Raw genomic sequence first — 144179 nt, 5'->3', positions numbered from 1 at the left:
TTTCTTAGTAAAATCTGATGTTTTTTGCTTTGGTGTTATTGTACTTGAGATCATCAGTGGGAAGAGGAACACAGGATTTTATCAATCTGACCAAGCTATGAGCCTTTTAGGTTATGTAAGTGGCTTGAATATCTCATGATGATTTATCTTTTAGTCATTCTTTGTTAAATTATCAATTCAACCCAAAGCTTAAACTATCATGTGATGGTGGGCCAATACCTTATCTGTAGGTTTTGATAGAAACAAAGGGTAGAAACTCTCAAGAAGCAACAAAACGTTGAGGAATCTGAAGTTATATTTTATTAAGCTGCAAAGCACTTATTTATACAGCTAGCTTAAAACAGAAAAACATAAAAATAGCAACAAACTTGCTACCTATAGATACTTCCTAAAGAATAGAAACAAACCAACAAATACTTCCTAAGGAATAGGTAAATTTTCCACATGACTAACTTATTTTGACTACTTCCACTTCATTCTACTCAGCTCCATGTCAGCAGCTCCTAGGACATGTCATTCAACACTCCTCCTTGTCTCTGGAGCTGCAGACTCCAAGTCTTTGCCTCAAGAACTCATATCTAGCTTTGAGAAGTAGTTTGGTTAAGATATCAACATTTTGACTTTCTGTTTTGTAGTAGACCAACTGTATTTCTCCCTCTTTCTGTACCTCTCTTAGTAAATAGAGTTTTAGCTTGAAATGTTTTGTTTTGCCATGGAACACCGGATTATTTGCAATTGAAATTGCAGCTTGGTTGTCTACGAGTATTTGTGTGCTTTTCTTTTGCTCCATAAACAAGTCAGCCATCAATTTCCTGATCCAGAAAGCCTGATTCATAGCAGCAGCAGTAGCTACATATTCTGCTTCTGCTGTGGATTGGGCTATGACTTCTTGCTTTTTGGAACACCATGCAAAAATAGCAGAACCAAAGCTGAAACAATAACCTAAAGTACTTCTCATGTCATCAACACAACCTGCCCAATCACTATCTGAATAACCATGAAGAGTAAAGTTTTTAACTTGACAAAACCTCAAACCATAGTCAATTGTACCCTTGACATATCTAACAATTCTTTTTGCTGCTTGAAAGTGAATTTCACTAGCACAATGCATGTACCTTGAGAGTAAACTTACTGCATTCATAATATCTGGTCTAGTTGCTGTTAGGTACATCAAGCGCCCAATAATGGTCTTGTAAAGCCTTTCATCAGCTTTTGCAGCTCCATCTTTTTTGCAAAACTTCTCATTTTGATTCATTGGAGTTGCACTTGGATTGCACTCTTCCATCTTGAACTTTTTCAGGATTTCCTTGGCATATTTTTGTTGACATATGAAGATCTCATTCTATTTTTGTTGTACCTCCATGCCAAGAAAGAATGTCATCCTTCCAAGATCAGTCATCTCAAAAACATCATTCATTTCCTTTTTGAAATTAACAATTTGCTCCATACTGCTTCCTGTCACAAGTAGATCATCAATGTATAAGGATACCACAAGTGTTTCATCACAAACCTTCCTGAAGTATAGAGTAAATTCACTTAGGCTTTTTGTAAAGCCTAAGCCTAACAAATGTGAATCAATCCTACTGTACCAGTCCCTTGGTGCTTGTTTTAAACCATACAAGGCCTTTTTCAGCAAATATACTTTCTCCTCCATTCCTTGAACAATAAAACCTTCAGGCTGCTCCACAAAAATTTCTTCCTCCAAGTATCCATTCAAGAAGGCTGATTTGACATCCATCTGATGTATATTCCAGCCTTTTTGAGCAGCAAGAGCCAACAACATTCTTATAGTGTCCAATCTAGCAACTGGGGCAAAAGTCTAAGAGAAATCCACCCCAAACATCTGAGCATATCCTTTGACAACTAGTCTTGCCTTATGTTTGTTTATAGAACCATCGGAATTGAGTTTGGTTCTATAAACCCACTTGACTCCAATTGCCCTTTTGTGTGTCGGTTTGTCCATCAAAATCATTTTAAGCTCCTCCTTCATTGTAGCCATCCATTTTTTATCAGTTGTAGCTTCTTCATACCCTGCAGGCTCTATTATAGCAACATTGCACCTCTGATAGATGTTAGAGAGTGATTTGGTTCCCCTGATAGGTTCATCATCAATATTGTCATGCTCCTCCTGAAACTCAAGGTCCTTTTGGAACTCAAGATTCTCTTTAAACTCAAGCTTCTTATCATTCTCCCAACTCCAACTTTCTGATTCAAAGAATTTGACATCTTTGCTAACTATCACTTTGTTATTTTCTGGAAGGTAGATTCTATAGGCCTTTGATATTGAGCTATAGCCTATAAAGATCCCAACTTCAGCTTTTTTATCCAATTTGTCTCTCTTAACATGTGGAATATAAGAGAAACAAAGACAACTAAATGTTTTTAAATTTTGTAGCCTTGGTTTATAGCCATACCATGCTTCAAATGGAGTATTTTGTTGCAAAGCTTTTGTTGGCAGTCTATTCAGCAGAAAGATTGATGTATGTGCAGCCTCAGCCCAGAATTTCTTTGGCAGCCATTTGTCATGCAGCAAACACCTTGTCATTTCCATAAGTGTTCTATTTTTCCTCTCAACGACTCCATTCTGTTGAGGGGTATAAGGTGTTGTAAGCTGGTGCTCAATGCCTGCATCTTCACAAAATTTGTTAAATTTCTCCGAGGTGTATTCAGTTCCATTATCAGACCTGATCACTTGCATTTTACATTTACTTTGATTTTCATCCCAAGCTTTAAACTTCCAAAAGATGTTAGCAACTTCATATTTAAATTTCATGAAATAAATTCAGCACATTCTTGTGTGATCATCAATGAAAGCAATATAGAACTTACTGCCATTTAGTGATGGTGTTATTTGAGGTCCTTCCACATCAGTGTGTACTAACTGCAATTTCTGAGTAGCTCTCTAGGCCTTGTTTTGTGGGAAAGGAAGTCTTGTTTGTTTCCCGTATTGATAAGCTACACAAGTAGGAGGCTTCACCTCTAATTCAGGCAAGCCTTTTCCAAGATCCTTCTTCTTCATAAAGAGCAGGGCGGTATGATGAAAGTGCCCCAAACGCCTATGCCAAAGCATTGTATTGTTTTTTCTTTGTGAATTTCAACTTGCTCTTCTTGCATCAAATCCAAGGCAAAGCTTTTGTCTTTCATTTGGATTATAAATACCTCTCTGCCTTGTCCATTAGCAATCATGCAATGATTGTCCTCAAACAACACCTTATAGCCTTTTTCCAACAGCTGACCAACACTCAGCAAATTTTGATTAATCTCAGGAACATATAAGACATTAGAGATTAATTTCAAACCTGTGTGGCCTTCAATTGCCATGGTGCCTTTGCCTTTTACTGCAAGATATGCTCCATTTCCAACTCTAACTTTGGAAGTAACAGTTTTGTCAAGTTCCTTAAAGAGCCCTTGATCATAAGTCATATGGTTTGTACAACCACTGTCTATAAGCCAAGTTTCTAGGGAGCTGCTAGTGAAAAAGCATGATACCACAAACAGTTGCTCATCTTGAAGTTCTTCCACAGCAGCCTTGACTTCTCCTAGCTGCTGTTGAGATTTGCATATTCTTTCCACATGCCCTAGCTGACCACACTTGTGACATTTTACATCCAACCTCCACCAACACTTTTTTTGTGGATGATTGGATTTTTTACAGTAAGGACATGGTGGAAACTTTTGAGTGTTGTTGCTGCTGTTATTGTTGCTTTGCATTTCTTTCTTGTACTGAGATATGGCCTGAAATGCACCCTCCACATATTCTTCTTGTCTCATAAGCCTCCTTTGTTCTTGAGCCTGTAATGCATTCAACAGCTCTGCCAAGGTGATACTTGACACATCTTTTGAGTTTTCTAGAGATGATATTGTAGTCTCAAACTTTTCAGGAACTGTTATAAAATTTTTTTGAACTATTCTAGAATCAGAAAAGTCAGTACCAAGAAGTCTTACTTTGTTAACAATACTAAGAAGTCTGTCTAAGTAATCCTTGATTGTTTCTGATTCTTTCATCCTTTGCATCTCAAACTCTCTAATCAGGTTCAGCACTTGCATACCTTTGACTCATTCATTTCCTTCATATTCCTTCTTCAGGAAGTTCCATATTTCATTTTTCGTCTTCAATGCCATGATTCTGGTGAAAATTGTAGATGAGACAGCTACAAATAGACTAGCTTTTGCCTTTGATTTCCTTTGCCTCCTCTCATTGTGTAGTTTTATCTGAGCCATAGTTGGATTGTCGGACAGGGGAGGAACTTCATATTCCTCACTAACAGCTTCCCACAGATCACTAGCATCAAGGTAGGCTTCCATACAGACAACCCACAGTTGATAATTTATTCCATCAAACACTGGAGGTGCCAATGCATTCAGTGAAGCTTCTGAGGTCATTCTGGATATTGTTTTGGATAGGGTAGATGGTGGTGTATAGGCTCACTCACCTCACAGGTTACTCAAGAACAACATGGATATTGTTTTGGATAGGGTAGATGGTGGTGTATAGGCTCACTCACCTCACAGGTTACTCAATAACAACAACTCTGATACCAATTTGTAGGTTTTGATAAAAACAAAGGGTAGAAACTCTCAAGAAGCAACATAATGTTGAGGAATCTGAAGTTATATTTTATTAAGCTTCAAAGCACTTATTTATACAGCTAGCTTAAAACAGAAAAACATAAAAATAGCAACAAACATGCTACCTATAGATACTTCCTAAAGAATAAAAACAAACCAACAAATACTTCCTAAGGAATAGGTAAATCTTCCACATGACTAACTTATTTTAACTACTTCCACTTCATTCTACTTAGCTCCATGTCAGCAGCTCCTAGGACATGTCATTCAACATTATCTCACAAGTGGCCTTCTTTAGATTTGCATGTAAGCTTAGTAAATAAAGAAAATAAACAAACAATGAGGTTTGAATTGATGACCTCCCCTAGAAAAAAAATCTTTATATTATATATCAAATTGATATGATTGCCCAACCTATCATTTTACTTTAGCAAATCTAATTTTAATATCAAGAGAATTGTTCCAAGCATGGAGATTGTGGAAAGAAGACAAGGTGTATGATTTGATGGACCAGACACTAAGTGAAACATGCAACACTAATGAATTCTTGAGGTGTGTAAATGTTGGGTTGTTGTGTGTACAAGAAGACCCAAGTGATCGCCCCACCTTGCCCAATGCATTTCTCATGCTCAATAGTGAGATAGCCACACTTCCAATACCCTAGCAACCAGCCTTTGTTGTGAGAAGAGGGCCGCCCAGCTTAGCTCCTTCCTCTTCCACCAATCCGAAAACATGCTCCAACAATGAGATAACTGTCAGCTTAGAAGAAGGTAGATAGTTAGGGAGAATCAGCCATAAGTTCAGTCTTGTTTGTTGGTGTTATCAACTTCATATATGTTGCATCAGAATTGGATTTCTTAGGACATAATCACAGGTGTGTTTTAGTGTAAATTGATTTCATGAATATCTATTCGATTGTTCTCTACACCAATTGTAAATCACTAACTTCCCATCTTATTTTCTATATTTTTGCCTTAAGGCCGCAAGACGAAGTAGACCTAAAACTGTTTGATTCTTTGGTAGTACTGTTGCTCATTTTTCTTGTGTATTTATTTATAATCATATTGTGTGGAAGGAAATTTCTAATTCAAGAATCATCATCCAATTGATACATGCATTGTGAAATCATTGAATCAAGAGTTGATTTTAAAAAATAAAAATAAAATAAAAAATAAAAAAGTAATGACTACTTGACCAATGACCAAAAGAAATAGAAACAAATCTTGCAAGTTTGACAATTCTTTTACCCATAATGCCTTTTCCACTGTTCTCTTCTTCAATCTTAAAAGAACCCAATGCAATTTCAATCTTTTCATCAGTGCTCTAGTTTGGTTTTGATCTACCATTATCAGTGATGATAAAAGAAAAAGCTCACTTGGAGGATATGATTATGACTTTCAAGATACAACCTCTCTTTATTATAGGAGGTTGGTGATGAAATTTTTCGGCAAAATACAACATTTACAGTTCCGTAATGAGACGGCCTCTTGGTATTCGCTTTTCCAGAAACCAAAAGATAGGTGCAGTGGGAATAATCCCAGTGAGAGTTTTGCCAGTTGAAATAGTAGAAATCGGATTTTGTGCAAGTGTTTGCCAGGATTCCAACCAAATTTTCCAAGAAAGTGGTATGGTGGAGATTTTTTGGGGATGTAGATGAATTTCACCCATGAGCAGACTTCTGGAGTTCAACCAGGACTTGCCATTTTTGGTGACAAGCGGCTGCATAGTAGGGAAGGGCAAAGTACTTCTAGTTTGTATCCATTTTCTGATGTCGGATGGTTAAGCGAAATGCAGATTGGATGGAGATCTCCTGCATTAACCAAACCAAACACATGAAAATAAAGAAAGATAAGAGATTTTTAACATGGCTCTGTTAAAAATGGGACAAACTCATCATGTGGGATAGTCGGGTGATTCTAGAATAGAACAGATCTGACTTTGGCATCGACGACTCAACCATCCGTCATTTGGATATTTGAAGCATTTACTACCTAGTTTATTTTCTGATTTCTCTATCTCAGATTTTCAATGTGAAACTTGTATTTTGGCCAAAAGTCACCGGATAATTTATCATTTACATAAGAATAAGAGTGATGTACCTTTTAGCTTAATTCATTCTGATGTGTGGGGACCATCCCTAAAATCTACTCTATCGGGTTATCGCTGATTTGTTCTCTTTGTTGATGATTGCACTTGAATGATGTGGCTCTACCTACTGACAAACAAAGATGAGGTTTTTACTGTCTTCTACTCTTTTCACACAATGACTCAAACCCAATTTTCTGCCAAACTCAGAGTTTTTCCCTTTGATAATGGCACTGAATACATGAATCGACAATTCCAGAAGTACTTCCACCAACATGGGTTGATACATCAAACCTCGTGTCCTCATACTCCAGAGCAAAACGGTGTAGTAGAACGTAAGAATCGCCATATTCTCGAGACCACACGTGTCCTCCTATTAAGTGCGCATGTACCTAGTCCTTACTGGCCTAATGCGGTTACAATTATTGTGCATCTCATTAATCGAATGACATTCCAAATTCTGGATTTCAAAACACCTCTATAGGCCTTAGCCTCGAGTATATCAGTACTTTCGACTACGACGCTTCTTCCCCGAACCTTTGGATGCGTTGTCTATGTTCATCTTCACTGCAACCAGCGCACTAAACTCGATCCTTGTGCTTGTCGTTGTCTCTTTCTAGGCTATGCCACCAATAAAAAAGGTTACTGGTGCTATGATCCAACAAACATGCGGCTCTATGTTACTATGGATGTCACATTCCTCGAGTCTGAGATGTTCTATCATCCATCCAATTCTTCTCTTAAGGGGAAGACACACGATGAAGAGTTGAATTGGTTCAAAGACATCCCAGACATCCCACTGATTACAGAGCCACCAATTACCATGGATATGGAATAGCTACAGAGCCACCAATGCTGACTACTGAGACACCAACTCCAATTCCTGAGACACCCCCTCATTCTAAAGTACCTCATGACCCAACTTCTGAGAATATTCCTGAAGAGGTTCCTAAGGTAAGTTTTCCTCTTGCCACAAAACATTTAACTGACGATGGTTATTAGTTACCTCCCAAGCACAATCATGGCAAACTACCAAAATGCTATTCTCCAAATATTGAGACACACAAATCAAAGTACCCAATTGCCAATTACGTCTCAACAAAGAAGCTCTCAGAACCCTTAAAGAGCTTTTCTAATGCATTATCAGCGCATCACATTCAAACAAGCATAGAGGAGGCTCTACAAGACCCTAGGTGGGTCCAACCAATAAAGGAAGAAATGGAAGCATTGTTGAAAAACAAGACGTGGATTCTTGTCTCTTTACTAGAATGCCACAAGATAGTGGGGTGCAAATGGGTATTCTCCATCAAATACAAGGTGGATGGGTCAATTGAGTGCTAAAAAGTGAGGCTTGTAGCGAAATAATATACGTAGACTTATGGAGTTGACTATATGGAGACCTTTTCACTTGTAGCCAAGTTGAACACTATAAGAGTCCTTCTATTTATTGTAGTGAATCTTGATTGGTCGCTACTCCAATTTGATGTAAAGAATGTGTTCCTCCATAGTGACCTCGAAGAAGAAATTTATATGGATATCCCCATGGGTACATTGAAACGTCTGGCAAGACAGTGTGTAAACTGTGGCCCACCCTGTACGGCTTGAAATAGTCTCCACAAGCTTGGTTTGGACGCCTCAACCTAGCAATGAGAAAGTATGGGTTTCAACAAAGCAATTATGACCACACTCTATTTCTAAAGCGTCGACAAGGCAAGGTAACAACACTAATAGTGTATGTAGATGATATGATCATCACATGTAATGATACCGAGGAAGTTGCGAAACTTAAAAAACAGTTGGCAGCAAAGTTTGAAATAAAGAGTTTGGGTTGGTTGAAATATTTTCTAGGAATTCGGGTGGCTCAATCTAAACGAGGTATCTTTCTTTCCCAACGAAAGTATACTCTCGATCTATTATCAAAAGTTGGATTGCTAGACTGTAAACTGACAGTTGTTCCAATACAATAGAATCATAGGCTTGGAGAATACCCTGACCAGATTCCCACTGATAAAGGCAAATATCAGAGATTGGTTGGAAAACTAATTTATCTTTCACATACCCGACCTGATATTGTCTATGCGGTCAGTGTAGTGAATCAGTTCATGCATTGCCCTAGTGAAGATCATATGAATGTAGTGACTCAAATTTTAAGATACCTTAAGGGAACCCTAGGGAAGAGAATTATGTTCTCAAAGAATGGGTACCTGGAAATTATAGGGTATATCGACGTTGATTGGGCAAGAAATATCTCCAATAGGAAATCCACATCAGGTTACCTCACATTTGTTGGAGAAACTTGAAAACATGTCGAAGTAAAAAAACCATAAAGTAGTAGCTGATTACTACTCAAAAAGTGCTATTTTGTAGCTTGTAATTAACTCTTTTAAACACTCTTGAGTAGTAATTATTACCTTTTAACTCAATTGACATGTTAAGGACCCTTGCAATCGTTTCTAAGCAAATTGTGTTAAGTTTTGGTGTTTTTGATAGCTTTTAGCTACACCAAAGCAATCCAAGAATGAGGGAGAGCTGTATATAGTTCATGGCAAAGCTTTTGGAAGCTCAAATTCATGAAGAACCAAGCTTTGGAGCTCCATAGCCCTTTGCCAAATTCGTTCAAAGTATGCAAGGAAAGAACAACGGAGAGAGGAAAAATAGAGTGAAGAAAATAGAGGACAGCAGCTTCAGTCTTCTTTCACACTTTTGGAGCACTTCCCGAAGTCCATTTTCTACATGCTATATACCATTTCAAAGCTCAGGAAGTCAAGAATCCAACGCTTCAAACAGTGTACGAATTGGAGCTGAAATGAGGAAGATATGGCTTTCACAAGACAAATACACCCAGTTGAAGGACAAATTCGCATCTTGCGAATTTGGAACTCCAACGTGCGAAATTAAAGCCTACCTTGCGAAATGGAAATGGAATACAGCCGCACAGTCACAGAGAAACCCAACTTGCGAAAGTGATTTTGCAACTTGCGAACTTGGAGCTCAACGTGCGAAAATGGATTCCAAGTTGCGAAATCAACTTGCGAGATTTTCGCAAGTCACCATGCAACGTGCGAAATCTACATGCGAACTGGGATATTTGTGCACCAACTCTTTTAGATCTTTTCTTAAGATATTTTTGTATAAATTTCCATTCTTCTCCTTGTAATCCACCAACCATAAGATTTCTTAGCTAGGAAGGTTGGAAAAACTTCTCTATATATATTCCCTTGCATCCATTGTAAAAGATATAGATATATAAGTATATAGAATATACAGAGCTTTGCTTTGTTTTTCCTTCTCTTTCATTTTCATTTTCTTTTTCTTTCTAGCCAACCAAACTCTGAGGATTTTTCCTCAGAGGATGAGAGGCTAGGCTCTTCGTCTCTTGGAGTGAGGAAAGCCGGGTAAGTTTCCACATGCATAAATTGGAAGTTTTGTTGTTTTAGTTTTTAATGAAGAGAAAGTGTGACCTGTTAATGGTTTTTATCTTTTTAGTTAACTTAAAACGCCTTCAATTCACCTGAGCTAACACTTGGTAAGGCAAGTGATCTCCGTCCATAGAGATGCACTAGTTTATCTCTTGCGAGCTTTTGGTAGGTGGTTTGAAGGTAGGATTTTCTAGAATAGCCAATATTTGGTAAGCTTTCGAATTCCATGGATTCTTATTGCTTGCAATCTTGCTCCATGGAGGTCTAATTGTTATCTCTTGTTCGCTTTTGACGGGTAATCCAAGGTTAAAGATCACCTTGAATGGAAAGTGCTTGGTGAGAGGTATGAGCCATTGCAAGGTGCATCAGTGAGAGAAATTTAGTGTTTGAACCCATTAATGGGAAGCATCTGTACCACACCGGTTAGAGAATTAACTATATGTTAATTCTCTAATGCGAGGAAAAGAAGCAAGTGACCGGAACTCCCTTTTTGTATGAGGAATCTGAGCCTAGTGATCTAAAACTCCAAGAAACACTTTTCTTTGTAAGTAAAATCAGTTACTTTATGTTAGGTTAGCTTAATACCATCCGTTTTCATTCAAACTTATGTCTTCTTTTAAAGCTAACAAAGAAAAGAAAAAGTACCAATTCAATTTTTGAACTAATATCAATTGCGATGTAAAAACCCATCTCTGTGGACGATCCTAGAGCCACTATACTATGCTAGCTAAATGCTACCCCAGTATATGGTGAAATAGGTTTATAAATTTTGTTGATTACTCCCGTCTGAGGATTGAGATCAAAGCACATCAATTGAGTTGAATCAATTGGAACACCAATCGGGCACGAATCAGTAGCACTATTTAGTGCAGAGGCGGAGTTTCGAGGAATGGCTAAGGGGTTGTGTGAGTTACTCTGGCTGAGAAGATTATTGATAGAAATTGGCTATTCTCCTTGTTGCGAGATGAACTTGCTTTGTGATAACAAGACAGCCATTGATATTGCTTATAACCTAGTCCAACATGATTGAACTAAGCATGTGGAAGTAGACCGACATTTTATCAAGAAAAACTTAGAAGTTAATATAATCTGATTCCCATTTTTCAAATCAGAAGACCAACTAGCAGACATCCTCACTAAGATGGTATGCAGTTGGGCATCAATGACATCTATGCACCAACTTGAGGGAGAGTGTGGACATGAGTTGTATAATCCCTACGTTACAGGCATAACTAAAGGGAGCAGATTACTACTCTATAAGGTCAACTTTCCTTAGACATTTCTAGACAAATTTAGATCATATATGGGTTATAAGCATTTAAAGAAAGCAATTGTGTATACAGATTCCATTATACAAATTATTCCCTTTCTTGTCAACAATATCTACCTTCTTGTTGTATTCTCTTTATATTGCTCTTATAGAGAAAGAGCAAAAAAAATAAAAAATAAAATGAATAGGGTTTCTAGGAATCATTTCTAGTATTTCTAATACTAGAAAATAACTCTTTTAATAAAAATTTCCAAGTGCTAAAAATATTAGAAATGATTCCTAAAATCAATACCTAACAAATTCTTGATCTACTAATAATTAAATATTTGAATAGGGTTGTTTACCTTGTTAGAAACTCAAACAATGTTAAGTAGGAAGCACAAAAGTCTAATGTCCCATTTCAATTGATTACTAATGTTGGTTAGGTTTTCTACGTGGAGCTACCTTTACCCCATTAGCTTAGGCTTTTCATGAGAGTGTATGTGGCCTCATATAATTTGATATCATGATAAGATTTGGTTTAGCCCACCCTAGACTTGAGTATTAACAATTGAATAGGGATGCTCGTTCTGTAGGTTCACTACATAGGACAGACGAAAGTTCAATGTCCCACATCAACCAACATTAGTTGGACCTTATATGTACAACTACCTCTACCTCATTGGATTAGACTTAAGAGTATGTATCATAAAAAGAAAGAAAAATGTTAAAAAAATAAAAATAAAAATTATTAAGAAAAATTATATTCTCATGTTTGATTTCATATTTGATTTTATCATTAAAAATATGTAAGAAAATTTAATATAATTAGAAATCTATATATTTTCAAATTATTCAACCTTTATATATAAGAGTTAATTTTTTTTAAATAACATATAAAAATATCGCATGAACTTTAAATTTATTCATTATTTTTCATCATTTTTTTTCCTTTTTACTTTTTTTCTTTATTTTATTTTCTTTGTAGTTTTTCTCAAATTTTTTTATAGCCAAAGAAATTCTCAAAATTTAGATGCTAAACACCCTTAAAATTTTTTAGACAATGTCCAAATTCTTATTATCAAGCTTTGTCTCTTTACTATAAAATTCAAAGAATAAATCACCTATGATCCTATAAAAATTATAACAATATAGTGGACGGGCACGACCCCTAGTCTAGGCTGGGTCGAGCCAGTTGGAAACCAGCGCGGCAGGCTAGACAGGCCCATGAACTGAGTTAAGGCCCTCTTCCATTAGGTTGGGTTTGAGCCCAAATTTAAAGGACCAGTCCTGGAAGCCCAAAAGGCTGAGATAATACCATGATTGAGTATGCATCCGTCATGGCTAAAACTTGACTAGTTACAACAATTAACCTTAGGTCATGTTTGGTTAACCGGATATAGTATAAAATAAGATAAAATATGGATATTATATCATATTTCATGATTGGTCGGTGATAAGATAGATCTCATTACTTATACCATGCAAAGGTCAAACACATAAACATCCCTCTAAGACCATTTAGGTAGTCTCGCATATTCAAGGATTGATTTTAATATCATTTATAATAATTTGCTCTTTCTTATGTAGATATTATCCACTTTGAACAGAATAGGTATTTACGATATTATTTACTTTGAGCACAATCAATATTCATGATTTTAAAATACATTTATATGATTAAAAGAAGTTTATATTACATTGACCAAGCCAGTAGATGGGCGAGTTCCCTAAAAAATCTCATAGATATAAATAAGGTTTTCGAATAATAAAAAATAAAATAGAAACCCCATAAATTTAATTTTGAGTTTTAAAAGTTCAATTTAATTTTTTTCATGCATTCAACATTTTATTTATTTTTTTTTCTTGCATTAAATGTAAATTTTAATTTTATTATAACTTTTCTAATAATGTTAATTTTTTTTTGGTAATTTTGTATTTGACATTTTATTAAATAATTTTTTTTAAAAAAATTTAGGTTCTCTTTAATTTTGAGTTTGATTTTTTTTTTTCTAAATTTTGGTAATTAATTAAATAATATCTAATTTAGAAATAAATTAAATAATTATATTAGATTGTGTGCTATTTAATTATTCACATTGTAGGAATGTATATTTAGCTTTAAATTTTTATTTTGCTAATAGTGTCATTCTAATGTTATCTTATCATAGAAAATTTTAAGAAAAAAATCTCATTGTTTTTAATTGATTTTATACTTAGATTTTGTTAATAACATTTTTTTAAAAATAGTTTTCTATTCTTTGGGAGAAAAAAAAACATATTTCACATAAAAAATATAAATAAAATGTTTGAAAAAACATCTTTTAGTTGCACCATTAAACATTTGTTTTAGATTCGATATCTGATTTGTAGCTTATCCATACAAAAATTATTGTCCCTATTGCAGCTCCAACAAACCCTAAAAATGTAACAAAATTATGAAGCCCACTGACTTTCCACGTGTCAGACTTGAAAGCCCTTTTCCTCGTATTGGAAACAAAAATTGAACCGAGGAAAAGAAAAAAATAAATAAATAAATAAAACTCGGTGGTCTCAGTTGACAAACTCAGAGATAGGTAGGAGATTTAATGAGTCAACCGTGAACCCAAAAGCGGCTTTTCATCCACCAGAAAGATTCCCCAATAATGGTAGTGGTGGAACCCATTACGCGTCAAAAGCACTTTACAGTTATGGGGTTCATCCGCAATTTCACCATTTGCTCGTGACCCATCGTCGTTTACAGCAGGGTCCGTTACCGTTCTCTTCACTGAGGCCTTGACAATCACATTTCTACGTTGAAAATGAAATTATTCTTCACACAATTCTTCTTCTTATTATTATTAATATCATTATTATCATTATTCTTATTAATCATAAACCTTAATTATTTTTATTATTAAAAAGTTCCTCAAATCCAAAATCCAAAAACATGCTATTCTTCTTTTTATTATTTTTCAATCCCTTAAGCCACATATAATCATATACTTATTTAATCATTTAATTTTTTTAAATTTCATTGTTTAGATTTATTCATCTAAAAAAATTTTGAATTTCTCTATTTTCATCAATGAAACAACATTCATAATTTCAATTTTTTATATCTTAAAATAAATTAAATAAACTAATTATAATCTAAATTAAAATTTTCTAAAAATATCTAACACAGTCAAAACTAACTAATGAATATAATATATTAATCTAGAGTTAGAATCTTACTTGAAAAAAAATAATTGAACTTCAAACTATAGACTTCCAAATCTTTAACCTTACGTTCTTCAATTCTTTGATTTTTTGTTAATAAAGTTTTCTAAATAAAGAAGATAAACTGAAAATCTAATTGATACGATTTTTAATTGTAAAATGACTCGTTTATTTTTAATGAGTTTAATTAATTAATAATTTACTATTTTGTCTCTAAAGTTTATTTTGGATGTTACACTATTTATGAGGGAAATTGAATAGCTCTATTTCTAGAGTCACCAATAATAGTCCTCACATGGGGCCTTCATAAATGTTTTCCTCATTATTGGGTAGAAAAGTAATCATGGATACTAAAGGAAAGGGTGGTTCCTACACCAAACCGTGTGAATGTCCTTTTCCCAAACCGGAGGAAATTAAGGAGAAGCAAATAATGTGGGACCAAGGGGAAAAAATGGACAAACTTCAACGACCTTGACCTTGGCTTCCAATAATTGGAGTCACTCAAGGCAACTATTCAAAAGTGTAGAAATCTAATGTATTTCTCTCTCAAGTAGAAGTATTGACAAAGATATTTATCAACTCATCGAGATGCTTAATTTCTTTGTCCAGTTTTATTTGTTCGTGTGCTTTTGTCACCACTCTGGTTTTAAATTCTCTTCCAATAAGATTTCTAAAAGATCTCTTTGATTAGGATTTTGTGCAAAGACTTAGGTGGTGTTTGTTTTTTTGGCTTTTTGCTGAAAACCATTTAGTTTTAGAATTTAGGTTGTTTGTTTTTTTACTTTTTCATTACTTATTATAAACTTTTTACTAAATAGAAAAAGCCAAAATATGTGGCTTTTTCTAAATAGAAAAAATAACACAATGATTTTTTTTACTTTTTAATACTTAATAAAAATAAAATACTACAAAAACAAACAACCTAATATTTAATACTATTAAGTATTAAGGTTCTATTTAGAATTAAGTAAAAAAACAAATACCACCTTAGACTTTGGTTTCTGTTAAGAAAGCAAAAACTATATATCTGACTTGTCTAAAAGTTTTTAATCGAAAAGGAAATCAATGAAAGACTACATGTCGAGCAAGCACACTTAATATCTTGTGTTATAGATGCCCTTTGAAATAAGTTTAGAAAAAGGTTAGACCCAAAAACTTTTGGGAATAAAAAAACATGATAGTAGGATCCTAATTAGGTTATGTTTGGTTTCCTATAACTATGAAAAAAAATGTGAGGGAAAAAAATTTAAAAAAAAATTAGAAAGAAAAAAAAATTGAAGTTGATAACTTATTTTTATAAGTCAATTTAAATCCATTTCACTTCTTTAAATTTATTAAATAATTTGAAAATGCATAAATTTCTAATTATTTTTAATTACATTTTTTTATTTGGCTTTTTTTTTTTTTTTTTTTAATAAAACTCTATGTAAGGTAATAATTTTCTTTAGTTAAAAAAATATGTCCTTCAAACTATTTGTTTGACAAGATTAGAGATAGGGATGACAATTTGTGTGATATCAAGACTAAAACATTCTACTAAATAGGTTGACTCAATCATAATAATGATATTAATAAAGTAAAAAGCATAAACCTAAATACAATGTAATTATTAAACAAATAACATGTTTTGTAATTTATTTAACTCATTTAAATCAAATTTTTAATTGAGTTAAGTTTTGTATAAATTTATATAATTAATCTTACAAGTTAATATAGTTATAATTTAATTAACTATTTGTTCAAAAATAAATTTAAAATGAATCAAATATTAATTAAACGGTTAGAATTATAATTAGGTTAATTGGTATGATTATTAAATATAAAGGTTAACTTGAGTCAAATTCGTGTTATGTATGTTGATTTAAAAATAACCTATTAGTAAAATATATTACACAAGTTGATACGGATTTGATATAAATAGAATTATATTCAACCAAAACCCACAAAAAAATGCGTTGGATTGGAATCGTGTTGATATTTATGTACTAAGTCAATACTTTAATTTACCTTTATTTATTTTTAAATAAAGGTACACTTTTAAAGGCTCGTTTCTTGGGCAATTTTAATTTATAAAATATTTAGCAACGATGAGCTTGAAATTTTGTTAATTACCTTTTTCACTCTTCTCATTTGTTAATTTCATTTATGTCCCATTTGATTCATAATAATAATAATAATGAAAAGTGTTTGTGATTGTTTCAGAAGATCGAAATGAAATAAAAGATATAGTAGAGCTAGGACAGTATGAGTCTAGCTAATGCTAGATGCAAAGGCGCATAATAGATCAATATGAACATCATGAGTTGTCCCATAATAAAACCGATTAATATTGTTGATATCTTCTTCTCGGTTCCTTCTTTTTCGTGCTTATCCTAATTGTTGGTTCAGTTTAATTATACATGGCAAAAAGGAGCATTGGAATGGTTTTAACTCTTGAATATTCAAACAATAAAAATAAAAAGGGAAAAAAAATAATGTTGAGACAGTTATGAATTTTATCCAAAATTCAATTATTTCAACTACATCAAATGATTTTTCAAATTGGTCAAGACTTTCCAACTTGTGGTCATTTCTCTATAGTATTAGTTGTTACTTAAGTGTGAAACTATATTTCTTATTCTTCTTATTTGTTAATTTCATTCACGTTTCACTTGATTTAAAGTATTAGAGGCATTCGATAAAATTTTAAACTATGACTTTGTGTTTAGTCAAGATTTTAAGAAATGCCAAATTTTAAAATTTAAAACACTTCCCAAACAAAGTCTTATGTACTATGTTGTAATAATGAGTTCACAAAATTTGACCAGATCAATGTTTGAATTGGTTTACCAAATCAATGAGATATGCCATTTTTTGTGAATTAGGAACAACACCGGACATGGTTGTTGACAGAAAACACTGGGGATTAATTCAGCAGCAGCCTCTACCACAGCTCCAAGTGAAGAAGGGAAGTCTTAACTACCTAATAGTAATCAAAAGAAGAAGAATTGCAATTACATGGTCAACAACAATTCACATGGTATCTACCATCTTCATCTTGTACCCAACATTGTTGTGTTGTTATCAAACATGTGCAGCAAGAGATACCATAAGGCAGAATGATCCGATCAGTGATGGTGATGGAGAAACTCTCTTGTCTGCTGGTAAGACATTTGAATTGGGGTTCTTCACCCCTAATGGGAGTCTAGTCACCAAAGATATGTTGGTATATGGTATTACAGGTTGGAGACGAAAACCGTTGTGTGGGTAGCCAATAGAAACGACCCACTGCCTGATTCCACTGGAGATTTGTCCATTCAAGATGGTAACCTCGTGTTGAATTCGAATGGAAGAGGGAGACCTTTCTGGTCAACCCCTCTCCAGAAATCGTCATCTACAGAAAAGGTAGCTAGCGCAGCTCATAGATTCCGGGAACCTGGTTCTGAAGAATGATCAGCTGCCAACAAGTCTGTGGCAAAGCTTTGGAAACGCAACTGATACTTTCTTCCAGGTATGAAGATGGATGGCAACTTGGTGTTGACTTCATGGAAAAGCAGCAGTGACCCGGGTTCGGGGAACTTCACTTTCAGGAAAGATCAAGTAGCACAGAACCTGTACATCATCCAGAATGGGCCTAATACATACTGGAAGAGTGGGATATCAGATGATTTCATTACATCCGGTTGGGACCATAAGATGTATTCTGAATTATCCAAAATGTTATCAAATTCCAGCATTAATAGTAGCCAACCAACAACCTCTTTTTATTATAGGAGGTTGGTGATGAAATTTTCCGGCCAGATAGAGTATCTACAGATCCGTAATCAGACGGGCTCTTGGTATTCGCTTTTGAAGGAACCAAAAGACAGATGCGATGGGAATAATCCCTGTGGAAGTTTTGGCAGCTGCAGTACTAGAAATAGGATTTTGTGCAGGTGTTTGCCAGGATTCCAACCAAATTTTCCAGCAAAGTGGAATGGTGGAGATTTTTCGGGGGGCTGTAGAAGAATTTCACCCCTGTGCAGCAAGAATGACACTTTTTTGAGGCTAGAGATGATGAGAGTGAAAAAATCAGACACACAGTTCAACAGTACTACAAATGAAAAAGAATGCGAAAATCACTGCAACAGAGACTGTAACAACTGCCAGGCTTATGCCTATGTTGAAGCCGAGACTCGTGCAGACACCGCCATCAGTATGATTTGGGAGGAAAATCTTAATGACATTCAGGAGGCGTATTTGGATGGCGGCCATGATCTCTATGTGCGTGTGGCAGTTTCTGATATAGGTGAACTTCTCTTTCAGTGTGTTGTAAATGCAACACTCAAGTATATATGCAGGATTTGTCAAGCATATCCTTGGTAGAATTGGTGAATGCATTGCAGGCACAAGAGCAAAGGAGAATGATAAGAAAAGAAGAATCGATGGAGGGTGCTCTTCAAGCAAAGGCATAAAATTCAAGATGAGGCAAAAACAAGAAAAACAACAATAAGAAGAAGATCAACAAGACTGACAACAACAACAAAAACAAGGATGGAACCTATCCACCTTGCCTACACTGCAAAAAGACAAATCACCCACAAAGGAAGTGTTGGTGGAGGCCTGATGTCAAGTGCAAGAAATATGGTTAGATTGGACACATGGAGTGGATTTGCAAGTCACGACAACATGAAGAGGCAAAAACTTATGTTGATACCTCGCGCTCCTGGTGTTCCACGTAGTTGCCAAATGGATGGATGCGCGACCTCAACCAAAATAGGTTCTTGATTCAGTCGTTATACCTGCAAAAGGCATCCGGACAGGGTGTCCGGACGCACCCTCCGATGATTTTGTTAGCCATGGTTAGAGAGGGAGATATAAATCAGTTGGCCTTTTTCTAGGTATCAGGCGATTACCTTCCTCTTCGTGTGAAGGTTTATATATAGTGCCAGGAGTACTGTTCCTCTCATTAATGGTGGGGAGATATTTCATGTTGTCATGATGATATTTAGATGGAAGCAGGGTCATCACCACCCTACGGGCGGCTGTCAGAAACCGTGGTAGGTGATGCGGCTATCAGAGATTGTAGAAAGTGATCATGTAGAACGATCGTGGGAAGTGACTTGTTGTCACCTCAACCCGTCCTTTCACTCTGCAGGTGATGGGACGTGGGCCATGGTTGGTTGTTGTGATAGCGTGTATGATTACTACTCAAAACATGCTATTTTGTAGCTTGTAATTAGCTCTTTTAAACACCCTTGAGTAGTAATTATTACCTTTTAACCCAATTAACATGTTAAGGACCCTTGCAATCGTTTCTAACAATTGTGTTAAGTTTTGGTGCTTTTTGATAGCTTTATGCTCACCAAAGCAATTTAAGAATGAGGGAGAGCTATTTATAGTTCATGGCAAAGCTTTTGAAAGCTTAAATTTATGAAGAAATCAAGCTATGGAGCCTCATAATCCTTTGCCTTATTCGTTCAAAGTATACAAGGAAGAAACAATGGAGAAGAGGAAAACAGGGGATGAAAATAGGGGACACAGCTGCAGTCTTTCATCGCACTTTTGGAGCACTTTTCGAAGTCCATTTTTTACATTCTATATACCATTTCAAAGCTCCAAAAGTCAAGAATCCAACGGTTCAAACCATGTATGATTTGGAGCTGAAATGAGAAAGATATGGCCTTTGGAAGACAACTGCATCAAGCTGAGGGACAATTTCGCACACCACTGTGCAAGGTGCGAATTCCTCAGTCCACTGTGCGAGAATTTCGCACACCTCAAACCAAGGTGCGAAATTGGAACTCCAGCGTGCGAAAATTGGATATTTTTGCCGACTCTTTTTCTTCTGATATTTTTGTGTCTAAATTTCCATTTTCTCCTTGTATTCAACCACTCATGTAATTCCTTAGCTAGGAAGTATCCAAGGAAGGGTAAAATTACCTTCCTATATAAATTCTCTTGTAATCACTGAAAATCGGCTTCGGAGCTTTCTCCAGGAGACCAACTAATGTAAATTTGATACTTAGTGAAATACAGAGATCTCTTTTGTTTTCTTTTTCTCTCTTCTATTTTCTATTTTCTTGTAAGCCAAACACCCTCTGAGGATGTTTTCCCAGAGGATGAGAGGCTAAACATTTAGTTTCTTGGAGTAAAGGAAGCTAGGTGAAAAGTCCAGATTAAAACATGGAAAGTTTTCGTGCATTAAATTCAGGTAGTTGGAGTCCATAAATGGTTTATAAAGCCAAGGTTTTGCCTTAAATTCCTTTGAATCACTTTGACTGGCCAATACATGGTAAGTTTAAGGTCTCTGTGGATGCTTATTACTAGATCCATATCAGTCCATTAGTTATCATGTACGAGCCATTGGAAAGTGATTCAAGGTGATAGCCCATAGTGTCTTAAGCCATTAATGGACCTTGACTACCATCTCTAGTGACTTTTTATGGATTAAAACTTCATTGTCAAACCTATACCGGTTCAGGAAATAACTATAGGTTAAATCCCCAATGTGAGGAGAAAAATCCGAAATTTTCCACTTTGCATCTGGCACTTGAACCTAGCAACCTTCAGCTCCGGGAGACTTTCTTTCTTACACTTTTTACTTAGTTCTATGTGAGTTTAGTTTAAATCATCACTTTCAAAACAATTTTATTTTCTTTTAAATTTCAAGTTTGTGCTAAAGGAAATCATCAGAATCAATTTCTAATTTAGAGTCTGTCATTGATAGAGTGAAAACCCATCCCTGAGTTCGACCCTAGAACTACTATACTATAGTAGCTTTGCTACACCAGTATAAGGTCATAGGTTTTATAAATGTTTTTGATTAAAAGACCCGGCTGGGCATCGAATCAGTATAAGATTTGCTTTACTTTAGTTAATGATCCGGACAATCATATCCGGATAGTCCATGTTGGTTATCCGGATGTATTGTGGAGCAGACGCATTAATGGAAGTCGTCCGGATGTCTATGCTTTGTAAGCGTCGTTTGCCCTTCCTTGAGGCAGTCCGGATAAAAAGTGCGCCATGTGTGCTTTATAGGAAGATCCGGATGAGGATGACCCGGATGACAATGCGTGCCATGTGTCACTGTAAGATGCGTGCCACGTGTCACTGTAAGATGCGTGCCACGTGTTCTCAGAGGGAGGAGTCCCTACAGCTTCTACTAAGCAACATCAAGAAGAGCAACTTTTTGTTGCAACATGCTTCACAACAAGTAACAACTCTAGCAATTCTTGGTTGATTGATAGTGGCTGCACAAACCACATGACCAATGACCAAGAGCTCTTTAAGGAGCTTGATAAAACTATTATCTCCAAGCTAAAAATTGGAAATGGTGAATTTATTTCAGTTAAGGGTAAAGGAAGGAACTGTGGCTATAGAAAGCTTAATAGGTTTGAAGTATATTACTAATGTTTTATATGTGCCTGACATTGATCAAAACCTGCTTAGTGTTGGATAGCTAACTGAAAAAGGTTTCAAAGTCATATTTGAAGACAAATGGTGCTTGATCAAAGACGCGAAAGGTAGAGATGTATTCAAAGTGAAAATGAGAGCAAAAAGCTTTGCTCTAAATCTAATGGAGGATGAGCAAATAGCATTTCAAGCATTGAACGCAATGCAAAATTATGGCACAGAAGGCTCGGGCATTTCCACCATGTTGGACTTCTATATATGCAGAAACATAATTTGGTGAAAGGTGTGCCATTGCTACAAGACAAGCTAGCTGATTGTGTGGCTTGCCAATATGGAAAGCAAACTAGAAAACCCTTCCCTCAAACAACATGGAGAGCAATGCACAAGCTGCAACTGGTACATACAGATGTTGGAGGACCTCAGAAAACACCATCTTTAAATGGTAATAAGTACTACATTGCATTTATTGATTATTATACCAGATTTTGTTGGATTTATTTCCTCAAATCCAAATATGGGGTTCCTAATGTATTTTGGAAATATAAAGCATGGGTGGAGAATCAAAGCAGTTGCAGGATGCAGAAGATAAGGTCAGATAATGGGAAAGAATACACAAATGAAATTTTTGATAAGTTCTATGAAGAAGCCGGTATTGAGCACCAACTCACAACACTTTACACTCCACAACAAAATGGAGTAAGTGAGAGAAAAAATCGAAGTATTATGGAGATGACAAGGTGTATGCTACATGAGAAGGAGTTGCCAAAGAAATTGTGGGCAGAGGCTGCAAACACTGCAGTTTTTTGCTGAATAGGCTGCCAACTAGAGTTTTGCAAAAAAAAAAACTCCATTTGAAGCCTGGTTTGGTTATAAACCAGATTTGCAGAATCCAAGAACTTTTGGTTGTCTTTGTTTTTCTTATGTGCCACAGGTGAAAAGAGACAAACTTGATAAGAAGGCAGAACCAGGAGTTTTCATTAGATATAGCAACTCTTCCAAGGCTTACAGAATTTTCCAACCACAAAATGGAAAAATTCTTGTAAGTAGAGATGTCAAGTTCATAGAGGATAGACAATGGAATTGGGAGGAGTCAATAAAGATGCAACTACCAGAGGTTCCGCAATACTTTGATGAAAACATAGATGATGCCCTAGTTAGAGGTACAAGGTCCTTATCTGATGTTTATGAAAGAAGTAATGTTGTTGTTTTTGAGCCTGCAGAATTTGAAGAGGCAGAGAAGGATGACAAGTGGACTGAAGCAATGAAAGAGGAGCTTAGAATGATTGAAAAGAATGACACCTGGGAGTTGGTGGACATACCTCAACACAGAAAGGTCATTGGAGTCAAATGGGTTTATAGAACCAAACTTAATACAGATGGTTCTATAAATAAATACAAAGCTAGATTAGTTATGAAGGGGTATAGTCAAGTGTTTGGAGTGGATTTCTCATAAACTTTTGCTCCAGTAGCACGCTTGGATACAATCAGAATGTTGCTTGCTTTGACAGCACAAAATGGATGGATGACTTACCAGTTGGATGTAAAATCTGCTTTTTTAAATGGTTATTTTCAAGAGGAAATTTATGTAGAGCAGCCCGAGGGATTCCAAGTCAAGGGACAAGAGGAGAAGGTCTACTTGTTGAAAAAGGCCTTATATGGTCTTAAACAGGCTCCTAGGGCCTGGTACAGCAGGATTGATGAACATCTTCAAAGTCTTGGATTTGTTAAAAGTCCAAGTGAAGCTACATTATATATAAAAGGAACAGATGCTAACTTAATTGTAGTTTCTGTTTATGTTGATGATCTGTTTGTAACAGGTAGCAATGAGAAACTGGTAAAAGAGTTTAAAGCTGAAATGCTCAAAGTATTTGAGATGACAGACCTTGGCTTGATGTCCTACTTTCTAGGTATGGAGGTGAAGCAAGATCATGATGGAGTCTTCATAAGCCAAAAGAAGTATGCAAAGGAAATACTTAACAAATTTCACATGGAAGATTGCAAAAGGACCAACACACCAATGAATCAGAAGGAGAAATTTAGCAAAGATGATGGAGCAGAAAAAGTGGATGAAAGCCAATACAGGAGCCTGATTGGTTGCTTGATGTATCTTACAGCCACCAAACCAGACATAATGTTTTCATTAAGCTTGCTTTCAAGATTCATGCATTGTGCTAGTGAAGTGCATTTTAAGGCTACCAAATGGATTGTAAGATATATCAAGGGCACAACAAATTATGGCATTAAATATTCTTACTATCAGAATTTTAAACTTCATGGTTATTCTGATAGTGATTGGGCAGGTTCTATTGATGACATGAGAAGTACAACAGGATTTTGTTTCAGCTTTGGATTTGGAATTTTTTCATGGTCCTTAAAGAAGCAAGATGTGATAGCTCAAAGTATAGCAGATGCAGAATATATAGCAGCCAATGCTACTGTAAATCAAGCAATTTGGATCAGAAAAATACTTGCAGATCTACACATGAAGCAAAATGAGCCAACACAGATTCATGTAGATAACCAAGCTGCAATTGCAATTTCAAATGATTATGTTTTTCATGGCAAGACTAAGCATTTCAAGATCAAGTTGTATCACTTAAGAGAAGAACAAAAGGATGGTGAAGTTAAACTGCTTTATTGCAAGATTGAGGATCAAATTGCAGATGTGTTAACCAAGGCTCTACCAAAAGCATAAGAAAAAAAAAAAGTCACGACAAAGAGAAAAACCTAGTTAGTAAGTGTGAACTGTTGACTTAATGGCCTTAAAGATTCTTTATCATAAGCTAGGGAGACTAACGGTGTCTATAAGGTTCCAACTTAGTTGCCTGCTCACATTTTTATGTGTTAATAACCAACCGTTACTAGAAGAAGCAATCCTAGCTAGGTATCTGTTGGTACATACCTTCTTGGTCTGTAGCTTGGAACCTCTACTTGTATTAGCCCCCAGTTGGAATATGTTCTTCCTAAGAACAATTTGTAAACAAAACTGGTATGAATTCTGTGTGATAGTGACTCAAGTAATGATCATAGCCATGTGAGTTTTGTATAGGGTCTTCTTATAAACAGAATTTGCTAGTTGTAATCAAGACCATCCTTTTGAGTAAAGTCACTCAAAGAAATGACCCTATATATGTATATCATGCCTTCTATTACCAGTGATTTACCGTTGGAATTAAGAATAAATTGAAGCATGATATCTATTGAGTAATTGATGGTAAGGAAAGTAGGGATTTATTAGCTATAACATCTTAAAATGAAACCAATAATTAGTTTTGTTGGTGGTAACGATTACATTAGCTGAATATACATGGTGGGATGCTTTTGATTGATCTACATATACTATTTCAGATATAGAGGTTGAAATATTGGATTATTATATAGTGACATATTACGTTGGAATACTTTTGATTGATCTACAAATACTATTTCACATCCAGAGGTTGAAATATTATGGAAGTGGAAAATTAGATGTATGCATGAGAATTGAAAAGAAAACAAATTGAAAAAATCTAAAGACCTTGAAGAAGGGACAAAGATTCCAATGCTTCTTCCACTGTTCTATAGTAGGGCTGCTGCTTCTTCTACCAAACCAGAAACACATGCTCCAAGAATGAGATCATTGGTAGCCTAGGAGGAAATAAATATGCAAATTGGGGAGAAGCGACTCTTGAACACATGACCTCCCGTCAAACCAAGCTCTACTCAATTACCAATTTTTCTAAAAGGTTAACTTGTAGAATTTGAGTTCACAATATATACCATGCTCTTTAACAACATCATTTTCATTTGTATTATATAATTTCATTAAAATTGAATTTTATGGAGTATTTATTCTTATGCTTCAATGTAATTTTTTTTCCTAATGAGTGTCAATAGGAAGCTCTTCTGTTTTTTTGGTCCTCTCTACATTATCATTAATTGCATAGCATAAAATTGTCAAACCTCATCGCTTGTATTTGGACTTCAAGGGCTTAATTAGATAGTGGAGATGACTCAATGATTACCTAGTTCTAAACCAAATGCTCATGTGAGGCTAGCTCTCATAATTAAAAAGCAAGGGAACATTGTCCACTTTATTTGCAATTGAAGTATACATTTTTTTATTTCACATCTTGATTTAGATGAGTAAGAAACAAAATGATGTTTGACTATCCATAGATGAAGTGGAATATGTAATTGGTAGTTCTTGTGCCTAACTTCTTTGAATCAAGCAATTGTAAAGTGATTATGAAATAGATCAAGGAATCATGATTGTACTGGATGATAATAGTAGTGCAAGTAGCAACTTCAATTCCCTTGTTCTTCACTCTAGGACAAAACACATAGACACTAGACATCACTTCATTTTATGTGGTACTAATTCTTTAAGACATATTAAATAGACATAAGCTTGCATTTGAACTTTGAGGATCATTACTAAGCTTTTATGGAATCACAAGGCCCTTCTTCAAGCTTTTCAAGTCACTTAAAAGACATGTTATTAGCTTATATGAGCAAATCAAAATTGTAAAGAACACATAATCATGTTCATTAATCATCCAAAGATATGTTTATAACTTAAAAGCTTTTAAGATCATCATTAATCAAATTAACTATTTTGCAAGAGGATAAGCAAATCATTCATAGACTAATTAATATGAATCTATATTTAAATTAATATTGGGAGAGTGTGACATGGGAGTGTCCCAACACATAGACTTTGAAAATAAGTTGAAAGAGTTGCAAATTCTTACTCTAGTAGCATGAGCGGGAATTCTGAAACTAGAGACAACTTTGAAAATTTACTGGGGACAAATGGTCCTAAATTAATATGTCAACCATATGTCAATGGAAAGTTTATTGTCTTAGCTGTCATATGCTCTTGGAATCACTACATTTGAAGCAAATTGGCTAGCTAGTTCAGAGGGATATTCAACACGTTTTAAAGATAAATTGTTTTAGCAGATTTTGATTTTCTTTTTATACTTTGTATCTCTTAAAGTTAACTTCATATCCCTTATTGTTTTCTTTAGGGTGGTATTTTATGTATCCCTTTGTGTTTGTGATTTGGGTGATGAGTTGTTTATACCTTGTGAACTGTTATGATTTTGTTTTCCCATCAAATCCAACATCAAAGTGTTTGTATGTACACTCTTGATTCATTATGATAAACATTGTTTACATTGTAGGGACAATATATCGGTGTATCTATTCTTGCATATGTTTTCTGATTTTGTGCTCAAAATATTAAAACGGAATTTAGGGGGAAAAATGAAGGGAATGATAGCCTTCTTTGGGAACCATCTCTAAGTTGGAAAAAATAACTATTTACCCCCTCTAACTATAATCCATAACCAAGATTCATCTATAATATGTGTCTCAAAATTTTCTATCACATTGTTACCAATAAATTATATAATCGTTAGGAAGGGGTTGTTTTTTATAGGATAAATGAATTCTCTTTATTTCTATATACAATCACCAATAATAGTTCTCATATGGGGTCCTCATGAATCTTTTTCTAATTATTGGGAAGAAAAACTATCATGGATGCTAAAAGAAAGGTTGGTTCCCACATGAAGCTGTGTTAATGTTTTTTCCTCTAATGAGGTAAAAAAGAGCAAATACCATGGGACCACAAGAGAGAATGTACAAACTTCGATGACCTTGACTTTGGCTTCTAATAATTGGACTCAATCAAGGAAACTACTTAAAGCATAGAAGTCTAATGCATTATTCTTCAAAGTTGAAGGATTGACAAAGATATACATCCACTCATTGAGAAGTTTCGTCTCTCGGTCCATTTTAAATTGTTGACATGCTTTTGGCACAACCCTTTTTTAAATTCTCTACCAAATCAATCAAGAATAGACAAGATTTGTAAAAGAGATATTCTCTCCTTTAGTGAGGAAAAAAGAAATTATGAAAGAGAATGGACAAACTTCGATGACCTTGACCTTGGCTTCTAGTAATTGGACTTAATCAAGGCAACTACTCAAAGTGTAGAAATCTAATGCATTATTCTTCTAAGTTGAATCATTGATATATATATATATATATATATATATATATATATAGATATAGATATATAGATATATATCTTGGTCTAATTTTATTTGTTCATATGCTTTTTGCACAACCGTGGTTTTAATTCTCTACCAATTAAATATAGAATGGATGAGATTTCTAAAAGATCCTCTCTTGGATAGGATTTTGTGCAAAAATTCACAAATTTGGTTCCTAGTAAAATTAGATTTGGAAAGAGTAAAAAAAAAAAAAAAAAATAGAAATATTAATTCATAACTTTCCAAAAAATAGGAGTTAGATTTTGAAAGTATTTTGGCATGCTTAGTACACCCCTAAGATAATGTACCTCAAATCTAGAAAATTATTCCCAAGAAAAAAAGGTTAAGTTTTTTCTAAAGTCCAAAGTTTCCAAGAAACTTTAAGACTATATTTGGTTCTCAAAAAATATAAGGCAAAATATGGAAAAAAAAAAATAGAGAGGAAAAATAGAAGAAAGGAAAAAACAAAAGAAAATAAAAAAATAAATTCGAAGTTAATAAATTATTTCATATGTTTTTTCTAATTTATTTTACTTTCCTTCATTATATAAAGATTAAATGAATTCAAAAGTATGAACCTGCTTTATATATATATACATATGTGTGTGTATATGTGATGATGTATTTTTAGGGTTATGCTATAGACGCTCGTAACTCTCTCCTCTTATACCAATTTTTGATATAGTGGATCTTCTTCTCATCCGTCCGTGGTTTTTCTCGTTTAGGATTTTTCACACAAATCTATATGTTCATATTTTGTTTTTCTTATTTCCTATATTCACTATTCTGTAACAATTGACAACTTGCCTTTGAGCAATTAGTGAAGTTAATTCATTGAGAAAATTTATCACTTCCTTGAACCCCTTTTGTCCTTTGATTCTTAATTTTCCTGGGTTTGTTTTAGTAATTCTCTCCTTTGCTTTACCTTTGGCACAAAAATGTTTGAAGTGGATAATTCATTGCATGGCAATTAGAAGACATGAGAAGGAAAAAAGCTTAAAACAAAAATCAGGGTATGTTTAGTAGTTATTTTAGATTTTTTTATTTAAACAGAAAATTTTTTTGTTAATTAGAAAACACGTTTGATAGACATTTGATGAAAAATGATTTTTTTTTTTGCCAAATTTGTTATGCAGATGAATTATATTTTAGAATCATTTTGAGGTGTTTGTAATTTTTTTCATTTTTATGGAGTTCTTTGGATAAAAATTTATAAAATAAAGAATATTTTTTAAACTTTCGCTTTGTACGTAAGAGAATAAACAAAGAAAACTAGTTCTTATATTTGAGTTAGTCGAAACATTTGAGAACTGTTTCTTAGCATTGTTATGAAAAACTGTTTCTACAAGCATTGCCAAATAAACTTCTAATTTTTCTTGTTTGTCCCATTACGAAGCTCCTCCAAATTGGAGAAAGTACAGAAAAATTTATTGGTTGATGCCATATGCTTTATTGCTTAGAAGAGATAAAACTATACATACAAAGAAACAAATTGGTGTAGAAGGAGGAGGGTGATGCATACAAAACGTCAATACTTGGAAGACACCAGGAAGCATATTAAAGTTGCCATCTTAAAGACTCAAGTTGCCACAAAAGTCCAGAGATGAAAGCTATGCATCAAAAAGGGAAATCAAGATAAGAATACTGATATGAATTTTCTCCACTCAAGAGTTAAAAGGAAAAGTCTCCATTAAAAATGAGAGTGCAATACAACAGTAGCAAACCCTTCATGGTTCTTTGACTGACAACAATAGAGGGCAAAATGATAAGAAGAAAATTCGTGGTTCATGTCTCTGCAACTCTTCATGGTTCTTTGACTAACAACAATAGAGGGCAAAATGATAAGAAGAAAATTCATGGTTCCTGTCTCTACAACTCACATGCTATCAACCATCTTTTTCTTATGTTCTGTCCTATATTGCTCTGCTAGAGATACCATCACACCAGAGGATTGGCTTAGAAATGATGGAGGAACTCTTGTTTCTGTAGGCAAAACTTTTGAACTTGGCTTCTTTAATTCGGATGGAAGGTTCAACAATGGAAAATACATTGGCATATGGTATTACTTGTTGAAACCACAAAGAGTTGTATGGGTGGCCAACCGAGACAGCCCCCTTCCCCTTTTTGATCCCCCCTTTGGAGTTTTTGCCATTAAAGACGATGGTAAGCTCAAATTATTGGATGAAAATGGGAAAGTTCATTGGTCTTCTAATACTGAGACATCTTTATCTACAGGCATGGTGATGAAGCTCATGGACTCCGGGAACCTTGTTTTAAGTGACAACAGATCAGGGGAGATTCTTTGGGAGAGCTTCCATAATCTTACTGATACTTTTCTTCCTGGCATGTGGATGGATGATGAAAAGGTGAATCTCAATAATGGACTACACCTAGAGGGGGAGGGGGTGAATACACTACAAGGAAAAAGATATATGGTGACATTTATAATGAGTCACTATAAACATAAGGTGTCACTACAACATAGTGTCACCTTATCCACTGACACCATAGAGGGTACCAATTGGTGATGTATTTGGAAGCGACACCAATGTAGATAAATGGTGACACATTCAGAAGCGGCACCATATATTTTTAGTAATGCTTAATTTGATATAGAGTTGTGTGAGATATATAAGGTGTCATATTAAATGCATCACCTTTGAGTTATGGTGTCACGTTAAATGCATCACCTTTGAGTTATGGTGTCACATCATTGTAAATGATTATGGAATATATGGTTGTTTTTTATTGATTAGCCTATAGATTTTTGTAATGCTTATTAATAAATAAGATCAACCTGTAATACATTAAATCATCCAATAATATTTGTATATCAAATGTTCACAAAATGATAGTACATCAAACCCACCAAAACTAAAAAGGAAAAGTGAATGCACATTAAAACATGACATAGAAATGTTAAGCATCCCAACATTCATGTATACCTACAATTCATATGCATAAAACTGGCTAACCATAAAATGACACAAGTGTTGCATCCAAAAACCCAAAATTCTCAATACCAAATAAAGTAACGTTTATGTCCTATAATATATGACATAAAAGTTACATCTAAAAACCCAAAATCTTGTTGTCTCTTTCTCCTTTCTTTTTATTCTTCATACTGTCCTTCCAAGAGTGTATACTTGCATTTCATAGTTTAATGAGTTTTAGAGTTTTTATTAAAAATAAAAATTAATTAATGTTATAAAAAATAAACAAATCTAACTACTAATGTTTTCTTTTTTTCTTTTTTCCATTTTGATATAAATATAATTTGTAAAGAATAAGTAATGTTATACAATACCAATGGAAAATTCATACAACAACTAAGGGACTCACCATGCATGATCACGATACATCAACATGATTCTTGATTAGTTATAATATAAAAGTAGTCAATTCTCCTCTAATTTCATCACATTCTACTTAAGAATATGTTTTTTTTTTATCATCAAACTAAAATCAAATGATAATAACATTAATATCACAATAATTGGAAGTATGAAACTATGTGCAATTCATTAAATGAGTAAAACCTTTAATGCAATAACTATAGAATCAACAATTATCTCTTTAATGAATCTCATAACAAAGTAGTCACATTTGAATTCAAATAAAAACAATTCAAGAAAATAAAAAATAAATCAAAACTACCAAATCAAAATATAAATCTAAAATTTAGAAAATACTAATCTTCCACTTAAAATATGCACTTTTTAAATTTATTTTTTATAATTCATTATGTTTTTAAAAATCATTTTTAACATTATATATATATATATATATATATATATATATATTTCTTGGAAGGATTTTCTTAATTTCAATATTTTTTTAATGTTCATTTTATGAAATAACAATGTCCATTAAATTTCATCTCAATTACATAAAATAAAATTTTAGTAACAAAATATCAAAATGTTTTCAACTACTAATATGATAGGACATGATATTATAACAAGCATGAAAATTGTGTATATAAGACAAAAAACCTAATTCATTATTAAAAAATATTAAGAGAAAAAATAGTATGAGAAAGAATTAAAGAGCTTTTCATAAAAATTATTGATTTTTCAGTCAAAACTCCAATTGATATTTCTTTTTTCTAATTAAAATAATTAATAAAAAATTTGGATATGAAATTGTGTTCAAATAATAAAAAATTAAAAACATCAAAGGAAAATATATTCAATATTTTTATTTTTTTTACTTTTAATATTCTTTAGATCAATAAATTATCAAACATCTTTTTCAGAAAAAAGAAAAATGAAGAAAATGAAGAGTTTTATGGAAAGAATTGGAAAAAAATTTGTAATAAAAGGATTTTATAGAAATTTCCTAACCTTGAAAGGAAAATTTCATCATCAATTTCAAATTGCTCCAAAGTTTGGTCAATGCATATAAAAACAATAAGAAAAGAAAGCAAAAATAATCCTTTTGCGAGATATGACAATATTGAGAATAATTTTCTCAAAAATTATTTTCCAAATATGACCAACCAATATCTTCATCACAACATACTATAATATTCTTAGAAAATAAACAAACAGTCCAATTAAAGGAAATTTCATAGAAAATCAAAAGATAAAACATCTTCTTCTTCTTCTTTCCAAAAAAAAAAAAAAAAAAGAGTTTTATGGAAGTAATTGAAAAAATTTATGTAGTAAAAGGATTTTATAGAAATTTTCTAACCTTAAAACGGAAATTATAAATTTTGGTCGACGCATATAAAAAAAGGTAAAGACAAAAAAACAAAAAACACATTTTAAGAATAGAAACAATATGAATAGAACAAGATAAGATATTAACCATAATACCATGTAAAAGAATAAAAAAATTAAAATATAAGATTTGATCATTCTTATAATTATAAAAATTTTCATTCCTATTTAAATTTTAAAAAACAATTCTTTTACATTAATAAAAAAAAATTAATTTTTCATTGTTAATTCCAACATTCCAAACCAACTCCAACATGATATGGAAACTATTTCATTTTTCCTTTTGTGGGAGATAACAATATTAAGAATAACTTTCTAAAAATTATTTTTCAAATATCACCAACACATATCGTCATCACAATATACTATAATATTCCTAGAAAACAAACAGAAAGTCGCATCAAAGGAAATTTCTTGTAAGATCAAAAGAAAATTTCATACTGTAAAATGTTTATCCCTCATTCTTGAGTATGAAATAAATTAAAAAAAATCATTCATTTATCTTATTTTCATTCATTTTGAGGTTTATAGGTTTAACAATGAAATAGAAGATATGGTGTAATGTTAAACTTAATTTTTACTTTCTTACAACTTAATAAAAAAACACTATTTACATAATCCACATCACAGATATACCAAATCAATGAATATAAATCAATTGTGCTAATAAAGATTTTGACATTAATGAAAAAAAATGAAAATGATAGATCTAAGAGATTTTGGATTACTTGAGAATCCATGAAGTAAAGAAGAGCAGTTGTGTGTTAACTATGGGTGTGAGAAGAGGTAGAAGAAAATTATGGTTAGGGTTATATAATGAGATTTTTGGATTGTGGGTATGTGGAAATAATGAGTTTTTTATATACTATTATTATTCTCGGGCTCATTAAGTTATAGTATTTTAAAATTTTTATTTTATATAGTGTTACTTTTCAAAAACTGACACTATAAACTTAAAATTAATATCATTTATCTTCATTGAAAATTTTTATATGAGGTGTCACCTTTATGGATTTTAAGTCATATGGGTCATTATTTTAAAAGTGACACCATAAATTATTTTTGGAACTTAGTAAGTATTGCATATTGTGTATAGAAAAAAGCAAGTAGTTGCATGATCGCATCCCCAATTAACAGAGTAGTGCTTTTAACTGGTTCAATGCAATGGCTATATGTCTCCAGAGTATGCATTGGATGGGTTTTTCTCAGAGAAGTCTGATGTCTTTAGCTTTGGTGTTATGGTGCTTGAGATCATCAATGGGAAGAGGAACACTGGATTTTATCAGTCTGACCAAACACTGAGCCTTCTGGGTCAAGTGAGGTCTTTGAATCTCTCATTTGCATTGATCTTTTAGTCGTTCTCAACAATATACCATACCATACTTAACTTTCTATTCTCAAACTGTCCCAGGCATGGAAGCTATTGAAAGAAGACAAGGTGTTGGAGCTGATGGACCAGACACTAAGCGAAACATGCAACACAAAAGAATTTTTGAGGTGTGTGAATGCTGGGTTGTTGTGTGTGCAAGAAGACCCAAGTGACCGTCCCACCATGGCAGTTGCAGTTGTAATGCTCAGCAGTGACACTGCCACATTCCCAGTATCTTACTAAATTTGCCTTCTGGGTAGGTGAGAGAAGTTCAATTCAGTTCCTTCTTTGTGTCAGGTGTCAATCCTGCAGAGCCTACAAAGCCTGCTGATCAGAAGTCATCGTCGTCATTTCCAGTGGTTGTGGTAGGCATAACAATTGCTGTCGTTCTAGTTGCAGTTTTAGGCATCATTGGTTATATTGCTTATTTGCGCAAAAGAACCATCACCAAAAGGAAAGGTAATCTTTGTGCCATATGCACTAGCATATAACTTCTGGTCTTTTCTTTTCGACTTGTGCTTGGCTGAATTGAGAATATTTCAGGGTCTTCTATACAATATTTTCTGTTTTTTTTTTTAGTTCAGAGAACAGAGCAAATCAAGTGCTTCACTTATATGATAGTGAGAGTCGTGTGAAACACTTAATAGACTCAGAGCAATTCAAAGAAGAGGATAAGAAAGGCATTGATGTACCGTTTTTCGACTTAGAAGACATACTGGCTGCTACAGAAAACTTTTCAGATGCAAATAAGCTTGGACAAGGGGGTTTTGAGCCAGTTTACAAGGTAATTGTTCTTAACTTCCATATTCCTCTCATTTTCAACTGATTTCTCATCATATATGATGTTACAAAATAATGAGAATATGCAATAAGAAATAAAACAGGATAAAAACACATAGATTTGTGTGGAAAACCCTAAATAGGAAAGACCACGAGGAGAAGAAATTTTACTATGTCAAAAATTAGTACAAGAGGAAAGAGATACTAACGACTATAGCAAAAATATAATGATCATAACCCTGAAAACTATACATCATTGCATGCATATATATACATGAAAGAGTAATAGGTCCGATCCCTCTGTTACTACCACAGACCCAAAAAAATTTCATAATTTTAGTTTTACTACCTATGTCGCATCTCGAGCTTCTGGAGTCGAACCAAACAGAATTCAAGTCACCAAGTTCTAACATATGCCCAATGCATATGCACTGTGGCTTCCAGGGCAAGTTTCTAGAGGGGCGAGAAATTGCGGTTAAGAGACTCTCTAGAGCTTCAGGACAAGGCTTACAGGAATTTAAGAATGAGGTTGTGTTAATTGCCAAACTTCAGCATCGGAATCTGGTTAGACTTTTGGGCTATTGTGTTGAAGGTGATGAGAAGATTTTACTCTATGAATATATGCCCAACAAAAGCTTAGATTCCTTCATATTTGGTTTGTCTCTAAACCTGCCTTAAAGCCCTTTTCTTTTTCATGTAACATATTCATTCTTGTATACATATCTGAAGTAATGCTTTCCAATGGGAACCTTGCAAGATTGAACCCTATGCATGTTACTGAACTGGGAGAAGCGGTTTGACATCATTATGGGAATTGCTCGAGGGCTGCTGTATCTTCACCAAGATTCAAGATTGAAGATTATTCATAGGGACTTAAAAACAAGCAACATTCTACTTGATGATGAGATGAATCCCAAAATTTCAGACTTTGGCTTGGCAAAGATTTTTGACAGTAAGCAAGTAGAGGCAAACACGAACAGAGTAGTTGGAACTTAGTAAGTATTGTATATTTTGTATCGAAAAAGGCAAGCGGTTGTATGATTGCGTTTCCCAATTAGCTGAGTGCTGCTTTTAACTGGTTCAATGCAGTGGCTATGTCTCCGGAGTATGCATTGGATGGTTATTTCTCAGAGAAGTCTGATGTCTTTAGCTTTGGTGTTATGGTACTTGAGATCATCAGTGGGAAGAGGAACACTGGATTTTATCAGTCTGACCGAACTCTGAGTCTTCTAGGTCATGTAAGAGCTTTGAATCTTTCATTTGTACTGATCTTTTAGTCATTCTCTGTTCATCTGACCTACAACTTTTTGAACTGTTCTAGGCATGGAAGCTATGGAAAGAAGACAAGGTTTTGGAGTTGATGGACCAGACACTAAGTGAAACATGCAACACAAACGAATTTTCGAGGTGTGTAAATGTTGGGCTGTTGTGTGTGCAAGAAGACCCAAGTGACCGTCCCACCATGGCCATTGCAGTTCTTCTGCTCAGCAGTGATGCTGCAACAGTGCCCGTTCCTAAAGAACCAGCTTTTGTTGTAAAGAGGAACCTTTCTAGTACAGCTTCTTCTTCTAGCAAGGCTGAAGCCTCCTGGAAGAATGAGCTTGTAGCCTCCATAGGAGAAGGGCGATAGCTAAGAGGAGATCCAATGAATCCTTTACCGTTTATTTAGTTTACTAAGTTTTATCCATCTGATGTTCTGTTTTGTTTCTCCTATCCATCAGCTGTATTTGTGTATAGAACTTTTTTCAATATCATGTTTGAACTGGGCTCTGCATATGGTGCAAACTAAATGACAATATAAATGTTGGGCTCTTCAGTGTTCAAGAGACCCAAGTGATGTCCCACCATGTCCAACAAAGTTCTCATGTTCAGCAGTGAGATAAACTACACTTCCAAGTTCCACAATGTTGGAGTTGGGTTTGGGTGTCCAAGTGGACTGACCCGACCTGACTCAAATAAATGAGAAAATGGGGAAATAGTTTTAGGGAGTTTTAAAACTACATAGAAACTATCACTATTAAAAATAAATAATTTTTTTATTTTTTATTCTCTATGTGAGAAGTCTCTTCTCTCTTCCTGAAAAATCAGAGAAAGAATATGGTTTTCCTACTCTCTCGGAGACGAAAATGAAGAATGCATTTTCTAACTTCATTGCTAGTATTTGGGCCACTGTGCTTAATCATATGGTGGAGATGACTCAATAGGTACCCAATGCTATGCCATGTGCAGTGTGTGCACATGTGAGGCTAGCTCTACTTTTTCTCATGTGCTAGAAAGCAAAGAGGGAATCAAGTTAAAAAAAGGCCGCCCATTTTGATTTATTTACAGAAACCTGCTCAATCCTGATCTATATTATATTAAATCCCAAATTGAGAGGGAAAAAAAGCAAACCCAATGGGTCCAACAAAAAAAGATGAAATACACATTTTATATCCTTGATTTTGCTGGCAACTTGCCTTTGAGCAAATCAGTGAAGTTCACTGAGAAAAGTTATCACCTTGCTCCAATCCCTTTTGTCCTTTGATTCTTAATTCTCCTGTGTTTGAGTAATTCTCTCCTTCGGTTTTACCCTTTGGCACAAAAATATTTGAAGTGGATTGTTCATTGGATGACAACTAGACGGAGACATAAGGAAAAAAACCTTAGAAGAAAAATTAGGTTATATTTGGTATCTGTTCTTGAAAATATATATATTAATCTTTTAGAATAAAAAATTATTTTCTAACTTAGAAAATATGTTTCAAAAAATTATGATAGAAAACACAATTTTTTTTTTATTGGGAATTTGTTTTGAAAATGAATTATTTTTTAGAAATATTTTAAGGTATTTTAGTTTTGTTTTTTTTTTTTAGAATTCATTGAGTGACAATTGAAAAAATAGAGAATAGCACTTTAAAAACTTTTATATCGTACATGCATAAACAAAGAAAATTAGTTTTTATATTTGAATTCTTAATAAAATTTTGCCTCAAAAACATTTAAGTTATCTCAAATACCCTTTTTAAAAACATTGTGAAAACAGACTCTTGATTGTTTATCCCATTATGAAGCTCCTCCAAGTCGAAGAAAGTATAGAAAAATTTATCAGTTGATGCTCATACTTGATTTCTTAAAAGAGATAAACTATACATACAAAGAAAAAAGTGGAGTGGAATGAGAAACATGTTGGGATAAAGAGAAAAGATGAAAGGTGTGCGTTGGAAAGGAGACATGGTCCACCTTATTTTTATTCATTGTCTCATTAAAATGAAGAAAGAAAAAGCTTTGCATTCTACACTCCAATGATTAATCATTCGATTAGGTATATGTTTTTGTTTTTGTTTTTGAGAAAATTCTACAGTACTGAATCAGTATAATACCGATTAGATACGTGTTTTTGTTTTTATTTAATGACATGCAATTCACACATTTCATTTTATTACTGGAGTGAAATGAGGGTAGGTAGGTCCAAAATAAATAGTGGGTACAAAAGGACAACCGTTATTTAGTTTGCGGGAGGAAGACAAAGATGACAGACAGTATTGATGTGACTTTACTCCACTCAGGGTCAAGAGGAAAAGTCTCCACTAAAAACTATAGATTTGAGGACACAGCTCTAAAAAGAGGCAAAATGATAAGGAAGAAAATTCATGGTTCCTGTCTCTGCAACTCACATGCTATCTACCATCTTTTTCGTCTTGTGTTCTGTCCTGTATTGCTCTGCTAGAGATACCATCACACCGGAGGACTGGCTTAGTAATGATGGAGAAACTGTTGTTTCTGCAGGCAAAACTTTTGAACTTGGCTTCTTTAATCCAGGTGGAAGCTCCAAGATTGGAAGATTCGTGGGCATATGGTATTACAGGTCGAAACCACAAAGAGTTGTATGGGTGGCCAACCGAAAGAACCCCCTTCCCCTTTCTGACACCCCCTCTGGAGTTTTTGCCATTAAAGAAGATGGTCAGCTCAAGGTATTGGATGCAAATGGGACAGTTCACTGGCATTCTGATATTGAAACATCTTTATCTACAGGGAGGGTGGTGAAGCTCATGGACTCTGGGAACCTTGTTTTGAGCTACAACAGATCGGGGAAGATTCTTTGGGAGAGCTTCCATAATCCTACAGATACTTTTCTTCCGGGGATGAAGATGGATGAAACCTTAACATTGACTTCATGGCTGAGTTCTGTTGACCCGGCACCTGGAAACTATACTTTCAAGATAGATCAAGACAATAAGGATCATTATAACATATGGGAAAGTTCAATTGTCCCATATTGGAGCAGTGAGGACTCGAAAGGAACGCCTGATGAAATTCCAGATGCAATACTCAGCTTGTTATCCAACCTCAGCAAGAATGGTAAGCCAACCAGCTATATAAAATTCTTCAATGGAACCCTTGAAATACTGTCCCGCAGGTATAAGAATACCACGCGGTTGGTGATGAATTCTTCAGGGGAAATCCAGTACTATCTGAATCCGAATACATCATCTCCAGACTGGTGGGCACCTCGAGATCGATGCAGTGTGTCAAAAGCTTGTGGGAAATTCGGTAGTTGTAACACTAAAAATCCTTTGATGTGCAAATGTTTACCTGGGTTCAAACCCGCCTCGCCGGATAAGTGGAAAACTGAAGACTTTTCAAGTGGGTGTACCAGAAAGTCTCCCATATGCGAGGAGAATTCTAGTAAAGACATGTTCCTGAGCTTAAAGATGATGAAAGTGAGAAAGCCAGACTCTCAGATTGACGCAGATCCAAATGATAGTGATCCTTGCAGAAAGGCTTGCCTTGAAAAATGCCAATGTCAAGCTTATGCTGAAACTTATATCAAACAAGAAAGAGGTGATACTGATGCCCTAAAATGCTTGATTTGGACGGAAGACCTTACTGATCTTCAGGAGGAGTATGCCTTTGATGCCCACAACCTCTCCGTTCGTGTGGCCATTTCAGATATAAGTATGTCCCTTTCAATTTTTATTTTATTTTTTCTTTGAAAAAACAAGCATTAATCCATTTGTAACTGAAATGCCCACATGGTATTCTACTGTCTTTGCAGAACCAACAGTAAGGAATTGTGAAACTTGTGGTTCAAGCATGATTCCTTATCCTCTAAGCACTGGATCAAAGTGTGGTGATCCCATGTACTTCAATTTTGAGTGTAACAGTACCACAGGCCAGGTTCAGTTCAAGGTACCTGGTGGTGCCTACCGAGTAACTAGCATTAACCCAGAGACATTAAGATTTGTAATCCAACTGAAAGAAGCAGATTGCAGTTCTCGAAGTTTAATTCCGCCACTAGACCCACCTTTTCGCATAACTGATGCGTGCAAAGAGGTTGGAACTGACCATTTTGGCTCTGAGATGTCATTGAAAAATAGTATTGAAGTAGAGATCAGTTGGGATCCACCATCGGAGCCGGCGTGTACCTCATCAGCAGATTGCAAAGACTGGCCAAATTCAATCTGCGGAACGCGAGATGGAATGAGTAGGTGCTTTTGCAATGAAAACTTCAAATGGAATAGCTCAAGTTTAAATTGTACACAAGGTGAGGATTCTGTTCACCAAGTATCTTACTAAATTTGCCTTCTGGGTAGGTGAGAGAAGTTCAATTCAGTTCCTTCTTTGTTTCAGGTGTCAAACCTGCTGATCAGAAGTCATCGTGGTCATCTCCAGTGGTTGTGGTAGGCATAACAATTGCTGTTGTTCTAGTTGCGGTTTTAGGCATCATTGGTTATATTGCTTATTTGCGCAAAAGAACCATCACCAAAAGGAAAGGTAATCTTTGTGCCATATGCACTAGCCTATAACTTCTGGTCTTTTCTTTTCGACTTGTGCTTGGCTGAATTGAGAATATTTCAGGGTCTTGTATACAATATTTTCTGTTTTTTTTGAGTTCAGAGAACAGAGCAAATCAAGTGCTTCACTTATATGATAGTGAGAGTCGTGTGAAACACTTAATAGACTCGGAGCAATTCAAAGAAGAGGATAAGAAAGGCATTGATGTACCGTTTTTCGACTTAGAAGACATACTGGCTGCTACAAATAACTTTTCAGATGCAAATAAGCTTGGACAAGGGGGTTTTGGGCCAGTTTACAAGGTAATTGTTCTTAATTTCCATGTTCCTCTCATTTTCAACTGGTTTATCATCATCTATGCTGTTACAAAATAATGAGAATATGCAATAAGAAATAAAACAGGATAAGAACACATAAATTTGTATGGAAAACCCTAGATAGGAAAGACCACGAGGAGAAGAAATTTTATTATATAAAAAATTAGTACAAGAGGAAAGAGATACGGACCCCTATAGCAAAAACATAATCATCATAACCCTGAAAACTATACATCATCGCATGCATATATATATATATATATGTATGTATATATATGTATGTATATACATGAAAGAGTAATAGGTCCGATCCCTCTGTTACTACCACAAACCCAAAAAAAAATTCATAATTTTAGCTTTACTACCTATATCACATCGCGAGCTTCTGGAGTCGAACCAAATAGAATTCAAGTCACCAAGTTCTAACATATGCCCAATGCATATGCACTGTGGCTTCCAGGGCAAGTTTCCAGAGGGGCAAGAAATTGCAGTTAAGAGACTCTCTAGAGCTTCAGGACAAGGCCTACAGGAATTTAAGAATGAGGTTGTTTTAATTGCCAAACTTCAGCATCGGAATCTGGTTAGACTTTTGGGCTATTGTGTTGAAGGTGATGAGAAGATTTTACTCTATGAATATATGCCCAACAAAAGCTTAGATTCCTTCATATTTGGTTTGTCTCTAAACCTGCCTTAAAGCCCTTTTCTTTTTCATGTAACATATACATTCTTGTATACATATCTGAAGTAATGCTTTCCAATGGGAACCTTGCAAGATCGAACCCTATGCATGTTACTGAACTGGGAGAAGCGGTTTGACATCATTATGGGAATTGCTAGAGGGCTGCTGTATCTTCACCAAGATTCAAGATTGAAGATTATTCATAGGGACTTGAAAACAAGCAACATTCTACTTGATGATGAGATGAATCCCAAAATTTCAGACTTTGGCTTGGCGAGGATTTTTGACAGTAAGCAAGTAGAGGCAAGCACAAACAGAGTAGTTGGAACTTAGTAAGTATTGCATATTGTGTACAGAAAAAAGCAAGCAGTTGCATGATCGTATCCCCAATTAACAGAGTAGTGCTTTTAACTGGTTCAATGCAGTGGCTATATGTCTCCAGAGTATGCATTGGATGGGTTTTTCTCAGAGAAGTCTGATGTCTTTAGCTTTGGTGTTATGGTGCTTGAGATCATCAGTGGGAAGAGGAACACTGGCTTTTATCAGTCTGACCAAACACTGAGCCTTCTGGGTCAAGTGAGGGCTTTGAATCTCTCATTTGCCTTGATCTTTTAGTCGTTCTCAATGATATACCATACCATACTTAACTTTCTATTCTCAAACTTCCCAGGCATGGAAGCTATTGAAAGAAGACAAGGTGTTGGAGCTGATGGACCAGACACTATGCGAAACATGCAACACAAAAGAATTTTTGAGGTGTGTGAATGTTGGGCTGTTGTGTGTGCAAGAAGACCCAAGTGACCGTCCCACCATGGCAGTTGCAGTTGTAATGCTCAGCAGTGACATTGCAACAATGCCGGTTCCTAAACAACCGGCTTTTGTCCTAAAAAGAGACCTTTCTAGGACAGCTTCTTCTTCTAGCAAACCTGAAGCATCCTGGAACAGTGAAATCCTAGCCACCATAGAAGAAGGTCGATAGTCCAGGAGGAGTTCCCATTTGATGCTCTGTTTTGGACGTCTCTATGGGATCCTGTACATGGTGAAGGCTGCTAATAAATTGTCCAATTCCCAGGATTTTGTTGTTATATCTGTTTATCTGCTCTGTTTCTGACTGAACTATATTAACAAATTGCAGCATAAATGCACTGATTTTTCAGTACAATTGGGAGGACTTCTTTCTGAGCCCACAACATATATTGGAAGATATTGGAAACTATATTTATACTCCAAATCTTAAAAGCCCTTTCAGTTATGTTTTTCAATGGAATCCTTGCAAGATAAAAAACTATAATGCCAGATTGAACAGAATAACATAAATAAAGCAAACTAAGTTACCCGGGTTTTAATGCGGTTTGATCAAATCATATCTACAACCATATATGAGAAAGAACCAGTCAACTATATAAGAGAATTTTATGGAGGAAAGAGAAAGAACCAATCATATTGTAATACATGAACATGTGATGCTAACTCTGCACCTTCTCCTATTTGTGTTTATTTGCAAGCATCACATGTGCTGCTAACATAGATAGGTTTGTGACATGTGTGAAGGAGCTATAATACAAAAATAAATAAATATCTATTTTTTCCCTTAATTTTCAATGAATGGTCAATTCTTCCATGCCATACCAATGAGGTAACATAGAATATTCCTATAAATTAAATAAAAAAAACCCCTTGTTGATTTTTAAATAAATGAAGATAATATTGATTTTGAAAAATTAAGATTTTTTTTTATCTATATATTTCATATTAGTGAATCAAAACTTATTTTCTCATTAAATTATGGTATCGAAAATTATTTTCGGATGCCATGCCAACAAATTAATATAAATGAGATTGTGACATATGTAAAGGAGCTATAGCACAAAAATAAATAAACATCTATTTTTTCCCCTTAATTTTCATTGAATGGTCAATTCATCCATGTCATACCCATGACGTAATATAGAATTTTCCTAAAAGATAAGAAAAAGGGTTGTTGATTTTGAAATAAATGAAGATAATACTGATTTAAAAAAATTAAAGTATTTTTTTCATAAATTTTCGTACTAATGAGTCAAAACCTATTTTTTCCATCAAATTATGGTACTGAAAAGTATTTTTGGATGTCATGCCTACAAATTAAGGCAAATGGGATTGTGACATGTGTAAAGGAGCTATAATACAAAAATAAATAAACATCTATTTTTTTTCCTCTCAATTTTTCAGTGAAGGATAGATTCTTCCATGCCATACCAATGAGATAACAGAATCTAACTTAAAGTAAAAAAAAAAGCCCTTGTTGATTTTTCTATAGAAACCTGTTCCATCAAGATCTACATCAGATTATGATTTCCCAAAAAAGCACAAAAGCAAACAGAAATGGATAAAAAGATGTCAATGTGCCTAACCTTACTATGGGAAATAAAATAGGAAGTAGAGGAAGGAAGACCCAAATTGCAGTAGTTGACTGAGAAAAATCATCCACTTGCTGGAACCCTTTTTGGGCTTTGATTTTTAATTCTCCTAATTTTTTCTTGAAGTGAATCTTTCCTTAGTTTTGACCCTTTGGGCACAAAAATATTTGAAGTGGACTGCCATTAGGGCTAAAGGGCAAAAGAAAAAATGTTCAGAAGAAAAATGGATTGTCTTGTTTATTTAAAATAAAAAACATAAAAATTATAACAAAAATATAAAAAAATTACCCATTTGGAACTTCTCCAAGTTGGAGAAAGGGTACTAAAATTTATTGGTTGATGCTCATATTTTTCATTTTTCTTTGTTTTAAAAAATGAACATCATCATGATCATAGCTAGTCACATGTATTCATAGGGGGGGCGGGGGAACAAACAAAATGTTATCCTTCTTTTAGGCTTTGGAAGAGAGCGGGAAGCATAGTAGCTAGCCAGAAGGAAAAGAGATGAAAGCAATGTATCAACAAGAAAGGAGACTGAGTCCACTTTATTTCCAATTAAACAATAGGTTTTTCTAATCAAGATCTTGACAATTTTTTTTTTTTTTTCATTTGGGAACTTAAAGCTAGAAATTGAAGAAAGAAAAAACTTAGACACCAGTCAATAATTTGTATATTTAATAATTTAATTCAATGAATAAAAATATTAAGACTGGTTTGAGAGACAAGAATTAAAAGAATAGGATGCATGCTACACTCCAAAGTCTCTAGTGATTACTCATTATTCCATTAGGAGTACTTTTTTTTTTTTTAAATTACATTTCTCAGTAGGTAGATTGAGGGAAGAAAATTCATATGACAACACTTGTCACAATCGAGTTAAGAAGAATCACTGTAAGAGGAGAATTCATCGTTGAAAATTGACTTTGAACGTAGAGCAATATTAGACCATATTTGGTTTCTAGAAAATTGAATTATTGAGTAGTATATTTTTTTTTTCCTAAATTTTTCATGCTTTTATCTAATGAAAATGGAAAAGAAAATCTTTTAAATTTTCTCTCATCATTTCCTTACTATTTTTCTTTTTCTATTACATCCAAATGTGATAAAATTATTTTCTGTCATTCTTTTTAGGTACCAAACATAATATCTTAATAAAACATGAAAGTTAAGAAAAAAAAATGTTATTTATATCATTATTTTAATTGGTGTAAATGTGATGATTTGGGAAAAGTGGGTTATAACTCACTAGTTTGAAAAAAATATAGAAAAAAGAACCCTAAATTTTATAAATCAATTTTATCTTCTTTCATTTAAAAATATTTTAAAATACATACACTTTTTTAAGTCATATAATTATTTTTTGAAATAACCTTTTACTTGCACTTACTATATCAATAATTCCAATTAACAAGTACATACATAAATATTTAATTGAAAAAAACTAATTTTTCTTTTAGTTTTGTTTTTGTTCTGTTAACTGTGAGACTTGATTTAAGATTTTTTTTCTCTCTCTAGAAACAAACATCCTTAGGAACAATAAAATAAGAATTTTAAATTTTTAAAAATACAATTAAAACTAAAATACTTAAAAATTAAAGGCAATTAAAACCAAAATATTTAAAAATTTAAAATAAAATAAAATAAAATATTGACTTCCATTGTATTTTTTTTTTATATCTAGATTTTTAACCAATGTACGCGAAGTGAAAGTCAATATTTTATTTTTATATTTTTAACTTTTAGGTTTTTTTTTTAAAGTTTCTTATTTTATTGTTGATGTAAATCAACAAAAATTTTATTCAATTTTTTTTTTTTTAAAAAGGTAAGAAGATGAAGGGATTTATATAATATAAAATATAAAATTATTATTACCTAGAGAATTAGCAAAAAATTTATTTATCACTTGAGGAATATTGATTTGTACCTTATATTATATAATAAAAATTTATAATATATTTGTTTGTAATGTACTTTTATTAACTTAAAATGATAAATATTTTTTGATAATTTTATTTAATATTATCAAGTAAAGTGCTATTTTAGAAAATAATTATCTGATTTATGTAAAAGTGTATATATTTTAAAATATTTTTAAATTGATAAAGGTAAAACTTATTTATAAAATTTGAGGTTTTTTTTTCTATATATCTTTAAATTAGTGAGGAAAAACCCACTTTTCCCTTTTTCAAATTCTCATACGAGAATTTGTAATACTTATAAGAGTGATGCATTTAGTATACGTAAAATCAAGAAGTCTAGTAGGTTGTGCTAATCCCTAATAAAAAATATGTAGAGTTTTGACTATCCATAAACCCTATGGGTCATGATGAGAACAATGTGTCTATATAAATGATCGAATATAATATTTCATATCATTTGAATAAGAAATTTTTAGTACTTAAGGGGTGACCCATTTGTTGTTAGGGTAAGTTGCGAGGATTAATGGGTTTAAAGAAAATAAGGTTACATGAGTTGGGTTAAGTGATATTAAAACTAATTCCTAATTGAAAACATGAGGATGACCACCCATTAGCTATTTGGAATATGTAAACAATGTTATAAGTAGGAATAGAAAAGCTAATGGACTCAAAAGTAGACAATATATGTAGAGGTCTTCATCAAATATATTACACAATATGTGTAGAGATCTTTACCGATATTATTTATAGTCAAAATATTTTATTAAGGTGCATCAGCTTTATAATTAAAATAAAACATAAGCTATCACTTCATATAAACAATTCAATAAGAGTAAATCATCAAAAACTAAAGAAAGCAAAATTTATTATTTAATTAAATGTCACAAATTTTAAAAATTTAAAAATTTAAAATATTAAGATTAAAACTATAGATAACCCACCGTTAAATTAAAGCTTATAAACCATCAAATACAAAATTTTAAAAAGTCAATTTCATTGAAGGGTTTATTATAAAACAAAAAAGCTCATATAATTTGAATTAATGCAAAATAAATTGGAACAATGGTTCCACTAAAAAAAAAGATAAAGATAGGATAAAAAGGGAAGAAATAGGTATTAACATAAAATATATTTTTAAATTTTAATTAAATCTTAATATATCATTAATACTCAAAGGTAAGTATTATTTTTTATTAATAATGTTTAATTATCATTATTGTTTTTTTTATTAAAAAAAGAATTAAAACTAAATTTATATTTTTTAGGGAGGGCAGAATTTCCATTTCACTTTTAATTTTTTGGATTTTTTATAATTTAATTCTGCAGTGCTTTTTTTCCTTTCTTTTCCCATAATAAGATGTCAACCTAGATACAATGGAGGTTTTTTTTTTTTTAATAATCTTTATTTATTTATTTATGATAATATTGAGAGTGCGTTACAGCAGCAGCAACCCCACACTCAACAGTGCCACCAAACTTTTCATACTCTTACCATTAAAAAAAATGGTGGGCAACAGGACTAGATGAAAATTAATGGTTTCAGTCTCTGCAACTCATATGCTGTCTGCAATCTTTTTCTTCTTGGGTTCTATCCTGCAAAGGACTAGATGAAAATTAATGGTTTCAGTCTCTGCAACTCAATGCGACATGCAATCTTTTTCTTCTTGTGTTCTATCCTGTGCTGCTCTGCTAGAGATACCATCACACCAGACAATTTGCTTATTGATGATGGTAGAGGAACTCTTGTTTCAGCCAATCAAACTTTTGAATTGGGCTTCTTTATTCCCAAGGGAGGGTTCAACAATGGAAAATACATTGGCATATGGTACTACGGGTTGAAGGAGAGAACAGTTGTATGGGTAGCCAATAGAGACAACCCCCTTCCTGAAGACAGTGTTGGAGCTCTTGCCATTGCAGATGACGGTAACCTCAAGCTAGTGAATGAAAGTGGAGCAGCTTACTGGTTTACTAATCTTGGAAGCTCATCTTCCATGGGTAGGGTGGCCAAGGTCATGGATTCTGGGAACTTTGTTTTAAGGGACAACAGATCTGGGAAGATTCTTTGGGAGAGTTTCAAGAACCCAACTGATACTTTTCTTCCTGGGATGATTATGGAGGGAAACTTAACATTGACTTCATGGGTAAGCCCCGTTGACCCTGCACCTGGAAGCTATACTTTCAAGCAAGATGATGATAAAGATCAGTATATCATATTTGAAGATTCAATTGTTAAATATTGGAGAAGTGAGGAATCAGAAGGAATGAGTTCTGCAGCAGCCGAGCTCTTATCCAATTTTGGCAAGACCCGAAAACCAACTGGGTCTCAATTTGTCCGCAGTTCTTATACACGGTTGGTGATGAATTTCACCGGGGAAATAAGATATCTAGTTTGGGATAATTATACGGAGGAGTGGTCTGCATTCTGGTGGGCGCCGCAAGACCGATGCAGTGTGTTGAATGCTTGTGGGAATTTCGGTTCTTGCAATGTTAACAATGCATTTATGTGCAAATGTTTGCCTGGATTCGAGCCTAACTCGCTGGAGAGATGGACTAACGGAGATTTTTCAGGTGGGTGTTCTAAAAAGACAACCCTCTGTGGGGACACATTCTTGATCTTGAAGATGATTAAAGTAAGAAAGTATGACATTGAGTTTTCGGGTAAGGATGAAAGTGAATGCCGAAGAGAGTGCCTTAAGACCTGTCGCTGTCAAGCTTATGCTGGAGTTGGAACGATACGAAGGGGCCGTGCTAGCACCCCTCCCAAGTGCTGGATTTGGTCTGAAGATCTCGGTAGTCTTCAGGAGTATAACACAGATGGCTATAATCTTTCTCTCCGTGTCGCCAAATCAGATATAGGTATCCTCTCTGCTTGCCCCCTTCTACTTCTGAATTTAATTGATTGTTAATGAGGAAAAGCATGAAATTCATTCTAATTCTGCAGAATCAACAGTAAGAAATTGTGAAACTTGTGGCACAAACTTGATCCCCTATCCACTAAGCACTGGACCAAACTGTGGTGATCCCATGTACTTCAGTTTCAGATGTGACAAGGCCACAGACCAAGTCTGGTTCGCCTTACCTAATGGCAGCTACCGAGTAACCAGCATCACTCCAGAGAGATCGAAGTTTCTCATCCAAGTGAATGATATTGATAACTGCGAAGCACGAAATTCACAAGACACGAAGATACTGCAGCTCAATCCACCTTTCAGGATAGCTAGCTGGTGCAATGCTGACACAGGAAATTCTAGCTCCAGCATGCCTATGAAAGGTCAGTATGAAATTGAAATAAGTTGGGATCCACCACCAGAGCCGGTTTGTAACTCAGCAACAGACTGCAAGGACTGGCCAAATTCGAGTTGCAGAACGCAAAATAGAACGAGAAGGTGTTTTTGTAATCAAAACTTCAAATGGAACAGCTCCAGTTTAAATTGTACACAAGGTGAGGATGATTTTCAGCAAGCATATTGCTAAATTGCATTGAAAGACACAGTGATTAGTAATGGCAGATGCGCTGCCTTCTCCATGAATGAGAGTGGTCTTTCTTTGTTTCAGATGGTGGCAATCTTGCGGAGGCTCCAACACCTGCAAACCAGAAGTCATCATCATCATCCTCTGCTCTGGTGGTTGTGGTAGGCATAGTAACTGCTGTTGTAGTAGTTGCACTTCTATGCATCATTGGTTGTATTGCTTATTTTCGAAAAAGAACCATCTCCAAAGGGCAAGGTAATCTTTGTGCTATTTGTGCCCCCGTTTAACTTCTGGTCTTTTTTTGTTTCATGTTGATTGGCAGAATTGATAATATTTTTAGGGGACTTATTCATAATGTAGTCTTGTTTCTGAATTCAGAAAACAGAACAAATCCAGGGCTTCACTTGTATCATAGCGAGAGCCGTGTGAAAGACTTAATAGACTCTGAGCAATTCAAAGAAGATGATAAGAAAGGCATTGACATACCATTTTTCGACTTAGAAGACATACTGGCTGCTACAGATCACTTTTCAGATGCAAATAAGCTTGGACAGGGGGGCTTTGGGCCAGTTTACAAAGTAATAGTCCTTAATTTCCACATTAGTCTCATTTCAAGGTTTCTGGTTTGTCTGTCTAATACCATGCGCTATGGCATCTAGGGAAAGTTTCCTGAAGGGCGAGAAATTGCAGTAAAGAGACTCTCAAGAGCTTCGGGACAAGGCTTACAGGAATTTAAGAACGAGGTTGTGTTAATTGCCAAACTTCAGCATCGAAATTTGGTTAGACTTTTGGGCTATTGTATTGAAGGAGATGAGAAGATTTTACTCTATGAATACATGCCCAACAAAAGCTTAGACTCCTTCATATTTGGTTTGCCTCTAACCTGCCTAAAAGTTCCTTTTTTTTTTCTCCCATATTACAACGTATACATGTCTGAAGTCGTGCTTTCCAATGGGAACATTGCAAGATCAAACTCTATGCCTGTTACTGAACTGGGAGAAGCGATTTGATATCATTTTGGGAATTGCTCGAGGGCTACTTTATCTTCACCAAGATTCAAGATTGAAGATTATCCATAGAGACTTGAAAACAAGCAACATTCTACTTGATGACGAGATGAATCCCAAAATTTCAGACTTTGGCTTGGCAAGGATTTTTGAGAGTAAGCAAGTAGAAGCAAGCACAAACAGAGTAGTTGGAACTTAGTAAGTACTGCACATTGTGTATGGTAAAAAGCAAGTAGTTGCATGATTGCATCCCCAATTAACTGAGTAGTGTTTTTAAATGGTTCAATGCAGTGGCTATATGTCTCCAGAGTATGCATTGGATGGGTTTTTCTCAGAAAAGTCTGATGTCTTTAGCTTTGGTGTTGTGGTACTTGAGATCATCAGTGGGAAGAGGAACACCAGATCTTATCAGTCTGACCTGAATCTGAGCCTTCTAGCCCATGTAAGTGCTTTGAATTTCTCATTTGCATTGATCCTTTGGACATTCTATATATATGCCATGAAACCCTTGTACGTCCAAACTTTCCCAGGCATGGAAGCTGTGGAAGGAAGACAGGGTGTTGGAGTTGATGGACCAGACACTAAGTCAAACATGCAACACAAATGAATTTCTGAGGTGCGTGAATGTTGGGCTGTTGTGTGTGCAAGAAGACCCAAGTGACCGTCCCACCATGGCAGTTGCAGTTGTAATGCTCAGCAGTGACACTGCCACACTCCCAGTTCCTAAACAACCAGCTTTTGTCGTAAGGAGAGACCTTTCCAGCTCAGCTTCGTCTTCAAGCAAACCAGAAGCATCCTTGAATAGTGAAATCCTAGCCACCATAGAAGAAGGTCGATAGGCGAGGAGGATCTCCCATGAACCCTTACGTTTTAGGCCATGTTCGGTACTTGATAGTGGGGAATGAAAATCAATGTTCTTATTCCTCTTATAATAGGAGTGAATTTGTGCTTCAATTCCTATATTTGTATGCACCTAGCAATATAAATTTGGAATAAGAATTTTGTTTTTATTTCAATATTTAATAATAATAGAAATGAAAATAAATAAATAAATAAATTAACCACAATATCCTTCCACATACTTCTATTGAAATAAATAGGAAATTCTATTTACAAGACAAATTTCATTTTAATATAATTCTTTTTGTTATCAGTATCCATCCGATGTTCTGTTTATGGGAAAAATTGAATAGCTCTATTCCTACAGTCATCAATAATAGTTCTCACATGGGGCCTTGATGAATGTTTTCCTTATTATTGGGAAGAAAAATAATCATGGATAGCAAAAGAAAGGGTGGTTCCTACACCAAACCGTGTGAATGTCTTTTTCCCAAACCATGAGGAAAGGGGGAAGCAAATACTGTGGGACCAAGGGAAAGAATGGGCAAACTTTGACGACCTTGACCTTGGCTTCCAATAATTGGAGTCACTCAAGGCAACTATTCAAAAGTGTGGAAATCTAATGTATTTCTCGATCAAGTAGAAGCATTGACAATGATGTTTATCAACTCATCGAGAGGCTTCATTTCTTGGTCCAGTTTTATTTGTTCGTGTGCTTTTGACACCACTCTCGTTTTAAATTCTCTTCCAATAAGATTTCTAAAAGATCTCTTTGGATAGGATTTTGTGCAAAGACTTAGGATGACTTTGGTTTCTGTGAAGATAATTTTCTGTAATTTATGTGGGTTAGATAAGATTTTGAACTAGTTTTAGGGTGTTTCTTTGGTTTTGTGAATATCAATTTGATGACAATTGGAAAGGCAAAAACTATCTGACTTGTCTATAAGTTTTAAATCGAAAAGAAAATCAATGAAGACTACATGTTGAGCAAGCACACTTAATATCTTGTGTTATAGACGCCCTTTTTGAATGTGAGTCCAATAAATATGGAATAAGTTTAGAAAAAGGTTAAACCCAAAAAATTTTGGGAATAAAAATACATGATAGTAGGATCTTAATTAGGTTATGTTTGGTTTCCTAAAACTATGAAAAAAAATGTGAGGGAAAAAAATAAAGAAGAAAATTAGAAAGAAAAAAAATAAATTAAAGTTGATAACTTATTTTTGTAAGTTAATTTAAAACCATTTCACTTATTTAAATTTATGAAATAATTTGAAAATCATAAATTTCTAATTATTTTTAATTATATATTTTTTTATTTGGCTATTTTTTTTTTTTTAATAAAACTCTATGTAAGGTAATAATTTTCTTTAGTCAAAAAAATGTCCTTCAAACTATTTGTTTGACAAGGTTAGAGATAGAGATGACAATTTGTGTGATATCAAGACTAAAACATTCTACTAATTAAATAGGTTAACTCAATCATAATAATAATAATAATCAAGTAAAAAGCATAAACCTAATTAAATACAATGTAATTATTAAACAGATAACATGTTTTATAATTTATTTAATAATCAAATTGAGTTAAATTTTGTATAAGTCTATATAATTAATCTTACAACTTAATATAGTTATAATTTAATTAACTATTTGTTCAAAAATAAATTTAAAATGAATAAAATATTAATTAAATAGTTTAAAGTTATAATTAGGTTAATTGGTATGATTATTAAATATAAAGGTTAACTTGAGCCAAATTCGTATTCTTGTAGGTTGATTTAAAAATAACCTATTAGTATAACATATTACACAAGTTGATACAAATGTGATATAAATAGAATTATATTCAACCAAAACCCACAAAAAAAAGTGTTGGATTGGATTCGTGTTGATATTTATGTACTAAGTCAGTACTTTAATTTACCTTTATTTATTTTTAAATAAAGGTACACTTTTAAAGACTCATTTCTTTGGCAATTTTTATTTAAAAAATATTTAGCAACAATGACCTTGAAATTTTGTTAATTACCTTTTTCATTCTTCTCATTTGTTAATTTCATTTATATCCCATTTGATTCATAATAATAATAATAAAAAAGGGTGTTTGTGATTGTTTCAAAAGATTGAAATGAAATAAAAGATATAGTAGAGCTAGGACAGCATGAGTCTACCTAATGGTATATGCAGAGGCACATAATAGATCAATATGAACATCATGAGTTGTCCCATAATAAAACCGGTTAATATTGTTGATACCTTCTTCTCGGTTCCTTCTTTTTCATGTTTATCCTAATTGTTGGTTAAGTTTAATTATATACATGGCAAAAAGGAGCATTGGAATGGTTTTAGCTCCAAAATATTCAAACAATAAAAATAAAAAGGGAAAAAAATAATGTTGGGACAATTATGAATTTTATCCAAAATTCGGTTATTTCAACTACATCAAATGATTTTTCAAATTGGTCAAGACTCTCCAGCTTGTGGTCACTTCTCTATATATCAGTTGTTACTCAAGTGTGAAACTATATTTCCTATTCTTCTTATTTGTTAATTTCATTCATGTTTCACTTGATTTAAAGTATTAGAGGCATTCAATAAAATTTTAAACTATGATTGTGTGTTTAGTTAGGATTTTAAGAAATGCCAAATTTTAAAATTTAAAACACTTCTCAAACAAAGTCATGTACTATGTTGTAATAATGAGTTAACAAAATTTAACCAGATCAATGTTTGAATTGGTTGACCCAATCAATGAGATAGGCCATTTTTTTTGTGAATTAGGAACAACACCAGACATGGTTGTTGATAGAAAACATTGGGGATTAATTCAGCAGCAGCCTCTACCACAGCTCCAAGTGAAGAAGGGAAGTCTTAACTACCTAATGGTAATCAATAGAAGAAGAATTGCAATTACATGGTCAACAACAATTCACATGGTATCTACCATCTTCATCTTGTACCCAATATTGTTGTGTTGTTATCAAACATGTGCAGCAAGAGATACCATAAGGCAGAATGATCCGATCAGTGATGGTGATGGAGAAACTCTCTTGTCTGCTGGTAAGACATTTGAATTGGGGTTCTTCACCCCTAATGGGAGCTCTAGTCACCAAAGATATGTTGGTATATGGTATTACAGGTTGGAGCCGAAAACCGTTGTGTGGGTAGCCAATAGAAACGACCCACTGCCTGATTCCACTGGAGTTTTGTCCATTCAAGATGGTAACCTCGTGTTGAATTCGAATGGAAGAGGGAGACCTTTCTGGTCAACCCCTCTCCAGAAATCGTCATCTACAGAAAAGGTAGCGCAGCTCATAGATTCCGGGAACCTGGTTCTGAAGAATGATCAGCTGCAAACAAGTCTGTGGCAAAGCTTTGGAAACGCAACTGATACTTTTCTTCCAGGTATGAAGATGGATGGCAACTTGGTGTTGACTTCATGGAAAAGCAGCAGTGACCCGGGTTCGGGGAACTTCACTTTCAGGAAAGATCAAGTAGCACAGAACCTGTACATCATCCAGAATGGGCCTAATACATACTGGAAGAGTGGGATATCAGATGATTTCATTACATCCGGTTGGGACCATAAGATGTATTCTGAATTATCCAAAATGTTATCAAATTCCAGCATTAATAGTAGCCAACCAACAACCTCTTTTTATTATAGGAGGTTGGTGATGAAATTTTCCGGCCAGATAGAGTATCTACAGTTCCGTAATCAGACGGGCTCTTGGTATTCGCTTTTGAAGGAACCAAAAAACAGTTGCGATGGGAATAATCCCTGTGGGAGTTTTGCCAGCTGCAGTACTAGAAATAGGATTTTGTGCAGGTGTTTGCCAGGATTCCAACCAAATTTTCCAGCAAAGTGGAATGGTGGAGATTTTTCGGGGGGCTGTAGAAGAATTTCACCCCTGTGCAGCAAGAATGACACTTTTTTGAGGCTAGAGATGATGAGAGTGAAAAAATCAGACACACAGTTCAACACTACAAATGAAAAAGAATGCGAAAATTACTGCAACAGAGACTGTAACAACTGCCAGGCTTATGCCTATGTTGAAGCCGAGACTCGTGCAGACACTGCCATCTGTATGATTTGGGAGGAAAATCTTAATGACATTCAGGAGGCGTATTTGGATGGCGGCCATGATCTCTATGTGCGTGTGGCAGTTTCTGATATAGGTAAACTTCTCTTTCAGTGTGTTGTAAATGCAACACTCAAGTATATATGCATGCATTCATTTTCATTTTACTTCACTTTTGCCAAAGGAGTACCCATATGGGAAACCGGAGGGTAGACATATTTTGATATTTTTGTAGTCTATTATGTTAGATTGTAAAGCTTGAATCAATTTTGTTATGTTTCACAAGGGATGTTAGAGATGTTGGGTTCCCTATTGAGTTTGCAGGAATTGTGTTGTCCAGTTAGTTCTTAGGGGTTTAAGGGAGCACTGCCTCTAAATTTTTTATTTATTTATTATGTAACGAGTTTGACCCTAATGTAATTTAAAATTTAGGATTTTGTTTCAGAGAGGAAAAATTAAAGTATCGGCTACAAGTGAGAGGGGACTGAGAGTCATCACCATTGTAACCATTCTTTTTTATTTGATTAGTGAATTCTTGAGTGCTGGTAGGATTTGTGAAGGCAGAGATCACATTGACAACCATGTTAAAAATCTGTTTTCTTTTCCTTATATTTGCTGTGTGATTTGGTTAACGTACTTCTCATGCAGAACCGATGGGAAGAAATTGTAAGATTTGTGGAACTAATATTATCCCATATCCGCTAAGCACCGGAACTGACTGCGGTGATCCCAAGTACTTGAGTTTCTACTGTGAAAACTCCACAGGCCAAGTTATTTTTATGAGACCGAATAACACATATTACCAAGTCACTAGCATCAGGCCAGAAGCAAAAGAATTTTCCATTCAACTTGGTGAAGATAATTGTATAGCAAGTAGCGATGCCATGAAGAAACTTCTGGAGTTCAACCAGGACTCACCATTTTTGGTGAAAAGTGGGTGCACGGCAGAGAAGAGTACTTCTAGTTTGTATCCATTTTCTGATGCTGAATGGTTACGCGAAATACAGATTGAGTGGAGACCTCCATTGGAACCAATCTGTAATTCTACTGAAGACTGCAAGTACTGGGCTCATTCAAATTGCAATACAACAGGAGATGGACAGAAAAGGTGTCATTGCAAAATAAACTATCAGTGGGATCCCACAAATGTCAGTTGCTTTCCAGTAGGTTAGAATACTATCAATACAACTCAGTTCCTCCTTGAATTATAAGAATGCTCTCTGGAAATATCTTGTCTTATTATAAAACCGGTATATTGCATACTGATTATCAAATTACATACCGTAGTTCCTCATCCGATTGGCTATTTCGCTTTATTTTAGAAGCAGGTCCTTCACAGAGAAAGCAGCAGCCATATGTGATCTTCATTGGGAGTGTTGTAGCTGTGATTGTTATCTCATGCTTCACTGTCTTTATATATTATTTGAGGAGAAGAAGGGTGTCAGAGATGCAAGGTAACTAGTATGCAGAGTCGGATAAATTTGTACTATTACATGTGATGTTCTGTATAACTTAGGATTCAATTGAAATTTGTAATTGTTCTTGAATTTCAGAACACAGGGGAAGTATTCAAGGAAATCCAGTGCTTCATCTGTATCACAGTGAGAGACGCGTCAAAGACTTGATTGGCTGGGGCCAGTTCACAGAAGATGACAGGGAAGGCATAGATGTACCATTTTTTGATCTGGGAAGTATACTAGCTGCTACAAATAATTTGTCAGATGCAAATAAGCTAGGGCAAGGAGGTTTTGGCCCAGTATACAAGGTAATAATCCTTTCTTATATTTTCATTTCAACAAGTTCAGGCTAATGGGTGAACTACACCAATGAAAATCTACTCAGGGGAGCTTTCCAGGAGGACAAGACATTGCTGTGAAGAGGCTCTCAAGTGTTTCAGGACAAGGACTAGAAGAGTTCAAGAATGAGGTTGTGCTGATTGCCAAACTTCAGCATCGAAATCTTGTCAGACTTTTGGGCTATTGTGTTGAAGAAGATGAAAAGATATTACTCTACGAGTATATGCCAAATAAAAGCTTAGACTCCTTCATATTTGGTCGGCTTCTAAACCTGAATCCTTCATATATAAATAGGCAGAACTGAACGGTCTCTAAAATTGTGTTTTTTTTAATGGAAAATGATGATCTTACCAGACCGAACGCTTCGCTTCTTATTGAACTGGGAGAAACGCTTCGACATCATTTTGGGGATAGCTCGTGGGCTTCTTTATCTTCACCAAGATTCTAGGCTGAGGATCATTCACAGAGACCTGAAAACAAGCAACATTCTGCTGGATGAGGAGATGAATCCCAAAATTTCGGACTTTGGCTTGGCAAGGATTTTTGGGGGCAAACAAACTGAAGCAAGCACAAACAGAGTAGTTGGAACTTAGTAAGATAGCATAATTTCAAGCCCCCGTCTGTGTTTCAAAAAGAAGTTGCATGCCTAATAAACTAACTATTGTAACGGTTGGTGAAATGCAGTGGCTATATGTCTCCAGAGTATGCACTAGATGGCTTCTTTTCCATTAAATCCGATGTTTTCAGCTTCGGTGTTGTTGTACTCGAGATCATCAGCGGGAAAAGGAACACTGGATTTTATCAGTCTCAACAAGCTTTAAGCCTTCTGGGTTATGTAAGCACTTCAAATTTCTCAAACCAATCAATACTTTTTGGTCCCTCCCTGCCTCATACTACTGATTTTCTATGGTGGGTTAGGCATGGAGATTGTGGCAAGAGAACAAGGCATTGGACTTGATGGATCAGTCACTGCATGAAACATGTGATGTCGCTGAATTTTTGAGATGTGTAAATGTTGGGCTCCTCTGTGTTCAAGAAGACCCGAGCGATCGTCCTGTCATGTCGAATGTAGTTTTCTTGCTTGGCAGTGAAACTGCAACTCTTCCAACTCCTAAACAACCAGCTTTTACTGTGAGAAGAGGGGTTTTCAGCACAGCTTCTTCATCTAGTAAACCAGAGACATGTACCAATGAGTTAACAGTCAGTGTAGACGGCAGATAAAGGAGGAGGTAATCTCCACAACTACTCTCGGTACTCTCTATTTATCAATGTTGAGAATATTCTTGTTCTACAGAGCGAATTTTACTGGAAGGTATTACTTCTTCGCCATTAAATGTGAACTTTTTGTGATGATAAATTAGGCGGTCCGGCAATTTCATTAGGGATGGCAGAGAAACTTTGGCATGCTTATGAAATATTTGATATAGGCCTCTTTACTCTAGTGGGAGCACTAACAATGGGAAATATCTAGGGGTGCAAATTTGGCCCATCGGCCGGCAACACTGCCTGAACCTGCTTGGCTGAAAGGGTTTCCCAAGCCTCAGTGACCCCTTCGTTGTTTTGGGGTTCAAACATTAATTGCAGAAAATCAGTACAAGACATGTTACAAATGATATAGATGCAACCACAATTTAAAGATAAATAATAATAATAATATATCAAAATACTATAAGCAAATATCTTACCAAAATATTCAACTCATAACAAAGCTTGTATCATACCAAATATTAAACAATGAAGTAAGCCCAAAACTCATAGCCCAGCAACACACTAAATAGAACAAGGCAAATAGCCCAAAATAAAACCTAGGACCAATGGCCCATGCTCCTTAGACCTCACTTAATACTAGAAAACACTTATGGGATGTTTTCAACCGTAACTTCAATGTTGCTTCCAGGTCAATGTGCTCTTGCTCACCAGCTACAATAACAACAGCAGCAGTTACTGAAGGGCTTGGTCTCATAACCAAAGGAGCATAAGAAAAAACAAAAAGTCATGACAAAGAGAAAAACCTAGTTAGTAAGTGTGAACTGTTTGACTTAATGGCCTTAAAGATTCTTTATCATATGCTAGGGAGACTAACGGTGTCTATAAGGTTCCAACTTAGCTGCCTGCTCACATTTTTATATACTGATAACCAACCGTTACTGGAAGAATCAATCCTAGCTAGGTATCTGTTGGTGCATACCTTCTTGGTCTGTAGCTTGGAACCTCTACTTGTATTCTCCCCCAGTTGGAATATGTTCTTCCTAAGAACAATTTGTAAACGAAACTGATATGAATTCTGTGTGATAGTGACTCACCGACAGTAATGATCATAGCCATGTGAGTTTTGTATAGGGTCTTCTTATAAGCAGAATTTGCTAGTTGTAATCAAGACCATCCTTTTGAGTAAAGTCACTCAAAGAAATGACCCTATATATGTATTTTATGCCTTCTATTACCAGTGATTTACTGTTGGAATTAGGAATAAATTGAAGCATGATTTCTATTGAGTAATTGATGGTAAGGAAAGTAGGGATTTATTAGCTATAACATTCTTAAAATGAAGCCAATAATTAGTTTTGTTGGTGGTAGCGATTACATTGGCTGAATATACATGGTGGGGTGCTTTTGATTGATCTGCATATACTATTTCAGCTATAGAGGTTGAAATATTGGATTATTTTATAGTGACATATTACGTTGGAATACTATTGATTGATCTACAAATACTATTTCACATCCAGAGGTTGAAATATTATGGAAGTGGAAAATTAGATGTATGCATGAGAATTGAAAAGAAAACAAATTGAAAAAATCTAAAGACCTTGAAGAAGGGACAAAGGTTCCAATGCTTCTTCCACTGTTCTATAGTAGGGCTGCTGCTTCTTCTACCAAAGCAGGAACACATGCTCCAAGAATGAGATCATTGGCAGCCTAGGAGGAAATAAATATGCAAATTGGGGAGAAGCGACTCTTGAACACATGACATCCCGTCAAACCAAGCTCTACTCAATTACCAATTTTTCGAAAAGTTTAACTTGTAGAATTTGAGTTCACAATATATACCATGCTCTTTAACAACATCCTTTTCATTTGGATTTGAACTTTGAGGATCATTACTAAGCTTTTATGAAATCACAAGGCCCTTCTTCAAGCTTTTCAAGTCACTTAAAAGACATGTTATTAGCTTATATGAGCAAATCAAAATTGTAAAGAACACATAATCATGTTCATTAATCATCCAAAGATATGTTTATAACTTAAAAGCTTTTAAGATCATCATTAATCAAATTAACTATTTTGCAAGAGGATAAACAAATCATTCATAGACTAATTAATATGAATCTATATTTAAATTAATATTGGGAGACTGTGACATGGGAGGGTCCCAACACGTAGACTTTGAAAATAAGTTGAAAGAGTTGCAAATTCTTACTCTAGTAGCATGAGTGAGAATTTTGAAACTAGAGACAACTTTGAAAATTTACTGGGAACAAATGGTGCTAAATTAATGTCAGCCATATGTCAATGGAAAGTTTATTGTCTTAGCTGTCATATCCATTTGGAATCATTGGATTTGGAGTAAATTGGCTAGTTGGTTCAGAGGGATATTCAACACGTTTTGAAGACAAATTGTCTTAACAGATTTTGATTTCCTTTTTATACTCTGTATCTCTTAGAGTTAATTTCATATCCCTTATTGTTTTCCTTAGGGTGGTATTTTATGTATCCCTTTGTGTTTGTGATTTGGGTGGTGAGTTGTTTATACCTTGTGAACTGTTGTGATTTTGTTTTCCCATCAAATCCAACATCAAAGTGTTTGTGTGTACACTCTTGATTCATAATGATGGACATTGTTTATATTATAGGGACAATATATCGGTGTATCTATTCTTGCATATGTTTTCTGATTTTATGCTCAAAATATTAAAACGAAATTTAGGGGAAAAATTGAAGGGAATGACAGCCTTCTTTGGGAACCATCTCTAAGTTGGAAAAAAAAAACCTATTTACCCCCTCTAACTATAATCCATAACCAAGATTCATCTATAACATGTGTCTCAAAATTTTCTGTAATTTGGTTGTTGTTAAAGATAATTTTCTGTAATTTATGTGGGTTAGATAAGATTTTGGACTAGTTTTAGGGTGTTTCTTTAGTTTTGTGGATACCAATTTCATGACAATTGAAGAATAAAAAACAATCAATTTGTCTAATAGTTTTCAATCTGAAAAGGAAATCAATGAAGACTCAAGTTTTTCCATGTCATATATCTATATTTTTTCATTGTAACTATTCTATAAGGTTAGGTGCTCAGGTGGGTTGATCCAACTTTTAAGCTGAATTTCAAATGTCATACATGGGTGAATCCAAAAACTAGTACTGACCCTTCTGACACCGAGAAATGTGGATGGCTAGATCATGCTCATGGCCGACATTCCATACTCCTATCCAATGGATTCTCACTAGATTCCACGCCCCATACATGCTTGTCACTAAGCTGTATCTTACTTCCACACAACAGACAACAAATACATTATTATACAGCTTTGGGAAGTCAAATTTGGCGTTTGCAGCATCATTATCATAGGGGGTTTTGTATGATATAATGGTTTCATTCAATTTAGCCTAAGATATGGACCCTTATAGTCACTTGTTGGATGCTCTAAGCTTAGCTAAGGGCAAGATACAACATCTTTTCTTTACATAGACTACGAGTGTCAAAAATTTAATATAATTCATTAACACGACTGGAATTCAATTTATTTTTTATGGGTTTAAAGGTTAAATTTATGTCAATATGTTTAACTCATTTAATAAATAAGTTATTTTCAAGTAAATTTGTAAAACACAATTTTGATCCTAATTGAACAACTTGATAATGGTACTGATTAATATGACTAACTCTAACTCATTTAACTTATATTTGATTTATTTAAAATTTGATTTTAAATAAATTAATTAATTGAATTATAAACATATTAGATTAAGAAATTAATCATGTAGATTTGTATAAAATTTAATTCTGTATGATTATTGATTAATTAAATGAATTTACGACTTATTGTCTATTAAATAATTAGATGAATCTATGTTTTTCTAACCTGATTATTATATCGTATTTGGGTTTGATCTATTTAATAAAGATTATGAATAAGAACCATGATGAACTATAATCCAATGGTGTTGGCCACTGTGGGGATCCATTTTTAAATGCTATGATAGGCTTCCCTCAACTGAAAAACCCAAAACCCATATGCCATGTTAGAAACTCATTGCTGATAGCCAAACAAACAGGTCTCATTTCCTGGAAAATGTGAAAAACAGAAAGCAAGAGAGAAAAATTCAGAATACCGTTTATGAAACCGCGGATTTTAACTTCAAGACTAGAAGCCGTTGAAAACAAGTAAAAAGGGTCAAATGCTCTAAACGTGGTCTTGGACTTTGGGTCACTTTATTTGCTGCATGGTTGGCGTCCATTTCCAAGATTTCACCACTCCACCGGCCTCCAACTGCAGGTGAAAAAAAATAATAATTAATTTAAATATATATTTTAATTAATTTATTTAAATTTAATCATTTACATCAAGGTTTAGATTAAAATTTTGAAAATGTTACTACATATATAAGATGATTGGCACATTACTAATATTTTATTTGTCCATGAATGGTAAGTTGGGTGATGGACTTGTTTTAAGTCAGACGTCACCAGTGAGCAACCCACCAAAATTAGTAGGCAGGCCATGAAGAGGTTAAGAACTGCCCCCATTAATTAATAGCTGTCCTGAACTCCTAGTGGACTCGTGTTAAAATCAAATTTTCAACATGCAATCACAAAAAATAAAAAAAAACAAAAAAAAAACAAACAAACAAACAAAATGACTCAAGAGTAAGGGGATGTTTGTCGGGCTTTTTAACTTATACGGTTATTTTAAAAAAATAATTCTTGAAAAATGATAATTTTGAAAAAAAATTCTTAAAATATGATAGTTATAAAAATATTTTTTCAAATACACGGCACTTTTTATCACTTTAAAAAGTGTTTCCTGAAAAAACACCTTCTATTATCAACCATACATGTTAAAAAAAAAATTAAATTTACACTAAAAATGTATCTTCAAAAGACACTTTTCCACAATTTTTTTATTAGTCATACACGTTAAAAAAAAATTGAATTTATACTAAAGAAATATTTTTTCCATAATACCATAAAATCAAATTTATGCTAAAGGTATCTCTTGAAGAGACATCTTCGATAATTTTCATATTAGTCACACAATGAAAAAAAAATACATTTTTAATATAAATTCAATTATTTCAATGAATGACTGATACAAGAATTATTTAAGGTGTCTCTTCAAGAACCACCTTTAATATAAATTTAATTTTGTAAAATTATAGAAAGTGTGTCTTAAGAATACATCTTTAGTATAAATTCAATTTTTTACTATGCAATTGATATGAAAATTGTGAAAAGTGTCTCTTTAAAAGACACTTTTAATATAAATTTGATTTTGTAAAATTATAGAAAGTGTGTCTTAAGAATGCATCTTTAGTATAAATTCAATTTTTTTACTATGCAACTGATATGAAAATTGTGAAAAGTGTCTCTTTAAAAGACACTTTTAATATAAATTTGATTTTGTAGAATTGTAAAAGGTGTCTCTTGAAAAGACACTTTTAATGTAAATTCAAATTTTTTTTAATATGTGTTATTAATATAAAAATTATGACAAATTTTTTTTAATATGTGTTATTAATATAAAAATTATGAAAGGTGTCGCTTCAATGTAAATTCATTTTTTTAACGTGTATCATTGATATAAAAATGATAAAAGGTATCTTTTCAAGAGATATCTTTCAAAATGGCAATAAGTGCCGTAGATTTGAAAATATTTTTCACTATATTATATTTTAAAAAATTAATTTTAAATTCACTGTACAATTATAAAAAATCCGATGTTTGTCTAAGGCAATTAGGAATAAATGGACAGCCATGCACCTGTGTCACAGGTGACCTTTTCTTGAATGTGAATTCAATAAATATGTTGAATTATTTTATTTTTTTAATTATTAACCTATCTTGATGTCATATTTCTTTTGATCACATATTTAAAGTGTGTTTGGTACTGACTCTAGAAAGAGTTTTCCTTGAAAATTTTTAATTTTTAAGTATTAAAAAAATTAAAAATACTTCAATTATAAATTATCACAACTATCCTAAAAAAACTATACCTTTTCACATCCTTAATCACCTCAGGTAAACTATGCTCCAATAGTGTGAAATAACCCAATTCAAAATATATATATATAATAGCAATTTCTATGTAAATTATAAAATAGTTTCTATATAAATAATATGAACTTATTTTATATCTTTAAAAATTACTTTTAAATGTTAAGATGATAAATTTGTTTCACATAATATCTTAAAATTTTCTAAGCTGAACGTTATTAATTTTTTAAGATAATTTTTACATTTTATGTAGAAATTATTATCATTTTTTGTTTTTAAAAACAAAAAACAAGAAGCACTTAGGAATCGGATTTTTTAGTTTCTAGCTAACAATTTTTCCACTATGATCAATTTGACATGCATATTTATCCACCTCATTATGTTAGCATTGTGTGTTAAACCTATATATATGTGATACTCACCTATATATGATTGAGAATTCATCCCATGATGCATAGTAGAATCATGAAGGTTAATGATGCTTAGATGTATTTTACATTTGTCCTCCCAAAAAGCCTCTTGATGTAGATTTTCACTAGCTTAAGCATTTCCATCTCAAAAGGTATTGAGCATATGTCAACAAAAGGTATGTTGGCGGATCCATTAACAAAAGGCTTACCCATAGTTGTGTTTCATGAACATGTATCTCAAACGGGGTTGTTAGGAGCCTAGGTTGCATTAAGTTAGTGGAAACCGTTTTTGGTATTGTAATATTATGCTATTGTTGAAAGGATTGTTACTATTGTATATTTCCCTGTGAATCAAGTAATGAAACATATATGATTGCTTTTGATTATTTGTTTTGATGAAATTCTATGGGACATTGATTCATGATTATGTATACGTTGTGATGTTTGATTATGTAGTCCAAGTGGGAGAATTGTTGAAATTTTTATATGTGGACTTACATAATCAATGTGATAATGTCATAAATTAATGTTATTTTATTTTTTATATTGTGGTCCATAATAGGGCTAAACACATATTGTTACTTGATTTTTCATGGGTTCACCCTAATTCACTTGATTGACCCATTAAGTCAAGTGATCCAAATAATATGTGTAATGTGTGGTATATATGAATATATTTATTTGTATATATACATAAGTGCAAATGAAGGTTTCTGTTTTTCTTAAGGGCTGAAAAAGGGCACACACTGCATGCACTCTTAAGAGAACACACGGACTGGATCTTGGGTGTAGAAAAGGAAGAGCTCATTAAATCCGGATTTTCACACCATCACAAACTAAGCATATTCTTGGACACCAGTGGAGCACGGAAATGGCTTTCCATGGGATTAATCAAGGTAAACATTTCATTAATTCCCATTTTACTGTATGTTTTAATGTCTACATGTGATCCTATGTGGTTTAAAGTTTTCATCACCCCTTACCCTCCCTAAACCCTAAAACCAATTTTTGTATCAAGAAACCTCCTTTGATTTCGGAAATGGTGGAACCAAAATTTTCAATTATTTATGAAGATTTTTTAGCATCTTCATGTATCCATCTGATGTTCTATTTTGGTTCGTCTCTCTATAATCAGTTGTATGTGTATCTCGAAATTTTCAATCTCGCTGTTTGTATTGCACCTCCTATACGATAGTGAGGATATGTTTTTTATAGGACAAATTGAGTGGCTTTATTTCAATAGTCACCAATAATGGTTCTCACATGAGGTCTTCTTGAATGTTTTCCAGATTATTGGGAAGAAAAATTATAGTGCGCGCATACTAAAGGAAAGGTCAGTTCCCACACCAAACCGTGTTAATGTTCTTTCCCCAGTGAGGAAAAGACAAGCAAATACTATGGGACCACGAGAAGGAATGGACAGACCTCAAAGGACTTAATCAAACCAACTATAACAAAATGTAGAAAACAAATGCATTACCCTTTCAAGTTGAAGCAGTGACACAGACTATCCGCTCACTGAGAAGCTTCAATTTAGACCCCTCAGTTTGGTTCCTGCTACGATGGTTTTCTCTAATTTATGTGGGTTAGATTGAGATTTAGAGTAATTCACGGTGTCATTTTTGGTTTGAGAGTAAATACCAAATTGATGACAATTGAAAAGCAAAAACTATCTCTTGGACCAGATTTTACCATATCAGATGAGATACTCTGAGGAGCATAATATGCATATTGAGTCCAAATCTTATAAACTTAAATTTATAGGAAAATTGGTAGTTCAACATGGTATCAGAACAAAATTGAACTTTAATGGAACTTTCAATTTATGATCTTCTTGAAGAGAGTTTACGGAAAAAAAAAACATTGTACGTGTTTGATCATAGAATTCTTTTTCGTCATGCCTGATCATGGGATTTCACAGTGGCTGATCGCATTGGTTTTTCCTTTTTTTATCCTGATCGGTGGCTATTTGTTTGGTCGTATCTAACATTGAAAAATTATGTTGAAATAGAAATCAGTTGGGATCCACCTCTGGAACCAGCGTGCACCTCATCAGCGGACTTCAAGGATTGACCAAATGGGACGGCTCCAGTTTAAATTGTACACAAGGTGGGGGCTGAGGATGCTATTCACGACGTATATTCCTAATTTTTCTTTCTGAGCGTGTGAGAAGTTAAACACAGTGCCTTCTTTTTGTCTGGGTTTGGTCATTTAAGCTTCTTTTTCATTGAAAGACATAGTGCTTAAAAATGACAGATGCTTTGCCTTATCCATGAATGAGGGTGTTCCTTCTTTGTTTCAGAACATGGCAATCAGAAGCCGTCTCATATGTAGATGTTCTCAAATTTTCATACAGATTAGTCTTTATACTCTCAAACCCTTAAACTTCGAGCCTTCTGGGTCAGGTAAATGTTCTCAAATTTTCATACAGATTAGTCTTTTAGTCATTCTGTGCATCATTCCATTCTGTTTTGCAATTATTTGAGATTGTGGAAAGAAGACAAGGCAGTGGGATTTGATGGATCAGAAACTAAATGAAAATATAAATGTTGGGACCTTCAGTGTTCAGGGGGACCCAAGTGATGTCCCACCAGGTCCAATAAAGTTCTCATGCTCAGCAGTGAGATAAACTACACTTCCACAACAACCAGCCTTTGTTGGGGGGAGGGGCCCCTCCTAGCCGGGCTGCTGCTTGCCTGCTTCTTCTGCCAAACCAGAAACATGCTCCCAAAATATGATCACCATCAGCTTCGAAGGATGTCGATCATGGGGGAGCATTTCTCACCAGTGTCAATTGCAAGTACTTTTGGTTTTTGCTTATATCATAAAATAGTCTAACTTCATTGCTTGTATTTGGGCCACTGTGCTTTAATCATATGATGGAGATGACTCAATAGTTACCCAATTCTATGCCATGTGCACATGTGAGGCTAGCTCTACTTTTTTCTCATGTACTTGAAAGCAAAGAAGGAATCAAGTTAAAGAAGGCCCATTTTGATTTATTTACAGAAACCTGCTCAATCCTGATCTATATTATATTAAATCCCAAATTGAGGGGGAAGAAAAGCAAACCCAATGGGTCCAACAAAAAAAGATGTACATATATATTTTATATCCTTGATTTTGCTGGCAACTTGTCTTTGAGCAAATCAGTGAAGTTCACTGAGAAAAGTTATCACTTTGCTCCAATCCCTTTTGTCCTTTTGATTCTTAATTCCTGTGTTTGTCTGAGTCCTTTGGTTTTACCCTTTGGCCAAAAAATATTTGAAGTGGATTGTTCATTGCATGACAATTAGGAGACCTACATGAAGATAAGGAAAAAAACCTTAGAAGAAAAATTAGGTTATATTTTGTAGCTGTTTTTGAAAATAATTTTTTGTTTTTTTAAAACAAAAAATTGTTTTCTACCTTAGAAAAGATGTTTTAAAAAAAATATGATAGAAAACACAATCTTTTTTTTTTTCTTTTTTCTTTTTTCTTTTTTGGGAATTTGCTTTGAGAATGAATTATTTTTTAGAATGATTTTCAGGTGTTTAGTTTATTTTTTTGTTTTTTTTTAGAATTCATTGAGTAATAATTGAAAATTTGGAGAATATTTTAAAAACTTTTATACTATACATGAATAAACAAAGAAAATTAGTTTTTATATTTGAATATATTTATTTGAATTTTCTTGAAAACCCTTTTAAAAGCAGAGTGAAAACACTCTTGATTTCTCTTGTTTATCCCATTACGAAGCTCCTCCAAGTTGAAGAAAGTGTAGAAAAATGGATTAATTGATTAAAAATGATGAAAAGATCCTAAATTTGTAAAATTAGTCTCTCCTATTTTTTAATATAAAGAGTAACTCATTTTTTATATAAATACTCTTCAATATTTTCATTATTTACATGTATATTTTATAAGAAAATGTTATTTTTATGATAAAAAAAATGAGGTTATTCCTATCCAAAATAGGTATTTTTTTGGAACAAAAAAAAATGGGAGGTTAAATTTATAATTTCATATTTCTTTTATTTCTTTTAATTGATTATTCCTAAAAAAAAATTTATTGGTTGATGCTTATACTTTATTTCTCAAAAGAGAAAAACTTTACATACAAAGAAAAAAAAAAGTGGGTGAAATGAGGAACATGATGATACAAACATCAAGACTTTGGAAGGCACCAGAAAGCATATTATAGTTGCCATAAAGAGAAAACATGAGAAGCGTGCATCGAAAAGGAAACATAGTCCACCTTTATTTTCAATCATTTTCTCATTTGGGAACTTAAATCTAGAAAATGAATAAAGAAAAAACTTTGCATGCTGCACCCCAATTATTAATCATTCAATTAGGTATATGTTTTTATTTTTCTTCTCATTATGTGGACTGAGGGAGCAAGACTAAGATGGCAATACTGATGTGACTTTGCTCCACTCAAGATTCAAGAGGAAGAGTATCCATTAAAAACTACAGATTTCAAGGCACAGCACTAAGAAGAGAAGAAATGATAAGAAGAAAATTCATGGTTCCTGTCTCTGCAACTCACATTCTATCTACCATCTTTTTCTTCTTGTGTTCTGTCCTGCATTGCTCTGCTAGAGATACCATCACACCGGAGGATTGGCTTAGTAATGATGGAGGAACTCTTGTTTCTGCAGGCAAAACTTTTGAACTTGGCTTCTTTAATCCAGATGGAAGCTCCAAGATTGGAAGATTCGTGGGCATATGGGATTACAGGTCGAAACCACGAAGAGTTGTATGGGTGGCCAACCGAAAGAAACCCCTTCCCCTTTCTGATACCCCCTCTGGAGTTTTTTCCATTAAAGAAGATGGTAAGCTCAAGGTATTGGCCGAAATTAATGGAGCAGTTCATTGGTCTACTGATATTGAAACATCTTCATCTAAAGACAGGATGGTGAAGCTCATGGACTCTGGGAACCTTGTATTGAGTGACAACAGATCCGGAGAGATTCTTTGGGAGAGCTTCCGTAATCCCACCGATACTTTTCTTCCTAGTATGAAGATGGATGAAAGCTTAATATTGACCTCATGGTTAAGCCCCGTTGACCCTGCGCCTGGAAACTATACCTTCAAGCTAGATCAAGAAAAAGAGAACCAGTATATCATATCTCAAAATTTATATGTCCAACGTTGGCGCAGTGAGGACTGGGATAGAACGTTTGATGGGATGCCTGAAGCAATACGCAGCTTCTTGTCCAATATCTCCAGGAATGACGCCTATACAAGGCATAGATCTATCCCCAACTCATCAGTTGAAAAACAGTTGGTAATGAGTTCTTCAGGGGAAATTCAGTACTATGCAAATTGGAATACATCGTCTCCAGTCTGGTGGGCACCGCAAGACCGATGCAGTGTGTCAAATGCTTGTGGGAAATTCGGAAGTTGTAGCACTAAGAATGCTTTGATGTGCAAATGTTTGCCTGGGTTTAAACCAGTCTCGCCGGATAGTTGGAAAACTGGAGAGTTCTCAAGTGGGTGTACCAGAAAGTCACCCAAATGCAAGAAGAATTCCAGTGAAGACATGTTCCTGAGTTTAAAGATAATGAAAGGGAAAAATCCATACTCTTCTATTTTAGCAGATACGAATGATGGTCAATATTGCAGAAAGGCTTGCCTTAGTGACTGCCAATGTCAAGCATATGCTCAAACTAAAATAACACAAAGGGGCAGTAACCCAGAATGCTTGATTTGGACAGATGAACTTAGTGGTCTTCAGGAGGAGTATGCCTCTGATGCTGACAACCTCTTTGTTCGTGTATCTATTTCAGACATAGGTATGTGTCCCTTTCCAATTTCTTTTGCCCCTTTTCTTGAGAAGAAGTACCTCATGTTTTAGTTTACTGATCAACACAAGCATAAATCCATTTATAGACATTAGGAAGAAACTGTAATCGGAAGAAATACCCTTTAACAAGGGATTTTACATTTTATTTGCAGAATCAACAGTAAGAAATTGTCAAACTTGTGGCTCAAACATGATTCCTTATCCTCTAAGCACTGGATCAAAGTGTGGTGATCCCATGTACTTCAATTTTGAATGTAACATTACCACAGGCCAGGTTCAGCTCAAGGTATCTGGTGGCACCTACCGGGTAACTAGCATTAATCCAGAGACATTAACATTTGTAATCCAACTGAAAGAATCAGATTGCAGTTCTCGAAGTCTTATCGACAAAATTCCACCACTGAACCCGCCTTTTCACATGACCAATGTCTGCACAGTGGTCAAAATCGACAATTTTGGCTCTGAGAAGTCATTGGAAAATAGCATTGAGATAGAGATCAGTTGGGATCCACCATTGGAGCCGGTGTGTACCTCATCAGCAGACTGCAAGGATTGGCCTAATTCAAATTGCAGGACACAAAATGGAACCACTAAGTGCTTTTGCAATGAAAAATTTAAGTGGAATGGATCAAGTTTAGATTGTACACAAGGTGAGCTACAGACCTAGTATATTTCTAAATTTGCTTTCTGGGTGTGTGAGAAGTTGAACTCAGTACTTTCTTTTTGCTTGGTTTTGGTCATTTAAACTTCTTTTCCAATGAAAGACACAGAGGTTAGTAATGACAGATGCATGCCTTTTCCATGAATGAGAGTGGTTCTTCTTTGTTTCAGACCTTGGCAATAAGATGTCGTCATCATCATCTCCGGTAGTTGTGGTAGGCATAACAATTGTTGTTGTTGTAGTTGCGCTTTTAAGCACCATTGGTTATATTGCTTATTTGCACAAAAGAAACATCACCAAAAGGAAAGGTAATCTTTGCGCCATAAGCTCTACCATGGATCTTCCGCTATTTTCTTTTCAAATTGTACCCGGCAGAATTGAGAAAATTGCAGAGGTTTTCTATACAATATTTTCCTTTTTTTGAATTCAGGAAACAGGGCAAATCCTGTGCTGCACTTGTATGATAGTGAAAGCCGTGTGAAACACTTAATAGACTTGAAGCAATTCAAAGATGAGGATAAGGAAGGCATTGATGTACCATTTTTCGACTTAAAAGACATCCTGGCTGCTACGGATAACTTTTCAGATTCGCATAAGCTTGGACAAGGGGGCTTTGGGCCGGTTTACAAGGTAATATAACTTATTTCAAACAATACTCATATTTTCAACTGGTTTCTGATTATCAATGTCTAATGCATATGCATTGTGGCTTCTAGGGCAAATTTCCAGATGGGAAGGAAGTAGTTGTGAAGAGACTCTCAAGTGCTTCAAGGCAAGGCCTAGTGGAATTTAAGAATGAGGTTGTGTTGATTGCCAAACTTCAGCATCGAAATCTGGTTAGACTTCTGGGCTATTGTATTGAAGGAGAAGAGAAAATTTTACTTTATGAATATATGCCCAACAAAAGCTTAGACTCCTTCATATTTGGTTTGCCTCTAAACCTACGTCAAGTCCCTACTTTTGTTGTATCATTGCATACGTGCTATGAACTGATAGACAGAATCTAACTGAATGAACCATGCCACTGAAATTTTTCTTTCTAATGGCAACTTGGCAAGATCGAATGCTATGCGTGTTACTGAACTGGGAGAGTCGCTTCGACATCATTTTGGGAATTGCTCGAGGGCTAATTTATCTTCACCAAGATTCTAGGTTGAAGATCATTCACAGGGACTTGAAGACAAGCAACATTCTACTAGATGGGGATATGAATCCCAAAATTTCAGACTTCGGATTGGCCAGGATCTTTGAGAGCAAGCAAACAGAGGCAAACACAAACAGAGTAGTGGGCACTTTGTAAGTATGGTATGCATGGGTGTGGACCCCGCATTTCGATTGCTTGACGCTCGAATGCGTTTCCCACTCGAATGGCGAGCTCGATTTTTATTTGAAAAATGATTTATTTTATTGATTATTTGAAAATGACTTGGAGTCGCCACTTATTTTTGTTTTATTTTTAAAGGGTAAACAAAATAAGAAAGAAAAACCCTAAGTATGACTCCTTATTTTGGAAAAGGCGGTCTGTGAAAAACCGGACTGGGTTCGGGGGTCAGGTTACTTATCGGGAAGGTACGGTAAAGACCGTAGCACCCCTCTAAGTCCCTAAAGTCGGGTCTCTACTAATAAAATGAAGCTGACGTGGCAATCAATGGGAAAAATAATGGATACTCAAATCAATCTTGCACTTTTAAAAAACAGAATAGGTATAGAGAGTGCGTACCTGGGCCACGAGCCGTAACGCGCTATTAGAAACAGGGTTAGTGAACAAACACAGAAGGATAATGCGTATATCAAGGAACAGAGTAAATCAATCACATATAGCTAATGAATCAATCAATCAGTAAATCAATCATGAAATCACATATGTAGGGCCCCCACCAAAGCCCGTTTATTTTGCACGAATCAATTCCATAAATCTCATCACTTGAGAATCACGGAATTTTATTCTTGCTTATTTTAAAACATTTTAAAAACAAAGAAAAATGCAAAAGTGGCTTGCCGGAAGGAAAATGGCAACCAAATTTTATTGAAAATGGGATTTTGGTATCCAGAAATTCTAAGGATGGAAAAATTTGATGATTTGAAATTATTTTGAAACAACTTGAAATGGAGAAATCATTTGGAAACAAATATGGGTTGGAGAAATTATTTACAAAATTGGGTTTTGGGAAAATTATGCTTTTAAAATCAAATGAGAAAAAAATGGAGCAATGACAAGTGGTCAAAAATTGCATGCCAAAGGTGGCCATGCAGCTAAGAAGCTTGAGGAGTGGGTCCAGGGTATGAGTACCTCGGGGTTGAAGACTGATGCCACTGTCAGATACCAATTCAAGATCATGGGGGAAGGACCTATCCCGAGCTTCTCGGAATATCAAATAATTGTCAATGGTCCTTGACTTGGGCTTTAATAAAAGACTTTCCAATTCCTTGTTTGACTTAGTGCCTCTTGTCTCAATATGCTGGCAAATGGGGGGTGTCATCTCTGCACAACTTTTAGTTTCCAAATTCTCCAAGCCCCAGGAACTTAACGTACACGTCCTAATTGAATTTCCTTGCAATAGAGTCCAATTCCGTCCATATATGCACAAGCTTCCTCTTCAATTACCTTTTCCAGAAACTTACCCGCAATCTCGAGACGCTGAATGAGTGACCAGCTCGCATCAATTGGTACATCAAAATACCCTGTCACCTTCAGATTGCTGAGGCTGAAACTTTGAGGAATCTGAGAGAGGTGTAGCAGCCATGGATGAGAATATCTGTGACTAAGACCAACTCGGTCAACGAAGGAAACCCACAATTCTTTATATGGATCCCCTTAATATGCTTGATTGTTAGCGGTCTTTCCCAAACATTCATGATCAAATTTAGTAATATTCAAAGGAACCCGTTTCCCTTCAGTCATCTCCTTCTTTACATCATCTGATTCAATAGTCGATTCACCTGGACTGCCACAAACAACCTTTTCAGTCTCGGGTTCATGTTTCCATCTTCCCGTGATCCCATTCCCTCATCATATGGGTTTAGAATGTTTGACTTAGTAGTATTTGTTGCTTCCTGTGAATCCATTGCTTCTTGCTTCTCCGAGGTCAATTCTTTTCCATCTCAAAATCGTCATCTTCCTCTTCTGCCCAAAGCCTTCTTCCTGTTCCAAATCTTCAAGCCGGTACTACTATTCTCTTTCCCCAAATTCTGGGTTCCTTTAGCCGAAGCTGACTGTATCATCTCCATGAAGCCCCGGTTCTTTTGCCCAAATGGCTTCATACCTTTGTGGATACCCTGATTCTCTCTAGGCACATAAGACACTTTATTTCCACCCTCACTACCCTCGACTGCATCGTTGCCTTCAGATTCCTGGGGCGATATAAGGGTTGCTTGCAACTTAGTAGTGACTGTACGCTCAAAACCTTGACAAATTTCAAATGGATACCTCTAGCATGACATGATAGCAACCCCTTCATCATCCTCTTTTTAGCGTGTGAACCCAAAAACCATGCCGACTAGGGAGAGGAAGGTCGGGTTTTCTATCGGAAGAAATCAGAGGTGATACTGCCACTAATGCTTGAAGATGAAACTCGGAATCTTTACTCAGATGGGTTTAAGATGAAGAAGTGGTAGAGACTACCGTGGTGACGTCCCCTTCAATAGCATTCCGCTGAAACCATGCTCAGAATTTCGAAATGGTGCCGTTTAAAAGTGGCGGAATGGGTAGCCATGAAAGATGGAGAGGCAAGCATGGTGATGGTGATGGGTGTGGTTGGTGGGTTTAGGGAATGGGTGTGGAGATAATGGAAAATGGGTAGATAGGGTGGTGGTGCGAGAATATGGGTATGATGTAATGAAAGGTGAGGAAAAAGATGGGTGAGTATAAGCATGGGTATGAAGTTAATTTCCACTTCTGAACGTGGTCCGTGTCATGTAGGAGTGAGGGTTAACCAGTGGGCATGATGAGGTTAGGTAGGTGTTGAAGGATGCAGGCATAGGGTTAATGGTATGGGTGATGAAGTACGTAAACTGGAAAAGTAATGGGATGAGGGTGACCAAGTGAAAAACTTCCATGCAGGTGGGAAATGATAGAGATAAGATGAGGGTGAATCAGATGGATGGTGGGGGTATTTGCATGATGGGAACAAAATATGGGTATGGTGGAATGAATTTGATGACAATGGGTATGAAAAATTGGAGAGAGGAAAGGTGGTGAGATGGATTGGGTAAGTTAGAAGGATGTGTATGAAGATACGTATGAGACAATGGGTATGAAGAGTATGGGTGATTTTAGATATAGTGAACATGAGACGAAATGGATGTGGTGAGCATGGAGTGGACAGCTGGAAGAATGGAACAGAATCAGCCACAGTTAAAGGCGTCATAGCCTCACAGAGCACCCAGTTTTCATGACCTGACATGGCTCCAATCAGACTCTTTCCCTCAGCATCATGCGTGTGCGCATGGCCATCATATATACACAGCCTGCTAGTGCCGCACCTGCAGCTAGACCGCAGCTGGACCATGCAAATTCCGGTGTGCTTGGCAAGGATCTTCGTGTCATGGATCATAAAGCTGTAGATCAGTGGTTGCTGACCCATCATTTGAACTTTGCCGACCATGAACACTGCCAGAAACTTACGGAGACAACTCCTGATGAAAAACAAGGCATGAATTGCGCTGAACCAACCAAAGAACAATACACCTCAAGTGATATATATTGTTACATGGATTCCCAGCAGCAACCCCCCCTGAAAACTCCAGCACTGCCGTTGTGAACACTGTCTAACAAAACGTCAATACTCTTGACTTCACCAATGTCTTCATGCGCGGCAGCCAAGGCATTGCTGAATCCTCCAGTGAAGATAATGCTCAGACTCTTTTCAGACACCTCTGGTTTTCTCCTCTAGGAACGAGCTTGCAACTCCTCTGAGACCCTCCCCCAGGAAAGAGACTTCTCCTCCAAGCAAACATCTCCCCCTCTCCAGCAGCTTCTTCCTCCTTTCTTCTTGGCTTTCGTTCCGATTCTCTCTCTAAAAAAACCATGTGGTAATAAAACCAGTCATCATCCCACATCTCGTCCTTTCGTTGGCATCTATGAGCTTCCTTTAACACAAGCTTACTCGTCTTTGCTCTTTCATAAATCTCACCTCACGCAAGGTATTGGTGGAACAGTTACGAAGAAACAGAGCATCTCTTGGAGCAACAACAAATAGTGAAAGAAAAGAAAGAAAGAAAAATAGAAGAGAATGATAATCATGAAAGATAGAGAACTCATGTAGTATCATCTCAAGATCAATCTATGAGCTCAAAACAGGTGGGATGAAGAAGAAGATTAAATCAATTCATACATGGTAGCTTCAAATGAAACTCAAGACGATGAGATATTAGCAGGGAAAGTATGTCTAAACAGTGAATGAGGGTTAAACACACAGGAAAACCATGAAAAACAATGTTAAGCACATAGAAAAACCCTAAAAAAACGATGTAATAGGAAAAATATGAACTGAAAATCCACCATGCCCGCACCTGGGAGAGCTCCTGTCTAGCAGAAAATGAGCAAGCAGATTCCTCTCTTCTTCTGTTATGCTCCTCTCTTTCCCTCTCGTTCAGTCACCCTTCTCCTCTAAGTTCAACTATCCTTCTCTCAAGCTCTCCTCCCCCTCTCACCTTTCTCTCCTCTGATTTTTATCTCAAAAAATCTCTCATGGCCAAAACCAGCTTTTCCTTTGAAACCTGTGGAAGTCTTTCTCTAGCAAAGATCAGCAGGACTCCAAGTTTTGCTTCAGAAAATGTCTCTCTCTCGACAGCTTCCCCTCCGTAGCAGCCTAAACTCCAGGAATCTCTCACTCTCTTCTCCTTTCCCTCACCCACAGCTCTGGGATCCCCCCTCAGGAAAAAAAATCCTCCTCAATGACCAGAAAAACCCTCTTTCTCTGGTTCTCGCCCTCACCCAGAAAGATGAATCCATCCCCTTCTCTCAATGCCGCTCATCCCCTAAAAATCTCCTCCTCTGCCTTTTCCCCGGATTTGCCCTTCTAACCATATCTGCAGCAACCAAAATATCTCCAACGGCCTGCTCAGAGAGCTCCTGCCAGCAGCCCAGGTCCTTCTCTCCACTCTGCCAGACCCTCTCTCATACGCTCCTCCCAGCTTGCACTAACAGCCAGCCGATTTTCTCAGAATCACCTTTACAGGTGTCAACCCCTGATTGCTCCTCCAAGTCCACTATTTGATCCTATATTGACTAATCCGGGAGTGACACATGGCCAGAATGAGCTGCATGAAATAGCACCCAAATGGGGGGTCTACAAATATGCCCCTCTTCGGTAGAGTTCACGAGTGTAAAGAACATGAACACTGGAGTGAAAAGTAAGTGTGAATAGTGAGTGCAATGAAGTGAACTCTACCGAAGAACCAAGGAGACCCCCATAGGGACACCAGCAAAACACGAATTCGCTCAGGCTGACAGACTAACACAAAGGCTCTAATCCTAAAAAAAAGAAAGATGTCACAAAATGCCTCTGCGGCCACACTAAGGATCCAGGCTCCCTCTAAAACGTCTCCAAAAATGACTCGAAGATCAATGTCAAAGGTGAGTAACGGTCGAACCACCTTGGAGTACGAACAAGAATGAATGCGTCTAAAGGAGACTGCCCTATGTGGACTACACGATGAATAGGCGATAAGCACAGGGTAACGAGGTGAGGAGAGTGAGAATAAGCACAAATCCATGAAGGTGAGACATGCAATGCCAGAAAATATGAACGCTAGGAGCTGTGACTCTGCATGACAAGATTGACTCTAAACGCTAAACTAGAAAATAAGAAAATAAAGCTCTGCAAGCCAAACCAAAAAAGCTAACTCTAAACACTAAACTAGAAAATAAGAAAATAAAACTCTGCAAGCCAAACCAAAAAAACTAACCCTAAACACTAAACTAGAAAATAAGAAAATAAAGCTCTGCAAGCCAAACCAAAAAAAACTAACCCTAAACACTAAACTAGAAGGCCCATAGGTGAAGACCTACAGTGGTGATACAATAAAAATGCCCATAGATGCCAATCTATGGTGGTGATAACTGAAAGCCCAAGGATGAAAATCCATGGTGGTGATAATCTCGAAACAAAGGCTCATGGATGAAAATCCATGATGGTGAATCTGAAATGCCCATAGATGTCTAATCTATGGTGGTGATAACTAAAACAAATGCTCATGGATGAAAATCCATGATGGTGAATCTGAAATGCCCATAGATGTCTGATCTATGGTGGTGAAATCTGAAATGCCCAAGGATGAAAATCCATGGTGGTGATATAATCTCAAAAGCCCAAGGATGAAAATCCATGGTGGTGATAACTGAATGAAGGGGGATGCCCTAAACAAGATGACAATAGGGGGATGCCCTATACAAGATGACAGAAGGGGGATGCCCTAAACAAGATGACAGTAGGGGGACGCCCTAGGTGATAACTCATAAAGATCGACAAATGCGCCTGACAATCATGAAATCAGCACGAGACATGGCAAACCCAAAGAGAGGGGAATATCCTAAGTCAAGCGCTAAAGGGGTATGCCCTAGTATGACAACTCACAAAGATCAAGAAATAGATCGAGCAGTGAGAAAGTACACAAAAGACCTGATGAACTCAAGGATGGGGGGTATGCCCCAGTGTGACGACCCATAAAGATCAAGAAGTAGATCGAGTAGTGAGAGAATCTGCACAAGATCCGATGAACTCAAGGATGGGGGTATGCCCCAGTGTAAGATAGTAGTCAACATGGGACACAGAATGTCACCGAACAAGATACTCTGGGATATGCTCATGATGATGCAATGAAAATGATATACATAGCCTCAATGAACCAATGCTAAAACAAGACCAAACATCACCAAAACTATGCTGACAAAGCAAAACTAAAATAATGGATCAAACAAACGCTGACCAAAACTCTAGGTCTGAAATGCAAGCAAATCAAGACATGGCATGTCAACTATCAATATGAGTACATCATCACAACTGTATCAACAATATAACAGGCCCTACCATCATGGGAGATGTTGAACCTAATGTCCAAAGGCATGTGAAAACTCAACAGAAAACCCGAGACTGGTCTACATCCTCCTCTGATCACGAAAGAAATGGATAAGGTCATGCAAGACGATGGAATCTGTGGGCTCAAAAGATGTAAGGCTCCGATAAGATGGGTGTAGGTATAACGGTGTCCAATGTAGGATGGATGGGTCTGTAACAAAGGAAAGTGAATACTTAAGTCAAACTAGGTATGCTGAGAAGGCTGAGCCCAGGGTGCCAACAACTCTATGATCCATCGAAAGCAGCAATCATAAACACGAAATGGAGCCTCAATGTCAAAATCAGCAAGGTGGGTATGCCCCAGTATGAATGCATCATCTCAAAATGGGTAAGCTCTCAGTACAAGATAATCTCTGGAAGGTAAGTGTCTGGTACAAACTGTCATCTCACAGAATCATCATCGATGAGTGGGCTATGCCCCAGTGTAGGCATCTCCAAATCAAACATCAATGAGAGGAGTACAACCAATATACATCATCTGATCAAAATGAACCTCTGATCCTCAAAGTCATAGTGGTAATGTGAAGAGAATATCTGATCTCCTCTAAAGAAAGAGCATGTCTCGATGTGCACTGGTATCTCTAAGATCAACCGCCAATGAAAGGGGTATGCCCCAGTATAGGGCAAACCCTGAAATGACTAAACTCTACTGCATGCACTCATCAGTGCCCGTGTCCTGATCCAATCATCTAAAAAAATGTCAACAATGATGAGAAGGCTATGCTCTCGTGATCACATCAAAGAAATCAACCAATCATATCCCGTACTCCAATGTGAAATGAATCTAATCGCCTCCAAGGAACAACTATGCCAAAAAAACCATCATCGATCGAAAGGGGTATGCCCCTGTGTAAAGTACACCAGATGAAATGCGTCAATCATGTCTCATGCTCTAATGTGAAAAAGGACATCTGATATCCTCCAAGGAATGGACATGGCTCAAAAATCCGTCATCGACTGAGAAGAGTATGCCTCGACATAATGGTCATCCGATAGAAAAACTCTCTGAGATGGCTATGCCCCAGTGTAGGGTCATACCATAACTCCCGGTCTGTCACAATCAGAATGTTCTCGAATCAATCTCAAGTATCGCTCACATAAGAGCTATCAAACATAATGTGTGATGTCATGGCCTCAGGGTGGTCTTAAGACACGGGACGTAACGTAGGCTAGGGTGATAGGGTGATAGAAATGAAGGGAAACTAGGCCCAAATACCCAATGATCAAAACCCATGCCCTCATGTATAAAATGCAACATATATAGAAAATATCGTGAGCCATGGACCTGAAGATGCCTACTGTGAACATGGTAACAATGATGATGTAATGAAAAAAAAACCGAACTGATGACGAGATATATAATGATGGTGCGAAGAGAGCACCAAACCCGAAAATGAGGTCACTGTAAGAACGGAATAAGGGGTGAAATAAAAATGATGAATCAGAAATGAAAACGAGGATGATGATGAAGCATAAAATACGAGAACAAGTGATGATCCGCTCAAATCAAATATGAAAGGAGGTCATGTCAATAACGAACACAATGATGGAATGGACAATGACCCAGAGCTCCTAAGAGAAGGCCACTCATCTCGCTCTCAAAACATACAACAAAATGAACACGAAGAATGAAAGGTCTCGGGGAGCTCACATACGAACTCCCATCAATAGACATATCCAACAAAGCGACCCTCGAACACTAATATACACATACTCAATGATAGAGAATAATACACACATGAACCTCTTTTTTTTTTTTTCTTTTTTTTCAATTTTCAATTTTTTTTTCAATTTTTTTTCAATTTTTTTTTTTTTTTTTTTTTTTTTTTTTTACATATATACAAATATACATGCTCTGAATGCAAACCAAGAAAGATCTAAAGACGGGATAAAAAATGAATAAACATGCCCTCAAATATCAATATATCACAAACTCTCTCTAATGATGTGACCCTCTCAAGCCAAGGATCCCTGGATCAACGTCCGTAGGATAGATAGTGGAAAATGACATGACTACCCTCCATGTAATGAACTGAGGATGATCACCACTTGGGGTGAGAGAAGATGAAGTGGAACAAATGATAGATATAATAAAGAAGAGGATGAAGAACCAACAAGATGTGACGAAATGCAATGACGCAATGATAGGAAAAGATAACGAGAAAGATGTGCCCCTCGGTCCAAGGCTCATGAAACTTCTAAACAATGCATGCATATACTAAAGGGACCCTATCCCGGTGTAGAAGGTGAGCAAGGCTATAAGAAATAAAAGGCTATGATGCTCATGCGAGGCTCAAAGGGCTAGCAATGGTCTAGACGTCAATAAAGGTAATAGGGTATGAGCTAACCGAAATGAAGGCCACCCATCCTGCGACCACGGTCTCAAGCATCGTGCTATCAAGCCCTCAAATGATCAATACTAAATATCGAGGTCCATCTGACATAACCACATCAATCCTCTAGAATCATGCATCAAACCGTACTCCGAATGCTCCATAATAATCTCAAAGATGATCCTCTCAAAGCAAAGTAAACGGTGATCTCATCAAGCAAGACTGCCCATCATAAGCCAACTCTCATCATACAAGATCAATCTCTATACTCATGACAAAATAAGTGACAGTCTCATCAAGCAACCAACCAATCCACATATCGTAAACCACCCAAAAATCATAAGCCAACCCTCGCCATGCGAAATCAACCCTGGCTCAAACTCCTCACACTCTACCTGGTCGAATCAGAGAGTGGATGTGCAAAACTAGAAAAGCCGAGGATGGAAAGGTCATATAATGGTCTCAAAGGGTGATGCTGTGCAAAACTCACAATGGATGGATGTAGGTCAAAACAAGAGTCAAGGTGCGGGAAGTGAGCAAGGTATGACTCTGATCATAAGAAGATGTGTCACAGTCTCGAACTTCCTAAGTCAAATCTCTGATCCTAGGCTAATAGGCTCAATATCCCCCATGATAGGTCAAGCCTCAAAATCACAATGTGCAAGTGAAAAGACACCTCAAGTCGAAAGTACAACACATCATATCACAAAACACAAACACATGTCCATAAAGGAAAATGCATCCAATAGGATAATCCGATGAGTACATCATGTAAAAGAAAGACAACAAAGACAATACTCAAGAAACGAGTTATAGTCTCTAAAAGACAAAAGCAAAACATGACTAAACAAACAAAAAAAAAACAGTGACTGGTCCTATCATCACATCTCTGGTCACAGAAGGAACAAAATCTGAGTGCCACCACACCAAGGTAAGCCAATCATGAGTCAATCGCCCAAATCAATAAGATCAGGGACTGTTGGTGAAGGGGCGTCTGCATGCATGGCCTGAGCTGGGGTAGAAATAAGAGACATATCAGACTGAGGATGCCCAAACGTCCCAGAATCAACAATGTCCTGTATGGCATGTCGTAGAGCAGTGCAACGATCAGTGTGATGTCCTACTGACTGGTGGTACGCACAATATAAATCAAGACGAAACTGTGGGGGCACAGGATCTGGAAGTGCCCTAGGAGCCAGAGGAGCCAAAAATCCCATGGCCTGGAACATCTCAAAAACTCTGCTCAGGGGTGCGCTCAAATCTGAAAAGTGTCTCCGACATCGTCGATGGGGAGGAAATCGATCTTGAGGAACTGTGACGACCGGAGGGCCCCGAAACTGGGGCGGAGGTCGTGTCGGCGTAGCCAGTGAAATGGATGAGGAATGCTGCTGGAACACTAAATGTGAGCGAGACCGTGGATGTGAGGCACCCAAAGTAGCAGGTGTCGATGAAGTCAAGTGTGGAAATGAAGGCATCGCTACTCCTGGAGCTCCTCTCGATGACGATGGATGCCCTGACAAAATGAGCTCAATCCTCTCAACCCTCCGCGTCAAATCCACCATCATCTCATAAAGAGCAGTAAGAGTAATGGGTGTGATCTCGTCCGACATGGTGAACCTCAACTGAAGAAGTCTAATCTCAATGTGCCATGTATCATAATCATCATACCATCAATCTCTGCTCGGGGACCAGTCACGACACTAAAACTGTCCAAGACTCTAAAACAAACACATGCAAACGACAAAACAAAGCAACACAAGATGCTAACACAAGATAACAACACATAAAATGCATGATACGAAACAATGATAATAATAAAAAAAAGACAAAAACATATACCCAAGAAAACAACAATATCACTAAGTGAAATAAGAGTACATCATGCAAAATAATAGGACAACAAAGGTCTACTCTCGAAGCACGAGGTGCGAACTCAAAACACTAACTATAAAACAAGACTCAAATACAAAATAAAAGAGAACAAAAACTCAAACGACCAACTAACAATGTAGTCCCAAAACACACCAACAAGGTATGCAATATCAAAGTGTCTGGTGAATATCAGTGCCCTGGGTGTCCAAAACGTGATGGTATAAGCCCGAAGGAGGAGGAACCGTATGCATGGAATAAACTGGAAAGGAATCAGCAGTCATATCTGGACCAAGATCAGTATCTGCGGTCTATATGGGGAAGCTAACAGCACCACTGTCAATAAGATCCTGTATGGTATGACGTAGAGAAGCACAATAATCAGTACGGTGGCCCGCCATCTGGTGAAATGCACAAAACTCATGAGCATGAAAACGCGGAGGCAAGGTACTCGGGAGTGGCCTAGGGGCCAATGGTACTAAAACACCAGTAGATCGGAGTCGCTCAAAAGCTCTATCCAAAGGCATCCCCCAAATCAGAATAAGTCCTCTGATGTCGCCGATGGGGAAGAGACTGCTCATGTCGTGGGATGCCAGTCTGTGGACGCTGAAGCTGAAATGAAGGTCGCACCATGACAGCATGAGGATGCGTAGAAGGGTACAACTGAACTGGATGAGGATGACGATGCTGTAAAGGTGGGAAATCACTCCTGGGTATCTGCAATGATCTCGCATAGGAATGATAACCAGGTCGTCGATGCTGAAAGTCCGCAGAACATATGTCTCCATAGCCCTCAGATGATCCACCAACTCTCTTTCCCTCAGTATCTGGGGAAGGAATAATATCTGACCATAATCCTCTAGATATGCCATCATCTACATCGAATAAAGCCTGAACCAATGATCTGAAATCCTGGAATGGGACCCCTTTCAGATGTCGAGCAAACCTAGGATGCAAGCTCCTCAAAAACATGCTCATCTGATATCTCTCGGTAGGTCGCTCAATCATCTCTGCAGCCTTCTCCCTCCAGCGAGAGATAAAAGAAGAAACAGACTCATCTGATCCCTGTGTAAGAAACTCAAGCTCTCTACGTGTAACGCTCGTATCACCACTGAAGGAATACTGTCTCAGAAACTCCTGTGCTAAGTCCTCCCAAGTTCTCCGACGAGATGACTCTAATGAAGCGTACCATCTCTGTGTCACGCCGCTCAATGACAATGGGAACAAAGTGAGCAACTGTGCCTCATCTAGACCAAGAGCTCTCATAACTGTGCTATAAAGTCTGAGATGAATACGAGGACATCCAACACCCGTATATCTCTCTATATCAGGCATCCTGAAACTGACTGGCAAAGTGGCCACTGGCACATCGTCAGGATCATCCCATGAAATCATCTCATCAAGATCTCTCATCCGTCTAATCCTCCGCTCGAGTCTGTCCATACGAGAATGAGGATCCTCAATAACGGTAACTGGTGTGACCATGGGTGGAATGACAGCAGCATGATCATGTGAAACAGTAGGCAACGTCTGTGTAGCTGGCATCTGAACAGGTAGAACAGGTGGTGTCACTAAATCAGATAGTGTGTCCTCGAGCACTACATGCCTACTCTGCTGAGTATCCATCCTCTAACTCAAACTGGCCAATGCCCCCCGAATCGAAACCACAGAAGCAATAAGCTAACCAATCGAAACTGACTGTGAATCCGTCTATAGCAGCTCAGCAATACGAATCAACCTCCCACTCAACCCAGGGCACTGAACCAAGACTGGGACTACAAATAGACTCCTACAAAAGAATCGAACAAAACGACTCAAACACGACCCATGCAACGACACGAGATGTAACGAACAATGACCAATGCATGATACAACACAACTCAACACATGATAGGGTGCGATACACAATCATATGGTGACAATCAAAATTTGGATATACGATAGAATCTCTAGAGTCACATGAGTGTCCAGTGTGAGACAACTACAAATATGACTAAAGAATTTCTATCGACGATCCAAAAAAATGATCGAGGTGTGAAGAAAGTGAATGGGGTGTGAAGAACACTATCACGAGATCGATACTCAATATAGACCAAAATATCCTTAATTCAACCCTCAACTCGAGCTCCATAAAAAAAAAAAAAAAAAAAAAAATGATAAGGTGATCAAGGCGAATCTCTCGAAAAATGTGTGAATATGAAAATGTGCCTTTCACCTTTCTGTAATGAAAATATGAGCATCGAGTCGAAAATCGAACCAAGGATCAAACAAATGATGAGGTACTGAGCTCGTGATAGGTGTATAGTGTAAAAAGATGATCAATGAACATATCCCAAAATATCGAGTGAGTGACAACAAAGTGGAGGGGTGTGCCGAGCCAAGAAATGAGAACGAAAAGCCCTAGGGAGAAGACATGCTAAACTCGTCGAGTGAAAAGCACAAACTAAGGCGATAAGACGAAAGGTGACCCAACCGTACTCAAACTCATACCGATCTTCGAGCACTCTCAACTGGAGACTAAAAAGAGGGAATACTGGATCCAAACTGTAACCACAGAGGCTCTTAAAGCCCTCAGATGCACCCACGTGTAGGGAGGGAGTCCTAATCAAATGATCTACGGCTCAACCTACAAGGTGAAGGTGGCTCTAAATGGATATGGGTGGAATTTAAAGATCCCTAGCAGAAGCGATCATACCCTCCGGCGGTACGCAACCCTCTGCACGCCTCCGAAGAGACGGGGTGCTTCCATGCAAGGTGGTCATCACCTCCACACATGCACTACCTCGCATCCCAGGGGGCTTCCTATGGTGAAATCTCTCAAATTCTCAACGCTCAATAGCCAACTAGAGTGCACAGTGATGGTGTGGGTGCATCCGAAAACCCTATGAATCTAGAGCAGAAGATGAAACACACTGGCCACACAAATATCCATGAAACCTAGCTCCGGGCTATATAGGTCTTCAATGATTGGACTCCAATCAGCATCGATATGTCGGTCTCCTCCAGAATGCTCCCGTGCATCGATATAGCCCATCGCTAGACCCTACTCCTAATCTCTGGCTCGGTCAGAGAGCAAACACACAGAAGGTCTCACACTTGCAATAGTGAGAACCGGGATGAAAGGAATGACCGAAACCAAGAGAGTTGGAGGTAAGGGGATATATGTGCGGCCCACACGGACAAGCAACATGCAATCACACAAATGAAGGGTAGTCATGCATCATACAGTCAATCAGAGTACAGGATATATCACTCATGCACGCATACAAGCTATGAGAATCAGGATGAATAGTGATAAGAATACCATGCTCAAAGACAATCAAGATGATATATAAGCCAGAGAATCGACATGTCAAATCAAACCAACAAAGAATCCGTTCATGCAAGGTGATCAGAATAATCATGGCAAATATCAGAATCACTATGCCAAGCGAAATAAGATAGGCAATCAATATAATCAGCATGTCAATATCTCAAACGAATATGGCAATGAAGCACAAAGAAAATAGCTATCTCGGAATCCTCTATCAATACGAATCAATCATCATAATCATCATGTCAAATATCTCAAACAAATATATCAATGAAGCACAAAGAAAATCACTATGTCAGAATCTCCAATCAAGATAATCGACCAATACAATCAATCATGTCAATGTCCCAAGTGAAAACTCGGGAACCCTCAATGTGCAATCAAGAAGTGAGTATCCACTAATCGACTCATCAAAAGCCACATTTGCTTCATCCTAAGTTCAAGCTTGACCCTCTAATGATCCCCAGTGGAGTCGCCATTTTGTGGACCCCGCATTTCGATTGCTTGACGCTCGAATGCGTTTCCCACTCGAATGGCGAGCTCGATTTTTATTTGAAAAATGATTTATTTTATTGATTATTTGAAAATGACTTGGAGTCGCCACTTATTTTTGTTTTATTTTTAAAGGGTAAACAAAATAAGAAAGAAAAACCCTAAGTATGACTCCTTATTTTGGAAAAGGCGGTCTGTGAAAAACCGGACTGGGTTCGGGGGTCAGGTTACTTATCGGGAAGGTACGGTAAAGACCGTAGCACCCCTCTAAGTCCCTAAAGTCGGGTCTCTACTAATAAAATGAAGCTGACGTGGCAATCAATGGGAAAAATAATGGATACTCAAATCAATCTTGCACTTTTAAAAAACAGAATAGGTATAGAGAGTGCGTACCTGGGCCACGAGCCGTAACGCGCTATTAGAAACAGGGTTAGTGAACAAACACAGAAGGATAATGCGTATATCAAGGAACAGAGTAAATCAATCACATATAGCTAATGAATCAATCAATCAGTAAATCAATCATGAAATCACATATGTAGGGCCCCCACCAAAGCCCGTTTATTTTGCACGAATCAATTCCATAAATCTCATCACTTGAGAATCACGGAATTTTATTCTTGCTTATTTTAAAACATTTTAAAAACAAAGAAAAATGCAAAAGTGGCTTGCCGGAAGGAAAATGGCAACCAAATTTTATTGAAAATGGGATTTTGGTATCCAGAAATTCTAAGGATGGAAAAATTTGATGATTTGAAATTATTTTGAAACAACTTGAAATGGAGAAATCATTTGGAAACAAATATGGGTTGGAGAAATTATTTACAAAATTGGGTTTTGGGAAAATTATGCTTTTAAAATCAAATGAGAAAAAAATGGAGCAATGACAAGTGGTCAAAAATTGCATGCCAAAGGTGGCCATGCAGCTAAGAAGCTTGAGGAGTGGGTCCAGGGTATGAGTACCTCGGGGTTGAAGACTGATGCCACTGTCAGATACCAATTCAAGATCATGGGGGAAGGACCTATCCCGAGCTTCTCGGAATATCAAATAATTGTCAATGGTCCTTGACTTGGGCTTTAATAAAAGACTTTCCAATTCCTTGTTTGACTTAGTGCCTCTTGTCTCAATATGCTGGCAAATGGGGGGTGTCATCTCTGCACAACTTTTAGTTTCCAAATTCTCCAAGCCCCAGGAACTTAACGTACACGTCCTAATTGAATTTCCTTGCAATAGAGTCCAATTCCGTCCATATATGCACAAGCTTCCTCTTCAATTACCTTTTCCAGAAACTTACCCGCAATCTCGAGACGCTGAATGAGTGACCAGCTCGCATCAATTGGTACATCAAAATACCCTGTCACCTTCAGATTGCTGAGGCTGAAACTTTGAGGAATCTGAGAGAGGTGTAGCAGCCATGGATGAGAATATCTGTGACTAAGACCAACTCGGTCAACGAAGGAAACCCACAATTCTTTATATGGATCCCCTTAATATGCTTGATTGTCAGCGGTCTTTCCCAAACATTCATGATCAAATTTAGTAATATTCAAAGGAACCCGTTTCCCTTCAGTCATCTCCTTCTTTACATCATCTGATTCAATAGTCGATTCACCTGGACTGCCACAAACAACCTTTTCAGTCTCGGGTTCATGTTTCCATCTTCCCGTGATCCCATTCCCTCATCATATGGGTTTAGAATGTTTGACTTAGTAGTATTTGTTGCTTCCTGTGAATCCATTGCTTCTTGCTTCTCCGAGGTCAATTCTTTTCCATCTCAAAATCGTCATCTTCCTCTTCTGCCCAAAGCCTTCTTCCTGTTCCAAATCTTCAAGCCGGTACTACTATTCTCTTTCCCCAAATTCTGGGTTCCTTTAGCCGAAGCTGACTGTATCATCTCCATGAAGCCCCGGTTCTTTTGCCCAAATGGCTTCATACCTTTGTGGATACCCTGATTCTCTCTAGGCACATAAGACACTTTATTTCCACCCTCACTACCCTCGACTGCATCGTTGCCTTCAGATTCCTGGGGCGATATAAGGGTTGCTTGCAACTTAGTAGTGACTGTACGCTCAAAACCTTGACAAATTTCAAATGGATACCTCTAGCATGACATGATAGCAACCCCTTCATCATCCTCTTTTTAGCGTGTGAACCCAAAAACCATGCCGACTAGGGAGAGGAAGGTCGGGTTTTCTATCGGAAGAAATCAGAGGTGATACTGCCACTAATGCTTGAAGATGAAACTCGGAATCTTTACTCAGATGGGTTTAAGATGAAGAAGTGGTAGAGACTACCGTGGTGACGTCCCCTTCAATAGCATTCCGCTGAAACCATGCTCAGAATTTCGAAATGGTGCCGTTTAAAAGTGGCGGAATGGGTAGCCATGAAAGATGGAGAGGCAAGCATGGTGATGGTGATGGGTGTGGTTGGTGGGTTTAGGGAATGGGTGTGGAGATAATGGAAAATGGGTAGATAGGGTGGTGGTGCGAGAATATGGGTATGATGTAATGAAAGGTGAGGAAAAAGATGGGTGAGTATAAGCATGGGTATGAAGTTAATTTCCACTTCTGAACGTGGTCCGTGTCATGTAGGAGTGAGGGTTAACCAGTGGGCATGATGAGGTTAGGTAGGTGTTGAAGGATGCAGGCATAGGGTTAATGGTATGGGTGATGAAGTACGTAAACTGGAAAAGTAATGGGATGAGGGTGACCAAGTGAAAAACTTCCATGCAGGTGGGAAATGATAGAGATAAGATGAGGGTGAATCAGATGGATGGTGGGGGTATTTGCATGATGGGAACAAAATATGGGTATGGTGGAATGAATTTGATGACAATGGGTATGAAAAATTGGAGAGAGGAAAGGTGGTGAGATGGATTGGGTAAGTTAGAAGGATGTGTATGAAGATACGTATGAGACAATGGGTATGAAGAGTATGGGTGATTTTAGATATAGTGAACATGAGACGAAATGGATGTGGTGAGCATGGAGTGGACAGCTGGAAGAATGGAACAGAATCAGCCACAGTTAAAGGCGTCATAGCCTCACAGAGCACCCAGTTTTCATGACCTGACATGGCTCCAATCAGACTCTTTCCCTCAGCATCATGCGTGTGCGCATGGCCATCATATATACACAGCCTGCTAGTGCCGCACCTGCAGCTAGACCGCAGCTGGACCATGCAAATTCCGGTGTGCTTGGCAAGGATCTTCGTGTCATGGATCATAAAGCTGTAGATCAGTGGTTGCTGACCCATCATTTGAACTTTGCCGACCATGAACACTGCCAGAAACTTACGGAGACAACTCCTGATGAAAAACAAGGCATGAATTGCGCTGAACCAACCAAAGAACAATACACCTCAAGTGATATATATTGTTACATGGATTCCCAGCAGCAACCCCCCCTGAAAACTCCAGCACTGCCGTTGTGAACACTGTCTAACAAAACGTCAATACTCTTGACTTCACCAATGTCTTCATGCGCGGCAGCCAAGGCATTGCTGAATCCTCCAGTGAAGATAATGCTCAGACTCTTTTCAGACACCTCTGGTTTTCTCCTCTAGGAACGAGCTTGCAACTCCTCTGAGACCCTCCCCCAGGAAAGAGACTTCTCCTCCAAGCAAACATCTCCCCCTCTCCAGCAGCTTCTTCCTCCTTTCTTCTTGGCTTTCGTTCCGATTCTCTCTCTAAAAAAACCATGTGGTAATAAAACCAGTCATCATCCCACATCTCGTCCTTTCGTTGGCATCTATGAGCTTCCTTTAACACAAGCTTACTCGTCTTTGCTCTTTCATAAATCTCACCTCACGCAAGGTATTGGTGGAACAGTTACGAAGAAACAGAGCATCTCTTGGAGCAACAACAAATAGTGAAAGAAAAGAAAGAAAGAAAAATAGAAGAGAATGATAATCATGAAAGATAGAGAACTCATGTAGTATCATCTCAAGATCAATCTATGAGCTCAAAACAGGTGGGATGAAGAAGAAGATTAAATCAATTCATACATGGTAGCTTCAAATGAAACTCAAGACGATGAGATATTAGCAGGGAAAGTATGTCTAAACAGTGAATGAGGGTTAAACACACAGGAAAACCATGAAAAACAATGTTAAGCACATAGAAAAACCCTAAAAAAACGATGTAATAGGAAAAATATGAACTGAAAATCCACCATGCCCGCACCTGGGAGAGCTCCTGTCTAGCAGAAAATGAGCAAGCAGATTCCTCTCTTCTTCTGTTATGCTCCTCTCTTTCCCTCTCGTTCAGTCACCCTTCTCCTCTAAGTTCAACTATCCTTCTCTCAAGCTCTCCTCCCCCTCTCACCTTTCTCTCCTCTGATTTTTATCTCAAAAAATCTCTCATGGCCAAAACCAGCTTTTCCTTTGAAACCTGTGGAAGTCTTTCTCTAGCAAAGATCAGCAGGACTCCAAGTTTTGCTTCAGAAAATGTCTCTCTCTCGACAGCTTCCCCTCCGTAGCAGCCTAAACTCCAGGAATCTCTCACTCTCTTCTCCTTTCCCTCACCCACAGCTCTGGGATCCCCCCTCAGGAAAAAAAATCCTCCTCAATGACCAGAAAAACCCTCTTTCTCTGGTTCTCGCCCTCACCCAGAAAGATGAATCCATCCCCTTCTCTCAATGCCGCTCATCCCCTAAAAATCTCCTCCTCTGCCTTTTCCCCGGATTTGCCCTTCTAACCATATCTGCAGCAACCAAAATATCTCCAACGGCCTGCTCAGAGAGCTCCTGCCAGCAGCCCAGGTCCTTCTCTCCACTCTGCCAGACCCTCTCTCATACGCTCCTCCCAGCTTGCACTAACAGCCAGCCGATTTTCTCAGAATCACCTTTACAGGTGTCAACCCCTGATTGCTCCTCCAAGTCCACTATTTGATCCTATATTGACTAATCCGGGAGTGACACATGGCCAGAATGAGCTGCATGAAATAGCACCCAAATGGGGGGTCTACAATGGGGAAAGATACTTGCCTTGGCATATACCTAATCAACTGATTACTTTTTAACATTCCATGCAATGCAGTGGCTATATGTCTCCAGAATATGCGCTAGATGGGTTTTTCTCAGTAAAATCTGATGCCTTTAGTTTTGGTGTCGTTGTACTTGAGATCATCAGTGGGAAGAGGAACACAGGATTTTATCAATCTGACCAAGCTATGAGCCTTTTAGGTTATGTAAGTGGCTTGAATATCTCATGATGATTTATCTTTTAGTCATTCTTTGTTAAATTATCAATTCAACCCAAAGCTTAAACTATCATGTGATGGTGGGCCAATACCTTATCTCACAAGTGGCCTTCTTTAGATTTGTATGTAAGCTTAGTAAATAAAGAAAATAAACAAACAATGAGGTTTGAATTCATGACCTCCCCTAGAAAAAAATTCTTTATATTATATATCAAATTGATATGATTGCCTAACCTATCATTTTTACTTCAGTAAATCTAATTTTGATATCAAGAGAATTGTTCCAGGCATGGAGATTGTGGAAAGAAGACAAGGTGTATGATCTGATGGACCAGACACTAAGTGAAACATGCAACATTAATGAATTCTTGAGGTGTGTAAATGTTGGGTTGTTGTGTGTACAAGAAGACCCAAGTGATCGCCCCACCATGCCCAATGCATTTCTCATGCTCAGCAGTGAGATAGCCACACTTCCAGTACCCCAGCAACCAGCCTTTGTTGTGAGAAGAGGGCCGCCCAGCTTAGCTCCTTCCTCTTCCACCAATCCGAAAACAAGCTCCAACAATGAGATAACTGACAGCTTAGAAGAAGGTAGATAGTTAGGGAGAATCAACCATAAGTCCAGTCTTGTCTGTTGGTGTTATCAACTTCATATATGCTGCATCAGAATTGGATTTCTTAGGACATAATCACAGGTGTGTTTTAGTGTAAATTGATTTCCTGAATATCTATTCGATTGTTCTCTACACCAATTGTAAATCACTGACTTCCCATCTTATTTTCTATATTTTTGCCTTAAGCCCGCAAGGTGAAGTAGACCCAAAACTGTCTTATTCTTTGGTAGTACTGCTGCTCATTTTTCTTGTGTATTTATTTATAATCACTGTGTGGAAGGAAAGTTCTTATTCAAGAATCATCATCCAATTGACACATGCATCGTGAAATCATTGAATCAAGAGTTGATTTTAAAAAATAAAAATAAAATAAAAAACTAATGACTACTTGACCAATGACCAAAAGAAATAGAAACAAATCTTGCAAGTTTGACAATTCTTTCACCCATAGTGCCTTCTCCATTGTTCTCTTCTTCAATCTTAGAAGAACCCCAATGCAATTTCAATCTTTTCATCAGTGCTCTAGTTTGGTTTTGATCTACCACTATCAGTGATGATAGAAGAAAAAGCTCACTTGGAGGATATGATTATCACTTTCAAGATACAGCCTCTCTTGATTATAGGAGGCTGGCGATGAAATTTTCCTGGGAGATACAGCATCTACAGTTCCGTAATGAGACGGCCTCTTGGTATTCGCTTTTCCACAAACCAAAAGATAGGTGCAGTGGGAATAATCCCCGTGGGAGTTTTGCCAGCTAAAATTGTAGAAATTGGATTTTGTGCAAGTGTTTGCCAGGATTCCAACCAAATTTTCCAAGAAAGTGGAATGGTGGAGATTTTTTTGGGATGTAGAAGAATTTCTCCCATGAACAGACTTCTGGAGTTCAACCAGGACTTACCATTTTTGGTGACAAGCGGCTGCATGGCTGGGAAGAGCAGAGTACTTCTAGTTTGTATCCATTTTCTGATGCCGGATGGTTGAGCGAAATGCAGATTGGATAGAGATCTCCTGCATTAACCAAACCATACACATGAAAATAAAGAAAAGATAAGAGATTTTTAACATGGCTCCGCGATCAATTATACTGCTGGAATAGTTGGAATTAACTTAGTAAGAAAGCATAATTTCGATTCCCCAACTGTGTTTCAAAAAGAATTTGCATACCTAATATCACTTATGGTGAAATGCAGTGGCCATATGTCTCCAGAGTATGCACTATATGGCTTCTTTTCTCTTCAATCCAATGTTTTCTGCTTTGGTGGTACTGTTGTACTTGAGATCATGTGCGGGAAACGGAACACTGGATTTTATCAGTCTGAACAACCTTTAACCCTTCTGGGTTATGCAAGTAGTTCAAATTTCTCAAACCAATCAATACTTTTGGGTCCCTCCCTGCCTCATACTACTGATTTTCTATGGTGGGTTAGGCATGGAGATTGTGGCAAGAGAACAAGGAATTGGACTTGATGGATCTGTCACTGCATGAAACATGTGATGTTGCTGAATTTTTGAAGTGTGTAAATGTTGGGCTCCTCTGTGAAACATGTGATGTTTCTTGCTTGGCAGTGAAACTGCAACTCTTCCAATTCCTAAACAACCAGCTTTTATTGTGATCAGAGGAGCGGTTTCCAGCACAGCTTCTTCATCTAGTAAACCAGAGACATGTACCAATGAGTTAATAGTCAGCGTAGAAGGCAGATAGAAGAGGAGGTTATCTCCACAAGTAGTCTCATCCTTTTGTTTATCAATGTGGTGAGTATTTTCTTGTACTAAGCAGTGAACTTTACAGGAAGTTTTCACTTCTTGGCCATTAAATGTGAACTTCTACGATAATAAACCATTTGATGTGAATCTTAATTCCATGCAATCCGAGCATATCTACCATCTTTCTTGCTGTATTCTCTCTAATATTGCTCTACAGAGAAAGATACAATTAGGCCCGGCAATTTCATCACAGATGACAAAAAAAAAATTGGAACTTGTTTGGCAATAATTTTAAGAAGCATTTCTAATATTTCTAAAACTAGAAAATAACTCTTTTGAAAAAAAAAATTAGTGTTAGAAATATTGAAAACGTTTCATAAAATCACCACCTAACAAATTCTTGATCTACTAGTTATTAAATATTTGAACAGGGTTGTTTACCTTGATGGAAACTCAAACAATGTTAAGTAGGAAGGACAAAAGTCTAATGTCTCATTTCGATTGATTACTAATATTGATTGGGTCTTATATGGAACTACCTTTATCCCGATTAGCTTAGGCTTTTCATGAGAGTGCATGTGGTCTCATATCATTTGATATCATGATAAGATTTGGTTTGGCCCACCCTATGCTCAATAACCTGAGTATTAACAAATGAACAGAGATGCCCATCCTATAGGTCCACTATGTAGGACGGACAAAAGTCCAATGTCCTACATCACCTGATTACCAACATTAGTTCGACCTTATATGCCTCACTACCTCTACTTCAGTGGATTAAACTTAGAGTGTGTATCATAAAAAATAAAAATAAAAATGTTAAAAATAAATAAATAAATAAAAATATTAAGAAAAATGATATTCTCATATTTGATTTTATCATTAAAAATATGTAAGAAAATTAAAGATAATTAAAATTTTATATATTTTCAAATTTTTAATCTTTATATACAAGAGTTAAAATAAAATAAAAAAATTAAAGTAACATAAACAAATCTTGCATAAACTTTAAATTTATTAGTTATTTTTCATCATTTTTATTCTTTTTTTTTCTTTTTCTTTTTTTACTTTTCTTCTTTATTTTATTTTCTTTGTAGTTTTTCTCTTCTTTTTTTTTTTATAATCAAAGAAAGTCTCAAAAATTCAGATGCTAAGCACCTTAAAAAATTTTAGACAATGTCCAAATTCTTATTATCAAGCTTTGTCTCTTTACTATAAAATTCAAAGAATAAATCACCTATGATCCTATAAAAATTATAAGAATATAGTCGGCTGTGCAGACCCCTAGGCTAGGCTGGGCCGAGCCAGAGCCAGTTGGAAACCAGCGCGGCGGGCTAGACAGGCCCAAGAACTGAGTTAAGGCCCTCTTCCATTAGGTTGGGTTTGAGCCCAAATTTAAAGGACCATTCCTGGAAGCCCAAAAGGCTGAGATAATACCGTGATTGAGTAGGCATCCGTCATGGCTAAAACTCAACTGGTTATAACTTATAACAATTAACCTTAGGTCATGTTTGGTTAGTCAGATATAGTATGAGATAAGATTAAAAAATTGAGATTATATCATATCTCATGATTGATCGGTAATGAGATAGATCTTATCACTTATCCCATGCAAAGGTTAAACACATAAACATCCCTCCAAAACCATTCAAATAGTCTCACATCTTCAAGGATTAACTTTAATGTCATTTATAATGGTTTGTTTTTTCTTATGTAAATATTATCCATTTTGAGCAGAATAGGTATTCACAATATTATTTACTTGGAACACAATTGATATTCATAATTTTAAAATATATTTACATGATTAAGAAAAGTTTATATACATTGACAAAGCTGATAGAGGGTCGGGGGCATATGCGCCCCTTAAATTTTTTCCCCCCAAAAATCTCATATATACAATTAAGGTTTTTAAATAATAAAAAATAAAATAGAAACCCCATAAATTTAATTTTGAGTTTTAAAAATTCAATTTATTTTTTTCGTGAATTCAACATTTTATTTATTTTTCTTTCTTGCATTAATTGTAAATTTTAATTTTATTATAACTTTTCTAATAATATTAATTTTTTTGGTAATTTTGTATTTGACATTTTATTAAATATATTTTTTTTTTTAAAATGTAGGTTCTCTTTAATTTTGAGTTTGATTTTTTTTCATAATATCTAATTTAGAAATAAATTAAATAATTATATTAGATTGTGTGCTATTTAATTATTCACATCGTGGGAATTTATATTTAGCTTTAAAATTTTATTTTACTAATAGTGTCATTTTAATATTATCTTATCATAGAAAATTTTAAGGAAAAAAATCTCATTGCTTTTAATTGATTTTATACTTAGATTTTGTTAATAATAATTTTTAAAAATAGTGGGAAAAAAAATCACATAAAAAAAAAAAAAAAAAAAAAAAAAAAAAAAGATGTTTGAAAAAACATCTTTTTAGCTGCACCATTAAACATTTGTTTTAGATTTGATATCCGATTTGTAGCTTATCCATACAATAATTATTGTCCGGATTGCAGCTCCAACAAACCCTAAAAATGTTAAGTCCCACAGATTTTCCACGTGTCAGACTTGAAAGCCCTTTTCCTCGTATCGGAAACAAAAATTGAACCGAGGAAAAGAAAAAAAAAAAAAAAACTCGGTGGTCTCAGTTGACAAACTCAGAGATAGGTAGAAGATTTAATGAGTCAACCGTGAACCCAAAAGCGGCTTTTCACCCACCAGAAAGACTCCCCAAGAATGGTAGTGGTGGTGGTGGTGGAACCCATTACGCGTCAAAAGCACTTTACAGTTGTGGGGTTCATCCGCAATTTCACCATTTGCTCGTGACCCATCGTCGTTTACAGCAGGGTCCGTTACCGTTCTCTTCACTTTCCTATTGGGAAAGTCCCCCTCTGTTTCTGGAAAAGGGCTTAAATTTCTTGACAACTGAGGCCTTGACAATCACATTTCTACGTTGAAAATGAAATTCTTCTTGTTTGACATGTGGGGCTTGGCCTTTGGCGCAGCTTAGTGGTGCCCAAGAGCCCAAGAGCCAATTTAGATTACAGGGCTGAGTTTTCAGTCAATTCCTAGCCGACGGACTTCTGTGGATGGTAGAGACCGGAACAGTGGGCCATCTATTGAGAATTTATTGAAATCACAATTTAGAACAAAGGAGGGTTTAATTCAAATTACTCAGTCATACTAATGACCGTGAAGGAATCTTATAGGATTGGTTTTGAATATGCCTTGGGACTAGATAGGTCTTAGTAGCTAGAGCTTAGGATTAATAAGTTCTCCACTAATTCTAATACTATATTATCACGTTTAACTTTTTTGAATGGACTAATCTTATCGTTCTAAATTAAAATAATTTCTTCTATTTTGGTAATAAAATAATAAAATTAAGAAAGTTTCACGTATTATATTTTATTTTAAAATTGTTAGAGTTTGATAACCTGAATTTTATTTGGTCCGACCAGAAAAGCCTCGTAATACAACATTTGTGATGAAGTTAAATTTATGAGATTTTTTTGGAGTTTGTGATAATTGTGGAGGGATCAAACCAATAGATTCAATCCCATAACCCATCATATCGACCCGTTGGGCGCAGATTATGAGGCTTATGTTTTTTGCAATAGTAGCATATTTCCTTTTTGTACCAATTTTTGATATAGTGAATTTTCTTCTCTCTATTCATGGTTTTTCTTACATAAGATTTTGAGGTAAATCTGTGTTTTTATTTATTTTTTTATTGCCTATCTATTTTTTCCTAACAATAATAATACATTTTTTATTTTAATAATAATAACTTCAAAATTGTCAAAATTAACCTTCATCCGTAAGATAAGAATCTAGAATTTTCCAACCATGAATTGAAGACCATTCAACAAAAAATCTAAATGTCCATTCAAACCAGCCATCAATATTCAAATCATTAACCAAAACTTTGATTAATTTAAATTTACATTAAAAAAAAAAAAGAATATTCTAATTAAGGTGAATTTATGACGTCACGAAGCTGGAGTCAGAGCGTAGGTCAGACTTGAGTGAAATGACGAAAATGACCCTTTGACACGGCTGTGGGAAAGAGTGAGGCAACTGCAGAGGGGAGCCGACCATCAAAAACCGTCCTGGTGTAGCTGTGCTGTCACCAATTATGGCCCACTCTCTTTCCTGGAACCCCTTCACAATTCCTCCTTTATATCACCCTCCCCCCACTTCCCACAAACCCCACAATCCATTCCTGGGAAAATAGAAACAGCGAAATTCCCTCTTCCATATCTCTAAAAACCAGTTGGTTTCCGGTCTAGATGGCGGCACCGAAGATGGGTGATTTTGAAGATTTGTTGCCGGTGATGGCGGAGAAGCTGGGCGGAGAGGGGCTGATAAGGGAGCTGTGTAATGGGTTCAGGCTGTTGATGGACGGGGAGAAGGGGGTGATCACTTTGGAGAGTCTGAAGAGGAACGCCGCCCTGTTGGGGTTGCAGGAACTGAGGGACGATGAGCTTCAGAGTATGTTGAGGGAAGGCGATTTGGATGGCGATGGGGCTCTCAATCAGATGGAGTTTTGCGTGCTTATGTTCAGATTGAGCCCTGATTTGATGGAGGAGTCTCAGTTCTGGCTTGAACAGGCTCTGGAGGAGGCGCTCAGGGACGGCTGATTAGTTTCCTTCCAAACGACGCCGTTTTGGGTGGCGGTCGTCTCACATTTGTTTTAACTTTACTAATTTCCTTTTTTTTTTTCTTCTTTATTTTGGATAGAAGAAATTATTTGTAATAAAAGCACAGAGAAAAGAAAAAAAATGTTGGGTTTCTAATTTGGCTACCATGCCCATTTGTAGATCACATGGCTCTTTGTTATTATGCACATTCTATCATCAATAAATACATTTTTTTCTTCTGTTATATATATATATATATATATATATATATATATATATATATATATATATATATATATATATTTTTGATAATTAAAAATTACGAAATATATCATTGTATTTTAAAAAAAGAAAAAGAGATCAGTAAAAATTTTGGGTTGATGATGAAACCCTAAGAAAGGTTAGCAGCAATAATTAGAATTAGAAAAAGATTGAAGCAAAGGAATGGCATTGATGAAATGGTTTGGTTTGGGAAAGTTGGAATGGGTTGCCTCCCTTGTTTGGACGCAGAGAAAATAAAGTAAATGTGAGAAACTTTAGGGAAGGGAAGAGGCAAGTCTCATGAGAAGAATCAAAACTACAAAAAAAAGACTAGAGAATCCAGACAAATGGATATGATTGAATATTGAATATAATGACCAAATAAGAGATGGAAGATTAGTGGATCATAGGAGATTAAACAAAGATAGAAGTCAATCAAGGGCAATGAGATGATGGTATTCCAAGAAGTTAATAAGGCAAAATGGAAATGGTATTGACACCCTTGTTTGGACACCATGAAAATAAAATAAATCCAAGAAAATTTAAGAAAGGGGACAGGCAATAGACAATTGGTGACAGTGCTTGTGCACTTGATTAAGGCAGGTGTGTGAAAATATATATAAAAATTAGAGATGGGAGACATGTGGTTTGAAATGAAGGGTAAATAAACACTGCTTTAATATATTAGAAATATCGTTCTTTAGCCAAATCATAGAAAGAGAGACATGGAGAGATGCTTCCAAAGTAAGATCTGATTTTAAATGGGGAGATTTATATAGTCTGATTAGGGCCAAGATTGCATGAGTGGAGGGAGACTAATGGGGTTGTTCATATACAAGGGCCACATGGTGGACAGACAATGGATCGGAAACATGAGATGTTTCGAGTCTTACATTAAAAAAAATAAATATTAAAAATAGGAAAGTATTGGATCGTTTTAAGACTTGAAGTTCATACCCCTTTTTTCTCTTCTTGGAATTTTTCTATTGTACAATTAGGTCCGGATAGTTTTTTATTTTTTACATTAATAGAAAGTTGAATTTGAAGTCGAACCATGTATTTAACATACATTATTAGCATCGTGAAAGTGTTATTAAACATAAAAGAACTTCCTGTATTAGTACAAATTGAGTTTCTAGAAAACATAATACTATCATAATTTTTATATTAAACTATTTTTTAAGTTATAAGTTTTCTTTTAATGAAATTAGCTTAACATGCATAAAAAAACTCTTATTCAATCTAAAAAAGAGATTTTAAATTCTTAGAAATCCAACAAAATAGGACCTTAATTAATTATTTGATTTGTAAGTATTAGTATAATTGACTATTCTATTTTAAAATCTTCTTATGAAAAATTTATTTATTATAATGATAAAATCATATCAAAAGTTTATTCATTATAATAATATGAATAAAAATTTGGGTTATTTGACTAAAAGGGTCAATCAAAACCGATTTTGGAAATATAACTCTTCATCATTTTTTGGTCTTATTTAACAAAAATACCTTTATTTTTTTCTTGTAAAAATAACTCTTTCTTTTAATATATAAATGTAAATACGGGAAATAATAAGAACATTTATGTAAAAAAAAGGTATGTTACTTTTCACACAAAAATACGGGAAGAATTAAATTTGTAAATATGTGAATTATTTTATCCATTTTAACCAATTAATTCTAAAAAATTTTAATAACAAATTAGTACTTTGACTTCATTTAAAGATACTATAAAAGATTCACAACACATAAATCTCAAACTAAAAAAGTGTTTTGTATTTCATATCATCTTATCGTAAAAGAAATTAATTTTAAAGATAAGTAGAGTTTTAATTTATAATTTTGTATTTTAAAATTAAAAAAACAACTTTATAAATAATTCAAAGTAAAAAAAAAGAAATTAAAAATAAGGAAGGTTATTGCTACTTCAACTCTTTTTGGAGCTACCATCACTTAGGAGCATGCCTAGGAGTAGGAAGTTGGAAAGCTTCTAAAGGAGGGGCCAAAAGACCAAAAAGTGATGGGGATCGTATTGTTCTATATTCATAATACAAAGCCAATAATCCAAATATTTAAATAATTTTTATTTTATACAAGTCTCAAACATAATATAATGTCTTCATCGTATGAAATGAATTGATCTTTTCAACCTTCAATGGTGGCTTGTGGTCATGTCAAACACTTTCTCTCTGCCTAAAAATTGAAGTTTGTGTCGATGTCAACTATAGTTCCTTCGATCATCCACACTATTGCCATTTTGGCATTACCCTTCACACCACAACATCTTCTCCAAATTTTCAACTAGTAATTAGATTTTCCACTCACTTACAAATACGCTTCCATGAGGATCGGTTTTTCAGGTATTCCTCTTATCCCATCCTATACTTAATAAAAATAAATTTTAAAAAATATAAAATGTTCAATTTTGAATTTCGCTCAAAATTATGCAAATTAAGCATAATTATCATTAGGATATAATATATTCATCCAAACACTTATGGTATTTGAATATAATGAATATTGATAAACGCGAGTAACGTTTCATCTACCAATAATATTTATTTAAATTTTTTTAAAATAACAAAATAAAAGTATATAAAAAGAAAAAAAATAGATTATTTAATTAAAAATTGACTTCAATATCAAAATAAAAGAAGTTTGTTTAAATTTTTTTATTTTTTTATTAGTCATTACTTTAAGTACTTGTTTTGAAACTTACAGTAAAATACAACGAAGGACAGTTAGGCTATGTTTTGTTCCCGGAAAGTACAAAGGAAAGAAAAAAAATGTTAAGGAAAATGATTTTATCATATTTGGTTGTCCTATAAAAAATATCAAAGAAAATCAAATATAATTAAAACTAATTAAAAACTTATGTATTTTTAAATTATTTAATCTTTATATTGATGAGTTAAAATAAATAAAATGAGTTTGAAGTAACAAAAAAAATAATTTATCAACTTTTAATTCATTTTTTTATTTTCTTTCATTTTTTCTTTCCTTCTACTTTTCCTTTGTATTTTCTTTCCATCGCATTTTCCCTCAAATTTTCCGGGAACCAAACATAGCCTTATACTTTTACCAGAAAAAAGTTGATTCCACAATTTTCTATGAAGATTCTAATCGTGAAACGGCGTCGTTTTCGTCGTCGCCTGCGTCCTCCACGGAAGCCATGGATGATGACGACGTGGCCTCACCCAAGTTCCCCGAGCCCTTCCAAGATTCCGTCTCCCACGATTCTCGGATTATGACAGAATCTCTCGTTCCTCCTCCACCGTCATTTCTCGAACACAGTGCCACCTCCCTCAGATATCTCAGGTTCTTCCCTTTTCTTTTGAAAAAATTTGAATAAAGAAATTTACATTCACCGAATTGCATTTTTGATAATTGTTTCTGAGGTGGAGAAGGAATTTTGGGATCTGGGTATGTTGTATTTGATTGCGTAAACCTTTCCTTTTCCCTGGTTACATATAACGTAAATTACTCTCTGTTTTATGGGCAATTTTTGGGAGTTTATCTATGGTTTTTCTTTTTCTATTGGATTATGTGATTAGAGTTGTGGGTTTGCTCAATTGTCTATATTTTAGTTGTGAAGATTAAAAGTTTGATGATTGAACACAGAAATTTGTTGTATAATTACTGTGGGAAGGTCTTTCTGGAAAGTTGTAAGAAACAATTGGGTATGTAGTTGGTGGAGAGGTGAATATTTTAGACAACCGGAGTAGAATTTCGAAATGGATGAATCAACTTATCATAAATCGATGAGTATCGTATCTGGTTGGTTGTTTGGTTGGAAAAATAACCGGAGAAGGAGGGGGAAATTCAATTAGTCCATTGGGGAACCCCATTGCACTTTGGAGAAGATGTGATGTAAGATTCTTTGAAGAAAAATGTGGTTGCTGGCCAGCCCAGGGAATTGTTTGCTATCCTAGTTAGGATAAGATGCTTACAATGTGATCTCTGATTTAATGTAATACGGCAAAAATTGGATTTTAGCGCCTGTCTTTGTTGAACTTGCGTGATGCTTCATCTCAAGTTAACCACCCAATTGGAGGCTGCCGAATGAGTCATTTAACATGTCCAGTTCACATAAATGCTGAATTGGATAGTAAAAACAGAGATGTGTCTTATCAGATCACGAAGGAGAAGTGATCTCCTGTAGAACTATGGGAAACTCTTTAGTAAAACATAAAGTTGTAGTCAAAAAAGAAGATATGGGGTTTCGGGATATTTATATTGAAGGTGATCCTCAAATTATTGCTCTTATCCTAGGAGAGCAGTTCATGCATTATTCTATATAGCCTAAAATGTGGTTGTCAGCATGCCTGGAGCGTAGGTTCTGATTCAAGTGGTAAAGATGGAGTTTGGTGCTTGTCTTGGTTGAGCTTGTGCGGTGCTTCATCTAAGTTTAACTACCCAATTGGTGGTTGCTTAACAAGTCATTTAGCATGTTCAGTTGACTTAGACTTAGAACTAACTACAAGTGACAAGAAACTTCTATTAGTGAAGCAGACATTTGGTGTCAAAAAGATGGGCTGAATGAGGCCCACGATATTACAGGAAGTTTATATTGAAGAAGATCCTCACATTAATTGATTTGTCATGAAGAGCAGTCCATTCATCATGATATATAGTCCAAAATGTGGTTCTTGGCATGCCTGGGGATTTATTGCTATTCTATTTTGGATGATATGTCTAGAGTGTTGTAACAAATTCAATGTAATATGGCAAAGATCAGTTTCAGTGATTGCTGCATGCTTAAACTTGCATAGTGATTTATCAACGTTTATTAACTCGACTTGAGGTCACATAACAAGCCATTTAGCATGTCCTGTTCGCATAAACTTTGCTGGAATCGACAGTCAAACATCGAAGGAAGTATTCTATGAGATCGTTAAGAGTAAAACAGCCAAAGAGATGGGCTGGATCAGGCCCAGGATATGGGTTTTCAGGATGTCTAACTTGAAGGAGATCCTCAAACTATTATTGAACTTGTCATAGAAGTGCTATCCATTAACTATGCCATATGGCCCATTGTTCAGGACTTTGGGACAGCAATGTATAACCCATTTAAGGACACAGTTTGAAATGCCTAGAGGAAGGCCAATAAAGTTACTTACGAGTGATCCAATATTGGTCATTATTTAGTGGAATATGCACCCTGCAAGTTCCTTATTTGCCTCAGTGATTTTTAAATAGTTTTCAAGAAGTTATCAGGTTGGCCAGTCCCTAGGCTTATCCAGGTTAATCTCTAGTTTTTTTCCCCCCAAAACAACAATAACAGGAAGCCCAAGAACTCCCCGATTGGGAAGGAAAATGTTAGAACTTTGTCAGGATCAGGGTATGCGAGAAATCCTATGTAAACTTCTGTACCATGTTTTAATCTTAACAATTGGCCATGGTAGTCCTTGGAGTCTTTGACTACACAAGCTTCCGGCCTTTTTAGGAGGTGGGGGGTTGGGGGAAGTGGACTGATACCATTTCTATAATCACTATTTTAATATATTACTTAGTATTTTGGAGGTTCCATTTGTTTAGTTCTTTGTTTTTGGGAGGATTTCTCATCCTTCTTTTGTATTTTTATAATCCTTTTTTAATATATTACATTGATGTTTCTCATAAAAAAAAATGGGTAACTCTTTTGCCATTTATCATTTTGCTCTATTTAAGGCTGTGCCATTAAATAAATACTTGTTCCTTAAATTGAAAACAGAACCATTGTTTAAGGGTTCAAATTCCTGTTGAACTAAACAAGTTGAGATAAACTTGGATAGGCAAGGCCTGGGCCTACCTACCAGGGAAGCCCAAGGATCTGATTAGGTGAGTCCTGGACCTATTGTTTCTGTAATCATTCTTGAAAGTTAAAACTGTACAGAAAAATGGAACTTGATCATTTAGGAGTTGAAAACTATGCTTAAAACTGTGAAGCTGGTCATCTATGTAAACTTTGATTGGATCTCTTCAAGAATTGGGGGATAATTCTCATTTAGTCACATCATAGTCCAATGGGGGAGGGACAAGTCCATGCCTACCCTTCCCAACCCACAGTCTCTACCCAAACAGAAATGGTGCGGAACAGTTTGCTTTGCTCACTTTGTTGATTATTTTCTAGCCTTGCCTGCCACTACTAGAAACTTTTGCATGCATGCTTCCCATTTCGAAGATTGTTCTAATACTGATAATGTAATCATATTATTTCATATACTAGTAGCAGTAGTACTGTTTCTATTCCTTTCTATCTTTTCATTTCTTTTAGATGAAAGTTATCTTTGTTACAATATCTTAAGGAAAATCAATCAGTCACTATAGAAGGGCAGGGGCGTGTTGTGGTTTTGAAAACTATGATTGTTTTAGAAGGTAGGGGTTTGGTTGTCACACTTGACTCTGTGTCCGTGACTCCACGCCCATCCCTTTCGTGAGATCTGAATGGGGGACAAAGCGATACTACACAAAGAACAAAATGATGCCTACCCCCTAGAATTTTCAAGAGGATCAATCACAGTAAGACACCACAGAGCACCTCCCTTTTTAGATGCATTTTCCGGGTGACTCTCTTCCTCTCTTGAAAGTACAAGACAAAAGAAAATCACTAGCCCGGAAAGCAAAACAATAACATAAGTAAATCAATATGCCCATCTCTCCATTTGTTTCTGGAGGTGAGCATACCCATATCTCCATATTCCTAGCACTAGCTAGACAAGGCAGTGGTTGTCCCATACAGATTTTGACACACATAGGGTTTTACTGTATAAATTGGAAGCTGGGTCATCCATAACCATAGAGTTTAATAACCGTGTTTAGCTGTTATTTCTATCATTTCTATCAACTTTTACGTAAATGCGTTTCCCACTTTGCTCAATACTTTTCCCCCCTCTTTCTCCTTTTCAATGTGAAGAACCAAAGAAAAAGCACTGAGTATCCATTAAGAAAGTGAGTTCAGACATTGTTCCCCCCATATGACTGCAATCATTTTCTAAAAGATATTGGTGCATACTTGATGGTCAAGCTAGTGTTGGCCACCATGGCTCCACAAATAGACCAGGCAGGCTACATGAAAGGATGGGCAGAAAGAAATCCACAAACTTCATGGTCCAAGTAACAAGAAGCATTCCCCCCTCCCAACACCCCCCACCCCTTAAGGTGCCTAAAGATCCTGACTTGTGCAAATTTTTTTCATACCTTTATCGATCCATCTTGTCCTGCTTTCCAATATCATGACATCAATAATCAATCTTTGGTTCTGAATTTAAGTGTTACCACAGTCCCTTCCAGTATTGGGGTTGTGATAATTGTGCCGTAAGCTATTTTCTAGGTGGAGTCCCACTTAGACTGGCCCTAAAAATCTGTTTTTATTTTGCTTTTGATCAGAATGGGAGATTGAATCCTAATGATGTGCTTTTCCAACAAAAATCCAAATTCTCTTTCCCTACCCATTGATTCTTTCTCAACTTCCTAGTTGCTATTCTTTCTAGGTATCCACAACAATGTGGAGATTAGTAAGTGGAAAACGTAGGATGAACTCACATAAAATGCAAGAGATAGGTTGCACATCGCATTAGTGGCTATTTCAGCAGTTGTCTAGTGACCAGATGGATTTTCAGCTTCCTTTTGAATATCTTCTGGGCCACTATTGGAGTTGATGTAGTGTTGTGTTCTAATTATTTAGCTAACTTCCTTTTATATCTCCTCTTTCTTTATGAATGATTAAATTAACAAAAATGGCCAAGTTTTGATAACTCATGTCCATCTATTTTTACTATTTTTTTTTTTCATTTACTTAAGTTGCCTTTCATGTATTCCTAGTCTTATGCATATCTCTTTATAGATTCCCTTCCTTTTTTAGACTTTGCCATTTGATTTTCACTTTTAAGTTATAACTAACCTCTTCCTAGTTTACTATCAATGAGAACTACATTGAAAAAAGACATTTGATATGATAAGAACATGAAATTTGAATATGGTTCTTTGTTAGAAACAAATTCTAAAAAGGAACAAGTACACCCTATAGACTTAGTATGTTTGATAGTGATTTTAAAAAATGTTTTTAACATTTTTAATATTTGAAAATAAAAATTTTTAAATATTAAAAAGGTTATAAATATTTTCCAGAATCATTGTCAAACGCGCTATTAGAATGTATTTAGGAGTGATTCTTAAAAATATTTTTAATAATTCTAACACTTGAATGATAAATTTTTTTAAGTATTAAAAATATTAAAAGCGTTTCATAAGATCACTATCAAATGGACTCTTATTCAAATACCATACAAAGCATGAGACAACCATAAATGTAAACCTATCTAACTTTTGGCAATGGTGGCTTGAGAAGTTAGACAATTTAGTCTCTTGCTTTATAGAGTATTGCTTTAGTTGTTCGTTGGTACTAGATACAAAAGCCTTGCAAAACTTTATCATGTCAAAACTTTAGACTTTTTAAAATATGTATTAAGCCATAAGTTGAATTATGACCACTTTCCCTTGCCTTTTCTTACCTTTCCTTCTAGAACAATATAGCAATAAGAAATGTACTACACATGTACATGAATTCATAGGCATTCAGAAATAGGCAAATAAAGCTATCCACTGAAATCTCAAATTTTCATTATGATTACAGACCACTAATCACTATCTCAAATCCTTAGATATATAGATGCACTTTGCTTTTCAAATATTTCACAGATTTTGGCTAAAGTACAGATTGTCCAAAGACAGTGGCACTTAAATAATTTTAGATTCTTCTTTAAAGGAGAATTGATTGCAGTGGCATATGACGAATGGCCCTAGGTCCCTAGTTCTGTAGCAGTTGACAGAGAAGAGTATAGTAACAGTAAGTAGTGGATATGGACATGTGCCAACACCTATGATAACTAGTCAAGAAGGCGTTGCAACACAGAAAGCGAGTCTCCATTTCCAAACCAGGGTAAAATCATTGTCCATGAAAGTGATAAGGAGAAATGAACTGAAGGATCACATTCAGATCACAAAAGTCATCTACCATTCATTATCTTGATAAGAGAGAAATTAAAGCTACAGACAGCTACTTCCCTCAACATGGCATGCGTGATCTTAGATCAAACGCAAACGAAATACTACAAAGCAGAATCTCCAGTTGTCTAGTGACCAGATGCTACAAAGATTGGATTGTTTCATCTTTTTATTAGTGGGGTTCATGGAGGCTTAAAACAGACTTGATTTCACTTCGTAATTTCAATATCACTATCTATAGTTGATAAAGACGGATGTACATAACCATTGGTAGTTGCTTGTTATTATCATGCATTGATATGCTAGGAAAATGGTACGATTAACGTACAAGTAGTTGAGCAGTCATGTACATTAATAGGTCCATGTGTGCCCTTAAATCTGATTATACATGTGTGAGATACACAAACAAACACATGCAAGAGAAGGGTTTCAGGAGCATCTGAATTGTTATTCTGTTAGAACTTAAAAATTGTAATTAACCTTATTATTAAAATATCAATGGAAAAGAAACAATTCTTTAGCATTGTATATCTAATCTTTGTGTTTAACACGTTCCACAACTCCCATAAGAATGTTCTAATTAATTTGTATGATCAGTTGCTCTACCTAGAAAGCAGGAGATTCCTTCAGTAACACAGGAAACCGGGGCTGTTTGGAAATGCTTTTAACAAGCAGAGATATAAATATCGTTTGCTGTCCTCAAAAGACGAGAAAGGAAAACCAGCCCACTAACCTTTCAAAGGTAAGAGAATATTTAGTACTTTGATAGGGTAGGAAGAACTCAAAGGCATATGTAGCATGTGATGAAGTAGTTGAAAGTTGTCACTGATTTGTAAAGAACTAGTTGAAATTAATTGTATCTTTGATCTGATTAATGCAATTTGATTGGTCATTACCATAATCGAGTGTCAGCTCTTGTGCCCTGCCCAGGTGATCATGCAACCTTTACAAGAAATTTGTGCTTGTTAGTACTTTTAAACTGCACATTCTCCAAGCTATTGACTGGAAATTAGGGACCATAAAAGTCATTTGTTGAATTTGTTTTTATGTTAATGCTTGTTCAACTGATGGCTTCTATTGCAGTGGGCCGCAACATCGGAAAAACCAACAAAATGATTTCTATATTACATGAGGAATTGGTATTAAAAAGAATATTGGTTGGACAATTGCTTGGCCGACAAGCTGTGTAGTTGACATTGATAATTCCGCACCATTTGAGGCAGAAATAATGGCAGGTCCTTAGTAGTTCTTGTGATAATAGTAGAGCAATAATTATAATTGTGCATCTATAGTAGCCTACATATCTCTAGTTGGAAGGCGCCACTAGTGGATTTTTATACTGCTGATATATAAGATATGCTAGAGACCGATAACGCATGAAAGTATTTATCATTTACATCTTGGTTAGGCATCAAGCATATGATCTCAGACTGAAAACTAAAAGTTGTAGGGATTCAAGCCTCTGAGAACCAATGGGCATGAATCAAATATCTTTTAGCCTATAAAGTGTACAAATATTGGTCAATTCTATTTGGTTATATTTTGTAACATGTTATGCAGCTGAGTCTTTGTGATGAAGTTGGAATCTATCACTCCTTCCCTAGTCTTTGTAACATGTTTATTTCTATTAGTTTTAAGACCCGTTACACAAGGAAGGATACCGACTCCTTTTAGAAGAACTCCTCATCCCAAGTTAGTAAACCTCTAGTTAATGGCATAAACATGAGACCTTGATGTGTAAAATACGACAAATAGCTGTCTTGAGAGGCGAAAAATCCCTGTGCGACGGTCAAGTGTAAATGGTATACGCACCTCTCAATGCCTCCCATATAAACCATCAAAACACAATCCCACATGAACATTCCTTAAACCTCCAAACACTACATCCCGTTCTCACCAAGCACAAGGTATCCCTTGCATTTCCTCTGCCTAAGTAACCTCCTTTTACGTTTTGTCTTTCTTTTCCTCATGCTTATCAGAAACTAACCTTTCTTTATTATGTTGACCCTTGAGGAACATAAGCAAGGCTAGGGAAGAGGGGAGACAATGAAGAGGTGTGGGACACGTGGCTAAACCGAAACTGAAAGTGACTGGACAAGTGGAGATGAGACAGCCGGCGCCAATTTCGCTGTAGGACCATGTCTTAATGGCTGATACATCACTGGAGTTTTGCAGCAAGCATGAGGTCACTGTCATTAACTCCTGTGCTCAACAAACTTCCCCCCTCGTGCATATTGATTTCTTAGATATAGATTTCATGGATGTCAATTATTTGTCTTTGCAGGTACTGCCATCTTCCTTCACAATAAGGGCACATATTTTCTCTCTTTCTTTTTCATTCTCTGAACTGTAACAAACTGAGAATCAGCCATTTTTGTCAGCCATGAGTGACGCACTACACTGCTTGTTGACTGATCTTCAACGTCTTAATTAGAGGAAAGTGTGTTGATATGTAACTTCTTAAAAGTCATTTGTGGGTCTGGCTGCTTATTTTTCAATCAAATTTTGTCAATTCAAGAGGACCTGATACTGATTTTGTTTGGATATGAAAAGTCTTAACAGCGCTAGAAAATTTTAGTTAGGCATGAATCAATCTTTTGGACATTGATAGCTTCCTACTTCACCTAAATTTATCAAACACTGATAAAATTCTGGCCCCCCCGTATCCTCTTCACAACACTAGAATATTAACATGCGCTCTGTGTGTTGTGTGTCTCCTTTGACATAGATAACATTTGCCATTAAGAGGTGGGCACCTCTGCTCATAATTGAGACCTTAAATATCAAGAGATACAGGGAGAGTTTATGAATGTATATATATAGTAGTTTTTAGACCTCATAGTTTAGCTCATTGGCGGAGCCATAAATGTAGAACAAGGGAGAAAATGGGAAAAATTCAAAATTCATTATAGAAGGGACAACATGATATAAAGATGTAAATTTGACTTAATCGTTAAGCCTTTTTTCTTCTTTTAAATATTGATACCTTTTCGGGGAGGACAATTGCCCCCTTTGAGCATATATTGGTTTTGCTAGTGGTTTAGTTTTTCATATTAGGTTTATTTTAACATGACATCAAAGTTTTTCTTTTCTAAAATTCATCGTTTAAACCTTATTATTGATTTATTTATTTAATTTTTTTCATGTTTATATAAGATCGGATATTAGGGTTTTAACCCATATGATCCAAGCTCAAGTAATTTTAAAGGATTTTTTTTAAGTGATTTTATTTAAATAATAACATAAAAGATAAAATGAAAATGATATCAACTTGGTAACATATTAAATAGTAATCCTTATGAATTATGTAATCAAAGTATAAATAAATGAGATCTAAGTAAAATGACACTATACGAGACGTATTTAAATATATGATAAAATGTGGTTGAGCTAAATTTTTTGACATCATACTCAAAAGTATTGGTACTATAGCAGCATTACCCTTATTGACTTGTCTTTTGGACATATGATTGTGACCCATCATGGAGATGGATGTGGGATGCATCATGATGTTGGGATGATATTTTCATTCTTTACTTTATATATCCCTACGAGATATCCCAAAGAAAATGAGACCAATAACCTTGATAGTACCACTACAACCAATCAATCTCAGCTTTAACATTAACAAAAATGATACAAGCCAAAGAAAAAAATGATTTCATTTTTTGAATTTTTTTTCCCTAAATAGGATCATTTTATCCTTAATAAGGGTTAATGAGAACATTTCTTGGAATTGAATGATATGTTTGACTTAGATTGCGTAAAAGAAGAATACTCTATTATTTCCATAAATAAATAAATAAAATATTAAATCTAAAATTGACAAATTTTGTTTAGATATAATAAAGTTATACTTTTCGTACGTTTTAGATTTGTTGACTTTGAAAAAATTAAAGTTATATTTTGTTAATATTTCTGCTTTCACACCCCATCATAAAAAATTTCAAAGCACTATATAATATAAGACTTGGAATTATTTAGAAAAAATAGTAAGGTATCGTGAGAAATTGGTCGGCTGTGGGGGAATGTATAGTGAAACACAAGCAAAACCTTTCAACCGAATTACGCAGGCAGGTGGCTGTTGGTATTTTGATGAACACCCTTGATATCTTCACGATTTTTTGAGACATACCCGCCATATATTCGTGAGAGTATACATCAGCAAGTGGACGCCGAAAAGTCAAAATTCAACCACTTCACCCACCGAATTTGTGATTTTACCCTTCACGCATCACTGTTTGATTGAGCTGACTTCTCCTTTATATATGCATCAGTTTGGATAGTCTTTGCTACAAAACCCAGTATAACCCTGTGTTCTTTCTTCATATATTATACTGAAAACCATGCCTGAAGCTCCGAAGAACCGTGGCAATGGTGCCGGGTTGGGTGTGGAGGGCGGCATCCTTGATGATAAGAACATCAGGGCTCTTGAATTCATCGAAGATGTTACCATGAATGCCAAAGAAGTTCAAATGCAGGTCCTCTCTGAAATCATTACCAGGAACTCTAATGTTGAGTACTTGCAGCGCCATGGCCTTAACGGGCGTGTGGACGCCGATACATTTAAGAAAATCGTGCCTGTTGTCACATATGAGGATATGTTACCGGATATTGAACGTATCGCCAACGGCGATATGTCGCCAATTCTCTGCTCAAAGCCTATTTCCGAGTTTCTGACGAGGTGAGTGTGTGTGGCTTACTTCTTTCAGAATTGAAATTTGATCCGTTTTGAGTTCTGTGTTTTGGAATTGTGAGTTGTTTTGATGTGTGGGTGCAGTTCTGGAACTTCTGGCGGAGAGAGAAAACTGATGCCCACCATTGAAGAGGAGCTCGGGAGGAGGTCTTTGCTGTATAGCCTGCTGATGCCTGTGATGAACCAGTCTGTTCCCGGGTTGGACGAAGGGAAAGGGATGTATTTTTTGTTTGTAAAATCGGAAGCTAAGACTCCTGGAGGACTAATGGCTCGCCCAGTGCTCACAAGCTACTACAAGAGTTCATATTTCAGGGACAGGCCTTATGATCCTTACACCAACTATACCAGTCCCAACGAGACCATTCTGTGTCCGGATTCCTACCAGAGCATGTATTCTCAATTGCTTTGTGGGCTGTGTCAAAACAAGGAAGTTCTTCGGGTTGGTGCAGTGTTTGCCTCCGGCTTCATCCGGGCCATCCGCTTCCTGGAAAAGCACTGGGTTCTTCTTTGTAAGGATATTCGGGCTGGAACTCTAGACTCCCAAATAAATGACCCATCTGTGAGAGAGGCTGTCAAGAGGATTTTGAAACCGAATCCTGAGCTCGCAGACTTTATTGAGGCTGAGTGTAGAAGGGAGTCATGGGAAGGGATCATAACTAGGTTATGGCCTAATACTAAGTACATAGATGTTATAGTCACCGGAACAATGTCTCAATACATCCCTACTCTCGATTACTACAGCAACGGTCTCCCCCTTGTTTGTACAATGTATGCTTCTTCCGAATGTTACTTCGGCCTGAACCTTAATCCTCTTTGTAAGCCAAGTGAAGTTTCTTACACCCTCATTCCCACCATGGCCTATTTTGAGTTCTTGCCGGTGAATAGGAAAAATGGATTTACAAACGTTTCTGAATCAGCTCCCCTCAATGAGAAGGAACATCAGGAATTGGTTGATCTTGTTGATGTAAAACTAGGACAAGAATATGAGCTTGTCGTCACCACATATGCTGGTAAGATTCAATGCATTATAACATTATTGATGGTGATGAGCATGAATTTATATATGCTTTATTTGTTTAAAAAATATTGCAGGTCTCTATCGATATCGGGTTGGAGATATACTTTGTGTAGCTGGATTCAAGAACAAGGCGCCCCAATTCAAATTTATCTGCAGAAAAAATGTGGCTCTTAGCATTGATTCTGATAAAACCGATGAATTTGAGCTGCAAAATGCTGTGAAGAATGCTGCTGACCATCTTCTTCAATTTGATGCATCTGTCACAGAATACACAAGCTATGCAGACACGTCAACCATCCCTGGCCACTATGTACTGTACTGGGAGATTGGCCTCAGTGGTGCAACCCCTATTCCACCTTCGGTTTTTGAGGACTGCTGTCTTATCATGGAAGAATCACTCAACAGTGTGTACCGCCAAGGCCGAGCCTCGGATAAATCTATTGGGCCTCTGGAAATAAGGATAGTTGAGGGTGGAACATTTGACAAGCTCATGGACTATGCCCTCAGCCAGGGTGCATCAATAAACCAGTACAAGACCCCCCGTTGTGTGAAATATGCCCCTATTATCGAGCTTCTGAATTCAAGGGTTGTCTCAAACTACTTCAGCCCCAAATGCCCGAAATGGGTTGCAGGGCATAAGCAATGGTGCACCTAAAGCTGAATCAAGCTCATCTTAGAGTGTGAGTTAATCTCTCCCCCACTCCCCCTCCCTTCCTCTCTCTCTCTCTCTCTTTTGTTATCCCATCTTGTCATTTGCTTCTTAATTCGTTTAATATGTACAAAAACAGTCGTTTCCTTTTGTTGAAATGCCTGCTTTTCTCTGTTCCATCCATATGATTCTATGTATGTAGTACACACCTTTATCGCTTTTTATAATGGGAGGCAAAGAAATAAACTCAAGCAGCCCTTTTTGAAACTAATCTTACCAAACTAACAGTACCTAGCTGTTCAAAGTGAAGAGTCAATTACACTGAAAGAATTTGATCATAAACTTTCTACTGTTTGTCTTCCATGAAGAAACACAACAAACAGTTAAAAGTGACATTTTGGCAGGAAAAAATTGACTAGAAATAGGAGATTGGGAGACTTTTAGGAATGGCAGAAACTTCGGTTCAAGTTGGGAATAATCTGAGAATGAGTCAAGGATTTTATTCACTCACTGATTTCAAATATCTTATTACCTGCATTCAAGGGCATAATTTACAGTACTAAAAAGTAGCTCAAAACTCCGGGAATGTGTAGAAAAAAACTCAATGAAATGCAAGTTTAGCGTTCGAAGAAGCCCAAGAGAATCCCATCATCTGTGACCGAATCTCATGACGCCGAACCGGGTCCCTGGAATTGGAGTGTCCTGAGCACAGAATCATCTCTTGCAAGGCCATTCCATGCTTGAGCAGAAACTTGATCAAACCAATCTCATTCTCACTTTCTACCAACCCTTCCATCCTTACTACCTTGAGGTGTTGCAGGAAGGACTTGAAAGTTTGTGATCGAGATTCCCAGTACTGTTCCTGCTCAGAGCTGGACATGTGATCCCACAGCGCTTTATTCCATGCCTGGAGTGGCAAATGCTCAAAATCAATGACCCGAAAAGTTCATTCTATATAACTCAGTGATCGAGAGTGCACATACATCAAAATAGGCCAAAGAATTAAAGGAAAAATCAATGTGTTATGAGAATTAACCTTTGTCTTTTCAGCCTTGAAATGAGTAATTATCTTGAGAATGAGAGTGTGGAGTGTTGGTGAGCTCCTGAATAGGCACAGTAATCCTCTGATGTTATTTTTGTCAAGTACAGTATGCAACTTCATAGTTTTCAGGTTGTGAAAGGGATGTAGAGAAATGGTGGAATAATGATTGTTTGATAGAATCTGCAACAACAGATGAGGTTCTTAGAACCCTAAGGCCGTAGAGCAATGGTAGAATAATGATAATCCTTTAGAATATGCAGCAACAGAAATATTCTTGTGTGTTTCATACTATTTAAAGAAACCCCAAGAGAGGTTGGTCCTCTCTTGAGACTATTGAGATAAGGAGTTGAAGAAAAAGTCCACTGATATACATTGCCCAAGAAATTAAAATTCCCTAGTGTGTGGTTTCAACTCTCTACAAGAAAAATGCTATGATCTATAGTTGAATTTGACTTTGGGCATGATTTTGAAAGCAGAATCATGATTATAAAATAAATTCATAAGATATGGACCAACTTGTAAAATCTATGGAAAAAGACTTGCATATTGTTAGCATATGCATATCTCTTAAGATTAGACAATAATTTTGTCAATGAAATTACCAAATTGTAGAACACTTTTTATAGAACTTGGAAAAAAGATATTTTGACTCAACAAATCATGCAAAACCTTTTTATCACAATATTATATTGTAAATTTCTTCCACAACCTTGAAAAAGTTCTTAAGACATCAAAATGGTGTAACAAATTCTTAACTTTCCAAACCAAGGTCAACCTACACTTTGAACTTTTTCAAAATTGCTCTCAAAGGTTATATACATTTCAAGGTAGGAAAAGAAAAGGAAAAGAGAGAGAGGGAGCTTAAAGGTTTTGCAAATAGAGTGCCTTGGATATTTAGATTCCGTTTAGGAAATGTTTTCGAAGAATAGGAAAAGAGAGAGAAGGAGCTTAAAGGTTTTGCAAATAGAGTGCCTTATATATTTAGATTCTATTTAGGAAATGTTTTCGAAGAATAGTTTTTAAAAATTGCCCTTTAATGTTTTATGGAACAACATATTATTTGGAACGTTATATGTTCTTAACCTATTTTTATATTTTTAATTATGTTTTTAAAATAATCTTTATATAAAAAAAATTATTTTTAATCATTCTTCATATTTATATAACAATTTTTTTTTTCAAAATAACTCGTAGATAACGAGTGAAAACAACTAAAAATGTTCTCTAAAAATATTATATTTTTTATATTTTTATTTTTAAAAATATAAAATTTTCCTTCCTTTTTTTTTTCTCTCTCTCAATGAAAGGAAATTATTTTAAAAAATAGTAGCCAATCAGGAACTTATTATTTGGTGGGGAGAATAGGAAGCAATTAATTGTGGAAAATGGAAGTAAAAATAACTTGGGAACTTGAAAACCTTCAAGAGTAGGCATTGAATTTTCCATGGCTCTAATATTTAGGAACTATCTTTAAAAAGATGACCCCTATCAATATTTAAGTAATTAATCTCCACTTTTCCTTTCTCCTCCATGCATGGCCTTCTCTTTAACTTCATTCCAAACTTCATTCTATGCTTCATAAAAACATAGCAAATCCATCAAAATATTCTAAGTATAAATGCTTGGAATGATAAAAATACCTGAATGCATTGGCTTTGGAGGGTTAAACAATGAGCATGAGAGAGGCCAGAGAGAATATTTGACACGCTCTTATACTTCTCTGCTCTTGTGTCCTCATCAAGCGCAAAGAACCCGATAAAGGCCTCTTCCATTGAAGCTAAATTCTCTAGACAACTTGTCTCAGTAATGGCGTTGTGTTCCCAGTGCATAACCCTAAGTCTGGGCGCTATAATCTTCACCCAACTCTTCTCACTAGAAGATTCAAAGCAACTCACCACCCTCAACCTCTCCAATCTTGGACCTGATACGGTCAATCCATGGAGCTGAAAACAATTCTCTACTGTTAAATCTTGGAGGACTCGGCAGCCAACATCAAGAAACTTTATTCCACGGCAACTGTCCAGAGTCAGTTTCCTGAGGACTGGAAATGCAGAACCCGCGAACAAGTCAAGAAGATAATGCTTCTTGTAGAAGACCATATGGGAAAGAGATAAAGTCTGCAGAGATTGAAAACCACCTCTCATTACCATCGAAGGTGGCAGCCTAAAACCAGGAGGACGAAACTTCAATGATAAAGCCTTCAAGGATTCGCTCATCACGACGCAGCGGGGGAGATTGAAGTAATCGTCGGTGCAAACGTCGATATCAAGGTCTTGAACGTTATGCCTTATTGCACTACGGATCAGACCATTCAACCTCGAAAACCCTAGATGTGCCCGGAAGCGTAGAACCCTTATGTCTGAGCCTCTCTGGTGGGCCGCTAGAGTCTGGCTGATGCAGTCCAGAGTGTTAGGGTTGGGAGAAACCGAGCTTCGGCCGCCGCAGGAATCGAAATAATAGCAGGACATGCAATGTGGGTTGAGGGTGGTGAAGTCCAGATCAGGAAAAGATGACCAGAGAAGCCTCCACCGTTTGGACAACACGCTGGTTTGGGCAATGGTTTTGATGGGGAGGAGGAGAAGAATTTGGTGGAGAACGGCATCTGGGAGATGAGTAATTCGATCAATGGCTGTATGGGATTCAGATTGGGCTTGCAGAAGTCTCTTTCTCTTTGAAGATCTGGTTTCCATGGATTTTTATTTTTCCCCTTTTCCTTTTTGGGTTTTTCTGTATCTTCCTCCTATCTCTGTTGTGATGAAGAGAGAAAGGTTGGATTAGGGTTTGAAATGTTCAATGATCAGTATATATCCTGAATTTTTTTTCTATATATCTTATTTTTTTCTTTTTGATTTTTGATATAAATTGTAATATATAATTTAATATATTAATTCTAAAATTTTATTTTTGGTATTTTCACAAAAGTTCTTCAATTTAATCTTAAAAGATTTGAAGGAAAAAAAAAAAAGAAATATGCAAATTATTTAAATTTGATAATTTCTTTTGTATGTTTTTCTAAATTTTTTTTTCTTATGTAATTAAAGAGATGAGAATTTGAAAATACAAATGGTTTTAAATCATTTTCATCCTAATTTATTTTTTGGTAAAATAAATATGATATTCTAAAATATTTTCCTTACTCTTTTTTTTCACATTTGTATTTTCTATATTAATCTAATTTCTCATTTAGAACTTTCTATGATTTAAAGAAAGCATTCTATTGATTTCATTTATATTTCTTCTCTTTCAATGCATGAATATTAAGAAGAAATGGGTACATTTTACTATAATTTAGTACTAAAATAAATAATCAATCATTAATTTACAATGTATATATTCTTGTCAATGTGCTTAGTGTTTTACTATATGTAGCAAATTTGCTATATACATTATTCTAATTATGTTATAATTTAAAATGGGGTATCATTACATGTAAATATTTTTTTAAAAAAATTCAAATTTTCCATATTTTGATAATAATTGTTTTGATTTTTTTTATATCAATGTTTTATCTATTTTGAGCTAAATATATAAGTTACAATTTAACTTGATTTATTCACAATGAAAATTGAAATATGAACTATCAAGAACAGATCGATTGTCAATTACTTGTAAGAATAAAAGTATATTTAACAACTTAAATATGAAAAATATTCTTCTTGACTTATTCTCAATGCAAAATTTTCAAAATATTTTTTATATTTTCAATTATTGTAACATTTTACAAAAACAAATGAAAACACCTAAATCCGATTCGTCAAAAACTATTTGCTTTGAGAACAAATTCTCAAAAAACTATTTGTTATCAAAAATTTGTCTAGGTTATTTCGTAGGTGGAAAATTATTTTTTCTTTTAATGAAAAAAAAAACCTATTTTCAAAAATAATTTCATGGCCAAAACTTTTTTCTAAATTTAATAGTAACTTATATAACTATTTGATTAATTTGTTAAAAGAGTTTATAACATAAAAAAAGTTTGTATAATTTTTTTTTACTTAAACCCGTTTAAAAAGTTATTCCAATGTTATTAAAATTATGATTTTAATTTCAAATTAAAAAAGAAGAAAAAAGGAAAGAAAAAAAGAGAAACGCTATTACCAAAGGAAAGCACAAAGCAGGAAAATCTATTGAAAGAAAAGAATAAATACCTTAAAACACATAGAATACAAGAAAGAAAAAACGAATTAAAGAGACATTACAAACACAAATCACTTTTCTTATTTAATTCCTTCTTGTTCATCAAAAAATGATAACTAGCAAGTATTGTTAATCAAATTATGGAAGACAAAATATAATCTTGTAACATTATGAATGGTCACTCATCTCGCCTGTAATTTTCTGAATATGCCTCCTCAAGAAAATATTGATTTCATGCCAAAATTCTTACTTAAAATAAGAGAGTTGGAATTTGAAGAGCTATCCACATTTTTTTTTCACCAGTAATCTCTACAAGAACAAACTCCATTCTTGAAATGGTGAAACCGATTTGCATCCCTAACAACTATCTCTCTATTCACAAGCTTTGATATCAGTTTGGTTGCTGAATGACAGTTTATGCATGCCCGGAGATTCTTTGTTATCCTGAGTGTAGTTCCAGGTGCAGTACTGATAAGCCCGTAGGCGATTGCTAGCCTTTCACTGTGGTTGCAGAGAGTTTCTTCCTTCTCTTCTTGGTTCAAGTCATGAAGAACTGACTCTATGTGTGGGATGAAGCCAGCCTCCTTCAACCTCCTCTCCAGGCTTTCAAGCTCTTCAAAGATCTCTTTAAATCTTGGGTGTGACTTGTCTCCAACCCGAAATGCCTGAAGCTTTCCGTTGATCTCAATCAAGCTATACCCAAGGTCCTTGCTCAGTCCTTTCTCCCTCATCAGTATGCGAACCTTGGCAACACTATCCCACAAGCGGGATGAAGCATAGAGGTTCGACAACTGCACATAATGGCCTGTGTTGAAAGGGTCTAGTGAGAAAAGCTGTTCTGCAGCATATTCTCCTAATGTCACATGGCGATAGATCTTGCATGCGCCCAAGAGTGCTCCCCATACTGATACACCTGGTTCAATTGGCATGGTCGTGATAAAATCATAAGCTTCATTCAAATGCCCTGATCGGCCAAGAAGATCAACCACACAAGCATAATGCTGGTGGCGGGCCTCAATTCCGTAATATTTCATGCTGTGAAAAAGCTCCCATCCCTCTTCTACAAGGCCTGAGTGATTGCATGCTGTTAGAAGCCCAACAAAGGTGACATCATTGGGGCAAACCCCAGCTTGCTTCATTGCGTAAAAAAGATCAATGGCATCTTGGCCCCGCCCATGCAATCCATATCCTACAATCATAGCACTCCAAACCACAACATCTTTATCCAGTGTTCGATCAAATACCTCACGAGCCAAATCTACACTTCCGCACTTTGCAAACATGTCAATAAGTGCTGTATTGACAAAAACATCATTTCTATACTCCGTTTTATTGATATAGTCTCCCATCCATTTCGCTAGATCAAGTGATCCCACCTGCGCACAAGCTAAAATAGCCGAACGCACAGTGATAGAATCAGTTCTGATGTTCTTGGAAATCATCTCCTGGAAGAGTCCTACTGCTTCATTAGTATAACCATTCTTTGCATAACCAGAAATCATGGCATTCCACATCATCACATTCGGTATCTCCATTTGATCAAAAAAGGACCTGGCAACCATCACTTGTCCGCATTTAGCATACATGGCTGTAAGGGAAATGAGTAAATCTGGTTCAAATTCAAGACCCATTTTAACCACACAGCCATGGATAGATTTGCCTTGTTCCAAGTCCTCTACATCAGTATAGGCCCTGAGAACGCTCACAAGAGCAATCCAATCTGGTTTCACATTCCGTTGTCTCATTTGCCCGAAAATTCTCAAAGCTTCCATTGGCAGGCCGTTCTGTCCATACCCTGAAATCATCGAAGTCCACGAAACAATATTCCTATCATCCAACCCCTCAAACACAATCCTGGCTTGCTCAACTCTACCACACTTGGCATACAACGCGACAAGACCATTCTGCACAAACACATCGGATTCAAACCCGAGTCTGAATATCTGACCATGCACTCTTTTACCCACTTCAAGCACCGGCACGCCACTGCAAGCCTTAAGCACACAAGGAAGAGTAAACCCATCTGGATTCACCCCCGAAGCTTGCATTCTCGAATACATTTCAATCGCATCACCAAAAAAATTGTGGCTAGAATAGCCCCGGATGATGGCATTCCACAGAAACACACTTGGTTCAGGAAATTCATCGAACACCTTACGCGCATAGCCAATTTCCCCAATGTTCCAGCTCGCATTCACAAATTTAGTCACCAAGAAGCCACTCTCCACAAGTCCAGACACCACCAACTGTGCATGGATTTGATTCAAATGCCTCTTGTGGACTGAATGATCGAGTAACGATGAGAAGAAGGAATCGAAATCAAACCCAGAATAAGGGATGTAATCAGAGTGGTCTAGAGGGAGAGGCAGAGAAGAATAGAAATTGAGAAATTTGAAAAGGGTAGCGGGAAATTCAGAAGCTGTGGCCGTTGGAAGGCCCAACGGTCGAATTCTGGGAGGAAAGAAATTCAGAAAGAAGAGAGCAGAGTTGAGGTTTGTTCTGGAGAGAGAGAGTTTCAGATACATATCTCCCTCTCATATCAAAATAGATTAGGGTTTCTTAAATTATTGGGTTGGAGAGAAATTAATTTTAATAGGGAAAAGTCTGAGGAGGTAATATTGGGATAGAAATAATTAAAATTGAAATACAATTTACTAAAACCATAAATTAAATTATTTTTATTTAATATGACAATATCCAAATTCATTCCCTCATTTTATATTTATTTATTATTATTTTTAAAAAAATTATTAAAATAAATTTTCATTTTTTTATTATTTTTAAAAGTATTCAAAAAAGAGGGAAAACAATAAAATAAAATAAAACTATTTTTATTCAACAAAAATATAAAAAAAATGTCAAAAACTTTCAAGAAAAAAAAAAAAGAAAAGAAGAAAGAAAGAAAGTGAAAGGAGAGAAGAAAAGATTTATTTTAATTATTATATTAAAATAAATGACAACTAATTCCCTAATGTAACATTTTATTTGAAAGGGAAATTGTTATATTGCCTTATCACATATCTTTGATAATATTTATGAAAAAAAAAATTAAAAATTGTTAATTTCAAAATTGGTCTTTATATCAAATATACAATCCGCGCCCACGATGAGGTTTGTGTACCTTAGTCAATATTATTTATACCTTAATCCCGTTCTTTATATACTAATCATATTCTTCGTACCTTTGTTATATTTTTCGAAATTAGCCTGCAAAGAACCTTCTCTAGAAGAATATGATATTCATTCAAAATTACCTAATCTGCCACTACTGAGGCTAGATTCTGAGGACTATAAATCTTTCTGGACTTCCCTTACATCAGACAGAAATGGTTTTAGCACATACACATGAAATCAACTCTCTAAAAGCCTTCTCCAAGTACATGTTTTGTTTCTACAGAACCAACAGAAAACGAGGGCAGAAAGCCTGCTCGTATACAAGCTGAATATCATGACTGAGTATCAGGAGCCAAGACCTAGAAACTCAGGTTCAGTGAGTAGAGCAACAAGATCCTCTTTCCATTGAGCATGTCTATACAATTCAAAGTTCAACCAAGGAAGGCACTGGTTCAAGGCTTCAATGAACAAAGATCCAGCAATTGCTGTGTTCCCTAACACATTTCTGAACTAATATGCCCACCTCGAAGTTCTATCATGAGACAAAATTTCATGATCCATTTCATGCTATGTATGCATATGAACTCAATCTCACAAATGCAGGATGAAACTTTTGACTGATATACCAAAAGTTAACAAGAGACCCTCGTTGAATTTTCAAAATCCTATAAAAGAATTTCAGCCATGAACCAGCAAGTTTGTCATGCTTTCCACATAGCATGATAGGACCTACCAGGCAACAATCCTCCAGTTTTCTGAACCAAAATTGTGTGTGAAGCCCCAACCAGAAAGCCATTCACTGTGACTGGTGAAGCTCTTTTGTTCTTAGAGGTTGAACAAAACCGAAACATCAACTCTGGATGTGGAAAGAACTCGGGTCCAGACTCTTAAACTCGGTAGCTAAATAAATAGATTCATGGCTCATTTAAAGAGCGAAACCGCAAGGACGAGATGAATAGCAGGCCTTCACATATATATAAGGTAATACTCAATTGATTCAACTCTCATAGCTTCATCCTTAAAACAAATTCTCAAATTACAAAGATTATTGACTTGCAGCAATTCAACTTGATTGGATTGAAGATATTCTAAACTAAAACTTATCAGTTCATCTTCAATACCATGATTTTCAACATTCAGAGCAACAACAGATGGAATCAGTTCTAGTTAGACTCATGGCTCGTCTAAGAACATCACTGAAAATATGAGATGAATAAAGGGCCTCAACACATTTCTAAACCAATACTTTTCATACTCAAATGTTGTAGAACTCATTTTCTACATAATTTCCCATTCATCCACTCGCATTGATTCAGCTTCACTGCATTCAACCCCAAAAATGTTCTTGAATTCTTCAGTACATTTAAACTAAAACTTTCAATGGATTCAGCTACAATGCCCTGGAAAAACCAACAATGCATACCAATACACACAAATCTACAGCAACAAGAAATCAAATCAAGACCTCGATAAAAGAAAAGGGTTCCCACAATTCAAGAAGAATTTCTATTTCTCATTATAATCTGTGTCATTCTCAATCCAATCAAGGTGACATTCTTGGCACTCACAAACACCGAATGCTTAAACATCCTCAAAATCCCCCTCATCTCATCACCGCCGCACTCCTCCACAACCACCACACAAACCCCACGAACCCGAACGGTCCTCTCCATCTCCGCCACGAACCTCGCCGGAAACAAAGCCTCGTCCAGGTGGGCACTGAACACCAAATCAAAAGCCCCATAAAAAAAGGGCAAGTTATGCGGATCGGCGCGGCTCACCAGCGGGGGCGACTCCACCAGCTCCACCCCCGTGACGTCCCTGGCACCCACTTCCGACACCGCGGCCACCTCGTGGCCGGCTCCGGCGGAGACGCAGAGGACCTTGCTGTGATTGGACAACAGCCGCTGATCTCGAAGACTCCGGAAGAATTGGGCATAGGAATTGACCTTCTTCTTCCAATCTCGGGTGGACCAGAGGCGCTCGTTTTTCTTGGAGAATGGGACGTAGTCGCGGCGAGAGGAGTCGCAGGAGGATTTCGGGAAGCGGAGGAGGCGGACGCGCGGGTGGGTGGTGGTGGGTATGCAGGTCTGAGGGGTCTGGAGGATGAGGAAGAGGAAGATGATTGTAGCGATAGTAATGCAGACAACAGAGAGCTTGTTGAGTAGAGTCTGTACGTGTCTCTCCATTGTTGGGCTTCTCTGTGATTATCTAGAAGGAGATTTGGTGGATCTCTGCCATTGTCGAGAACAGAGGAGACCTGAGGATCGTGGAAATTACATCCCTAAATTCATCCATGACTATATATGCGTAATAATATAATATTAAACCAACATTATATGAAAAATGATGGGAAACTTGTGTTGGCCATTCCCAAAAAAATATGGTTTGCGAAACCTAAATTTATAAAATATGAGAATCAGATTTTAATATGAAAAGTAATATGGCTTTCGCGCACTCTGAGCCAGCTTTTTTTTTGTGCCAAGATTGCCCTTTGGGTTTTTATTACCGATAAGAAAAATAGGTTAGCCTTGCCACCTCTGGATTTTTCTTCCAAGCCTCCATGTCAACATCAATCGAAATTTGAAAAGGTTTCCTGGCTCATCTTTACGATTTCTCCTCTTCCTTTGTCATCTTCTTTGTTTTCTAGGTTTTTCCATTGAAAAAGAGAGAGTTGAAGTGGAGCCACCATGCGATCGTCGCACGGGGTGAGTGTCAACCACTGTCGCCATTAATCATCGCCAACTTCCCCTCAATCGCAATATAACCCACCATTATAGTTGCAACTTCTTCACATCTCTAATTCCAGCGACTTCCACCTCTAAAATCATCTTCATCATCACCACACCAAATTCCAATCTTTCAACACCTATTCATCACTAATCCCCCTTATCTTAACAATAGTCGTAACAGTTGAAGGAAAAGAAAAATATGAAGATACCAAGGTCATTGCCGCCGCCACCACTATAACCTATTTTTTTGATTGGTAATGGAGATCCGAAGGACAATCTTGGCACAAAAAATGGAGTCGACTTATAGTGCATGAAAGCTATATTACTTTCCATATTAAAATCTGCTTCTCATATTTTATAAAGTTGGGTTCTGAAAATCATATATTTCCCAAATGGCCCCATCAAAACACAAGTTTTCCAAAAATAATCTTTAAAAAAAAATGAAAGATAATAGTTATAGAATTTCTTCAATTTTAGGTTTATCAATGTTTGGAAAATGTTAATCCAACATCCTTAGATCCATTTTACAAGCTTTAAAACATATGGGTTATGTTTTGGAAACATTCAAGTATCAAGAAAAATGAATGAGAAAGAAAATAAAGAGGAAAGAAAAAATTAATAAATTATTTTTATTTATTATTTTATATTTTTTAAATATTTTTAAATATATTTTAAAAATAATTTTTATATTTAATATTTTATTTTTAATTAGTTTATATATTTGTATTATTATTTCCTAAAACACTCCTCGAGATAAAATAAAAAACACAAACAACAAAAAAATGTTATATGAAAATACTTTATTTTTTATTTTTAAAAACAAAAAATAAAAAATAATTTTTTATAGTCAAACAAGTTTTTTATATATATTTTTTTTATGAAAAGCATAAAATTGTTTTAAAAAAATGGCTCCAAACAAAGAACATAGCATCATTGTTCTTGTGATATCTTTTTACAAGGCTCCATCAAAGTAAAATGAATAAAGAGATTTTATAATATATAGCGAACTATTTCTTTATCTTGATTAAAAAAATAGGAATTTTTATTCACATAGAAGCATCATTTGTGTACATGGACAAATATGAATAGAACAACAACCTCATTAGGAAACTGTAGAACCAATTTTTCTTTGAATTTAAAACCATAAAAGATGAATTGAACTGGATGGAAATCATAAATCGCCATTACCAGCACCTATACGTACTAAATCAGAAGGCATTGGGAAGCTCAGCTAGCTTGAAAGCTCGAGATATTACATGGATGATGAACTTCTTGGATGAGAAAACATCAGGTGCCACTATGTCTACTCCATTGATGACCAACACTTGAGAAGAGTTCTTCACTCTTCCAGTAACCTCAAGATCACGATCAGGGAGAAGGGTTCCAATCTTTGCTTTCTGGGGCAATGAAGCGAGTTCGATATACGAAAGCCTCCGAGGAAGTATGTGAAACCTCACAATTCTGTCCAGCAATGGCGAAGGAGAAGCTGACAGAGCCAAGTCTGGAGGGGCAAAGATGGTGGCACAGCTCAAGCTTGTGAAATCTTGAGCAACCCCACCAAGAACAGTGTGTAGTCCAACTGCGAAAGAGACGAAACCGTTTGAGCTCAGCATTCTGATGATCTTAGGCCACTCCACCAAGTTCCTGAACTCCACAACGCTGGAGTTGGAACCACAGATGGGTGTTTGGATAGAACCCCATTGAGATTCTTGGAAATCTTGGGGATTCAATGGAGAGAATGGCCCAAGAACGCCATGAACTGAGATAGGTCCTCCAAGAAAGACATCAGGATGAGACACCAAGACATGGTTGATCTCCACCGACCTCTGGGTCGCATCAGTCTTGGTGATTGAGAGTTTCTTGTGTTGCAGAAGCGTCGAGAGGCAGCTTCCTGGGGGTTTCTCCAAGAGGTCGTGCATAGAGAGCTTGGAAGGAGAGGTATGGTAGTGAAAGAGGTGTTTCATGAGCCATGGAGGGAGGGAGAAGTTGGAGATGGCGGAGTCTTTGATGGCAAAGATGGTGAAATATTCATGAGAAGAAAGGAATAGTTCAGGGGAGACCTGAAGAAGAGTGGCGATGACGGTGAAGCCTGATCGCCGGAGAGCTCGGGAGGCATTGGATAAGAGGTGGTGGGTGATGGAATTAGAGGGTGGCGGAGATGCTGCATTCTTGAGATTGGAATGCAGAGGTGTGGAGATTGCTATGAAAGCTAGGGCTATGGAGATGGTGAAGTAGACTGGTGCATGCCACCAGTGAGAGCAAGATCTCCCCATCACTCTGCACAGATTTTTTTGTGAGCAGTTCAAGAATTACTTGAATTGTTACTCTAAATTTTTTAAAATGATTATTAAACTTTGTCAATGGGCAATTTTTGTTAAAAGGGATATACTTCCAAGCATTAAGAAGTACCCCCATCAGAAATGTGAACCAAGCCCAAGTGGGCCCAAGGGCCGCACTGAGAACATTCCTCTTAGCCCAGCAAGTTTTCTAGCTGGGTGGGATGGGCCTCCAGAAAGGCCCATTAAATCCAATAGTGATGCAACCTATGGTGCAATCAACTTTTGTCCATTCTCTTAAAAGAGCACATCTCTGCAGACTTTCAATAATTCTTTTCTTTTTTTCTTATTAGTATAATATTTGATTTACTATTATCATTAATGGTGGTACAATGAATCCCTTTGCTTTTTTAACTCATAACCTCTATAACCTCTGACCATAAAAAGAAAAAAGTAAAAAAATACAAATCTTATGGGTTATGACTAAGAGTATGTTTCATAATAATTCTAAGAAGCATTTTTAATATAAAAAGTGTTTTTGAAAAAAAACATAGATATTTAACAAATTTTAGAAAACGTTTTTAAAAATCTAAAAATTTACTTGAAGTACATTTGACAATGATTTTAAAAAGTATTTCTAAAACTTGAAAGATAAAACTTTTCAAATGTTAAAAAAATTAAAAATACTTTCTCGAATCACTATCAAACACACTATAATAGTATTAGAAAATCACTTATAGTGTTTTATAAGATTTTCCTAAAATACTATTAGAGAAAACACTTTCATTAAAAATATTCTAGGTAAAAACACTGTCAAACATATTTTAAAGTACAAGGATATTTTATATACAAAAGATTGTGATTGGTGACAAGTTTTTATTTTTTAAATATAGTATTAAAAAATTACTTTTCCATACCCTTTAACATAATATTTAGTATCGATTTCAATATGTTTTTTATTTTATATTTTTAAAATAAAAGACTTCGACACAAAAGTAGTACATCTTGTAACAAAAAAAGAATTTATCCTATATTTTCAAAAATTATTTTAATTTTTTTTAAATTTGAGGGAGTAAAAATTTTATTTCACCTCAATTTTTTTTTAAAAACCGTTATTTTTAATATAAAATTTTAAGAATTCTTATATGTTGTTGTGGACCCCGCATTTCCGCTCATGCGTTTCCCACTCGATGGCGAGCTCGATTTTTTATTTTATTTGAGAAATGATTTTTATTGATTAAGAAAATGACTTGGAGTCGCCACTTATTTTTGTTTTATTTTTCAAGGGTAAACAAAATAAAAAAGAAAAACCTTAAGTGTGACTTCTTATTTTGGAAAAGATGGTTTGTGAAAAACCGGATCGGGTTCGGGGGTCAAGTTACTTATTAGGAAGGTACGATAAAGACCGTAACACCCCTCTAAGTCCCTAAAGTCGGGTCTCTACTAATAAGATGAAGTTGACATGACAATCAACGAGAAAATCAATAAATACTCGAATCAATTATGCACATATGAGTATCAAAATATGCAATGGAGGATAACTGAAGAGAAAGTGGATGCGTACCTGATTAGCAAACAGCAATGCGCTATCACAAAATGGGATTAGTGCATAGTAATGAATATAAAATATAGCCCGCGAGTCACTAAACAGATAAAGAACCATCAACAACACACATGACATTTCATTCAAATTCAGTTTTATTTTGATGAAAATTTATTTGATGTTGGGCCCCCACCAAAGCCTTTTTATTTTGCATGAATCAATTCCATAAATTCCATCACTTGGAATTACGGAATTTAATTCTTACTTATTTTAAAAACATTTTAAAAACAAAGAAAATGCAAAAGTGGCTTGCCGAAAGGAAAATGACAACCAAATTTTATTGAAAATGGGATTTCGGTATCCAAAAATTCTAAGGATGGAAAATGGGAAAATTGGTATTCGTTTAAAAACCAGAAGCTGGAAAATCATTTGAAAACGGGGTTAGGAAATTATTTTTGAAAACAAAGGGAAAGAAATTTGGGGAGAGAAAATAGAAGATGGCACGTGGCCCCTTAGTTGCATGCCAAAAGTGGCCATGCAAGCTAATATCATACCAGTGGGTCTAAGGAGTCACTGATAGGATAGAACATGAGAGGTTGTCCTTGAAGTGAAGAGTGAGAACCATCCACCGTAACTGCACCAAATCCCAGCACAAGAACATCCACCAGTTATTTCTTCAAATTTCCATGATCGAGGTGAACAATGATAGGAGTATCAATCCTGTACTGACACAGCAGAGAAGAATGAAGTCCATTGCCAGTGACAGTCCTCAACAAACTTTACCGCAATGTGAGAGGTGTAGCAGCCAAGGACTGGGACATACCATTTCCAATTTGGCCATGGTGATTCTCGATAATGACCTGGCTGTGAGGTTGGCAGCTTCCTTTGCAGGATCATCTTTGGAGTTAGATGCAACAAAGCCACGTCTTAGATCCTTGACAGCAACATTCCTCACGTTGAAACCAACATTGTCACTAGGCAGACCCTCTGCCAAAGACTCATGGTGAATTCCAGCTGACTGGACTGTAGTAGTGAGTCCACTTGGACCCAAAGGTGACAACCATACGAAGTTCAATGATACCAGTTTCAACGCAACCCACAGGAATAGTGCCAATGCCACCAATCTTGTAAAAAATCTCAACCAGCTTCCAACTGTCTGGTAGAGGAGATGGTTTCACCAGAGCCCGGAACTGTAACAAAGGCAAACTCCCAGCCTGCAGCTGGGTTGTGGCCTCAATTTGGGAGCTCCTGAGTTGACTTTCTGATCATCAACATCTCTATTTTTCTTTAACTTAAATTTGCATGTTGGTAGGACATCAATAGACTCTGGAGCAGCTCCTCTCCTTTGGAAAAGTTAAATGAACGTGATGAACTGCCAGCTCTTGAATTGGAAGCTCCACTCCAAGGAAAATGACGCATATTTCTTGCCAAGCCAGGAATATATAATACATGAGACTGGCTCTGGGGAGCAATCTAGGTTGCATTTGCATTAACTGCTACAGCTATGTCTGGCCTCAAGTCCAAGGAATCACTAAATGTCAGAGGCCTAGATGTTGGATGATTGGAACTAACATTAGAACGCCTAGTAATTCCTGCTGATGATAAATTAAATGCCACAGGTTCCTGCTGATGCCGCTGGAGCTGGTCGCTGTGGTGGTGGTGATGGCGGAGGCATTTCGCCGCCGACGGCTTCAAGAATAGCTTTGCTTGCTTTATTTCTCTATTTTTCAATTCCTCAATCAACCCACTTTAAAGCATCAAAAGTAATGGAGCACTCATTCAATCTGTTAAATGGGGAACTTGCAAAGGCCTGATGGCTTGTAATGACTCCCGTGCAGGGGGTTCCACTTGGTTACTCACATCTGACCACTGTCCGTTATGCTGGACCTCTTAGCTTGGTTCTGTAGTTTATCAGCAAATGTTGGACGCTGCTTCAATGGGTACCACTTAGAAGGTATGTTACCAGCCATGACATCATTTCCACCCTAAATGTGACTGAACCTGGCTGCCATCAGAGTTTGTGTGCATACGGGCTTACGAACCAGTGAAGAGCAGCAGTGATGGAAGCCCTGAGGAATAATACAGAATATACAACCGCACCCTTGAGGATCTCATTCACTTCTGGAAATGTCATGAAAGTAATAGCAGGTCCTGGAGGTGTTGAGAAGCAGCAAAAGACGAGAGAGAAAAGCTTCGCTTTTCTCACTGTAGATGAGTTGTACCCATGGTAAACAATCTTAGGATCTCTTTCATCTGTCAAATCATGATTATCACTATCAGGTGACAATTTAATAGCACCTCTCACACAGAAAGTGCAAAGTTCTGGAAGTATTGGGACTGTCACAAAATTTCCCAGTGAGTAAACTGCGAGAGTATAACCATGGAGCAACGCATGACTGCAATCACCAGTCCATTGAACCCGAGATTTTGCCCGAATAGCCCCCAAACACGATTTCAACCAATACATTAGAGCCTCAGTTCAAACACTGAACTAAGCTCTCAAACAGGATGCCATGGAAACTTCTGTAGAGTGATGGCCATGACACTTCGCTGGCTAGATGAACTCCAACCCAAGGAATGGGCAATAAGTCACATGAATCCCAGAGGTTTTGCTACTGAGCTCTTTGAAAGACATCCCAATGCAGGCAACCAACCCCAAACATGATACTCATGCTAAACATATCAGAGACGAAATACACCATGAAGGAAAACAGAGCATGTGCAAGAAGAAATAATACGATTAAATCTAGCTTTCTTCCATGAAAAACACTGAGAGTTAAGAACCGGTGGGAGGTTCTTGATTGATTTTAACACACATACAAATAGAAGAATCATAATGCCACACACAGAGGAGAAAACAGAGTCTAAGCAAACGGAAAATGAGAAATGGGTTCAACACGTTAGATAACCAACGTAAGCATCCAAGTGTTAGGAAGAAACAGCGACTGACTGAAATAATGGAGAACTTAAGGTGTAAAAATAGCTAAACCTGAGCAATCCTTTCGATCGAAAGTCGTTTGGTTCTCAGCAAGCCGCCACTTCTCTCCTCTATTTCCTCCTCTACTTGCTCACCCCCACTACCTTCTCTCTGGCAGCTGCTTTCTCTGGTTCTCTCCTTCTCTTTTCCTTCTCTGCTTCCTTTGCCTCTCTCTAAAGCTCTCTGGCCAAAATTACCCCCTTCTAAGGTGTCTTCCCTCGAGCTTCATAGTCTGCAACTAGCTCAAAAACTCTCTGAAAAACCCTCTCTAGCAGCCTTTCCCTAAGCTCCCCTCTCTCTCAGGTATCTCTCCGCTCTAGAAATATGCTCTGTTTCTCCCCTTCTAGCTTGCCTCACTCCTCCTTTCAAAAAAAAAAAACCGTTTACCTCTCCTTTTTTTGCTTAGCAGCCTGCTCACTGCAAAATCAGCACCCTCTCTCCAGAAACATGCTCTAGTTTTCTTAGCTTCCCTCCCTCAACTCTCAAGCTCTACTATCCTCCTCTGCAGCTCCCCCCGGAAAAGCATCACTCCCTGCCATGAAAAAAAAAACTCTCCAAAATATCTCTAACGGCCGAGCCTCTGTCCCCACTACCCTGCAGCTGCCAGCCTCCACTCCCCCCTCATGCAGCTGGCAACCTTCCCATAACAGAAGATACGCTCTCCTGATTCCAGAATGTTCTTCACTTTCCAGGTGTCTTCCTCTGATTGGTCCATCAATTCCACTATTTTGATCCCATATTGACTAATCCGGGAGTGACACGTGGCCATGCAAGATGGTGACACTTGGCCACAGCTAGCTACAAGAAAGGAAACGTGAGAAGAATGACAGCTCCCCAAAATGGGGGTCTACAGTAGTATAAAAATTATTAATATTTTTAATTTTAAAAACAAAAAATAAAAAGTATATAGAATGAGACACCAGTCATGAATCATTTACTCGTGTGAAAACTGAACGTTTTAAAAATGGGACCGGGTCACCCAGCCACCATTCCGGTCCAGTCTGACCTCTTGAGCCGATCAGCTTTTGAACGGGGCTCAAACCGTTGGAACCAGCGGTCGGGTCGATATACCCATTGACCCGGATGATTTTAAATGAACGGAACGTTTCAAAACCCAACCCCTTCCCTTTCTTCTTTCCTCCACTCCTAGATCCCGCCACTGCGCACTTCCCCATTCCCAGTTGCTATCGCCGCTGCTCCTTCCCAACTCTTCCACAAGCCCAACGCTGAGGGTTACATGTCGACGACTCCCCCCTTCCAGATCCTACCCCCCGCTCTCACCCTCCTCCTTCTCTCATCTTCTCCTCTCTCTTAGCTGTTATTATTTATGCTGCTCCACCCCCAGCTGTTGCCTTTGTCACCGCTGCTTCATCCTCTTTTTCCGGCTTATTAATGTCTTTGACTCTTTCACTCTCATTTTGAGATTTTTTTTTTTACATTTTTTATATTTTATTTACTTTATTAATTTTTTTATTATTATTTATTTTATTTTACATTTGTTATTTTTTAAACTTTGTGATTTTCAAAATTTGTGATTTTAATTTAGACCGAAGAAAATTGAAAAAATTATGATTTTAAATAAGTTTTTGAAAATGTTTAAATAAATTTCTAATTTTAAAATAAATTTATGATTTAAAACTAATTTTATGATTTTTTTTAAAAAATAAAATTTTGATTTTTAAATAATATATAATTTTTTTTTTAATTTAAATAATATATAAATTAAATATTTATGATATTATTGATTCGACTCGATTTTATCACGATTTCATCAATAAAATAATTCAGATAACTTTTTCGATACGACTATCGATTAGATGTCCAAAAAGATGAAAAAAAATTATCATCAAATTTTATTCTCAAGCCAGCAGCCTACAAAGTCAAAATGAGTCTCCATGTTTATAAGTTCAGTCGACAAGGTGGGAAAACAAATTTTGCAATTGGGCTCCATGCCATGAATCATTCAGAATAGGTTCGTGTCCACATTCAAAAATTAAGTCATGAAAAAAATGTGAGAAAAAATGGGTAAGGCAAAAGAAAAAAAATTAAAAATAATAAATTATATTTAGTTATTTTAAATTTATTTATTTTATTTAAATAATAATAAATTAAGTGTGGAGATATGAGCCGTTTGGTCGGCGGTGGCAGCAGTGTAGAGGCACCGCCTAGAGCCTTTAACGAACATTATTATATTTTCCCACCTCTTGGAAAATTTTCATAACATTTCTTTTTCATTTTTAAATTTTTGGGTTAGTGGCAATGCTCATATTAAATAATTATTTTTTAAGCTTTTCTTTCCAACAAAAATATCTTTCCAACAAAAATACCGTTAAGATGTGTATAATTTAATTATTATAATAAAAAAATATAAATTAATGTATATAATCTAATTATTATAATAAAAAAAATATAAAAGGGTTCGACACTTTAGATTTTTTTTACTCCTTTTTGTTATAATAAAAATCTACATTGATTACAAGTGAATATGATTCTAAATGGACCATTATAAATCTTGTACATTTTTATATTTTATTTTTAATATTTATTTATTATCACTTTCAAAATACGGTGGGGGAGTAGGTAGGTGCTTCCTCAAATTTAATTAAAAAAATCTCTATATTTAATTATGAATCTTTTATTTTATTTTTTATAACAAGAAAGATTATGATCGTAAGTTAAATTTTTTAAAAATGACAATAGTCGTAATGTAACGTTGTCGATAAAAAATGAACACTAACCTCAAGTTATATATAATAATATTTAATGATTTATCAAATATATTAAATTTTTTAATAAAAATAATTTCTTAAATTTTCCAACTCAAATTTCTTCCAAACCCATCAACAGAAAATGGGAAAACTAATGAGCGAAAATTTTGATAAATTTTTTCATCAAATACGTGATGTTAGATTGATTAAATGTTCTAAAATTATAGAATTTCGGTTTTTTTTTTTTTATTATTAAAGGGTTCATGGAGATGAAAGGAAAGCCAACAGACAGACCAAATGCAGAAATGTTGAACAGCATAGACCCTTAAAAAGAATAAGATGTATATGAATTTTAATCACAAAAATATTTAAGAAAAAAAAAAAAAAAAACCTAGACTAATTTCTCATGTCCGTATCAAAAATCACTTTCCCTCGTACAAGAAAATCTCAGAAACTCCATGGATGAAGTCACCGCTAAGAAGTAAGAGGAAAGCTTAATGTTCACCCTCTGGTCTTCTTCCGGTGATGCGTATGTAGCAGAAGACAGCAGCAAAAATAGCCGTTGCAAGTCCCCCAATGATCACACCTCCGCCAGCAATGGATCTATCAACATGGTGCTTCCCCAACCGCCTATTAGCCGGAGCTTCAGCCACCTCCAGCGACTCTCCTCCGCCGCCCGGAGAGGGCTGATCCGCCACTCTAACCACTGACCCAAGTGGGTCCACCCCAGAACCACCAGCCAGGGCTTGCACCACCAGGATCTCAGCCAGCAACAAGCAGACCAGAATCAGCCTACCCATGATCAGAAAGCGTGTGAAAGAGGGTTGGGAGTAGGATTCTTGGAGAATAAAGGTGGATGCTGGAGATCTGGGAGATGGGTGTTGAGAGTTTTGGCTGGGAAAACATGTATATATACAGAGAGAGGTGTGTGACCGTGTGGTTTGAACTTTGAAGGCGTCGAGAAGGATCAAAGCGTTGGTTGTAGAGTGGGCCATGGGTGAATTAAAGAAGGGCGGTAGCGTTCGGGAAAGTAGGGGAGGTCTTTTCTGGTCAGCACAGGCCAGGTGAGAGAGTATGAGCTAGACACCTGTTTGGTTTCCACCCGACTCTTTGGAGTCTTTCATTCTAAGCCCCCCTTGTTTTTTTGTATCCATGTACTTGTATATTTCATAATTTTTATATAAATTAAATTCAAAAATATAGAAAAGAAAATTACAATTTTGGGTTCCAGGGGCCATTGTTTTCAGAGGAGTGTTTGATGAAAACCTTGACATTAATGTCTTTTTAGTACTTTCAATGGAAAGAATGATTGGGAGATGGGGAGGAGCAAAGGTCAATTGAAGGGTGGGCTGTGAAACTGTGGAATGTAGGGACCATGGAATATCATTCTCTGACTCTCGAACATAGCCAGAAGGGCATACCTGACCTTGATGGTAGTACAGAAGAGACACCCATGTGCCAAACGACGACGTTTTGGGATGGTTTTGGACCCATTATTTGCCTTTACCTTGTGGTCTTCTTCTTCCTCCTCCGTGACACCCATTGTCCTCATCAAGAAAATTGACCCGTTCAGATGTTACAGCTGCAAAGTAGCAGGTGCATGGCTGTCCATTTATTCCCATTTGCTTTCCCCCTTTTTTTCAATTCATTTTAGTCTTAAACAAACACCCCGTACTCTTAAATCATTTTGTTCTTTTGTGATTGCATGTTGAAATTTTGATTTTAACATGAGTCCACTAGGAGTGCAGGACAGTTACAAAATAAATGGGGGCAGTTCTTGACCTCTTCATGGCCTGCCTACTAATTTTGGTGGGTTGCTCACAAGATTCACAACTGCTCCTCTTAATGACGTCTGACTTAAAATAAGTCCATCACCCAACTTACTATTCATGGACAAACAAAATGTTAGTAATGTACCAATCATCTTATATATGTAGTAACATTTAAAAAAAAATTTAAATTAATAAAAGGAAAATTCTATGATATTTATTTTACATTATATTAAATTTAAACAAATAAATTAAAATATAAATTATTATTATTATTATCTTTTTTTTTTTTTCACCCGCAATTAAAGGCCGGTGGGGTGGTGAAATCTTGGAAATGGAAGCCAACCATGCAGCAAATAAAGTGACCCAAAGTCCAAGGCGACCTTAAGAGCATTTGTCCTTTTTCACTTTGTTTTCAACGGCCTCTAGTCTTGAAGTTAAAATCCGCGGTTTCCATTAATGCCATTCTGAATTTTCTCTCTTGCTTTCTGTTTTTCCCATTTTCCAGGAAATGGGGACTGTTTGTTTTGCTATCAGCGATGAGTTTCTAATATGGCATATGTGGGTTTTGGGTTTCTCAGTTGAGGGAAGCCCATCATACAAACTGAATTTATGTAAGGGTTCATATCTTAGACTAAATTGAATGAAACCATTATATTATACAAGCCCCTTATGCTAATGATGCTGCAACCGCCAAATTTGACTTCCCAAAGCTGTATAATAATGTATTTGTTGTGTCTGTTGTGTGGAAGTAAGGTATAGCTTAGCGACAAGTGTGTATGGGGCTTTGAATCTAGTGAGAATCCATTGGATAGGAGTATGGACAGTCGGTCATGAGCATGATCTAGCCATCCACATTTGTCTGTGTATGAGGGGTCAAGACTAGTGTTGGATTCACCCATATATTACATTTGAAATTCAGCTTAGAAGTTGGATCAACCCACCTGAGCACCTAAGCTTATAGAATAGTTACAATGAAAAAACATAGTTATATGACATGGAAACACTTGGTTTGGAACTTGGAAGGCTTGTTAGTTGGAGGAGTGCAATCCAGAGGTGGAAGGCGTGATGGCCCTCTACTTATGTGGAGCAATGCTGTCCACAAGTGGTAGATTTGCGGACTGTTATGATCATATAAGATTGGAATCGCCATCATTCCAATGGATTATGCAAGTGGATAACCCTACTGCCCTAAATATTTGGTGAAACAAAATTTAGAATTGGGTTCAATTGTTTGTTAATGGGATCAAACTAATTATCCTTTAATATTACATAATTTGAAGCTTAACCATAAGATGTATGTACTAAGACTTAACCCATTTCATACAACGCATTAGGGCTTGACTTATCTTGAGGGCTATAACGGGGCCTAATTATCCTAAAGAGTAGCATTGTTACATACCTAACAATGTGCCCCCCAACATACCGTTCCTACACCCATGACAAGTCTCTAATACTATTTATTATCATATGATGGTGGACTTAGTCATTTCATTTGAAAACCAATTAATTGTGAGTGATTCATCTATCTCGAAGCTTATAAATTATAACAGGATGTAATCATCATCCTAGATCTTTTTACACACTCATACTAGTGATTTTCGAACCCTCGTTTTCCTAGGCAGTAACATTGTTGCATGCCTAACAGAATTCAGGATAGCAGGAGTAGAAAGCTCAGAAGTACATTAGTCAAAACCTCTATGGTGGTAATACATTGAAATTGGACGATCATTTTTCCATTGAAAACCCCTGGTTTTATTTTCATTTAAAAACCACATCAGACGCAGACAAAATCATGCATATGGGGTCTGCAGTCTTCTGTTGAGAGAAGCCTATCGCATTATTTAAAAGGGATCCCCACATTGCTCACATTCCTATGTACAAGACATAGCCCACAATCTAGCATAGTTATGATGCCAGTGGCCTGAATCACATATATTTGTCTTCGATTCGTACATACAAAATCGATTATGTGCAAGGAAAAGAACTTGGATCTTGCCTGGCTGTGGTTGGAGCATCAAACAAATGATTCTTTAAATGGGAGGATATGTTAGTCTTGATTAAATGAAACCATCATATTTTGGGAGTGCCCATTACTAATGACACTGCAAACCACACATTTGATTTCCCAAAGCCACAAAATAATGGCAAAGCAGAGTCTGTTCAATGGAAATGGATTAGCTTAAGCACTGCTCAGTTAAAGTGTTCGAAAGAAACCTCTTCTAACAACTTGAAAGGGCTAGTCTATAATGCAGCATTTACTTGCTGATATAACTCCTGATTAATATATCAAGATTGTTCTATGTATTGATCATTCTGTGTCTGGTGCTCCACATGCTAATTGTTGGCAGAACTCATCATTCTGGATAAGTGTTGATGCTTGACAGTTTCCTTGTTAGTTATAGCAGTGCTATCAGAAGGTGCAGGATATGATGGCCCCCTTATGCTGTTGCTGCTAGTAGTCGCTGCCACTGGGTCATTCGGGCTCAATACATGACCTTATGGAGCAATGTTGTCCACAACTAGCAGATTTGCAGTCTATTCTAATTAGAGTATCTGGGTCCCTATCATCTCAATGGATTAGACTTCCAAAACTTGTGCAAGTGGGTGATCCTCCTATCAAAAACTTGGTGAAAGGGAAAATAGAAGAGGACTGAATTCATGTCGGTTAGCCCAGGATATAGTTGGGGTAATCAAGCACGCCTGCATCACTTTTTGGGCTATGTTTTTTCTAGACAGGGAGTTGAGAGCTCAGAAGTATATCAAATAGAAGTTCTTTTGGGCTGAGTCAAATTCCATGAATATTGGCATAGAGATGACTTTCACCCTGAAAACAGAAGCTGAGATTAAGGATTAGCAGCCTCATCATTCGTATTTGATTCCAATATCTAAATGATAAACATCAAAGTATAATACAGATAAAGACATCATAGCATAAGGGGTCTGCATTAATTCTTCTGTTGAGAGAAGACTCTCACAGTATTTAGACAGGACCCCCACATGCTTTGAATCTAAATGTACGAGACACAGCCCACAATCTAGCATAGATATGATGTTATCGATTTGATTACGTAGATTTGTCTTCGGTTTGTGCATATGAATGAAGGAAAAGACCTTGTATCTAGCGTGACTGTGCTTGAAGCATCAAAAGACGAATCTTAAAACAGTTGGATTTATCAGTCTTTAATCAAATCGAACTAATATATTTTAGAAATCCCTTGTACTAATAATGCTGCAGATGCCAATTGAACTTCTCATAGCTTTTGAGTAACTTAATGACAAATGAGTATGGGCTTCCAAATCTAGTGATAATCCATTCCATAGCTGGAAATGTGGAAGAACATGGGCGTACGCATTTCAGTGTCAGATATTCAGTTGTGAATCAATGAAGGATAGAGGGATTAGGGGATTGATACTAGTTTTGATTTGGTCTTAAGTCTCCCTGTCTGGCAGCTTAAAAAGTGCAATAAATGGCCTAAGCTTACAGATGAACTACAAAGAAAATATAGTTAAATCTCAACTGGGATTTGTGAAGCTTGCTTACAAATGGTAAAGCAGTGGTCTGATGGCAAAAATAAGTGAATTTACGAGTGGCGGCCTCACGAATGCTTCCCCCCTCTTGCAGTTCAACATGCAGTGTGGGCATGGATGTCAAACATGTGCAGTGTATCTATTACTATCACTACCACCATTACCAAGTAGCTCGTTAGACGATACTACAGCTTTTCCAATCAGCTTATTAGAGGGATGCCATCTGCTATTTAGGCAAGTTTTGAATGTAGCATATCTAATCATTTATGTTAAAAGCAAGACAAGGCATGGTCCCACAATCAAGTCCTGCAGTAGAGCATTGTGAAGGCAATGATGCCTAGAAAAACACTGGTAAGCTGCCAAAATACCCTTCCAATTATAAATCAACCAACCCCTTTTTCCTTTTCTTTGATGTCCTTACTTCTAAATCCCCAAACTTTCACATTGAGCATTGCCCAGGAGAAGTGTTTGGAAGAAAACCCTTCTAGCAACTTGAAGGGCTATTCTATAATGCACCAGTGTCTTTGAGTTCTAATGACCAGTACTTACTTGCTGATAACTGCTGATTAAAATGTAGAGATTGTTCTATATGTGGATCATTCTGATCAGCATGGTGCTCTACATGTTCATGGTTGGCAAAACTCCTAGAGGCATGTATTCTTGATCATTCTGGATAAGCAATGAGGCTTGAGAGTTTCATTGTTAATTATAATAATGCTATGAGAAGTGGCAGTGTATCATGGCCCCCCTTATATTATTGCTGCTAATGGTCACTGCCAGAGGGCCATTCTTGGGCCCAAAGCATGACCTTATGGAGCAATGTTGTCCACAACTAGTACATTCGCAGTCTATGTTATTGCAGTTCTTCACACTCATTCGGAGGTTTAACCATCCTATGATACACCATGGGGCTTGACCCATCTCATACAAGACACCAATCTCAAATCTTGATTCATCTCCATACTTATAACAGGAGTAATCATCCCTGACCCTTTACACACTCATATATATATTAGGTCATTTTTCAATCCTCCTTTTCCTAGACAGTAACATTGCTGCACGCCCAACAGAATTCAGGATAGCAAAAGTATAAAGCTCATAAGTACATTAGTCAGTTGACCTTTTATGGTGGTGATATATTGAAATTGGACGATCCTTCCTCCATTCAAAACCCTGACTGTTGTTTCATTTATAAACCACACCAGAGTCATAGTTATACACCAGACACAGACAAAGTCATGCATATGGGGTCTGCAGTCTTCGGTTGAGAGAAGTCTATCATGGTATTTAAAAAGGATCCCCACATTGCTTACATTCCCATGTACACGACATAGCCCACAACCTAGCATAGATATGATGCTAGTGGCTTGAATCACATTTATCTGTCTAATTGGTACATACAAAATCATTTACATGCAAGGAAAAGACCTTGGAACTTGCCTGGCTGTGGTTGGATTATCAAACAAATGATTCATTAAATGGGAGGATATATTAGTCTTGATTAAATGAAACCATCATATTTTGGGAATCCCCATTAGAAATGATGCTGCAAACCACAAACTTGAGCATCAAACAAATGATTCTTTAAATGGGAGTATATATAAAATGAAACCATCATATTTTGGGAATTCCATTAGAAATGATGCTGCAAACCACAAACTTGACTTTCCAAAGCTATAAAATAATGCTAGTGATTCATCGTACTCGTTGAGTCTCATAGAATTGTGGAGTGGGAGTGGTGTCAAACAAACTCCCACACTAAGGTCAATGATCAGCATACCATGTAGATATTTTTTACTTTAGGCGCAAGGGCCTTCATGGCTTCAAAATATATCAATAAGGTTATGAGGAGTTTATACATTATAAGTCAAAAACTTTTTCTCCTATCCATAAACAGTTTGTACCATGGAAATGGAGTAGCTCAAGCCCTTCCCAGGTTAAGTGTTCCAAAGAAACACCTTCTAGCAACTAGAAAGGGCTAGTGAATAATGCAGCACTGTCTTTGAGTTCTAGTGGATTTTACTTGTTGATAACTACAGATTAATATGTCGGGACTGTTCTATATATTGATCATTCTGTGCCTGGTGTTCCACATGCTAATGGTTGGCAGAACTCATCATTCTGGATAAGCAACGATGCTGGACAGTTTCCTTGTTAGTTGTAGTAATGCTATCAGAAGGTGCAGGATATGATGGCCCCCCTTATGCTGTTGCTGCTAGTAGTCACTACCACTGGGTCTGTGGTTCATTCTGGAGCTCAATACATGACCTTATGGAGCAATGTTGTCCACAACTAGCAGATTTGCAGTCTATTCTAACTAGACTATCTGGGTCCCTATCATCTCAATGGATTAGACTTCCAAAACTTGTGCGAGTGGTTGATCCTCCTGTCCAAAAATTTGGTGAAAGGGAAAGTAGAAGGCTGAATTCATGTCGGTTAGCCCAAGGTATAATTGGGGTAATTAAGCAAGCCTTCATCACTTTTGGGTCTGAGTTTTTTCAAGACACAGGAAGTTAAGAGCTTAGAAGTATATCAAATAGAAGTTCTTTTGGGCTGAGTCAAATTCCATGACGATTGGCATAGAGGTGACTATCACCCTGAAAACAGAAGCAAATATTAAGGATTAGCAGCCTCATCATTAGTATTTGATTTCCAATATCTAAATGATGAACATCAAAGTATAATACAGAGAAAGACAACATCGTAACATATGGGGTTATGGGGTTTGCATTAATTCTTCTGTCGAGAGAAGACTCTCATAGTATTTAAACAGGACCCCCACATGCTTAGAATCTAAATGTACAAGACAGAGCCCACAATCTAGCATAGTGTAGACCCTCAATTTTGTCCCTTTAGCACATGTCTTTGAGTTCGTTTTCAGTACTTCAAAATAGTTCCTTGGTGGCCCATGGCTACTCATACCACTTACCTTTTTCTGAGTCATCTCGAAGATTTTGGTCGAGGGATTATCTGACCCATTATTGTGACCCTTGGCAGCCCTATTTTAGACTTAGGCTTTTCGTTCATTTTTAGGATAGCTTTTAGGGTAGCTCATTTAGGCACCCTAGGCCCACTTAGGCACTTAGGCCCATTTAGGCATCCTAGCCCATTTAGGCACTTAGGCCCATTTAGGCACCCTAGATCCACTTAGGCACTTAGGCCCATTAGGTCCACCTTGGCCCACTTAGTCTCACCTTGGCCCATTAGTCTTTGTTTTTAGTATGACTTGTATGGTTGTATGACCCATTTATCTCATTTACTTATTTATTTATCTTTATTTTTTATTATTACTAACCACTTT

The 144179-nt window shown here is 36.2% G+C and overlaps 8 protein-coding genes, 1 long non-coding RNA gene and 1 pseudogene across 9 annotated transcripts; 6 read left to right on the top strand and 4 right to left on the bottom strand.

Annotated features, from left to right (window-relative positions):
• Positions 1 to 33789: 33789 nt before the first annotated feature.
• Positions 33790 to 35875, top strand: LOC104880908 (G-type lectin S-receptor-like serine/threonine-protein kinase At4g03230; annotated as a pseudogene).
• Positions 35876 to 38392: 2517 nt separating this feature from the next.
• LOC100256737 (uncharacterized) lies at positions 38393 to 51397 on the top strand. Its single transcript, XM_010659073.3, has 16 exons — positions 38393 to 39749; positions 39850 to 40338; positions 40425 to 40568; positions 40692 to 40891; positions 41367 to 41577; positions 41680 to 41917; positions 42011 to 42161; positions 42256 to 42556; positions 47599 to 48759; positions 48845 to 49345; positions 49459 to 49629; positions 49753 to 49952; positions 50034 to 50244; positions 50342 to 50579; positions 50673 to 50823; positions 50912 to 51397. Exons 1-16 carry the CDS (start codon positions 38444 to 38446, stop codon positions 51218 to 51220), a joined length of 5982 nt encoding a protein of 1993 aa, XP_010657375.2. The 5' UTR covers positions 38393 to 38443; the 3' UTR covers positions 51221 to 51397.
• A 2562-nt stretch (positions 51398 to 53959) lies between these two features.
• On the top strand, positions 53960 to 93404 carry LOC100267196 (uncharacterized). Its single transcript, XM_010659075.3, has 16 exons — positions 53960 to 55403; positions 55955 to 56473; positions 56629 to 56760; positions 56860 to 57071; positions 57149 to 57359; positions 57457 to 57694; positions 57787 to 57937; positions 58021 to 58315; positions 69319 to 70512; positions 70676 to 71173; positions 71355 to 71492; positions 71615 to 71814; positions 71901 to 72111; positions 72243 to 72480; positions 92308 to 92458; positions 92758 to 93404. The coding sequence occupies exons 1-16, from the start codon at positions 54020 to 54022 to the stop codon at positions 93067 to 93069; spliced, it is 6084 nt and encodes a 2027-aa protein (XP_010657377.1). The 5' UTR covers positions 53960 to 54019; the 3' UTR covers positions 93070 to 93404.
• A 5495-nt stretch (positions 93405 to 98899) lies between these two features.
• LOC100265313 (calcium-binding protein KRP1) lies at positions 98900 to 99687 on the top strand. Its single transcript, XM_002281842.5, has one exon. The coding sequence runs from the start codon at positions 99093 to 99095 to the stop codon at positions 99441 to 99443; it is 351 nt and encodes a 116-aa protein (XP_002281878.1). The 5' UTR covers positions 98900 to 99092; the 3' UTR covers positions 99444 to 99687.
• A 3094-nt stretch (positions 99688 to 102781) lies between these two features.
• LOC104880902 (uncharacterized) lies at positions 102782 to 111213 on the top strand. Its single transcript, XR_787006.3, has 3 exons — positions 102782 to 103022; positions 109287 to 110874; positions 110974 to 111213. It is a non-coding gene; the product is annotated as an uncharacterized LOC104880902 (long non-coding RNA).
• A 1798-nt stretch (positions 111214 to 113011) lies between these two features.
• On the top strand, positions 113012 to 115323 carry LOC100255170 (indole-3-acetic acid-amido synthetase GH3.6). Its single transcript, XM_002276205.5, has 3 exons — positions 113012 to 113373; positions 113470 to 114395; positions 114478 to 115323. The coding sequence occupies exons 1-3, from the start codon at positions 113036 to 113038 to the stop codon at positions 115056 to 115058; spliced, it is 1845 nt and encodes a 614-aa protein (XP_002276241.2). The 5' UTR covers positions 113012 to 113035; the 3' UTR covers positions 115059 to 115323.
• A 252-nt stretch (positions 115324 to 115575) lies between these two features.
• Positions 115576 to 118868, bottom strand: LOC100260251 (putative F-box/FBD/LRR-repeat protein At4g03220). Its single transcript, XM_002276180.4, has 3 exons — positions 117735 to 118868; positions 116089 to 116274; positions 115576 to 115959 (listed from the first exon to the last, which is right to left on the bottom strand). Exons 1-3 carry the CDS (start codon positions 118782 to 118784, stop codon positions 115654 to 115656), a joined length of 1542 nt encoding a protein of 513 aa, XP_002276216.1. The 5' UTR covers positions 118785 to 118868; the 3' UTR covers positions 115576 to 115653.
• A 1414-nt stretch (positions 118869 to 120282) lies between these two features.
• On the bottom strand, positions 120283 to 122854 carry LOC100265469 (pentatricopeptide repeat-containing protein At3g12770). Its single transcript, XM_002276160.4, has one exon. It carries the CDS (start codon positions 122751 to 122753, stop codon positions 120525 to 120527), a length of 2229 nt encoding a protein of 742 aa, XP_002276196.1. The 5' UTR covers positions 122754 to 122854; the 3' UTR covers positions 120283 to 120524.
• A 1981-nt stretch (positions 122855 to 124835) lies between these two features.
• Positions 124836 to 125531, bottom strand: LOC100243023 (uncharacterized). Its single transcript, XM_019223372.1, has one exon. The coding sequence runs from the start codon at positions 125529 to 125531 to the stop codon at positions 124836 to 124838; it is 696 nt and encodes a 231-aa protein (XP_019078917.1).
• A 1654-nt stretch (positions 125532 to 127185) lies between these two features.
• Positions 127186 to 128923, bottom strand: LOC100243161 (fasciclin-like arabinogalactan protein 21). The gene has a single exon (XM_002276139.3). It carries the CDS (start codon positions 128345 to 128347, stop codon positions 127283 to 127285), a length of 1065 nt encoding a protein of 354 aa, XP_002276175.1. The 5' UTR covers positions 128348 to 128923; the 3' UTR covers positions 127186 to 127282.
• Positions 128924 to 144179: the final 15256 nt, after the last annotated feature.

This window comes from Vitis vinifera, chromosome 12 (genome assembly GCF_030704535.1).
Source record: "Vitis vinifera cultivar Pinot Noir 40024 chromosome 12, ASM3070453v1".
Lineage (NCBI taxonomy): Eukaryota > Viridiplantae > Streptophyta > Magnoliopsida > Vitales > Vitaceae > Vitis > Vitis vinifera.
The sequence above is the reverse complement of the archived record's forward strand: the minus strand, read 5'-3'. Positions and strand labels throughout refer to the sequence as shown.

Coding starts and splice junctions, on each gene's coding strand:
- LOC100256737 (XM_010659073.3), top strand. CDS start 38,444: ATGGTTCCTGTCTCTGCAACTCACATGCTATCTACCATCTTTTTCGTC. Junction 42,557..47,598: donor CCTAGCCACCATAGAAGAAG/GTCGATAGTCCA, acceptor GCTCTGCTAGAG/ATACCATCACACCAGACAAT. Junction 50,580..50,672: donor AACAGAGTAGTTGGAACTTA/GTAAGTACTGCA, acceptor GGTTCAATGCAG/TGGCTATATGTCTCCAGAGT.
- LOC100267196 (XM_010659075.3), top strand. CDS start 54,020: ATGGTTGTTGATAGAAAACATTGGGGATTAATTCAGCAGCAGCCTCTA. Junction 56,474..56,628: donor TGTCAGTTGCTTTCCAGTAG/GTTAGAATACTA, acceptor GCTTTATTTTAG/AAGCAGGTCCTTCACAGAGA. Junction 56,761..56,859: donor AAGGGTGTCAGAGATGCAAG/GTAACTAGTATG, acceptor CTTGAATTTCAG/AACACAGGGGAAGTATTCAA.
- LOC100265313 (XM_002281842.5), top strand. CDS start 99,093: ATGGCGGCACCGAAGATGGGTGATTTTGAAGATTTGTTGCCGGTGATG.
- LOC100255170 (XM_002276205.5), top strand. CDS start 113,036: ATGCCTGAAGCTCCGAAGAACCGTGGCAATGGTGCCGGGTTGGGTGTG. Junction 113,374..113,469: donor ATTTCCGAGTTTCTGACGAG/GTGAGTGTGTGT, acceptor GTGTGGGTGCAG/TTCTGGAACTTCTGGCGGAG. Junction 114,396..114,477: donor TGTCGTCACCACATATGCTG/GTAAGATTCAAT, acceptor AAAATATTGCAG/GTCTCTATCGATATCGGGTT.
- LOC100260251 (XM_002276180.4), bottom strand. CDS start 118,784: ATGGAAACCAGATCTTCAAAGAGAAAGAGACTTCTGCAAGCCCAATCT. Junction 116,275..117,734: donor TCCAAAGCCAATGCATTCAG/GTATTTTTATCA, acceptor CTGTTGTTGCAG/ATTCTATCAAACAATCATTA. Junction 115,960..116,088: donor TCAAGGCTGAAAAGACAAAG/GTTAATTCTCAT, acceptor TTGCCACTCCAG/GCATGGAATAAAGCGCTGTG.
- LOC100265469 (XM_002276160.4), bottom strand. CDS start 122,753: ATGTATCTGAAACTCTCTCTCTCCAGAACAAACCTCAACTCTGCTCTC.
- LOC100243023 (XM_019223372.1), bottom strand. CDS start 125,531: ATGGAGAGACACGTACAGACTCTACTCAACAAGCTCTCTGTTGTCTGC.
- LOC100243161 (XM_002276139.3), bottom strand. CDS start 128,347: ATGGGGAGATCTTGCTCTCACTGGTGGCATGCACCAGTCTACTTCACC.